The sequence below is a fragment of the Corylus avellana genome, chromosome 10 (assembly GCF_965113065.1).
Source record: "Corylus avellana chromosome 10, dhCorAvel1.hap1.2, whole genome shotgun sequence".
Classification (NCBI taxonomy): Eukaryota; Viridiplantae; Streptophyta; class Magnoliopsida; order Fagales; family Betulaceae; genus Corylus; species Corylus avellana.
In genome coordinates, this window is record NC_142499.1 from 21,487,693 (window position 1) to 21,594,799 (window position 107,107).

Sequence of the window (107,107 nt, forward strand, 5' to 3'; positions counted from 1 at the left end):
TGAGCAACACGTGGGAAGAGGAAGAGGGAGAGAGCAACACGTGGGAAGAGGAAGAGGGAGAGAGCAACACATGAGCTCTAAAGTATGTTTTCCTCTTCACTTTTAGAGCTTCTCAAATTGACAAAGAAGAAAGAGCTGAAAGGATATCCCTGATGATTGAAACAATCTGTTAATTTGCATAAGAGTCCCCTTCCGAAAACGAGAGAAAAGTTGCCATGGAAAGTCACTCATTTTGATGCAAGTAGAGGATAAAGTTGCTTTTGCTTCACCCACATTTACTTTCATGGAAATTTTTGTTGTACAAGCAGTCAATATCTCGTTGTTATCATTACTAATGACAGCAGCTATAATAGAGAATGCCGTTTTTTTTTTTTTTTTTTTTTTTTTTTTAAGGAAATCTATAGATTTTATTGATAAAAGATTAAGAGCATAAAAGTTTGAAAAAACAAAATAAAATGTTATGAGTTTACATAGCCAAATGCACTTCACCGGCCTTCCTCCCTTTGTAATTTTTTTTATCTTTGATGTTGCCGGGAAGGAGTGAGGGAAAAAAACACTTCTAGATGAAAGGTAGAGCCTCTCTCTCTCATCAAAGGTGACTTTTAGGCCCTGTTTGCCAATGGCCCTGGAACGGTACTGTTCTAGGGCCGGTACTGTAGCATTTTTTTTAAGAATAAGTGTTTGATTGGTTTTAGTGAAAATGTTTTGTAGGAAAAAATGTAAAAAATTTATTTTGTAGTGATTTTTTTATTTAAATAATAATAATAAAAATGATTGATGTGGTATAAAAAATAGAGATGTTTAGATTAATTGAGGTAAAAAGATACTTTTTTTTGGGATTGAGAGAGGCCCTAGAACAATACCGTTTCAAGGCCATTCTGGCCATCGGCAAACACACCCTTAAAAAACTAGATAGGAGAGTCTCTCACATATTTTTCATAGGGCCACGTTTTTCCAAGCTAACTCATGTAGCTTTTAAAAAGCTAGTGTGCTACCTACAAAATAAAATAAATAAATAAATAAGCTAAGGGGCTGAAATATGATATAAAGTTAATTTGAGACTCGTAAGGACCTTGATTGAAACCGTTTCTTTACACTCTAAAATTTAAATTATAGATCATTACTTATTTTGAAAGTTTAAATTAATTAAAAAAAATATAAATTTAACTATTTAGTTAATATTCTAACACTTTTTTTTATGTAAAATGAGATTCAACAAATAAAATATTTAATTAAAATAAGATATGAATGACCGAAATAAAATTTAAATATTTTATCAAATATCAAATCAACACTTATTCTAAAAAAATATAAAATAATTAAAAATTTAATTATTTAATTAATATTTTAACATAAATAATTGATTTACACCGGTGTGTCTCAGAGATTTGCACAAACCAATAAAGTAGTCGAATGCACTTATTTCCATGCGAAAAACAAGGGAAAGCTGAGCTCTCCATAGGGGCCGTTTTTCCAAAGCTAACTCATGTAGCTTTTAAAAAGCTTGTGGGCTATAAAAGTTGATATGAAGTTGATTTAAGTCTCGTAAGAGCATTGTCAGCAACTATTTTAAAGTTGCTTTTCTTTTCTACATATAGAAAAAAAAAATTCAAAAAAATTTATAAAAATTAATCTACACCAACATTCCTATATCTAAGCAAATTATAAAAATTAAAAAAATTTATTTTAAAATTAAATTAAAATTATTTTTTTAAATTAAAATTTTCTTTTAAAAAAAAATTATTATTATTATTATTTTTTTGAATTTAAAGGAGTATTTTTGTTTTATTAAGAAATCTATAAGGGTATATTTTTGTTTTTTTGTTAGCTTTGGGTGGGACATTAACAATGTTTTGGTAATTTGAGGGATATTATCACAATTAAAAATTTATAGGAGACATTATTAATTAGGTGGTAATTTAAAGAAGGTAAGTGGACTTTACCCAATAAATAAATAAATAAATAAGCTAGTTGGCTGAAAGTTGATATAAAGTTAATTTGTGACTCGTAAGAGCGTTGATTGAAACCGTTTCCTTACACTTTAAAGTCTAAATTATAAATCACTGTTTATTAAATTAATTAAAAAAATGTAAATTTAACCATTTAGTTAATATTCTATCACTCCCCTTTATATGAAATGAGATCCAACATATAAAATATTTAATTGAAATAAGAAATAAATAACAAAAATAAAATTTAAATATTTAATCAAATACTATGTTAAATCAACACTTATTTTAAAAAATATAAAATAATTAAAAATTTAATTATTTAATTAATATTTTAAAGTAAACAACTGATACACGTGTGTGTCTCAAAGATTTGCACAAACCAATGAAATAGTCTAATGCACTTATTAGTTATTTCATGTGAAAAACAAGGGAAAGCTCGAGCTTTCCATAAGGGCCGTTTTTCCAAAGCTAACTCATGTAGCTTTCAAAAAGCTAGTGGGCTATAAAAGTTGATATGAAGTTGATTTGAGACTCGTAAAGGGCCGTGATTGAAACCGTTTTTCACGCTCTAAATTATTAAATCACTACTTTTTTTCTTTGTAAAGTTTTAATTAAGTAAAAAATAAAAATTTAATCATTTAGTTAATATTTTAACACTTCCTTTTATGTAAAATGAGATCCATCACATAAAATATTTAATTAAAATAAAAAGAGAATAACGGATATAAGATTTGAACATTTATTAAATCATTACTTATCTTAAAAAGTATAAAATAATTAAAAATTAAAAATTAAATTATTTAATTAATATTATAACATAAAAAGCTAGTTACAGTAGTCTGTCTCAAAGATTTGCACCGGCCAACAACGTAGTCAAATGCACTTTCTTTCCATGTGAAAAACAAGGGAAAGTTCGACTTGAATTGACTAAGTTTTGAAAAAAATTTCTAATCTATTCTATTAACCAATGAACTTACAATTTGTTAATTTTAAAATCATTAAAAAATTATATATTTATCTCTCGGGCATTAGAAATAACTGCAGACTTTGACCAATTGATGTGCATTAATTTATTGAGATTCTCTTCATCGGGGCTGATTTTAATATATGCTAAGTTTAATTGACCAGAAGATGCTTTATCTCTTGGTGCTTTTGCCCTCTGTTTTTTTCTTCACTTTGTAGGTGACGTGTAATTAACTCCTTTTTTTTCCATCTTTGTTTATTGGACGACATGCAGGACAGTAGGGTAATTAAGCCGATATATTACAAAGTTTTTTTTTCCATCTTCATTTCTTTTCTTTGTAAGACATGTACATTAATACAAAGTTTTTGTTATACAACTTGATAGACTAAATATACACTCTACCAATCTGGATTGGGAAAACAAATTTTGGAGTCTCAGATTTTGGGTCAAGATGATAAAGCTCCAACCATAAGTTTTGATCAGACCACGAAGGTCAATGCAAAGAATCAGAATAGAGAATAGGTGATAAGACTGGACTAGATGAAAAACCCAAATAGCTCGACCAGTCACGTTAGTATAACAGCTACTTAAATAAAGACATTAACTTTCGCTAAAAGAATGTCAAGATTGTAGCACTGATGATAACTACGCCATGATTTCAATCCGACTTAAATTCAAACAGCTCAAAATCTGGCAAATGCCAAAACGCACTAGTGAACACTCGAAAGGTCATATCACCGTTTCAGGTACACCCATACTCATATACTCAATTTGATAAAACCTTAACTATTCTTTTGAGCGTTATACAATTTTCTTTCTTACTTAAACATCGAAGAGTTTTTTACCGACAAGTTCTGTCAAGTTTTCAACTGTCTCCTTTTATTACACAATATCTATTAAATAAATTTGACGGTACAATTAACTTCATCATCAAACATCTAGACATAAACCAAAGACTATTTATACATGGATTTAAAAATAAAAAATAATAATAATAAAATGTGTAACTAGTATTTCACTACAAAACAACGCAAAATACACAACAAAAATTATTAGTAACTATTCTCATCGACACTTGCAAATTATTTGAGACAACTTTAAGTTGATAGTCTCTGAATTGAAGGATACGACGAGGATGGTGTCAATTTCTTCGGCATTGATGCAACTTGTCGTAGAGGACCATCTCCCAAGCGACAGATTGTGGTGGCAATACTTCGACCATATGTTTCTTATTTCCTAATTGCACCAAGGATTAAAATGAACAATCTCTTTGTCAGAGAAAATGACGGCCATCTTAAAAATTAGGCTTATCTCAATTTCAGTTGAAAATAACAACAATCTTCTAAAATTAAGATACTCTCAATTTTCAATGAAAATGACAGCAATTGTTGGGAGTTAGATTCATCTTCATTTCAGATGAAAATGACAACCATTGTCGGACCTGTTTGACAACAAATTATTTAAATTTTTAAAAATGAGGACAATTTTATTCCAATTTTAACCTTTGTTTTTCGCTTAGCTAGATCCCTATTTCATTTTCGGAAGTTCATCCTTAATAAGTAAAAAGAATGATGCCGTTCTTAAGAGATAACTCAATCGGTTGTGAATTACGTCTAATGAAGTGAATGTCACTAGTTCGAATCCTCCATCTCCTATATGGACATTTAAAAAGTAAAAATAAAAAATAAAAAAGAGAGGAGGATGATGCCATTTCCTCGTGAATGAAAACGTGAAAAATTACTTACAAAAAAAAATTAAAAAAATAAAATAAAAACGTGAAAAATTGATGGTCCAACTAAAGAGATTGAAACGATGTGTCCTTGAATTGGTTTCTCATGTGGGACAGAGCTATAAATTATTATAGGTAGAGGGTAGGGGCAAAAAATAATTTGCTGCTACGGACAAGTGCCTTATAATTTTTTTTTTTTTAGCTTAAAAATATATATTTTTCCCTTAAATTTTTTTTGTTCTTAGTAATTGAGGGAGGCCATGGCCTTAAAAATATTTTTTTTTCCCTAAAAATTTTTTTGTTCTTAGCAATTGAGGGGGGTCATGGCCTATTGCCAGTACCCCTTCCCTCCATCGTTGCATGCAGGGCTAACCCTAAAATGAAATAAACAGAAGGAAAATTTAAATCGGGTGCATTGAACTATCCGTATTGAATGTAAAGATAAGTGCCTTCTTACTTTAAACACTCGTTGCATATATGAAATACTCATATTGCATACTTATGAACAAGAGTAATGTTATTTTTCACTCATTTATCACATCAATTTCACAGACGATAACAAAAGTATGACTCAGAATCTCAAATAGAATCACTTATCTAACCCAATACAAACATTTTGAAAGAAATTAATTTTCTTTAATTTTTACCCATAATTTTATCACTTCGTAAAATTTAAATAGTACATTATAAATCTGCCGACGAGAATATTTTCTCTCCAAGAAGAATCAATACACATCTTCCCTTCCCTATTACAGCACTATTGTTGACATTGCCAGATGCATATACTTGGCTTATGTGGTAGAAGAAGCAGCTACAATCATATTTGTCAGTAATTAGTTCTCCCTTGCTAAAATAGCTTGAGAACCCTTCTATGTTGTGATGAAAAAATGCAGTTGAAACTTTACTTCAACTTAGATGAGCCACTAATCTTAGGGTCAGTTTGGTAGTATACAACATCCCCAGCGTCACTCACATAGTGATCCTGTTTTAAGCTTCTTATCAAGCTTCCAATCAGGTGAAAAGGCAGAGGCCCCGATTTCTTTGGCTCCCTGTAATATTCCCCAAAAACTGGCCTGGCTGCCTCAGTCTGCAACAAGAACAAACAACAAAATTCTGCTAAGTGTCGGGGATTCGTTTGATAACGTTTTTTGGGTTCGATTTTTGCTTTTTAACAAAAGCATTAACAAACAGCTTCAAATACAAAACACGGCTAACACTACTTTCATCTTTATCACGTGAATGAGATACTTACCGCTTCAATTAAGTGGTAGTGTGGTATTTGAGGAAAGAGATGGTGAATGACATGAGTTCCAATATCATGGTGAATATTGTTAATCAATCCGTAGTCGCGATCAATCGTTGTAAGCCCTCCCCTCAGATAACTCCATTCCTGATCCAACATAACGGAGGAAACTTTTAACACTTTCAAAAGAAAGAAAAAAAAGCATGCCACAAACTTGAAACCAAACAAAAACTACTATCCTTGGATCTCTTTTTCTTTGTTGTAATGTCTTACAAGAAAACAAATATCTATGTGGACTAACATCGACCTTGCAACAACTCCAGGCACATCGCTATCTTTTAGAATTCTATATTTGAACATGGGAAGAAAACAAAAGGACACAAAAGAACCATACCTTTCCACGATACCATGGTAATTTGTCTTCATGGCCATGGTGATGCAGGTAAGTGACCAAGTCCAACCACATAACAAAAACCTAAAATGAAGCAAAGTAAAGTTATAACAATCTAAGATTGGAGAAGAGAAGCTTATTCTATTTCCACAGCATAGGCCTATATTAAATTAAAGAAACTGGATTTACCCAATATGGAACGGCATAGAGTTTAAGCAATTGAACTGGGCCCATTACAAAGGATAAGCCCACAAGCAGAGCAGCCATTGCTGTCCAACATACGGTGGAAGTGATCACATCTTTCCTCTCATTGGGGACAAACAAATCGCTGTTTGGGTCATAATGGGAACCAGTCTTCCCAGGACTTCTTCCCCACTGCAATAAAAAAAATTATCAGCAATCAGCAAGTAATGTTTTAGACCCTGTGGAGACTGATCAACCAAGATGCCACCCACTTACCAGGTAGAAAGGGTAAGCAAACAGTGGAAAAGGCGCTGTAAATCTAAAAGCCTTTGTAAGGTTGTCCAAATTCTTGTAAATTCTTTCAGACAACTGCAAGAATAACACGAAACTTCAGCTTTGCAAAATGAAGAAAATATCTTTAGGAAAAAAAAAAAAAACTAAATAAAAAAAAAAAAAAACCAAATAGAGAAACCATAGATACAGGAAATTTACTAACCGGGTGCCATGATTCATCATTCTCAACATGCCCATGGTTTTGATGATGTGTCCTATGGCTAATTCTCCTAAAAAAATGAAAAAAGATGATGCATTAGACAATAAACAGCTCCAAAGCTCAGGCTAGAATAATGCAGAAACCAAAAAAAGTGAAACAAAGATTAAAAGTTAAAATGCGTTGGATTATATCGACCATAGAAGAACAAAAGAGAAAAGTATCAGAAGCATACCATCCGTGATAGGGTACAAGGATTGAAGAATGCAGAAGATGCCCCACCACACTGTTTAACTTATGATTATTTGAAAAGCTCCCATGGCCACTGCAGAATCAAAATTGAACACCAATTACATCTTAACATACAAATTGGCACCCGAATTAAGCACCAAAATCCAAAAAATGAACAAAAAAAGTGTAGTTGTTGATTACCAATCATGGCCAAGAACAAAGAGAGCCCAGAACATGGTACCCTGAGCAGCCCAATACAGAGGCCAAACGAACCACTTGTTGAGATAAACCGCGGCTGCAGCCAACCCAAAAACCACCGCAACATCCCTCGCCACGTAGCTCATGGACCTCCACGGGTCCTTCACCCAACAATGCTTTGGAATAGCGGCTCGAATGTCAGCCAAATTGAACGGCGGCGGCGCCCCTGGGTCGAACCCCGGTTCTTCTTTTTCTTCTTTGAACCCATTAACGCCATTGATTCTCTCTCCCCGCTCCTCCTCTCCTTCGACAGAAGCAACCCTCAATGGAGCACTTACTTTTAGCCCCCAGTTTCTCTCTCTCAAACACCCACTTGAAATTCTTTTCGAATGCAATTTGAGATCCATCCCCGTTTCATTTGAGTGCAAAAATCTAATCTTTGAGGTCTTGTATGAGATGGGACCAGCTCTGGGTCTAGGAAAAACTTGAGGAAGAGGCCTCAGGCCACATTCTGATAAGACCCAGCTCGCCATTGGTGACCCAGATGGAGCTAACACCGGGGTTTCTGCTTTAGGTCTCTCTCACGTTAGAGAGAGAGAAAGAAACAAAGTTGGTGGGGGAAAGGGGCAAGGAAGGAACTTTTAAAAAAGCAAGAATATCTAAGGGCAACGCAAATAAAATATAGATCTTTCTTTTTTTTCTGCCTTAGGTCTGCACTCGCCTTTCAATAACGACCTCAAAAATTTTCTCTCTTTCTCGGTGTCTCTTAGCGAATTTGTTTCTGCAATATCTCAAACAAAAGAGAAAGTAATTGGGTTTAAGGGATCTTTCAACTTTCAACTTTCAACCCTAGAAAGTGGAGGTGGGGAAGAGCTTGGTGCGGTTGATTTATATATACAACATTGGTAGTTGAAGGCCGCGTTTCACTTTTTGTGTGTGGTTCTCGCTCCACTTCTTCCTTGTACAGCTCTGACCTACATTCGACGACGTCGATTGGTCGGTTGAGTGAGCAGTAAGCCACATGATTCAAAGGTGTGGTCCGGTCCGGGATAAATAAATTTAAAAGACTTTAGATGTCAACCACGTGCCACACGTGATAACTTTCATTTTTATTCACCTCTTTGGACGGAGCAGTGGACGCTGCCCATGCGTATGTCATTTTCTACACGTTTTTCAAAATTTATTTGAGACCGGGATTCTTGAGTTGAGCCAATTTGATTCAAGTTCAACTATAATATTATGTTCACTCGGAAAGATTCGAACTAATAATTTTTGTTTTATAAGACGTTGTCTTTATCTAATTAAACTATCCCTTGAAAATAATAACTTATTTAAATTAGGTTTCTTTTCACACTCTAACTATATTATTGATTTTTTTTTTTTTTTCACATTTCACTTTAGCATTTCATACGATAATAAATAAGTCTCTTTCACACATAATTCAAGGGAAAAAAAAAGAAAAAGAAGCCAAAATCTAGCCATATGAAAGAACCCCAACCCGTGTGAAAGAGACACGTGTCCACCCCTCCGGTCCCTGCCCTACTATTGTTTGGTCGGCCGGAATAATTTGGTTTTGGAATGAAGATGAATTATTTTATAATTTAGATTAAATTCTTTAATATTATTTAAAATTAAAATGAGAAAGACCTATTTATTATTATGGTGAATGGGAGCTCTGTATTGAATGGAGGAGAGTCGTTGAGGAATTGGGTGTACGACACTTATCTTGGTTAAGAATGGTCAAGCGTAGAGGTAGAGAGGTCTAGGGTCTAGCTACTACAATGACTTGCCATGCTGTGTTATATTCATACATTTGGACTATACTTTGGCTCAAAGACTGTTTGGTTTTGAATCAAAATTGGACACGCAAATGACATCATTCCCAAGCTAAGCAGCCGGCTGTGACCAAAAGGCATGAGAATACGAAGAGGGATGGCGGCCATTGAATTTGGATAGAGCTACCTGTTACGTGTACAACGACAACCCAAATACTATATAATTGTGGCATGCGGCCTTCCAGCAGCCTCTGGTTTTATAGCGATTAAATTTAAATATTCATCTATTTATATTATAAATAAATTTATTCTTTTTTTATAAAGACTAATTTAAGGGTTGAGATCAGCCCTATAATAGTTTAGAGGTAGAATAGGAGAAGTAATGCTAAAAATAAAACTTATATTATTCCTATGCCTTTTTAAAATTGATGTAATTTTTAAAATTATTATTAGATTAAAATTTAATAATAAATTATCACAAATTCCGATAGAGATAAGTCTGTAGCAGTACTTTTTTATCGCATATCTTTGTCTTAATTGAGGATTTTCAATAAATAATTTAATATAAAATATAAAGACATCACTTAATTTAAAAATATAAACACACACACAAATATATATATATTTTGTTTTATGTAGCCATTTTCATATTTGATTATATATATATATATATATATATATAATCAAATATGGAAAATGGCTACATAAAACAAAAAATTAAGAGTAGTAAGCTCCCCAATAAGATACCCAAATTCAATACACACGCAAACTTAACATCTCACATTAGCTCATGTACATACTGTGAGAACGACTTGGGTGCACCTGTTGCACAAAAGTCATATTTTGTGCTACTAATAAGAAGCTGATACATCAACTAATTTCATTAGACTTATATTTAAAATAAAAATTAAACCACACCAAATTATACTCTAGATAAAATAAAAAATTAAATATTTTTTTAAAAAAAAAATTGAAGGGATGGTTGGCTGGCCACCCCTCCCCCACTTGGGAATTGGGATGACTGGCCGCCACCCCTAGGCCTAGGGGTGGCCGCGCGGCCACTCTCATAGCCTGGGGGTGGCTGCGGGGCCACTTTCATGGCCTAGGGGTGGCTACCGGCCACCCCAAGTGGGGGACGGGTGGCCAGCTAGTCACCCCTTCAAATTTTTTTTAAAAAAATAATTTTTTATTTCATATATGATATGATGTGTAGTTGAGCTTCTTTTTAAAAACTTAAATTTGGTAAATTTGGCTTAGGTGTCATCTTCTGATTGGTTGCACAAAACTCACATTTTGCGCAACCTCCCTATATAAGTTATTCTTAATGGGTTAAACCATTTTTTATTTTATTTTTTGAAAATATCATTAAATTGATGCTTTTCGGTTTAAGCTTGTAATAAATCAATTTGTGATTTTAAAATAAAGTTATAAATCCTTGTGGTGTGTTATTATAACAAATTATTTTAACACAAATTTTGGTCATTTTTTTGACAAAGTTCTTATACAAAATTATAAATTTATCCTCAAATAAAAGAAAAAAGAAAAAATATATATATTTTGGGGTGGGGTGGTCAAATTATTTTTATGATTTTAATTTGAAGCTAGATTTATTATTGTACAAAGACGTATAAAAAAAATAGTCGAAATTTGTTTGGAGGACATTGGCTAAACGTCAGTAATCAAATCGCCGTTTGAAGATAAAACAATATTGAAGCAGTCAATTAGTTCCCGACTTCCTGGCAATCACGTCTCCAATAAGACATTTATACCCTTCACTTCACCTAGAATTTTCGTTATCTGTCATCTTTCTATCTCTCTCTCTCTCTCTCCCTCTCTGTGTTGTGTGTTTGCGGGCGTGGAATTCCCAATGGATCGAGCTCAGTTACTTCTGTTAGGGCTACCAATATTCCTGTTGTGCTCGGACATTGTAAATCTCTTCACGCCGCCACCTCCCAAACCCACCCACCAACACCATCATCACCATCAATCTCATCAGGTGCCCAAACCGCAACCTCTTCTCCAGCAACAACCCCTTGATTTCCCCACACAGGTCTCCCAATGCCCTCCCTTCCCCGATGTTAACCCTTTTGATTAATTTTATGTGGGTTACTTTTTGTTTGCTTGTATCTAACGCTGTATTGGTGAAACGCAGAAACAGAGCGGCACTGGAGGAATTGGCCTCGGCAGCACCGTCAACATCAATTTCTGCACGTCCTGTTCTTACAGGTTTTTGCAAATTCTCTTTTATGGGTTACATTATCATCGTGATTTTTAATCAAAGTCATCGATTTTGAAAAGGAAAGTGAAGGAAAAGAAAAATAATTGGACCCATTGCTGAAACAAATGGGTATATAATATGATATTTTGAATTTTGTATTCCTACATGCGTGTCTCATGGATTGTCAAAAGTCAATTTTAAAAAGTGGAATATATACTGTGGAACTTGCTGTTACTGTTCATAGATTTGCATTTTGATCCTATTCCCAGTTAGTTTAATCTTAGAATTCCTTGGTCAATGAAATTTAGTAGAATCTTTCGTATTGGGTGATCTTTCTTTGTGGAAAATTTTTCTGAAATATGGGAGTTAACGTACACCAGTTGTTCATGTCTAATTCTTTCTCTGAAAGTCGAACACGCTCATTTGGCACCGACAATTCAACCCTAAAGAAATTGGTCTTGTCCACGGTCCTCATATTGACAATCTTAATCATGAATATAACCTTAATCACGAATATAACTTGGTCGCCATCCGGATAGTTTCTATCTTTTTTCATATTGTTTTGAGTTTAAATATCATATTGTTCAAACAATTGCTTGTGGGAATGGTAAAAATGTGAACAGATGATGTCAGCTCCATCGTAGCTGGTGATAGTCACCGGGGCAAGTTATCCATTAATATCATTAATTTTGTGTTGTTTTCAGAAACTTTCAAATTGCATCAATCCATATTTAGTTTCATTTTTGAATTGGACAAAGTTTTCTTTAAACTGAGTTAGAGAAAATTAAACTGACATGTGTCCAAAATGCATGAGATTTTCACAATATTTACTTTGAAAGATAATTGGTGTTATCTCTTAATTTTACCCGTCTTCTTTTTTTCTATCTATATTCATGTGTAAATTGTTGCTTGGGCCAGAGGAAATGCAGCAACAATGAAAAACATGCTGGAGACGGCATTTCCTGGGATTGATGTTATTCTGGGAAACTACCCACCTGCACTTCCAAAACGCCTACTGAGCAAAGTGGTACCAGTGGCTCAATTTGGAATTATTGGGATAATAGTGGCAGGTGAACAGATTTTTCCAAGATTGGGATATATGGTGCCACCCCCTTGGTACTACTCCTTGCGAGCAAATAGATTTGGAAGTATTGCAAGCACTTGGCTTTTAGGGAACTTTTTCCAATCATTCCTGCAGAGTTCTGGTGCTTTTGAAGTATATTGCAATGGTGAACTGGTAAAATGCTATCTGCTTACAATAAATAGCTCATGCTGTCTTTTTAGTCAAGTAAAAGTTCTTGTGTTAATCCTGTTTTAGTTGTAACCTGAATTTCTGATCTTGGTATGGGCAGGGCCGGCTCATTGCCTAGGCGAATTAGGCAGCCGCCTAAAGCCCCCAATCGAATAAGGCCTCAAATAGTAATAGTATAATTAAGTTTTATATTATTAAAAAAAAAAAACTTTTTAAGGCCCTAATTATGATAAAGAGGTTAGTCAATGCACTTTACTAGTATTTAATTCATATTGAAATTAAAATTAAAAAAAAAAAATTATACTTATATTTGTCTCCTTTGGCTTCAAAATGTATCAAAACGGCCCTTAGCATGGGAAATTCTTAAAAAGTCTTTTTATTAATTTAAAAATTTCTATGCTTCTCATAATTTTTTCTCTTTGGACTTCGTAGGTTTTCTCTAAGCTGAAGGAGCAAAGATTCCCTAGCGAAATTGAGCTGAGGGATCTTGTTGGCCGAAGACTCGCTAATTTGAGGGTTGTGGATGGTATTGGAGGAGGTTTCTGGTCCTAGTGCTCTGTGGAGGCTGAAGTTTGTTTTCACAGTGAATTACCAACCTCTAATATTTCTCATTTATGTAGTAGTGACTAGTTGGGACACCAATAAAAAATAGATAATTATTAATTATTGTGTTTTCTTTTCCTAGTTGTAAAAACTGCTTCCTTTCATCATCAAGGCAAGGCAATTAACATATGACTTTCAGGTCTCTTAATAAATAGATAGAATAGTGCTTGTTGGCATTTGGTTTGGAGTAGTATGCTACTTTCAGTAAGGCAGTTTTTTTTTTTACCTTGGCATACATTAACACCCTTATTATGGCAGCAGAATTGGGGCAGAAAAATCAAATCAGTAGTCAAAATTAATTCAGTATCTGGGTTTCGAATTTCAACAATTAGGTCAAATTTTGTAATCACCAAAAAAAAAAGAGAAAAAAGAAAAAGAAAAAAGAAAAAAAAAAAAGGGTCTTTAGATTTTGTTCTAATTTCAAATAAGTTTTTTTTATCAATCTATCGTCCAATTGATTGATGATGTGTAGTACCAAATAAGGTTCCTCTAAATTTTGACAATTGATTTGACATGACACCGTCAATTAATTGGATGACAAATTGATAGGTTTCTCTAAATTTTGACAACTGATTTGACATGGCACACTATCAATTCATTGGACAACAAGTTGAAAGAACAATTTATTTGAAACTGTGGTTAAATTAATTATCATTATCAAAATTAGAAACTTAAGAAATAAATCACAGTAAAACCTAAAAACTATTTATTTTTTTCCTTTATCTAAATTTCTTGCCAAGTAGGATGCTCCAACTGGAAATGGGAATTTATTTATTTTCAATTTTTTGGGATGCCGAATTTTGAACCCAGATTGACTAGGCTTCCTCTTCAAAATCTTGAAAAGTTTCTTAAGTAGTCTCTTAGTTCACTGTTCTTGTCTCTATCAACTCTTGTCTTCCTAAAATATAAAGACAGTTTGATTAATTCTTCACTGAAGAGTTGAAACCGTGCAATTTGGTTAAATTGTTAGTGATAATCACATTCATACATATCAAACTCGCTAAGCCACCGTGCACTTGTGCAAAATGAAGGATGCCAAGTTGGATGCTTGTGCATTATGAAATCATTTAAATCTAAGAGTTGATTGACACTATCAGTCTGTCACATCAGCAATATGAGATAATGGTGGAATAAAAATATTGCTTCTCTTTTATCAATTGCCTCTTTTCGGCCTTGTACCACGAATAAATTAATAAAACCTGTCATGATTTACAATGTCCGGAAGAGACATTTATGCCATAGTTACATAACTTACATGAAGGGCTATGGAAACTCAGATGCACTATAAGAGCATGGCCTCTTGCTTGTCGGCTGGATTACAAGCTACAGAAGATGTACTTAACTGTAGTCCGATTGCTGGTCTTAGGTCTATGAGAAAAATCACTGGAATTCTCGGAATGGCATAATGTTAAAGCACATGCAAATTAGGCAAGACTTCTTCTCATATATGCCACCATTTTCGAGCTTCCATGGCCTTGACAAGCTCGTTAGCCAATGACGCAAAGTCTTCAGCTCCACTCTGCAGCTCTTCAGTGCGCCTGCTGATTCTCTGATGGGAGTAACAAGAAAGGGTAGTTCAGGGGCCAATCAAGAAGTGCTTGAAGGTATAAAACTTACAAGGACAAGTTGAGATGGAAGTACATCAAGATGTTCATTACTTTCTTTCTTTTTACTTTGGTTTTTTGTTTTTTTCTTCAAACGATAGAAGAATCTATAATTTCCAAAAATCCCATTTCCATGGTGGAATGAGTCCCAGAGCTCCTTGAAAGGGACAAGAAGTACTAGTAGGCTACAAGGCCATTGGTAAATTTTCATTAACTTGACCATGACTAAACATTAAAGTTCAATCTTTAGAACAATGTAATAGAGGCATGAACTGTCATTCTTTTCTCCAACTTTTTTTTTATAGGTCTATTGTTCTGATCTCCTCTCTTTTCCTAGGAAAAGAATCAAGTGTAAAGCAATAATCCAACCCAGATACCAAATGAGTTCTTATGGAAATACCCAGTGGATAACCTACCTCCAGTTTTTCCTGCCTCTCCATGAGCTTGTCTTTTGCATGTGCAGCCACTGAAGAAGCATCCTGACATCAGATAACACAATCCATTCAGTGAGCGGGTGTTAAAATATGGAAAAAGAAGGCTAGTTAAACTAAAACCATCATATGAAATTACCCCAGCTTTTCTATATGTAGCTATAATTTCTTCGGGTGTTCTAATTCTGGGTTTTGAATCATCAGTCCCACCTTGAAATAATTTTTCCCTCTCCGTCCCCTTCTCTGTAGGGGAAAAACAATTTTATTCATCAATCTGTATGAGTTAAAACATACATGAGATAAAGATTAACAAGACAGATTTACCTCTCTTTATATTTTTAGAATCATCAGATGAAGTAGAGGCCATGGGCAGCGGTTCATCTATTTCGATGTCATCTATACCAAAAGCATGAAGTGGAGAAAACATTCAACAGAAAAGTACAGCCAAAAAAAAAAAAGATTCAACAGAAAGAACCACTCAAAAGAAGACAACAAAAAGGAAAAGAGTGTAGAGATAGGTGTGCAGATCAGAACCTATATTAAGCTCCTCTTCTTCCTGATTATCTGTAACAGCTGAAGATGGGTCTGAGAATGGGGGCTTCAAAAATATGCCCTCTAAATGAGTAAAATTGGATTTAGGAGACATGCTAAAATCCTCCGCATGGACCATTTTTCCCCCTTTAAGACCTTTGATGATACCACCTAGAATTCCAGGTTGGTTACCCTGTAGCAACACAGAAAAAACTATGTGAGGAATATCAATAGTCTTCAGAATAAAATCTTCCAATATCAGATACTATTTCTTTGAACCTGCTTTTTCTTCTGATTCATAGAGAAACTAAGGGCAGCATCAGCAGCAGCCGCAAGAACTTTATCATGAAAACAAGGTAAAGATTCCGGAATCCTAGAATAGCACAGCATAGCCCATTGTAAAATCTAATCTTTTTTATTTAAGAATTATACAATGATCTTCATGCTTGAATTCATGTATACATTATAACATTAGCTTCACAAATATACCTGAAATCATTTTCTCCAGCTAATAAAGATATGAACGCCAATTCACACCCACTTGCCTGTAGAAGCTCCTCAACATCAGACAAATTGAATAAGTCATCAAAACTAAAAGTCTTTCAGACTACAAGAATTATAAGTAAAAACATGTGTTTGGCTAAAATATGTAGAATTAACAGACCAACCAGTCATGAACACAATACCAGTGCAATCTGCCCATTATCTGAAGAACTCATTGACTTGTCCATGTCTGCCTTAAAATTCCACCTTAGAATTGACATTAAAGAGCTTTCTTTCACCAATTCTAAATCTGTCAAAGATCTGCCAAAGTAAAGTTATCACAAGTATCAATTATTTGGCAATTAGTGATGCTAGCAGGACGTGCTGTCTTAACAAGGGGAAGAGAGAAGTGTCTGGCAAAAAATGTGATAATGCACCTATAAATTAGCTGATATCCTATAATCTGTAAGTACTACTTTGTTGATTATTCTTCTGATGTAAGCACAAAAGGGAATAAAAATCAGCACTCACCTTATTTCAAGCACTCCTGTCTGAAATAGCAAGACCAGTCCACAAACTTTTCCATCTTTCTTTAAAGTTGTTGTCCAACAGCAACGTTTTGCATGTTTCACTTTACAAATGGCTTTATTATTTCCCTAACAAGGTCATATCAACTTAGCTTAACATAGAGAAGTTTAATAAAAATTGTAAGTTAAAATAAATAAGACAAAAGAGGCACCTGAATCACAGATTTTGTAGAGTACAAGTGCAACGAATCCTCACAACAAAGCAAAAGAACTGAATCCAACAATCTTTCCTTAGAGCACGCAGTTTCCAAAGAGTGTTGTTCACCTTCATGTGAATCTATGCCAACTGTAGTACAGGGCATAGGTTCATTCTTGGTAGCGGTATCCTCATGGGACTCTGGCTGTGTTTCATTGGATGATTCAGAGACAGAGAAACTGACCGCTGGAGTTCAAAAAAATCTCAGAATTCTATAATACATGAAATGAATCTTTAAAGATCTCTTATTGTTTCTAGAAGAAAATAGTACTTGCCTATAACATACATTGAAATTGCAACTGATTCCTTTTTCAAGTGCCATGGGCGAGTGCTGACCATGTTACCGGTACTAACATCAATCACATTAATCTTTGCATCCTTGGTTAAGACAAACATTACTTCCCCTGCAGGGTTTGTTGAGATTTTTGTTTCAGAGTGCTTTGGGCTTTTGACAAGGCTATCAGTATGGGTAAGTTCTTTCCAAGTCATTGAAATGATTGGAGAGCTAGAGCTCGACACACCCTCTATCAAGAACAAAACTGATACTGAACTTGTATCAAGCACTGCAACCTGAAACAGAAGCAATAAATTCAGGGAACCTTCTATATAAAGAAGGATGAGATTATGAGCTTATCACCAAACTCATCAAAACAGAGATGTGAAATAAAACAAGTAGATGATGTCACCTACACGACCACATTCAAATCCCACAGAAAGTTTAGCACCAGAGTCTGCAAAATTTAGTGCTTGTATTGGGGAATTAAGTAGAGAGAAAACTGCTCTACATTGAGGTCCTTTTCCACGAGGCAAAATATGAACTGTGAAACAAGTTGAACAATCTTAGTTGAGAAAATACCTAATCTATTATTGTATTTTCAATATAAATGCGATAAAGATATCCACATACAAAAACTATGACATGTTTTTGCAGTAATGGGCCATGTAAATAAATAAAACAATGCACAATGCAGAATATTCCATTGTCACTAAGAAAGAGTTGACTTGTCTTTATCTGTCTATAAGCCGACGAGTGATGATAGGGAGAACGCCAGGTGTGCACGAACAGTCATGCACGCCTGGCTTAATTTTTTTTTTTTTAATTTTTTATAATTAAAATAATAAAATATTATATTTTATTATTTTTAAATATTAAATCAGCCGGGCATGGGCACGCCCGGCATTCCCTTTATCATCACTCATAAGCCGATTGGCGAATTAAGCATGGCAAGTAACAGATTCCAAGTCTTAGTTCATAGATCTGTTCAGGAAACAGCTCCACTCTTGCTTGCAGAAGCTCCTCAGTTCAGCATAACTTTCTTATTTATCTATCAAATTCACATAGACATGTTATTTAATTGTCTTTAACGTTTTTTCTCTGTTCAAATTTAGTAAAGTGTTCTTCTAGGTTCATACTCAGAAAATGGGCATCATCTATAAATACGTTAATTTTCAACATCATGACTTCATATCATATCCTGCAAACTTGAAACAGTTAATTTAGAAGCTCAACCAAGCAAATTTTTGGTCAACCAATCTTTCTCCTGTAAGCATTAAACAAGATAATCATTTTCAAGAAAACTTTGTTGTTTTCATATCTATTTTCATCATAAGCCATTTGTAATATTAAAGTCCCATAGTCTGTCCTATTTTAATCTTCTTATACAAATAGTTTTCCCTTTTTTTATTTTTTTATTTTTTATAAGTAATGGCATAACTCAAGCCAAAACTTGCACCATCTAGATGGGAGAATAATAATGCAACTCGTTTGGAGAACTGGAGGTGTGCCCATTAAGGATAAGGATAACTGGCATCCATAGATCACCTTCATTGTTGGTTTCTGTGACAAACTGGAGGTTTGTCCCATCTGAACAGCCTTTGAGGTCATAGAGACGAACCTATACAAGTCAATACAGTAAGAAAATATATATTGAAACATTTGACTGCCTCGAATGAAGAATTCAGTAAAGAATTCTGACCAGGCCGCATTCATTGCCAACAGCCAAACTTAAAGTGAAGAAGCAGAAGTCCAATTTTGTTACTGGAGCACTTGAACCAGCCACTTTTATACCTTGTACCTACGAATCAAATGAGAAAAGTGATATGAAAAATATGCCCTCCTTTCATATAGGGACAGTATAAAAAAAATCTGCGGCATCCCATATCCGAATGGACCCATCAGAAGAACCAGAGGTTTGATGGAACTCTTACCTCGCCTTCTACAAGACAGATAAAAGATAATACTGGATATGTGGCATCCCATAGCCGAATGGACCCATCAGAATAACCTGCTAAATAAACTCTTTCAATCCCATTATCTTTTGTAATAGACAACTGGCTGGCTACACCTCCTGTCAAGGGCCATTTTGCAACACTTGCTGGGGTCACTGTTGAGGGAGGTTTCATAACTGAGGCTACCTAAGAGAATAGAACGAAGACAAGTTAATAATATACAAAATGAACAGGAAAATATAAGACGTGCATATATGACCCGCTTGCTCTTTACAGGATAACCTGCTAAATATGGTTTTTAGAAATAGAAAATTATTACTTTATTTCCTTTTTACTTATCAAAAAAAGAAATTGAAAATTGAATGAAATACCTCTAACAGGGCCTTTGATGAGTTCCTCCCAGTGGGTAATTTACTGAGCTTTGCCACAGTCATGGAAGGTTTAGATAAAGGTATCACTGCAGGAAACTCCATGGCAGAGACAGATGGTCTTCTCTCATGCTGAGATACTAAGGCAGATAGGCTAGCGTCATCATAGAAATGTAGTAGCCCAGGGTTTGTCAACACAAAAAGATCAGCTTTGTGGTTACCCCCTATCGGTCCATCATTTGGTAATAAAATCATGTGTGCAAAAGAGCCAGTGAGTGTAAGATCTGCACGACCCACACATCTTAATTTCCCAGATGACCATTCAAGAGTTACAACCTGTAACAGAGGATTTTCAAAGAGCAGCTTTCCACATGCTAAAAGAAATCCACATTAAAGAAGCACCATTCCACCAACATAGTACTTGTCAGATTGAACTGACAGCAATACCATCTAGGATTTTATATTTTCAAGTTTACAGTTTAAACTGGTCAAGCTGAACATAGTAAAGACCAGAAATTTTTCACTTGGCATTGCTTTTAATTACAATCATACTATCATCTTAACCAGCTTTGGTATCCCAGGTTTTCTTTCCTTTTTTCTTTTTGGAAAACAAAGAAAGGATTTTGCTTTAAATTAACATCTTCTATTCTTTGAAAATATAAAAAATTGTGTGTGAAAAACTCACAGCAGTTTTGAATACATTAATATCTTTGAAAAGAGCTTAAGCTTTTCACTAACTACATCAAATTTATATAATACAACCCCAATCCAAATAAAAGAAATTAAAGGGAATGTTAAATAGCTATAGATGAATAACACACCGTCAAAACTTCTTCAGATCCTATTTCATCACCACCATAGATAAAAAGCTGACCATCACAGTCATTACGGGATTTTTGGTTTTTGCACCACTGTAAGACAATAACAGGGAGTCTCCTTTCTGCAGATGATAATTGTAGCTTAACAATATTGTTGGATGACGATATAACTTGTTGGCTTTTACTAGATGCGGCACATGATGTGTTCCAGAACAAAATATCCCCATTGATGTATCCCACAGCCAGAATGGACCCATTGGAAGATGCCCAACAAAGTGCGCTTATCTCTTTCTCTTCTAGATGATGTTCCAATGTATCATCTGGAAGATTAGTATCAACTTCACTTGAAGAAGAATCAACAACTCCGTCCTTCAATTGGAGATCGTTACCACCTCCAACAAAGAGAATTTGACCTTTAGAAACATCCCAAAGAATAATCATCCCATTCTGATATGCAATCAACAATCTGAAAAAAAAAAAATTTGCCATAAGTCCAAATAGACAAATAGATTTTCTAATCTTTTTGGATACACTTTAGAATTGCTTAAGGAGAGTCATGATTAATCCATGACTTAGACATAATCTCTGGTTACAATTGTTTAAACCAATATGAATTTAGTTCCTTAATCTAACAAATACAATATTCCTGGATAGGTTATCGTATTGCCAATTTTAAAAATAATTGTTGGGAAGCAATTCCTGTTTCAAATTCAAAAGCTGGAAAATAAAGCGGAAAGCTTTAGAAGCTGCTTGTGTCTTGCCTATTCCCAGAAGAAGAAGGTTGAGGAAGGACTCCAACAATAGGTTGGTCGCTAGGAAAAGAAAACCCAGCAGCTTCTGTTAAATAGCACTAAACAGGTTCAGTAAATAAATATTGAAGCAAATTAGAACCACAAATACTCAATTAACATATGTAAGATATAATTATATCTAAAAGACTAAGACATCATATAAGAAACCATCATTTTATTAGTGCATCATGGAAGTTCTGAAAGTTAGATTTAACTTGGTTACATGTAGAAAATCATAAAAGTATGTTACTAACATGTCTAAAAGAAGCTATTGAAATAAACTCAATGCAATAGGTTCGTGCCAACAGAAATGAACAGTTTCAATCAGCCAGTAGATTTATGTATGATTGATGTAAAGTTGCATAAGATATGAGACTCTAAACAACAGTAATTTTATGTGTTATCATATAAACATGTATGCTTAATTGATCTCATGTGTCAGTAACAAGTAATAGTACCTTAAACTGGCAAACGGTTGTCCAAAATACACATGTAAATGCTCATTAAAATTCCATTTCATGACCTATTGAGCTTGGCATGTACATCAAAGACCAGTGACTGCACCAGCAAGGAGAACCAATATGTGTCGATTATTAGGTTGGAAGTGTTGAGGTCCAAAAAAAAGGGAAAAAGATGCGAGTTAACAGAAGATCTGACCCTAAATTAATTGTAATTGGAAAGAGGGATTACATCGCTGAACTCAGCAATGGGGGATTAGGTTTACTTTGACTTGAATTAATTTATGCTTCGTCTACTCTAAATTCAGCACATCATGTTGCAGAATTCACATCCATCTACATATTTGAGGAATCTAAAGAAAAATTTGTAGAAAGGAAAGCAATATTTGACCACATAAATTAGTTAGAAAAGTGCTAGCAACTATCACATCATCACATTGCTATTATGAGTACCATGTATGCATCAGTTATCACCATTAAAAAGAAAGAAAAGGAGAATTTACCACTTATAGATTTTGCAGAAATATGATAAGGCAACTGGAAAAGTTTTCCATCCTCGGCCTCAAACTTCAACACAGACATCAAACCATCTTCATCACCGACATACCTGCATGTTGTAACAGAGTAACATGCCATGAAGTTATTGCCAAATACCTTGTTCCATTTCAAGCAAAATAGGAGCTGATTAAGATGATCTGTTACCAATTTCAAATTTTTGTCATAACGTACATGAAGTGGGAGCCACTGATCACAGAAAATGCAGTTATATTGGATGCCCAGTGTAAACAAGAAGCTATGCACCTGCTCTCAAGACTCCAAACCTGCCAAAAATAAACAAGCTATTAATCAATTGATCTATAAACACTATTTTAATGTTCAAGCACCTCCCTAACATTTGAAAATCATAGCACCTGACGACCAACTAAGATTAAGTCAACTGTCTGGCTACTAGCAAGTATTACCCACCTACATTGAATTGCTACATTTTCATTATTCTGCTACATGGTTACCAGAAAACAATAAATATGGATAAGAACCAACAATGAACACCACCACCAATGCTAAATGATTAATGAGGAGACAGTTGATGTTGATGACTATTGATAGGGATATTAACGAGACACACAATATAAATGTTCAATCAAGTTCTCTTGTTGTTCTTCAATAATGCCAAATGCTAAAGTCATTTTTGATAAAGAAAAATAGGTACTGCAAAGTTGATTAAGATTCAATACCTGAATATCGTTGTCATTTGAAATGCTGACTAAATAACCCTGGTTTTGGAGAAACTGCCAAAAAGATACTAAGTATTAATCTGCTGCTAAAAACAAAAAGGAAAGAATGGAAAATTTCCCATGAGTTTATAAAGATAAAAGGGTTGATAATGTTCACAACAAACTAACATTGCCTACTTTATAAATCTCAGCATTATAAAATTCGACACAGTTTATCTCATTGTCCAAGTATGTATGGCATATATTAGTAATAAAATCAGCATTGCTTTATCTTGTTGTCCAACACACACAAAACTAATATTCCATGTTTCTAAATGAATCATTCAAAAAATCCACTCCAGAAATTATGGTATGAGTATCGGTATCATCATAGGGATATGTCTCTTGGCTTCCTAGAAGTCTTTGATTCTAAGTGTCTTCAGACTTTCTAGCCATTTTTCTAACTCTCCGTATAAATGAGAAAGAGACTGTGTGTGTGAACTGGGGAAAATCACAATATTGATTTTCAGGTTCTTCATATTAAAGTTGAATACTTGCAAACTTTAAAATCAACTGAAGTAGAGCAGGTACATACCTCTATGTTTTTGTAAGGTAATTGCTTCGGGGATATAAGAAGTCCTTCAATGCCATCTCCACCAACAACTTTAATTCTTCCATCCCTACATTAGAATCATAGCGATAAGGACACCATGTTGTGCCCTGTACTATCCATTTCTTAATTTAAGTTGCTAAATGATGTAATAACAATTATAATGCCATGAAAAATGTCTTGTACACAGTTTTCACTGAACACCAGGAAACTTTTGCGCAGCCAGATTAGATAGCCAATAGCTGTCCAACAAGCCAATGAACAGGCTCAGCAGTATGGGATTGCCTGGCCTTCATCCATGATCAAGAACCTAGCCAATTAGGCCCTGAATATTGTAAATTCTAACCCATTTACTCCACAAGACAAACATCTTGCCCCATGTTTCATTGCATATTGCCCAAATCATCTTGGGAGCATCCCAAAAATTATTGGTACACAAACCACATTGCCCCAAAAATAAAATCTGGGAGTAGTATGGAACTTCAGATATTTTGGTATCAAAAACATTTTTAGAATATTAATTAAATGATTAAATTCACTCTTTTCTATCGGCTTAAAGTCGTGATTTAAAGTAATATGATAGTGGAAATCACAATATTTCAACTCACAGAGTCCCGATTGCCAGTAGGCGCTGGATGGGATCAAAAGCAAGAATCGATGCTGTATATGGGACACCGTAGTGGGTAGTGATTCGTGGATCCAAGTCTGCTGACGTCAAACCACCATTTTGCACTTTACGCTAATTAAACAAAAAAAAAAAAAAAAAAAGAAGCAAACATATTTCTTTTTAATCAGTTGAAAATTACACTATGGTTTGGAAATTAAATACTTAACGAATATAAGAAAAATCATAGGGAAACAACTTTAAAGAATAATTGAAAACCATGATCATCGCGATATGTGTAAAATCGAAAACTACGAAATGGTATTGAAGATAGAAAAAGAATTGAAAAGCAAAAGCGGCAAAAGCGTGATAGTCAAGTGTGGCTTGCCGGAACATCATACCTGATGATGGTGCACTGCCTTCTGTAACAATCGCTTCGCGAACATGGCGACTCAGCTCGAAGATTTGAGAGCTTGAAATTTTTTCTTGTTGCCGGAGACTCTTTCTTCGTCTGAGTGATTATATCAATGCAAACATTCTTGGAGCTGCTCCTTTTTGAATTTATTGTCGAATGGAATGCCGTTGTGAGCCGTTGTTTATTAGAGCGTAATGTATCTTCTGCGGTTTGTCTCATTGACTTCTTCGTATTGTAAATTTGTAATCATTCGACAACATTTTATTAACGATAGAATATTAGTTGCACACACTCTCACATCAAGGGGATGTAGCTCAGATGGTAGAGCGCTCGCTTAGCATGCGAGAGGTACGGGGATCGATACCCCGCATCTCCATTTAAAACGACTACTTATCTTTATTTTTTCATTAATTAGCTTTTTGGCGCTTTTGGGTGGGTACCTTGCCTTCTCTTGACAGTTTCTTTCTATCGTTCCGACAGAGAGATATTTACTATTTAGCAATGTTTTGTTCGGTACGTCACCTTAATATATTGGAGCGTAAATGATAAGGATCCTCTTCGTCATTTAAAATGTAATAAAATAAATTTTTTCCATAAAATATATATATATATATTTTCTTTCTTTCTATTTCACTTAATTCCAATAAAAATACTGCAATTCTACAATTTGAAAAATATCAATAAAAATAATTTGATAATTGTAAATATGATAGTTTGATTAGTGCTGATGTAACATTAACAAATTTTGTCAACTTTTCTAATGATAAAACTTTTTTTTTTCTTACTCCATAAAGTGTTTGTTCACTTTTTAAATCCTAAAAAACTATTTATCACAAAAATAAACCACAATGACTAACTTAACATTTTTTCGTCATTTGATAGATGGAATGTTTTTTCTTGCATTGTTGATCGAGGTTTAAATTATCTGACTATTGTTTGGGTAAACGACAGGGCAAATGCTCGAATTTACTCATATGTTAACACAATATAATTATATGATTATGCATACTTTTTTTATTAAAAAGGAAAATTTATTTATTTAATCCATGTAGTTTGCAGTTGTGCCAAACTGATTCCTACCAAAAGAATTTTAAAGATCCTTAGAGTAAGCTATTTGTCCAAATGGTATCTGTTATAAGCTATTTGACATAAATCATTAGATGAAAATGTGCATCCATGTCACAATCAATCATTGATCGACAAGTGACATGGTTGATTTTTAACTTATTATAAAACAGATATTGAGGGGTGATCAATCGCCCCGCAAGAGATGACATTTTTTTAATAATAAAATTGTAACTTTTCAATAAGTTGAATCATTAGTTATGCCATGTCTCAACACAATTATTTGTAATGTGAATTTACCCGTATTACTCAACAACCAAACCTAAATATTAATTTTTCCTAAAATGAAAATCTTTGTCGCTAACTTTATAGCACATTAGCTCGTTTATTGAGTCGTCTACGAACAAAAATTTGATACAAATTGGTTTGCAGTTAATTCATACAAACTTATATAGACATGTGTAATGTGTACCATAGCTATTATAAAAACATGTAAGAATGTTAAGAGACACATTTTACTTTATTAGATAAGTTTATATGAATTTGTCACAAACTAGTTTGCAGCAAATTTCTATCAAGCTACTATCAATAAGATCCACGGTAGCATTCCTATTACTTGTATTTTTTAGCATATGTTCGTTTTAATAGCGAAAAAGACCCTCCTTTCTAATTTATATTAATTCTCCCCCTCCGTTTGATTAGAAAAAATAATTAAATAAATAAAATTCCAAGCCGTTCCATTTCCCAAAGAAAGCGTACCTAAACTTGCGTGCCCACTAAATCCTATCATTAAATTATTTCACGAAAATCTGAACTTAGTCCTCGCCTTGACCTTTCAGCTCTGCTGCTGGTTTTGTTTCAGAACCTTCATCGCGTCGCATCTCGGTGTTCATCTTCTATTCTTTCAGTATGACAATTTTCTCGTCCGCAAAGCGAGGTTCGTTCTCTCTACAATCATCACGATTTGAACTGTCTGATCTGAAAATGGATTAACGTTGGCTAATTCTTTTCATCGTCAAGCCGATTTTCTGGTTCGCTATTTCGCCAAAGCTTTGATTTAGTGATTTACTAGATCTGAAATTAGATATTGAAGATTCATTTGGCTTGGAAGGAAGCTTTATTGATTGAATTCATAGTTTGTGCTAATGATCTCTAACTGCTTCACACATAATTTTTTTTTTCTTCTATTGATGAAATCTTGAAATTCGCGCTTAAACAGGACCTCTAATACTTTGAATTGTTCTTCGCGCTGCTTTTGGTATTCTGCCATAATTATTAGCTAGTTTACTGTTTTTTCCTTGAGCTAGTTAACGTTAAAGTATCATCTGATGTGGACACCAAGGAAATTCAAACAGTCACATTATGCAGAAAGGTAGGAGCTCCTACTGCAGTTCAAATACAGAGGATGGAAGATAGATAGTCTCAGTCTCATCTGTTTATAGTTGAATGCCGGAAACGTTTATAATTGAATGATGGAAGATCGAGTGTGCCTGTTTGGGATTGCTTTAACGATCTTAGAAAGTGATTTTAGTGCATAAAAAGTTGTGCGGAGCAAAAATGGTCTGTTTGGTAAAAACAACTTAAAACTGCGTTTGAAAAAGCTTGAAAATGAGGCTTTTGCCGAAAATTTTTTTTTGCCTTTTTTTATAGATACAAATTTTATTTCTCAAAGCAATCACAAGGAAAATGAAGTTTTCCTTGTGTCGTTACTGTAGACGTTGAACTTTATTGCTTGTGTGGTTAATTGTTTTGACTATACACGTGCAGTTAGAATGTACGGTTTGTCTTGGGTTTTATTCCTACACTTTGTAAATCACAATTGTAACAATTGTTCTGAATATAAATACAAAAGACACGGCTCTTTCTATGGTTTTGTTATTCATGCTAATGAACAATTTACTTCACTGTTGCAGACGATGTTGACGAAAATGCAAGGACTTCTTATTTTAATTTACCACCATTGGATGTTTCCATTGCATTCCCACAAGCAACTCCAGCGTCCATCTTTCCTCCTTGTAGTAAGAATGATCATTTTTTTTTTCTACTGTGCTACAAATTTATATTGGCTTGTGGTTTCATTTTGTTTCTCCTAAGAACATATATTAATAAATGAAATGAATTTCATAATTCAAAAACTCTTGTATAAGAAGTTAGTTAATATTCACAAGAATTTGTTTCTCCTAAAAGAAGGGAGAAAATTGGGGGATATTACCTAATTGTGATTCAAATACGACATTAAATTATACTGGTTTACAGTCAATTCCATAAGATTGAGGGTGACCAAGTTGAGGTGCGAACTATGGCGCTTTCTTCAGATGATATGCACCGTCTGTGTGAAATTTTCTCAATCTATGCAGTAGAATGTTTGGCATGCCATCCTAGGGATGCAACAGTCCGAACACTCTTGCCGTTGCCTTATTGTCTGCACTACTAAGTATTACTAGGAGCTCTGGAACAATGCCCTCCTTAGGTCACCAAAATAAAAATGTATAGAACAATAGTATTGGTTTTTGTGAAGAGTGGAGGAGAACAAATGACGAGAAGAAACTTTTCTGCCTATTAGACGTTGGCTAGTGTGTATCTAATAGGTGGAATAGAAGATTCTATTTATAGGCTTAGTTGATTAGTAAGTTACACAAAGAATAAATAGGTCCAATAAAATACAAATGAGTATTAAAATTTGCCTTTTAGCAATAGTTGTAACTCTCAAATAAGACTCAATTAATGAGTGAAAGCAAAAGAATTTGACTTTTTTAATAATGAAAAATATATATCACAAAATTATTATTTTTAATTGAAATACCCAACACATTATTACTACGACAATTCATGCATTCAGCACTTTTTTTGTCAAGCACGAGTTTCATTTTTCCCTGCCAGAAGAAAGTTATACATAAGTTGGCTTCTTACTATCAGCCCTTGATGTCAAAATTAGGGAAGCTAGGCATTTTGCAATATTATTTACATCATTTGAAAACAGCTAATATTTTCTTCAGTTAGTCACCATCTTATCTTTGTGTTGCGGTCTTACAGCTTCAGACTATTTCCATTTTGATGATCTATTGACTCTTGAGGAGCAGACTCTCAGGAAGAAAGTAAGAGAGTGTATGGAAAAAGAAATAGCGCCAATAATGACAGAGGTATCTTTCTTATGTTACTCTTGATTACTTTTGTTATGTTTGTTATCATTTTTATTTTATGATAAAATGATAGCTTTCTTTGTGAATAGGACATTGAAATTCTGAAATGGTATTTAGACATTAAGAAATTGATGCCTTTACCATTAAAAATAATAGGCGTTCAAATACAAACTAATAATTCTACATGTTCTCTTTTTCCTCAGTATTGGGAGAAGGCCAAGTTTCCGTTTCATGTTATTCCAAAACTTGGTGCGCTGCATATTGCTGGTGGCACAATCAAGGTAGTTTACCTTTTTTTTTTTTTTTTTTTTCTTTTGCTTTCACCCCCACCCCCACCCCCTCTTTCTCCCCTGTGTTTGCTTTCCCTGAGGTGTAAAATGTTGTGGATGGGATGTTTAGCTAGTTCTGATTCTCAGGGTTATGGGTGTCCTGGTCTCTCTATTACTGGAAGCGCTGTTGCTACAGCAGAAGTCGCTAGAGTTGATGCAAGCTGTTCTACTTTTATATTGGTGCATTCATCTCTGGCAATGCTCACTATTGGTGAGTTCTTCATATTACCTTTGTTTTCTCTTTACCTGCTAAAATTTAGTTGCTGATTTTTTTTTTGGTTAATGAACACAAGATGCCGTTAATAAATCATATTATCATGTTATTTGTCTGGACTGTCGAGTATAGCATTGTGTGGATCGGAGGAACAGAAGGAAAAATATTTACCATCTTTGGCACAGTTAAAAACTGTAGGGTGTTGGGTAAGTTGCTCTTTCTTGGCATTGTATATATAGTATAGGATTTCAACAACATGCTCGATTTGTGTTTCTGTTGAAGTTAAGTTACTTAAATATGTTCTTTTGACATCTCAAGGCCTTGACTGAGCCAGAATATGGAAGTGATGCAAGCGCTTTGAACACAACAGCAACAAAGGTTCTTACTTGCAACTTCTTTCTACATATTTATCTATAGCACATTAAACCTACATTTATAAATACATGAACTTAATGTTCTAAAATTTCATATAATGTCATGTTTTTGCTGTTGTATTGGGATGATCAGGTGCAAGGAGGTTGGGTACTTGAGGGCCAAAAGCGCTGGATTGGAAACAGTACCTTCGCAGATTTGTTGGTTATTTTTGCAAGGAATACCACTTCAAATCAGATAAATGGGTATGTGATATGCTGTTTGTTTTGCGGGTCACTTCATCCTATCATTGGCATGCTGGACATTTGTTTGAGTCCTTAAAAGAGCCTACCCTAATTTACTTGAAAGATATGCTGGAAATTTGATTTTCCATGAGACTCCTCAATTGTTGTATAGTGCTGCTCTCCTGGTTACTTTGTTCTCTGTGGTTCTTCCTTTAACACACTCGGATTCTAATTTATATGGACATTCGTTACAGTATGTTGGCAAAAATGCATACACAAACACTCACATATTACAGGAATAAGTATTCTTCATAGAATACAACCATTGACACCTCTGTGGCCATTGGCCCCACATCCCAAATGTAAGATTGGCAAATTTAGGGTCCTCAGTTGCCCACCATTTGCTAAATTAGGTCCATAGGAAACCCTGAACTGCTGGGGGATTTATCATTCTCTACTTCTACATTTAACTGGTCCTTTTGTGCTGGCTTTTTTTTATGGAATGCATGATAGCTGGTTTTCCATACTGGCATCCTCTTTTTCTGCATGTGTGATATTTCTGCGTTCCAATTCAGATTTATAGTCAAGAAGGATGCCCCTGGATTAACAGCTACAAAAATAGAAAACAAAATCGGCCTGAGGATGGTTCAAAATGGAGATATTCTCTTAAAAAGAGTTTTTGTTGGTGACGAGGACAGGTTACCTGGCGTCGATTCTTTCCTGGATACAAGCAAGGTACGGTTATGAGGAGTTGTGTAATGTTGATTTTCCCCTCATCATTTATGTACTTTCTGCTTGGTATGCTTTGTTGGTTGATTATTATCTTTAAGTGGGCAGAATTGTTACCTTTGCTTATGATTATACATCATTGATCATCCTTTTGTGGTCCATGCAAACAGTATGCTTTTCATTGTAATCCAACTGGGCTACAAATGTTCGATTCTAATTTTGGTTATAGGCGTGTATTTTTACCATGTCATACTCTGGTCAGATTTTATTAGCATCTTTCTGGATTTGATACTAAGCTTGCTGTGACATGACATGATTTCTTTGTTAGGATTGCAAACAGAAACATGGTAATATGTTTATATCAACATACTTACTAAAAAAAATGTTTATATCAACATAAAAAGACTGCTTTAATTCTTCTTTATTGCACAAACAACTTTCTTAGTCCTTATGTTGAGCAATCAAAGAAAAAATGAATAGCTTGTTCCTTTCAGAGTAACACAAGTACATACAGAGCTTCAATTTTAGTCTGGTAGGTCGTGGAATAGTTTGATCTTTTCTTTTCAACCAAATAAGAGAGAGAGAGAGAGAGAGAGAGAGAGTCCTTTTGGTTGCTAAGTGTTACAATCAAAAAGTCTGTAACTAAGGTACTTGACTTGAAAGCTGAAAGAGAATTCTAGCCAAAAGGGTTCATGATTATGCGAAACAATCAATAGTAGTTAACTTAATCATGCGTGCACACGCTCCCACCAAGAGAGAGCTATCCCAATTTGTTCATTGTATCCATACACTATATATTCATTCAAAGCTATGGTATTCTTTTCTAGATATCTGCAGCACTTTTGTGCATAAATCTGCGGTGTTGCTGGTTTCCAACTTCTTTGTCAGTGTAGTTATGCTGTCAGAATTCATGTTTTTTCCTTGATTTTCATGTTGCTTATCAGATTCTCGCTGTTTCGCGTATTATGGTTGCCTGGCAACCGATTGGCCTATCAATGGGCGTCTATGATATGTGTCACAGGTATCAGAGTAAATACTGCTCTTCTTCACTGGGCTATTTCATTTTAATCCTTTGCTCTGAGCTGCTCTAAATTCCAACTGATTTGAAGGTATCTGAAGGAGAGGAAACAGTTTGGAGCACCACTAGCAGCTTTCCAAATCAATCAACAGAAACTTGTTCAAATGCTGGGTAATATTCAAGCAATGGTTCTTGTTGGTTGGCGCCTCTGCAAGTTATACGAGAATGGTAAAATGACTCCAGGTCATGCTAGCTTGGGAAAGGTACAATTAAAAAATCTTTAAATTTAAATTTACCTATCAAAAAAAAAAAATCTTTAAATTTGTGATTGTGATACATTCCGTCAGCTCCTTGCACTGACACTTTTTATAATTCCTCAGTCATGGATCACCTTGAAGGCAAGAGAAACTGCTGCTATTGGGCGGGAGTTACTTGGTGGCAATGGAATTTTGGCTGATTTTTTAGTTGCAAAGGTATTCATGATTTAAACCAACACCTGCGAAGGGTTTATGTAAAATTGGAATGTGATCCAATATTTTCCCCTTTTGGGGGTTTCATTGCAGGCATTTTGTGATTTGGAACCTATCTACACTTATGAAGGCACCTATGACATCAACAGCTTGGTCACAGGTAGGGAAGTCACTGGTTTTGCCAGCTTCAAGCCAGCTGCATTGAGCAAACGAAGCCGTCTGTAGAAGCGTAGACTTTCTTCTTCAACCCTCTGATTGGAAACTTATTGTCTGGGTTATTTAAGATAGCGCAGTCAATAAGAAACTTACACAAATAATGTATAACTTATGACAACGGAAATTAAATAAAAAGCCAAAGTTTTCTTTCAGCTTTTTACATTCTCTACTAAAAGCAGTCTCAATGACTCATCCCAGGAAGGCGGGCTGGGCTCCCAGAATCAATTGTCAACTTTGCCTCCAGAAAAGTTGTCCCTCAGGTTTGTCACTTTTCTGAAGTCGCCATTACTGTTCCCTTTCTTTGTATCTAAAGTTGCTCCTTCCGTGGTGCTTTTCTCAGCCTCCATAGAGGATAGCTCATAGCAGCGTTGATTATCGTTAGCATAAGTGTTAATGTAATATATATATATATATATATATATATATATATATATATATATATTTTTAACTCTAAGGCCATGCCATCTCGTGTCCTGAAATTTTTCTACTATAAATTTTGTTTATTACTGCAGGGAAAATCAATTTTTTACCGTGTGGTTAGAATTTCATTTACGTAAGATCCTCTCTATTTCAATTGAAATTGAAATTGAGAGGAACTATTTTATAGCCTAGATTAAATTTCACGGATTTAATGGTGAATATTTATCACATGATGAATATAGCACCACGTCATTTAAAATTCTTTTCACATTTTGAAACTAAAATCCATGTGTTTCTGTTCCTATAGCTAGACAACTAGGGTAATATATTCTAGATGGGTAATAATATCAAATACTTAACTCTCATTCCATACTCACGCAACTAGCTTAGATTTTTTTAAAGATTCTTTTAAGGAAAGACTTATCTAAGGACTTATGAACACTACCACAATTATATGGAAGTGAGATGATAGTTAAGTATGTATCTAAATTGAAATAATTACATAAATAGAGTTTTACTTTGCATATTAGGAATCAACCCGGTGTTTAGCTATGTTGATACAGTGACCGCATGCCAAACATTGGAAGAAGGCTGCAAATAGAATAAATAGTGAGAGAGGTCTACTCGAGGTTTGGTGGAACTGCCTATGATGATCAAGTTAGAATGGATAGGAAAAAAGGTAAATTGACTAAGTAAGAGTGTAAAAAATGATTGCATACCTGATGGACGGTCTTACCCTCCTTATGTAGGCCAGTTGTTATCACCTTTCCTTATTGGGGTTTGGCCTCCAACTCAAATTATTTTAAAAAATCAAATGTTGTTGATGTCATGTAGTCAACTATGTGAACATTTCGTTCTGCGAATATTGAGGAAGTTTTATAATGTGAAAAATCCATTATTTGACCTGGTGAAATGGGAAAATTGGTTGTGGTGCATTCCTTTGGAATATAGGTGCATTCGAGTCTGGAGTTAGGACAAACCTTGGGTCTAATCGACGGGCCTCTTCTTGGCTCAGGATCTTAATTCATTTTGATTGGCTATTGAGCCCTTTGGTAGACAGGCGGGCCCTTCGAGGTTCATGGACTCTTTCGTAATGTAAGACTTTAGCTATACGTCTTATAGTGTAAGATGAACATTTCCTTCTGCGAATATTGAGGAAGTTCTATAATGTGAAAAATCCATTATTTGACCTGGTGAAATGGGAAAATTGGTTGCAGTGCATTCCTTTGGAATATAGGTGCATTCGAATCTGGAGTTAGGACTAACATTGGGTCTAATCAATGTGCCTCTTCTTGGCTCAGGATCTTGGTTCATTCTGATTGGCTATTGAGCCCTTTGGCAGACTTGCGGGCCCTTCGAGGTTTATGGACTTTTTCGTAATTGAATACTTTAGCTATACATTGAGTCATGTTTGGGCTTGACGGCCTCTGGAGTAGATGCCCCTTATTATCCCAGCAGGATTGGGTTCACTAATAGCCGCCCAATTCCTTGGGCCAACTTAGCTATGGGTTGGTCCATAGGAATTCTAGCGGGTGGATGACTTCTCAACATATGGGCCCATCAGGCTTAAACATGGCCCATCGAAGTTGTGTACATCCTAATTATCATAAATGTGTAGGACTCAAAAAAAAAAGTGTAGGACTCTTATTGACTGTAATGGGAATGAGTAGCCCCTTTACCCTAACAAGGGAGTACAGTTACCGAGTTACTGTTGTCCATTTTTATTCAAGTGAAATTGAGAGAATACAGGGAATAACGCATCAAATGCCATTAATAGCTTTTCATCTGTCATTCCACTAGCACAGTATACAAATAACACATACCGTCACTCGCTGATACCGGATGCTTCCGTGGTCTAATAAGCTTGTTCTGCAGGACAAAAATGCAACATCTGATTAGGTTCTCACCAAAACCAACGGTAGATTATACAAAATTTCATCTACTTAACCGCAAACGCAATTGCCTCCTACCTACTACCTCAAAACCAAATTAAGCTAAAGCTACCAGCCGTATATGATATCCCCACTTCATTCTTGTCTTTCAGCTTCTCTTTGCAACCCCCAAGTCCTAATCCTGAGCTGAAGCTGAGCCGCCGCCGCCAAGAACCTCACCGTCTGAGCCGGCCTCAGTATTTCCACCACCTTCACCGCGGTGTTCATCCTCAGCGAATCTGCATTTGCCACCAGAGTCTCCAATGCCGATTTCCAGGCATCGAGCACCCTGTTCTCCTCACTTACCTCTCCGTTGGCTCGCCAGGCACACCTCGCAAGCTCCAGCAATGGTGGCGCCCCCACGCTCTCCTGAATCTTCGCCAATTCGTGGCTGAGTGCTCGATCCTCCACTTTGGTCTCCTCCATTAACATATTAATCCTCTGGCGCTGGTCTTCGGACAAGTCGTCGACGGCATCGGTGACGAGTCGGAATGCGAGGCCGGGCTTGAACCCGGCAATCCAGAGGAAGGCGCGCTCGAAGGAGGTGAACCATGTGGGAGAGAACACGAGGAAAATATCCCTATGCGCCATTCTTGATTTTTCTTCATAGTATTCTTGGTAGTGAGCGAGGATGCGGGAGATCAGTTCTTTGAGGTCCTCTTCTCGCATTTCGTGGCAGTGTTGCTGAGTCGAGAGGAGCTCGTCGAGGTAGTGTTCTTGGCGGACCAGCCAGCCCTCCAGGAAGGCTTCGATTGAGCCGGCATTGGTTTGGCTTCTTGTCCCTAAGCCACCAGGCATAGACATAGCGTTAGAGCGAAGAGGAAAGATGGGTGATGTTGCGAAAAACAGAGGAGAATGTACATATGTTTATATAGGGCGGTTGAGATTCGAAAGTTGTATGATAATGTGAAAAAATGGGATACCTGGGATTGGGAGATTGTTTTTTCTATTTTTCCTTAGCGGGGAAGTATCTGTGAAATACTTCGAGAGCAAGGTTGGTGTTGAATTTTATGGAGGTGGGAACGCGTGGTCAGAGACGACGCCGTTACATAGAGCCTTTATTTTAGGAGTTTGGTGGAGGAATGGATGGTGGCTCTCTCTCTTTCAGTTTCTAAGACACCGACTCAGAGAGTTGGAAGGGACGCGGTGCAATTTGCCACCACGTGGAAAAAGGTGACGTGTACACATAGAACGCAGATTTTATTGGATTGAATTCGGAAATGAATTCCAACCGCTGGAATTGCAATTGAAGCCGAAGGAAGGCGCAAGGATTCTCTAGGAAGGAAGCACTCATCTGGGTCCGTTTGCCTTTGCCCCCTCTCTGGTCAATGGGCTGACGGTGCGACACGTCACAACAGCGCGCAATGGAGAGATGAAGAAGAGAGAGAGAGACTGAGAGAGGGCTTAGAAAGTTTAGTGGGTGGCTGGTTATGGAGCCAAGTCCAGCCCAGTGAGGGAGGGTGGCCCACTTTTAGCAAATGAACACCATGTAAATGCTCTACGAGTTTTGTCTTGTAAGATAAAACACGCGATAACAGTCTGTCCACAAACGTCACCAATGCACCATTGCTTTGAAGCCCAATGCAAAATTTTCTCAGGGATATATAAACAAGTTACGCTTTTTGTGAGAAAAGTTGCGGACATTTTTGCTTGAGGAGCACCAGACCAGACTGAATTGAGATTAAAGAGGTTTGAGTTGTAAAGTCAAATCACTGAGTTATTATATTAATAAAACTGGTTGATTGTAATGCATGGCATACAGTTGGAATAGCATCGACGCGTTTGATAATCTATGATGCTGGTGCGGAGGCAGCCAGAATGAGGAGATGTATTATGTGGTAAATTCTACCAAAATTCTGATGTAGTTTAACTTTAACCAATTGCATTGGGTACTTTTCAAAATCTTATTTACGGAACGGCTTTTGGTTCAAAATACTTGTAGGCCTTTCAAACTGCAAACTTCTAATGGTTGTAGAATCCCTTGCGTCCCTTTTAGCTCTAATATTTTGTTCTATCTTTGATCATTTCAATATGCACTAGTGACAATTATAATTGGATATTGTTAGCATGAAATTGTCATAAGGAGACGAACATCATAATTTATAATTGGTTCTTGATGGGTTTGCCGCCAGAAACTCATCTTGCAGGCCAAACCCACCAACTCATCTCATCAAGCAAATCCATTTAGATCGCCTGATCCAATACGGAAATATTCAAAGTTGTTTATAATAAATTACGAGGTTTGAAACAATCTCAAGCTACTGATACATTTGTGTACAATTTTTCAAACCGCAAAATAAACTAGTTAGGGATAATTTACAGAAGACCACACAATCGAGGCCTAGAACAGAACTGCCTTCCATTAGCTTTGACCACTGCCGCAACTCCAGCAGCTACTCCAGCGCAGAGTACAGAGTTCACAAATTGCTGCGCATTTCGCCCAGCTACAGGGCAAACAATAAAATTAGAACTCTTAGCGAATGAATATTATAGAAGTAGGAAATTGGGGGAAAATGATAAAAAAAAATTCCTCCAAATTGGTTTGGAAAAAATTCCTCGAACCCCTATTAAAGTATTGTATTCAAAATGTATATGATTCTCACATGTATTTTTAATGGAACATGTGAGAATTAAATGCATTTTGGACACATGTCAATTTACTAGATTGGGTTATTGGAATTTTTTCGGACGAAGTTTTCTTTCAAAATGGATTAGAGAAAAACTGTCCAAAAAAAAAAAAAAAAAAAAATCCACTGCATTAATTTACAAACTTGAGTGTAAGATTAGGAGTAATGCTATAAATCAATTTTTATTCAATAGCTATCCCACAATGTTGATGTGGCAATCCCAACCAATCCTAAGAATTTTTTCTTTTCTTTTTAACAAGGACCAATCCAAGAGTTGGTTGGAATTGACCCGTCAACATTGTAGAATAATCATGGGATCAAAATGTAATTTCTAGTATTACTTGAAAATAAATAATACCTTGTTGAAGTGTGAAGGATGTCAGTGTCAAACCGCCAATTAACAAAGCTGCTGATGCCATTGGGAGATACTGCAATTTTTCAGTTTGTCCATAAAACATGTTATTAGAAACAATTCAAAAATAAAAAATCATCCGCATCTCAATAAATTGACATGGATTTCTTACATCTGCAAACATCTGAGAACTAATTTAATCAAGCCATCTAAGCTGGACTCCAACTATTAAATTCTTATCATAAGTGCACAGTGACAGCTTTGTAAACCAAAATCACCTTGTGAAGAATGACTCGAATGAGTCAGTGAATGACTAGTACAATTACGAGGATCCTGAATGGCAGTTTCTTTTTTTTCTTTTTTTTCCAATTGATGGTTGTTTGAATTGATTGCTTGATGGCAGATAGCAGGAAGTAAGAGAATAAACATATGTCGGAGGTAAAGACACTAGTATTACTTACAGAGAGCGACTCAAATCCATTTAGCTGGAACGGTGAAGGATTATTTCTGTTGACAGTATAATGACCACTTATAAGATCCACGGCATCCTAAACAAACATGAATTCATAAAAACACATTAGCAATACTGGTTCCTTCCATTCAAATGTATGATTTTTCATAATAAAAAAATTATAGATATGCAGCTTGCCTGCCGAACCCCATCATGAAAATTATTCAAATAATATCTTGAAAGAGCACTCATTCCATCTTTGATTAGTCCTGCAAACGTCTGCTTTCCATATCTGCAGCATTTTGGATCATTTTACACAATATACATGAACAATTTGACATTAATTTCGAAAATCATAGGTTCAAATTAGATTTACCTAACCAGGTCTCCTTTCAGGGCATGAGTCCCAGCATATTCAAGGCTTATCTCATCACCTTGCTCGGCCCACACTAATGTCAGTGAAAAGAAGTTAAGAATGAAACCAAATACATAATTTCATAGGCAAATTCCGACTAGGCAAGGAAGATAGAACCAGTAATATTAAGAGTTCCATACATGTTCTAAATTTTCTATATTCTTCGGCGAACATAGAAATGCACTCTGTAGGAGTAAGTACTCCAATCCTCTGCAACTGTACATTTAATGACTTCTGACCCAGAAAATTCTGTAAGAAAACATGGAGGATGCTCAGAAAATTCTGTACCATAATCTATATCTGCCTTAACCACTGCAGATACGATATACCTACCAGGTGGCAAGGACATACCAAGGATAAAAAGCTATTACAATCAACTATAATAAATACATTTTCTGCAAACCTGGGTGACATTTGTTCGATCAAGGCAATCAATGCAGTTAACTCTAATAACTCCTTTCTGCTCCTCTACTATGTGCCCTTCTGCGTCTATGAGGAAGTATCTGCTCAGCTGGAATAGTAATGATTAAAAAACAGAATTATGGATAGCCAGCATACCTATATTGTGGCATAGTAATAAGAGTTCACATGTAATATTCCAAATGTGTTTATTACCCTTGCTTTTCAAAATCCTCTGAGATTTGATCATAGAGAACATTTAGGTTATCAAAGTTTGAGTTGCCACAGTAGTGATGAAAGTCAAATGACACATATCTGCAACAAATTATAGAAAAATAGGGTTAAGTTTATAATAATTGATTTTTTTCTCTGAAGCACCTCAGTTCCCGAGGAAATACTAAGATAAAAGACAGCTAAAGTAGGCATCCACAGGGAACGCTTTTTTAGATTTTGACAAGACAGAGTTAACTCAAAATGAACAAATACCATAAAAGTGTAAAATGTCACCTCACATCTTGCAGCCTATGCATTTCAGCAGCAAATGCTGCACTTAATTGGCCCTCATCACCATGCTACAAAAGTAAAGTTTACAAATTATGTATTAGTTTTAAATAGAAAAGCTTAAAACTTGTGTACTTAGGAAACATTTAAGGAATCCAATTATGCGAGTAGCCAAATATGCAAACAACCAGCCTACCAAAATGAATCCACCATTTTTTTGCACATTCTAATAAATAAATACAGCAATCTTGCCCATGTAAATAAGTTTCAGAGGAAATATATTTTTCTAGCCAAATTCTGCAGGTTCCCAAACAGCTTACTAGATTAAAGTGATATCACAGGCCAGACTTATGAATTAGAGGGAAAAAATAGAGAGAAGAGACCCTTACCTTATCAGTTAGGTCAACTGCTACCGTTTCTCCATATCTTTGCAAAAGATCATGAAAATGGCGCTCCACAACATTTGACTACCACCAGAAAGCCAATGTACAAACATATAAGACACATCATAATACAGCTCAACATAGAAAGAACTCCATCCTAGAGTAAAAACTGTACCGTCTGCTCATGGTTTATAATCCTAAGTTGAGGTTTATAGCTCAGATCAACAATCTGCTCCCAAAGAAGTGGAATTGAACCTCGAATCTGAAATATAGAAATTGACAAGCTTTGCCTCTTTAGTGGATTCCTTTTTTTGTGATTAATATGCATAACGAATCGGGAAGCAACTAAAGTAAAGATACCAGTCTATACTTATTGAACTGTAAGATAAAATGCATTGAAACAATTACTTCTGAACCCCCATCAGATACAGTAAACGTACCTGCAATAACGAGGACCTGAAACCTTCAACCTCAAGCAATTGTTCAGTTTCAATAAAATTTGCAGTATCTCCTTCAAGGTTAGCTCCTCTTCTCCACATCCTTGTCCCTATATCACCATACAGCAATTTCATAACTCTAAATCTGCTTACAGATAATTAAATCGATAATTATAATAACCAATCATCTCCACAATGTTGTACCAAGACGCCGTGTACACCTCCTTGAAATTAACGTGATTGTGGGTAGTGAACTTTTTATTTGTAGCTGTATGGCCTGGAAGCTTAATCCACAGTCAAACGAAAACACTGTCTAGTTCTTTGAATGGAATAGAACAATAAATTTACTCAAGTTGATTCTCTCATCGTACATTACATGTGTGTACAGGGCGGAACTATATTTAGGTGTGTGTGTGTGTGGGGGGGGGGGGGGGGGGGGGGGGCGCAAAACTTAATAAAAATAAAAATAAATTTAGGGGTAAAAAATTAAATTTGGAGGGGTCCATCCCATTAGAAAAACACAAAATTTAGAGGCATTTTTTTAAAATTTTAAAAGTTTTGGGGGGCCTACTGCCCTCCCAAGGCCATGGGTGGTTCCACCCCTGCTGTGTTGAAACACACACACACACACATAACAAAAGAGCAACAGAAGGGAGAGGGAGAGGGAGAGGGTTAGAGAATGATGTTAACTAAAAAGCAATAGGAGTATCAAACTTCAGGATATTTCCTTGTAATAGAGGAATGATGAAACCATCAAGCTGCAACCAGAAAGATAAATGCAAATCAGGGAGAAGAAATTTTAAATGATTCTAGCTAAAGAAATGACTAGATAGTCTTTCCTTTAACCTTTTGAAAATACTTTCTTCCTTGAAGCAAAAATAAGCATTTCTTGCTTTACCAAACAAGAAAAGTACTCCCAAAAGATACTAACCAAAGGAAGACTTAAAACTGAATAGAAGCAGCAATATCCAACCTTAGACTCAATAAGGTCCTCCAAAAGATTTCTGTTCCAAACAAATCGAGGGTCAGCCTGAAATACAAATAGAAAAACAGAAACAATTTCAGCAAGTACTGACCAAGCATAGATCAATCTTAAAATGGTGAAAGACATCTACAAGCAATTGAAACAGCAGAGAAATAGAAGAATCTGAATTGTTCACAGAGACTACGTGAAATATGACATAGTTTCATATATTCAAAGTGAGTTTGGAGCCTTAAATTTATGAGACTCCCATCACCTTCTATATATCTTTCAAAACTCACACTACTTAGCAATTAAGCTTCGAGCCAATGAGTCTACATTAATGGCTGCTGTGGTAAGGCTTCAAACTTTTATGTAAAAACAGAAAGAGAAAAATCATATAAAACATTCATAACAATTGCTAAATGCAAAACATACAAATCATACTCAGATAACAGTTTATCTCTGAATATAGACCTGACATGTTGACTAACCTGCTTCCAAATGGGTTTATTCATCCATCCTTCTGCTAACTTGCATCTTCTCTGTAAGCTGGTTGACACAACCAAATGCGTCTTGAATACATAGTTGAGAGCTAGTTAAATAGAGCAAGCCACAAAGTAAAAGAATTTACTTCAAAGTTATATCTGTCTCGTACGAATAGTATAACCCCGGAGTCGATTCCACCATTTTCAAAAGAGTTCTGAAGTAAGCCTCATCTCTTTTCTACACAAAATACATTATTGCAGTTAGAATATTAATTAAGTGATTAAATTAATTGTTTCCTAGCTTAAGCTTTTGAGATAGTGAGTTAAAATGGTATCTAAAGGCTTTGAGTTAGAATCTTTACTCCATCAGATCACCCTATTTCAATTAAATATTTTACGTGTTCAGCCCACATATAAAAACAAGAATTAGAATATTAATTAAATTATTAAATCAATCATTTCCTATTGGATTAAACTTTTGGAACAAACAATGATTTAACAATTACCACTCCGTTCGAACCCGTGATCAGATTTGAATCGTTTCAAGGGAAACATACACGTGAATTTCATTAATATTAATGAAATGATTAAATTCACAATTTTATATCGGTTTAAACTTTTAGAATAATTGATAATTGTTGACTTCACTGATTAAGAGGCCAACTGAAGGGAGGATGAAAATATTAATTAAATAAATTACTCATTTACTATTTAAGCTTTTGGATAACCGGTGATATAACAGCAGGTACGTTTTCTAAAGACCGAAAAAAGAGTAAAACCTTACTTCTTGAGAAGTTGAAAACCTCAAAGACTCATTGCAGCAGAGGAACTTCATAGACATAACTCTAAAAACCGGAAAACCAAGAAAAGCCCCGACGTCCTTCCGAGAAGTTATCACAAGCACATACATTCCTGAATCCGAAGCACGAAGAATTGAGCACAACTCTCATTTTAACAACCAACAAGAATCATATTGTCGAGGAAATACCTGCTAGCAATCTAATAGTTCCAACCACCCCATAAATTGTAGATACTTTGGAAGGACTTTCGGAATCATTATCACCTGCGAGAATTAGCCAAGGCATTAGGTCCGAATATGAGAGACTTTTCTTGCCCTAAAGCAAATTCGAAATATGAGACGGAAAAATCATGCACCATTGAGTGGCCGGGTGTGGCCGTCGCGGCGGTCGATCGAGAAACCTTGATCGGGGGATTCAACGGCTTTGAACACAAACTTGTCCTGAAATTCCTGCAATTCCAGGTGATCGTAGAGCTTGAATCTACCACCTGAAGAAGCTCCATCCTCCATTTTTTTTTTTTTTCTCAATACACGAAAATACTTCCAAGAATGAAAAAGGAAGGTCAACACGACTCGTCAGCTCAGCTTTACCAGATAACCAGCTCTTCCAGGGTTTTCATTCCTTCATTTTTATAAAATGACTTAACGACCACGTGATTTTGGATTATCGTCTGATTTAAGGCATTAAGCTGGCAATCATTTTCCAGTTATTGGGTTGTCATAAGGGGCAATTCTGGGCTCATATTTTACAGACTTTTATATCGCGGCAAATATGTTGTGTGCCCGACCGTACCGTAACTAAACTGCCTGGGAGATAATTCCGCGCCCTGGAGTGGTGGTTTGGCAAAAAAAAAAAAATACGATGGAAAAGTCATTCCGCTAACGGAATCAAAATTTGTTACGTATTTTTATGTTTAATTGGCCAAAAATTATCTTACAAAACTAAACTCTAAAAGTAATGTGTCTTACTACACGAAAAGTATATATATATATATATATATATATATATATATATATATATTTTAATGATATAGGAATGTCACTTTACTTTCCGATGTTAAGTTTTAAATAATTCCTACAAGTCAATTTATAAAACTTTATCGGTTGTGGGTCCAAATACCTTACTAGTAAGACATACTGCGTAGACCCTCAAATAAATAATACAAAAAATCAAAAACTATGGATAGTTGTCGAACCACCATTAGGAGTGGATTGGCTACTCATAATACACATAGGGGGTGCTTGAGTCACTCAAAATATGTGTTTAGGTTGGATGCCCCAAATCACTTGGGAGTGGTTCGGCTTGCCACTTAGTGTTGGGGGTGGTTTGGCTGCTCAATGATTTTTTTTTTTTTTTTTTTTTAAAAAAAAAAAACCTTAAAAGAATGATAGTTTTAATAAAATTGAAATGTGGCATGTTGTAGTTCATTGGGCAACTTAAAAATGATTGGTAATTTAAATGGGTGGGAAGGTGATTTACTCCAAAAAAAACCATATGCCCCTATATATATATATATAGTTTTATAATCAAATAGATGAAATAAGGTTTCCTCAAATTAGGTTGTCTAAATTTTACTAAAATTTGAATAGCTTAAAAGAAGAGTAATAGAATCCACTACCGCTGTAGATTATACCACTTGGGCAAGTGAGCTTCACAACATAATATTAAGGAATTAAAATCTCATATAAAAGGGAAGGTTTGAGAGAAAGTATACAAAATAAGATTACGGTAGTTGACACACTGTGACAATGGTGCTAGTTGTGTTTGTGTAAGGACGATGACAGTGGCGCTAATGGAGGCACCCACCATAATGATCAATGTTGTTGGATTAGAGTGTTCTCTTATTATTTTGGACTCTTAAGATTTTATTTATATGAGATCTCAAGATTTCAATCACAAATAGAGTGAAGGTAAGAAGGGGAGCCTCTCTGGTCTCCCAATACGCAATGGTTCATCAGAAATGTTACACATATTTTTATTATTACTGATATAATTTTTAAAATTATAATTAAATTTAAAATTTAATAATGATTTAATAGCGATCTAATAATAATTTTAAAATTCAGGTCACGAATAGACTGACAGTGCGCAACATTTTTTACGTTAAAATCAAATTCCTCAGCGGGCTCTCTTCGCGCCCTTATGAAAGCGCACCCTTCCTCTTAACTTTTCATTTCGACACTCTCTCTCTCTCTCTCTCTCTCTCTCTCTCTCTCACATCACTGCCATGGCATCAACCGCCGAATCCTCTCTGATTTCGAAGCTCGAATTCTCCGAGTCCACAGGCATCCATCACCTGCTCTCCGACTACCTACAACCCTTCACAGATCTCAGGAACCCCAATAAACCAAAAAGAGCCAACGACCACTCCCTAATCCGGCCGCTTGCCAAGAAATTCCTCTCCTTCCTCAACCTCACCCTATCCATCCTCCCCAAGCGCCTCTCCGATCCCCAGAAATTGAATGAACAGTTCGCCCACGAACTTTTCGACGCCTACCGACTCTGCCTGGATTGCTTGGAGTTAGTGTCGTCCCAGCTCTCCTGCAAGCCCTATTCCGTACAGGTTCAGAGGGTCCGAATGGTGCATTGCATGGAGGCGTGGGGATGGTATGACGATGCCGAGGCAGAGGGGTTTAGGGTTTTGGAGAGCTTCAAGGGGATCGATTTCGGGGTAAAGAAAGCGGCGAAATCGGTGGGGAAGTTCGTTCCAGATGTGGAGAACGGAGGCGATGATAAGGAGTTCGGGTCGCTGGTTGTAGAGGTGGTCGTGACGCTGGTGAAGTGCGCGGCGGTGGGACAGAGTAAGGATGGTGGGGTGTATGGGAGGGTGCTTGGTTTGGTAGAGGGGGTTCGCCCGTGGTTCAGGTTCGTTTTGATTGTTTGTGATATTATTATGTGTTTTGTTGCCGAGAAAACGTGGGAAAAAGGGAAGGAAAATGAAGTTGGAGCTCTACATTTTCAATTGTTTGGGACTTCTCAAAAATACTTCAATTTTGACTAGGATGTGGCTAGCATTGCCAACTATTTAGATGAGCTTAGTTTCTCTTGTAGTTAGGAAGTGAAACATCATAACTTGGCAGATTTGGACTTGAATTTTTTTGCAATTTTATCCTACTTCTCCTAGTAGCCAAGCAAAGAATAAATTTAATGCCCTAAGGCATTGTGTTTGGCCTTTTGTTATGTGTATTAGAAGCACAGATTGTGCTTTTCCATCTGTGAATTTTTTCTAAGGTACTTGTTCTAGGTTGTTGTTGGACCGTTAAGTGCTGAGATTTGATTTATTTTGTGGAATAAAACTATGTAGTTTGGTTATTTGGACCAGGATGAACAGTTTATTGATGGGTTGATTTAAATTTTCATGTGTTAGGGTATTAGATGCCAATGCATGTGAGAAGTTGCACAGGGCGCTTGTGACGTATCTGGGGAAATGTTCTTTATTTTTACTAGGGGAACTAGCATGCTTTGATGGGAATATAGTATGTGCATTCTGCTATGCTACTTTGACTGAGTATGCAAAGTCATCATTGAAAGATCAAATTTACAAGGTGTGTATCTAATTTTTGGCCATATTTATTATGCGGATCTTTATGTGTTTCTTAACCATCATTTAACATGCAGTTTGCTCGGCGGATATGTTCATTTTTGTTTTCGCTCCAGGAGAATAGATCCTCGCTCATCATTGACATATTAATTTATGTGTTGGATACCATTTCCCAAGAATGCAAGGTAATACTGATAAAGATTATATATGAAAGAAGTCTTAAGGAATTAGGAATGTGATTCAAATAAGACTTCTATTGTCAATTTCACCTATATCTATGTTTACTGTCAAGAATTTGGCTAGAAGGTTTATCTTCCTTGATAATATTTTATAATATGATATGTGATATCCAGAACAATATGTTACTGTGTAAAGCACAAGTAAGATGGTCACTTGCTTATTTTGTTCATTTGTATTAAATGAAGTTAGTATTCAACTCATGTAAGCTCAATAGAGTCTTGACTATGTTTTTTGTTTGTGGGTTGCAAGTTACTACTCCAATTTCCTGGTTTATAGTTTTTTTGTGCCTTATGCAAATCACTGATATAGTCATTGCCATGCCAGTTAGACCTTTTTATTTATTTATTTTTCTCTCTTGTATGGACTTCAACTGTTTTCATACGGTTAGACATCTTATTATCAGTTAGTTTTCTTATTCTACTTTTTTATTTTTTATTTTTGGATCTACCTTGGACCTTCTGATTGTTTATTGTTCCCCCTTTTATTCTTTACTAAGTTAATTCACTAACTACTTTTTGTTTAGGTTTGAAAGAGCCTCCTTTGGCTACATGTTAACAACATTCTTATTTCCTAAGAGTTTGCCTCTTTTTTTAAAGTATGTTTTGATTACGTTTCTGCTCAAATTTTATGCTTGCCTTCCATGTTGTTTTCAATTTATGAAACACATTATCTTTGCTTCTGTTTTTTTTTTTTTTTTGTTAAGTAATTGGCCCCAAGGGGAGGAGGCTTCTGCTACACACCAATTTTCTCGTTTTTACTTTCTTATCATGCAATTTTCTGAAATGTCGCAGAATATTGTATAGTGATTATCATCTTTGGTTGAGGTTCAATTTATACCTTGCGTAACTCTTGTAATGTTACACCATTGGACAACTCATTGGATGATCATTTTAATAAATCAAATGTTATAATATGTGCTATCTTCTGTGCTTGCCAAATGTCGAGATGGTTAAAGTAAGAACTGTCTACCCTTTTTTTTTTTTCTCTAAGCAAGAACTATCTACCTATAGACTGTTTAAATTTTATTTTCCTATAAATAAAAAGTATATAAAATTTAATAGATTGGATTGTAATATGAAATTTCGAGTGAATGTTTATTACATATGAAATATGTAATCTAACAGTGGGATTTTCAAAATATTAATCTATGTAAAAGTTTTTTAGTGATACAACATTATCATAGAGTTACACCTGGTATAACCTGAACTTGATCCATTTTATGCTCAGATATATGATACTCTTGTAATAATGGGTTGACTTCAAAGCAGTCATCATGACCAGCATTTTGAAGTACAAGCTTGATAGTACATTTAGGAATATGAAATATGTTTCTTTTCCTTCCTAATGGCGAGGATCAATACAAAGAGTGATGAGCACCAAGATTCTAAATGCTTGAACAAGACTTTACATGTAATTATGTATGCCCCCACCCCTTCTTTATTTTCTGTTATAATTGACAAGTGCTTATTACAATCATTATGTGTTATCATTTTTTTCTCTTTAATATCATATGGATCTTGTAAGTGTTTAGTACTCTTTAAGTTATTTCTTCTCAGCCAACCCAAGACCAAAAACTTGAGTTTCTGGTTTATCTTTGTGGGAAATTTTCCTACTTGTTTTTAGTTATAGCAGATACTGCAGTGACTTACTGGCTCTGAGCCTTTTAAGCAGTGCTCTAAGTTTGGAATTATGCTGTCTGCTTGCTAGTTTGAACATTCATTTGTTGGAGAAAATTACTTTGAAGTTTTTCGATTGTACTTTTTATTTATGTTTATATATAATATACTTTTTTCTCAGTTTGAAACGGAAAATACTGGAAAAGAGTATGTTGAACTTGTCTCTTATTGCGCGAATAAATGTCGAACCACAAGTGCAAACTTATGCATTACAATGGCGACACATCTAAACAAATTAGCAGGTGATTTCCATCAGGTATCTTGTTTACATGATCTGTAAATATGCACTTCTCATTTGTGGTGTTGTTTGAATCTCTGACATTATAACAGCAATTGAAATTGTTTGGCAGGTTAGACCACCCTTTGATATGATACTGAGAGTGTATGCTGCTGGCTTGCATCTTATCAATTACGATGTCAAGTTCAGAGGCTGTGATCACACATCCTTTGGAGGTGCTAAATATGAGTCTGCAATTAGAATTTTATGTGATGATGGCAATATACTGCAGAATTTAGCTGCTCAGCTTGGTTCTTTGGGTGGTTACTTTCATATTGGCTGCAAAGAGAATTGTGTGATATCTAGTGTTAAATATACAGATTCGGTTGGTCAGGTTTGTTCACAGATGAGTTCAGGTTATGAGGCATACATGGCTTGCACAGAGAAGAATAGAAAAGCTTATCTGCTGTTTTACTTAAACGCATTGAGATTCTTATGCCAGCCACTAGCTGAATTAGTAAATTCAGAAAGGAAACAGCTTGTTAGTGAAAATGAAGATGCTTTTGTTACCACAAGACTCTGTGTAATCCAGGATATATTCCATCAGTTCGCTGATATTTTTCTTTCTTGTCAAAGGTAAGTTAATTGTAGATTCCTATTATTTTGTTCATGTTTTTTTTTTTTTTTTGTTCTTTCTTTCACGTTCTTTGCTTGAATGCAATGCTATGTGTTTGATCAATCAACCGAATGTATTTAGGGTGTTGAGAGTTCTCTTCATAAGCTGAACATGGTGTTCCTGCGCTGCATCAGTTGATATTACAGGCAGGATGCACTACGTCAAGTAGCTCCTAAAAATCTCAAGAAAAGGTCCAAATACAATTTTCGAATTACTGTTCACAGCCACCCAAACGCTAAGTTTTCCTTTTTATTTCATCTCCAAATCCTACCTTTCTATTATACCATTAAAAACTACATATTCTGTAATATTTCCCAGCTTTTCCCCACCAAATCCTAGCCATAACTTGTCCCAAACCCTAAAACAAGTTTTTGCCCAGATTCTTCTACATCAGATTTGGTATCAGTGCTTCCGTCCCACATCAACAGTTTTAGATATTTTCTTTAGATTTCCTTTTCTTTACTTCTGTTTAACTGTTACATATCAACAAAAGGGGCCTTTGAAAGGGTCAATTCTAGAGAGTAGTAAGCAAGAAGCTTTAAGAATGCTATCAGGCAAAGTTACAGAGAACTGAAACTTAGTGGGTACTTAATTTCAGAAGTTTTTCTTTTCTATTTTTGTCTCTCATGGTTAAGTACAGCAATCAAGTTAGCAATAAGGCCTTTCTGAGTTTGTTTCTTCATGGGAGCAGTTGTACACGTGAAAGTGAGAGAGATGGATCTGATGAAAACAGCAAAGCGGTACTTAGTGTAGCTGTCGCTTCTTTCACCCTTTCCATCAGAACAAAGCTTAACATGAAGGTTAGCTTATTATGTTATATTTTAATGGTCTAGCACTGCCTTTCATTAGCTGATTCATTCTTGATTCTCTTTAATTGTTGCAGGATGCAATGTTATTATGTGTTTCATTTATGCTAACGGGTTTCACCTTTCTTATTTCAGAGGAGTGTGCATTTAATTAAGCACATTATTACCACTGAATGGATTCAACCTCAAGGTCTAAAACACCTATATGCTTCTTTTCACAATATCGGTGTATTTTTGTACCGAAATAAGCAAGTAAAAGAGGTAATTTTATTTTTAATTTTATCTTTATACGATCTTTAAAGTTTCTCTTTTAGTATCTTGTGTTTGTACCTGGTTCTTTCCATACAATTGTTCCAAGCTTGAACTTTTTTAGTTTAGAGTTACATTGTGATTTTGTGAACGGAAACAACATCATATTGGTTTTAATAGTTTATTTGCTTCCATAATGTGAGGGTGGTTTTTTCAAATGTGAGATATTTCCAAAGGCAGTGAAGGGAATTACCATACTAGGTTGGCTGCTGTTCTTTTGGTCGAGGAGAAAAAATAATATTTCATTATTTCACTTTCATTACCCTGCTTTGCTATTGCTAATGTATGACTTTTATGCAGCCAGGGTAGGGTGTTGAGCTAGCCAAAGGTTACTATTTGCAACAATATGTACAGGGCTTAGAGAGCTTATCTGTAATCTGTTTAATTCATATATCATTTAAGAAGTAATGTCTCAAACTAGTTACAAGTTTCAGAAAATACATAAACCTATCTGTCTGATACATGAGTGAAAATACTTGCATTACCAAGGTGGCATTGTTGCTTTCTCATTAATGTTAAGACTTCAGCCTTTGGCGTTACTATTTCAAAAATCAGCAACATTTTATTGTCAGGTGTTCTTTGATGTGTTGCCACTTCATTTTAAGCAAGAGCGTGGAATAAAGGAATTCAGAAAAACTTGAAAACTTTGCTGTCTGTCCTCTTTTTGACAGTTGGAAGTTAAATGGATTCAACATTTACGCTAGACAAGTCTGATTTTAAGTATAGGGAATAAGGGAAAATTTAATTGTTTCCACCCTAAACTATAGGTACGTTGCAATACCTCTCAAGACTTTAATTTGAGGAATCAATCTCCTAAAGTATAGGGCAGTTGCAGCATCGCCAAAATTTCTGTAATGTCCACTATACTTTTTAAGAAACAAAATTAAATCACATGCTTATGACATTATCACATGATTATGTGCTTTTTGTTTTTGTTTTTGTTTTTTTTTTCTATGATATGTGATAAGAATGTAGAAATGAAGGTTAAACATGAAGGAGGTTAGAGAAATTTCTGGGGGATATTGCAACTAGTCACCTAAGTCAGGGGGTTAGTTGCTCGAATTCAAAAGTTTAGGGAGACATTGGAAATGACCTTATAGTTTAGCGAAGGAAAGTGCTGTTTACCATATGAAAGTTGGATATTAAAACATTTTGATAAGCACTTTGATTGATATTTTTATGTGGACTAGATGAGTCTTAGACAATTGAGTACTTGATCTCTTTAGTACCAGAAAAGTTTGATTGCTTTTGTTTGAAGTAAGCTAGAAGCCTTCTATGGGTAATGTTGAGGCTTTATTTAACTGCATTAGATAGCAGATGATGGAAAATGACTGCTGAACCAAATCTATTGATACCAAACATGAAGGGCTGACAAGGCTGTATGAGCAGCAGGAGAAGTAGATAGCTCTTGATAGGTTCTTTTGTTCCCATTCCTGACATTTTCTTACAATTAGCATTCTCGTGTTGTCAATACTATTGCCTTGAAAGCTTTTATTTGCATAAGTTATTGATGGATGTCACGTTTGCAGGCTTCAAAGGCATTGAAACTATGTTGTAGGGTATCTTGGACTTGTGTAAAACGTCTTTGCCAGATTTTTGTACAGAAATCTGAGGAGTTAGTTGGTGATTTTTCAGAAGATGCTATTGTAGAATTTGTTAATGATGCGTGCACAAGAAGTGCTTTTCTTTTGGATGTTCTCCATCAATGTGACAGTCATAAGGTGAAAAGGACAGTTTCAGAGAGCCTTGAAGATTGGTGTGTTGCTGGAAAGGTCTTTGAAAGGCTGCCAGGTCCTGTACCTTTGGTGAAGCAGTGGGTAAAGGTAAGTTCTTAGAGCTTTCAATTGTTGTAACTGTAATTTTTTCAGTGGTTCTTTTGCCTCATTAAGTATTTGATATCCAGATGGAATGTAAACGCCATAAGAATGTGGATGAGGGGGATAATTCTCCAACCTTGTACTGTATAGTTTCATCTTCTGTGAAAGTGTCGAAGCGGACAATTGGCTTAATCTTAGAGCAGGTCAGACCTCTTTGTCAAATTTTCCTTTCTATAGGGGTTTCATTATTATGTTCCTTCTTTATACATATATGGATGTGGCTCATAGCTATTTTCTCTACATTTCATTCATGAATTCTGTTTAGGAACTGTTTGCGTATGAGGAAATGGAGGCTCTGTACCCAGAATTTTGTCAGCAAATGCAAATGAAAATTATAGGTATCCTCCTGAAAGATGTGTATATTACACCTGATACTTGTTTACAAAAATCAAGAATATTAGTGAGAAAGGGAAGAGGATTAAGGGTCTGTGGAATTGAAGGTCTGAAGGACTGTATTCAGTGTCTGTCAGATTCCATATCTACAATTGTAAGTTTTTTTTTTTTTCCTATAGCTTCATCATTGATCAAACATTTAGTAGTAAATCATTTGTTCCTTTTGGAGTTGGGTTTTTGATTGACATGAAAAATCTACTTAAACAGAATGAGCTCTATGGTGAAACATGTAGCCGTGGAATCTCAACTTGTCATCAATTAGCTGTGACATATTGCTTACGTGCACTATGCATCCAGGAAGCTGAACCAAACTCAAAGGTGTTAATGCTTAAAAGGCTAGTCTCCAGAATTGAGTAATTAATGATTTAAAGCGTTGCATGTTTAGTTTATCTTGGTATGAAAGTGACAATAGCAATTATTTTTCTTTACTAAATTTTTCCTTGGTTTTTGTTACAAGCAGCAAATATTCCAAGATATAAATGCTGCCCTAAATCTATGGTTGAGCATTTCTATTCCAGATCCTTGCTCTGCAGATGAACCGTGCTCTATGGTGCCTGAAAATACAATGCTATTACTGTATAATATTATTGATTTGTTATCAATGAAGGTTTGTTTCTTGATTGAATTAGATGCTGTAGGTTCTGCACTACAACATATTACTGCCACTTTCTTGACATAGTTTCAATTCATCTACAACATTGCTTTCTTTTCTTCGATATTCCCAGGGTTGCGTGGATTTTGACCAAGACATATATAGGCTGATGACTAGATTATTCAGATGGAAGAGTGTTTCCATGGAGAATTGCTTGGCCGTGCTGTGGGAATCTAGAAGGACTACTCATGCACTTTGCATTTCACCTGTAAATGAGGCATTCATCAACTTATCAGATCATTGTGGTGAACTTTCCAAGTCTGTTGATTTCTGGATACGCTGTCTGAAGGGGTCCCAGCCGTTGATAGTTGGCTTCCAACAGAGTTTTTCATTTTTATTTTCAAATCCCCACAGCTCTTGCAATCATGAGAGCTCTTTTAGATCAGATATCACAGTTGAAGAAGTTAAAGAGGCTGCATTCGAACTCATTTCAAGTGTAAGAACCTTTGAAGTAACCTCCATTGATTTTCAACCTCTAACTAATATAATATAATAATCTTATATCTTTCACTCTTATAGGTTCCTGTACCCAGTCGTTCTGTGTTCCTTGCTGGATATCTCTACTACGATTTGTGTGATAGACTAATTTCAAACGGGAGGTTAATTGAGGTAACTTGCATTCAATTTGCTTTTGTTTCTTATGTTACCTTGAGTCAATCTTTTAAGTCACTCAATTGGCACTTAATATGTTCCAGTTGGATGTCAAGATTCTGAACTCCTTGGCTTTGTGCTGTTGTTGATACATCATAATATTGATGAATACAGCTTTAAGTAAGATTGTTAAAATCAGGATTTTAACTAGGATGAAATGGAAGTGATAGAATTGAATTGTAGGATTGACTCGAGATTTAAGATTTACTCATGACAAAGAAGATGATGCTATTATATATATTAAGTAATGATAAATATTAAAATTTCAAAAAGATGAGAAAATGCAGATGAGTTTAAGACCCACATCTTCAAACTCATGTAAAAGAAACATAGCGAACGGAAGACCATGTAAACAATAGTATAAATCATCAAATGTAATGGAAGAAAACAAGTGAATAATTTGACAAAGAAACCCTAAACATGAAGCTAAAATGTGTAAGTCATGTAAAATGCATGAGATCAATATGGCATTGTTGATTTTTTAGGCTCTTTGTCTTCACCAGTTGAAGTTAAAATTTTATTAGCATATATTAATCAAGTTCAAGCTTTTGAAGCTTTGGGATTACATGTAATGATAATATAACATGGAATTAGATGTTACTCAATGTACTAGGTCATATCTTTAATTTTGGCAAATTGATGCAACATTAAACAGTGATGAAAAAGATTAGAATAGGGTGTGATCATAAATCTTAAAAGGAGTAAGATGGAATTCCACTAGTGGAGTTTTAAGTGGGAATTGACTGAGTTGCAAAATATACATAATAGGAAGTTCGGCAACAGCAATGTGTTAATGAAAAGTATGGTGTTGATTAGAGGCTCCTGCTCATAGCATCCATTCTTTTTATTTTTGTGTAATACAAATTAGGCACACTACGAGATTGACCAGTGACCTCACCCTTCAGCTCTTATTTATGGGGGAGAAGATGCCATTTGGTCATTGACTAGAATTTTTTGAAGTTTTTGAAAGCCACCAGACTGCTTTTGATTTACTTGATGCTGCACACTTTTTGTGGGTTATTTTGCTTGGCTTCATCTATTCATGTACTTGTCTCTTGTATCCCATTGTAAACTTCTGTTTTGTATTGGTTTTTCTTACTCTTCAGGCTCTTTCGTATGCAAAAGAAGCTCATCGATTGCGTACTAAACTTTTTCAAGAGAAATTTAAGTACTCTGTTGAGCAGCAGACTGAAAGGTACAATGAAACCGGGGATATCAATCAGAAGCTTACATATGGCCTTAAGAATCTCCAAGTTTGCAGATCACTTGCTACCAAAATTTGGTCCTCTGGTACTATTCCATGGGACTGGGAAGGCTGTTATCTTAGTCCGTGGAATGTACTTCAATGTTATCTTGAAAGTACTCTTCAGGTTTGACTTGTCCTTCTCTCAATCATTTGGATCCAGAAATTCAACAGCGTGGTGGTCCCATTTTTTTTACTTACATTTTGGATTGTTGTTATGATCATATACATGCAGGTTGGGATTATTCATGAAATACTTGGAAATGGGGCTGAGGCTGAAACTTTTTTAAGTTGGGGAAAAAACATCTCTTGCTTACAGAGCTTGCCACTATTTATAGTTGCTTTCTCCTGTGTTTTAGGTATTAGATCTTACTTATTGTAGTCATTGTTCTTATGAATACTGATTCTTCATGCTCTACTTGGTTAAGAAGAGAGTTGGTACTGAACTGATTTGCCGAATATGTTCTAAATTTGTCAGGAAAACTATACCGAAAGAAACGGCTTTGGGAAATGGCAGAGAAGGAACTTCAAAGTGCCAAGAAAATTTTGATGGATACCAGCATGAATGTTTCTTGCATAAAGTGTAGATTGATGCTGGAAGCAACAGTTGATCAGCATCTTGGTGATTTATCACGAAGTAATTTTGATAGCACTTCAGCAGATATTTCTGTAGAGAAATTGTCTCATGCTGAAAATTTGTATAAATTGGCTCTTGACAAATTAAATCTTTCTGTGTGGAAAAACTGTGTTAGTTTTCCTGAAAAAGCAAACGTTGAAAGTATGATGCTTAAGAAAACTCTTGTGAAAGATGCTGAATGTGGTGCAAGCAATCATTCTGCTTGTTTTGTGGCTACTGAACAAGATCCTAGGAAATCCACGAGGGAGCAGCCAAAAGTCAAGACCGAAGCCAAAACATCTAGAAAGAAAGCTCCAAAACCTAAGCTAAAGGAGAAAATTCCTGAGAATAATTCGAGGTTAACTCGTTCCAGATATCATTCTACTCAGAACCAAAGTATGAGCACATCTGGTGAGTCACAAGTTGGCCGTTCAGGATATTTGAAAGGCAATGATGTGTGTGATAGCTCTGACTTGCTTTGTCAGGGGGAGTTACTCCTAGTAACAAAAAGTTGTACAGTTGCTTTTGGTTGTGAAGTAAAATGCATTTCCAACAACATGTGGTGTTGGCAATGTCTTTCGATGGCAGTTATGGAATCTGGGTTATTGAATAATTTTGTACATATGAAGTGGGAGGTTGTTCGGCGACGACTTTTACTAAGGCTACTCACTGGAATAGGTATGAGTAATATTTACTCTGTTTATCCACGAGCATTATCTCACACAAACACTTTTTGTGAATTGGCCCTTATTGTACTGGTACCCTATAAAGCAAACATGTGCCATGCTTGTACCTTAAATCAAGTTACTCTCAAATTGGTGATATGTTGTTGTGCATTCCTATTTACTTTGGTTAAAAGCACGAAATGTATTCACACCATCACCATCTTCAAATAAAGTATTTTCTACAGTAGCACCATGAATAGCGCATAACAGAGTAGCACCCAGTACACTTGCAAAGCCCATCCTATGAAATGGCTTCACATAAAGACACTGAGTCTGAAGTGCCAAAACACCCCCTTAAACCAACACTCCATGTGCACACTGGACATGGCACCATTGCACCACCTCCAAAGCCCATCACTAGATCTTAGAATTTCTCTTAACTTCTACATTTTTTAATTTCATTTTCTCTTTTAAACTCTTGGATTTCATAGAGATAGCATTTTTGGTGCTTAGGTGAGAGAGAGGTGATGGATGACATTGATTAGGTGGTGGGAATTTAGTACAACCATGGCCGCATAAAATAGTTTGTGTCCATTAGTAAAAAGCCTTCTTTGACATACATTTCAGCCAATGCAACTGGAGCTTTGTGAATTGGAGCTGGGTTTTGAGATTAAGAGTTAGAGCCTGCATTGTAGCCAAAGTGACAGCAATCAACCTATGCCCACTTCTTAGAACTCCTGTTTTTCCATTCTTGAAAAGAAGGCTATGTGCTTGAAAACTACTGAAACCAATACCAGAAACCAGCACCAAGCTCTATCAACCAGAAAACCAAACCTGAACCAGTAGGGATTTGCATAGTGTATTTGGTGAAGAGATAAGCTTTTGTTTCTTTTAATTCATTCTAGCAAGTGGCGACTAATTAGAAGTATCCATTATCTGTGGACTTTAGTTTCCTTTATTGCTTCTTTTTATATGCTTATTGTAACTATAGTTATCACTGTTATTTTTCATTTTCAGGAAAATGCTTTGGGAATCGTGGTCAGATTCATGAAACACATAAAGTTTTGTTCCAAAGCATATCGGTCCTAGTTAGCAGAAATCCATTTGGTCATACTTGCTCTTCTGTTCCTCTCACATCCTTGCTTGATTATATTGGGAAGGAGATTGCAGGAGATGCATTCACTGTTGAGCGTGCAGTAATACTTTACAATATATGTTGGTTTTCTTTAAAGAATTACCATTCCAAGGATACCAGGTATCTGTGTAACTGTAGGTACTTTTGTGTGTGATATGCACTTTATTCATATGCATACAAGTTTAATTTGTGTTTCCGACTTCCCTTATTTCACACGAAGAATTTTTAACAATGAACAATGTTATGAAGACATACCTATGGCAGATTCTAATAAGATTTGTTGATTCTAACGTATTATTCATTCATAGGAATGGTCATGACCTTGCATTCATGAGTTTTTATGGGATTCAATATGTCTGATTCTCAGGGACATGACATTTCTAAGTTATATTACTTTAATCATGTTCTCTTTTGACGAGGGCCATCATGCCTACTGAATAAGCAATGTTCTTTTAGTGTTACAGAGGACAATAATTTTTTTTTCCTTTTTTTTATATCCCCCTTGAAGATGTGGTATCTAAGTGAAAATTTTTGTTGAAAGGAGATTGTTTTCTTTCTTGTATTAAATTTATATGCCTGTGTACTTATCAAAAAAATATTTATATGCCTGTGTGTGCACACACGGTATTCTCCTAGTTGGTAGGTTTGAGAGATTACTATCTCTTCACTCAGGGTTGCATGCTTGTCTACCACATAGTAAGCATGTATGTACGTTGTTAAAATAAATGTATTTTCTCTATGTATAATTGCAGTAATAGCTGCTTTATTGCTATTAAGTTTTGATAACTGACTTCTCTGGCCTTCCTCTTTTTGTTTGTTTTGTCGCCAGGACAACTTGCTGTGATCTATTTAACATTCATTTGCCACAATTAGTGTCTTGGTTGATGCTGGCCTTTGTTCTCTGCCGTGAGGTTCCTGTACTACTTCAGAAGGTCAAATTTTGTCTGAATTTTCTTTATCTTGAGTTTTGATGCCTTTTTGTCTTTCTTTTTTTCTTCCCTTTCTTTAAAAGCACAAATAGAGTCGCAGTTACTTGTTCCACTCATGTTTCTCTAAATTATTTTTGAAGGACCCTAACCTCATCATTGTAGTCAGGACAAAAATCTGGTTAATTTGTTAGAAAAGGGGGTGGAGATTTCATTCTGTGGAAAGATAGTTTTGGATAATCTGACTTTGCTATAAGATTTATTCAAAGCTTTTTGATTGATGTGAAAACTTTTTCCAGATGTATGATCTTTTTCACCACTGATATTTTACCAAGAAAGCTCAATTGTTGAAAAAGGTGCTTGATGATTTATTGGGGAATCGAATGGATTTGTTGAAACAGAGATTCATCAGGTCTATATTTGTCTATTTTGGATTTGGAACCTAATATAAAGATTTTTAAGGAATTTTAGTTATGGTTTACTATTTAAGATGAATTGGTTTGTGTCTAATTCCCATTTGTGGACTTAAATAGGTCCTCTTAACGATGATCTATTTCTATCTAAATTTCCCTCATTAATTCATATACAAAAATGGGTTTTAGATTGGATGGGATTGGTATATGACTTTTTGCGTGGTATGGATTTTGTGAGTTTGATATGGGGATATGGATACTTGTGTCCTTGTGAGTGAAACGGATTTGGACTTCTGCTTACAGTTCAAGTTTGATACAGTGTAGGTCCTGTTCTGTGCAAACCATACTGTATTGGACTTCAATTATTATAAATCTGCCCAAGTTGGATCCCATTTTTACCTTAGCTTCCATGTGTTGCAATTACAAGCATCTTCCTACTGTTTTTGACTTTTAAACACTTATGTTCTCCTCAAGTTGACTTCCATTTTTACCTTAGCTTCCATGTGTTGCAATTTATAGGCTTCCTACTATTTTTGACTTTTAAATGCTCTTATGCTCTGAAGTCCTTTCCTGTAATCATGAAGATGATTAGCCATTAACATTTAATGCTATAACAGGTTTCTCAATTACTTGCTACCGTATATGTACTTTCTGCCTCAACTGAGCTTTTTCCGTTATTCTCTTCCTGCAAAGCACTCTCTGAAAATCATTGGGCTTCATATTTTCATCAAGCTTCACTTGGCACTCATCTAAGTTACCAGTTCTTTTCAAATATGACTGGGAGATGCAAAGTCCAACTTGTGGATGCTGAGGTATGTCACAAGCTTATTTGTTTCCCTAACCAACTGCTACACTTCTTGGACCAACTACTTGATATTGTTAATCACAAATATGTTGTCATGCATGCCAAGTCATGTGAATCTTCCCCTTTATTTGATTTTATGTGTTCATCGTTTTACCGATTTGTATTATCTATTTGGTGCTGGTTAGGTTTTTTCTTTTTTCCTGCCTTTTCCAGGCATTTTCAGATAACAAACAGTTGTACAGATTTAGGCTATACCTTCTTAAATATGCATGCAAAGTTTATACCTCTTGATTCTATATACTTAAAAAAAGACACAAAGGGAGAAGAGATAAACTTGTGTTATCGATTTAGATAGCACATGAGATAAGCGTAGTAGACTTTAAGGACGCATATGAGGTCACTGCATGCATTATTTAATAGATAAAATTTTTGCTTAAAAGAAATGGAGATTGAAGGAATTTTTTACTTGTTTCATTTCTTCTCCTTAGCTTTTGTTTGGCTCTTTGTGACTATCACTTTATGATTAGTGCAGTTTTCACTTCCACATCAAACATTCTCAAATTATAACTTCGTTTGGGTTTTTTGCTCGTTTGGAGTCTCTTGTGTATATTGTCTGTGTACTTAGGGGAACCTTACGCTTTTTAATAAAATAAATATCATTACCTATTAAAAAAAATATATTTTCAATAAACTCGAGGCAAATGTCCCATAAATTACAACAATGTAGCTGTCAATTGCATCTTTGAGGATGTTTGCAGAAAATTTAATTGGGATTTTCTTTTTTACTATTTATGAGATAGTTGAATACTAAAATCTAGGTTTATAGATGTGTGCATCACAAGGTTACAGTTGAAACACTTGTTCTGATTTTGCCTATGTTGAACAAATATATGAGAGAAATTAGGAATCTGAAAAATCTATTCCAATGGAATACATATTGTTCCAATTGAGTTCCAAGGACTTCAATCATTCAACTGAAGTTGTATGGTTGTCCTTCCTCCCTGCTACTGTCTGTTCTGACAGCAGCGGTAAATTATTTTATTTTATTTTTTTCTCTGCAGGAAATTTCTTGCTCACTTAGGAAATGAACAATCATTTGAAAATTTGCTGTCCATACCCCATTGTACATGTCACATTTGTTTGTTAACTAGTTGTAACTGGAATATCGTTACCTACAACACATGTTTTTCCCTGCAGATTAGCATACCTATTTTGCAATTATTCTTTTCAATAGCTGCTTTCTGTTTCTTCAGTGTATAATTAGCCCGTACTGTTTCATAGTTTATTAAGTGCTATTTTCAGGCCTCATATGTTCCTGGCTCAACTTGCAGAGAAGAAACAAGCAACCAGCTCAGGTTGTAGCTGCTGCTCTTACAGTGAAACACCAAATCACACTCTTAACTGAATCAGTCTGTTTTTCCTGCTGCAGGCTTGCACCTGACTCTATTCAAGATCTTGAAGAATTTGTAACAAAATTCTTTGTGGACCTTCCTGACATGACAATGGTTTGTATAAGTTTGCTTGGAGGTGCTTATGCTAGTCTACTAAAGGATTTGCTGCTTTATCCTACATGCGTCCATGCATGGATGCTAGTGTCGCGCATGAACTCTAAGAGTCAACCTGTCGTTTTACTTCTGCCAGTGGATCCTGTTATAGAAGGTATTTTGCCTAACAGAGCAATCCAAATTCACAGCATCTCACACAATACTAGTACTTGTTGGTTAACATCTTAAATAAACTGCAAAATTGTAGCAGAAGCCTCAGATGATGATGCTAACTCTGATAGTGGTAAGCTTTGGAAGAGCAAGGATGTGGATAAACATTGGCACTGTCCCTGGGGTTCCACTGTCGTTGATGATGTAGCTCCTGTGTTTAAGCGGATATTGGAGGAGAATTACTTATCATCATCAAAGTTTCCTTTAGAAGATACAAAAAGGAATAGGACATTATGGTGGATGTGGAGAAAGAAGCTTGACTGTCGTCTTGGTAAATTTCTGAGGTAGTTACCACTCTCTTTTATATTTGAATGCCTCCTTGATATATGTAAGCTTCTTACTCTGTTTGGACTTGTATGGGCGCATTAGTGATTTGGGAATAGGCAAACTTATCTGGACTTTGTTCCCATTTTTATTCTATAATTGATAGATTTAGTTTAGGTAATAAATAATTTTTAAGTTACGCTCTTCTATTAATGGCCTTTGAGAAAATTTCACTGCTTAACGGTTGGTACTTGCTTGATGTCTTTCACCAGGAACTTAGAAGATTCATGGTTTGGTCCCTGGAAATATGTGCTCTTGGGAGAATGGTCTAACCGCAAGCGCCTGGACTTGGTACATAAGAAACTGATGTGCGATCTAAAATCCAAGTGCAAACTGGAAGTAAATGAGAGTCTTCTTAAGGTTATTCTTGGAGGCTCCAAGTATGACTTTGAAGAAGAAGCATGTATTTCACAGCTGTGCCCAAGGAGAGGTTGTTATGTTGGTAGAGTAGGATGTTTTGACAAAGCAAAGTGTGGGACATCGTCTAATGCGTCCTATGGAGTTGACCAACAGTCTGAGTTTGCCTTCCAATTAATACAGGAAGCAATGAGCGAGCTTGAAGGGGAAGACTCTGTAAAGAGAGAGCCAATAATTCTAGTGTTGGACTGTGAGGTGCAGGTGTGTCTTTGATTTTACATTTTTCGTCTTAGTTTTGCTGAGCCAGAAGTTAATCTTGAAAAGTTGTGTTTTATTTTTCCACCTAAATGATTTTGGAATTGACTTTAGTTAATCTAGTGACCTGGTAATAGCAATTATTAATTATTATTTTTTCTGGGCAGCAAGTAATTGAATATAGGGTTTTGTGGTCTTAAAATTCCTAAGCTATATTGCATACTTCGTAGACGTGTTCTCTACAAAGTGCTTGCCTAGAATGAAAGTTTCCTAATTGATTACTCAAGATTGCTTCATCTGTGGTCTTTGACATGTATTTGTAAGTGAAATTTGTTGTTTTAGGGATGTCTTTCCCCTGTTTATCTAGGCAAACTAAGCATTCAATGCATTTCTGGATTGGGCCTAGTCTTTTTTTTTTTTTTTTTTTTTTAATTTTTTTTTATTGTACCCTTTTGGGAATGGAGGGATGATTTATCCTATTTTTGTACCCTTTGTTTTTGAACAAGCTCATTGGTTTTAACAGATGCTTCCATGGGAGAATTTTCCAATATTAAGAAACCAGGAGGTTTATCGCATGCCTTCTGTTGGCAGCATCTCTGTAGCACTTGATAGAAGCCATCAGCATCAAGAGCAAGTTGGAAAGTTTGTTGCTAACTTTCCTCTGATAGATCCCTTGGATGCATTTTACCTATTGAATCCCAGTGGTGATCTCAGTAGCACACAAGTTGAATTTGAGAACTGGTTTAGAGATCAAAACTTGGAGGTAATTTCCTGGTTGCTTCTTTGGTCATTAAAGAAAATGAAAGATTATTAGAATAAATAATATTGTTGCACTCTGTATGGCATTGTGCCCTTTACACAGCATACATGCATACATAGAGAACAGCTACAAATGTACTGGCGCTTTTTTTTTTTTTTTTGTTGCATCTGTAAATGTATGCATACATGCATTTATACTTTTGCTCGTACATCCTGTCTTTAGACAGTGCAATAGAATCAGTTTTTGAGAACATTGGACGGTATCCCTCATCAAACTATGTACGCATTGTTAAACTAATGATCAAGTGATTAAATTTACCTCTTTTTATCAGCTTAAGCTTTTGGGACAACTGGTAATTTAACATGATATTAGAGCCAAAGGTCTTAGGATCGAACCTTGACTCCGTCAATTCACCCCCCATTTAATTAAAATATTCTACGTGCTGGGCATCACCTATTAAAAGGGAGTTTGAGCCCACACGTGAGGGAGAGTGTTAAACTAATGATTAAGTGATTAAATTTATCTCTTCTTATCAGTTTTAAGTTTTTGGAACAACTGGTAATTTAGCATGCATATATATGTATTTATACTTTTGCTCATGCATCCCATCTTTGGACAGTGCAGTAGAATCAGTTTTTGAGAACATTGGAAGCTATTCCTCATCAAGCCATGTATGAAATCAAATACATTGCATAATTTGTTTGTTTCTCATGTAAATACATCCTCAGGGGAAGGCTGGATCTGCACCAACAGCTGAAGAATTGGTTGTAGCCTTGAAAAGCCGTGACCTCTTTATTTATTTTGGCCATGGAAGTGGTACACTCGATTAAACATATTATTCTCGTTGAGTTTATACATGCTTTATCCATTCCATTCCTTATGTCACTCTTAATTTGATTTACAAATTTTCCCTTCAGTTATGTTGAATTTCAATTTTCTATGGTGGTGCAGGTGCACAGTACATTCCCAGGCATGAGATTCAAAAACTTGAAAACTGTGCTGCTACTCTCCTGATGGGATGCAGTAGCGGTTCTTTGACACTGAATGGGTGTTACATTCCACAAGGTACTCCGCTATCCTATCTGCTAGCTGGTTCTCCTGTCATTGTTGCGAATCTATGGGAAGTGACAGACAAGGATATTGACCGATTTGGGAAGGCCATGCTTGATGCTTGGTTGAGAGAAAGATCTAATCCTTTAGGTTGTGCCCAGTGCAATTTAGTAGCGGAAGAATTTGAGGCCATGACCATAAGGGGCAATAAAGGTAATGGAAAGAGGAAAGCCCGAAGGAAGAAATCACCTGAAACTTGTGAAACAAGTTCGTTTAAGGACTTCTGTGACCATAGACCAAAGATTGGATCATTCATGTCTCAGGCCCGTGAAGCCTGCACACTCCCCTTCTTGATCGGGGGATCACCAGTATGTTATGGTATCCCCACAGGTATAAGGAGAAATAAGGATTTGTAGCACCTCTAAGTTGTGTGATCTCCACATCAGCTCTTTTTTGTTTTTTTCTCCTCTTAGCTCCAATTTTTTAGGAGGCCATTACATTTCAAACCGACGGGGCAGGAAGATTTGGCAAAGATTGGCTTGTCTTACATCTAGCACATAGTGAGCCAGGCATTCCCGGCCCACCAAGCAAAACCTGTGGTTTCTTGGTCACGACCATTTACGGCTAAAGTGCCATTTAACATTTCCTTACGCTCCTTTCCCTTAACTGTAACATACTGTTGGCCCCCTCTGAAAGCCCTCTCTTGACTAAGCTATGTCCAAGTATTCCCACATTTTTGAATACACAGATCTGATAATTGTATACATTGTAAATGAAAAGAAATTCCCAGTTTTAGCTTGCTTTAGTGTCTTGTTCATTTGATAAAATATTGCAGTGTTACCAGTAAAGGTACAGCCTAGTGGTCAAAGGGTGGGCTTGGGATGAGCCTTGGACATTTTGGCCCCGTTTGCCAACAGCGCGGAACGGCACTGTAGCTGGAACGGTACTGTTTTAGCTACAGTGCCATCTCATATGTGTAGGTTGTGCAGTAAAAAATCGCACGCAGTTTTCAATAACAAAACTTAAATTATTCATACTTCTCACACTCCAACTAACAAGTAACCGGATGATGACAACTTAAATTATATATATATATATATATATGAAATGAAAAATATTAATATTTAAAAAAAAAAAAAGAAAAAAAGAAAAAAGGGAGAAACAGATCGGGGTGGCTCCTTGGCCAAAAATGGGGTGGTTCGGCCACCCCTAAAAGGGGGTGGCTCTGGCCGATATGGGGGTGGTTTCGGCCACCCCTAAAAGGCCAAAAAAAAAAAAGGGGGGTGGGGGATCGGGTGCATTTGGGAGTCGCCGGACCACCCTCAAGGGCTGGGGGTGGTTTCGGCCACCCCATACAGTCGGTGTGGGGTGGTTGAAACCACCCCAGCCCCTTGGGGGTGGTCCGGCCACCCCCAAATGCACCCGGTCCCCTTTTTTTTTTAATTTTTGGCCATGGGGGTGGTTCGACCACCCCTAGATCAGAGCCACCCCCTTGGCCAAAAATGGGGTGGTTCGGCCGCCCCATTTTAGCCAAGGAGCCACCTCGATCTGTTTCTCCTCCATTGTTTTTTTTATTTTTTTTAAGTTTTTTAATATTTTTCATTTTTTTAAAATATATATATATATATATAATTTAAGTTGTCATTATCCGGTTACTTGTTAGTTGGGGTGTGGGAGGTATGAATAATTTAAGTTTTGTTATTGAAAACTATGTGCGATTTTTGACTGCACAACCTGCACATATGAGATGGCACTGTAGCTGGAACAGTACCGTTCTAGCTACAGTGCTGTTCCGCGCTGTTGGCAAACGGAGCCTTTAGGTTTAGTTCCGTACTAGGAGTTTCCCTGGATTGCCTAATATGGTTTTGACGGGTATGATAATGTATCCTAGGTTTTACTCCCAAAAGGTGGGCTTGAAGGGCTTTGCCTTGGTGAGATTTTAGGTCATTAAAAAAAATAGTGTTGGCTTATCAAAGTGGCTGTTGTTTCAGTAATATCCATTGTAGTGACTTTACAAGGATCATTCACTATATTTAGGGTGATAATTTTGGGTGAAACTGTTAGAAAAAGGGATTGGAAAAGTATATCTTAGAAACAATTTGGAGATGGAGCCCTAATGTGATGTTTAATTATATTGCATTTTTGTAACATTGAAATTAGTAACCAATTTGTGCTGTGTTTGAATTGGGGCTACTATGTGGTGATGTATTCTTTTTTGCTCTAATCTAGTTATTATTTATTTATTTTTTTTTTATAGATAAGATAAATTTCATCAAAACTAAATAAATACATGAGGAAAGGGTGGTGGATCCCAACAAATGACCAAATAATGTCATTTATAGAGCTCAAAAAAAAAGAAAAAAAAAAGTGGGAAGTAACCCAATGCATTGATCAAGTCCAATATCTTTTTGGCCTGAAGATTAAGAAAGAATCACCGGAATGGTGGGTTTTGAAGTAGCTGAGTAAATTGCATGGAGAGTCGCCTGCAGCAGCAACAACAGGGAAGCTTGGATGCCATAACAGGAGAGATTGCTTTCGGATATATTTCACTCATATTTTTAGTTCACATGTACATCTCCTTCACCTTTTTCTCTATTTGTCCATACCAAGTGCCTCTCTTTTTTGCTTCATGATCCGATATCCCCTGTGCAATTACCGTTTAGCCATATTGACTGAATCTTTTACTTGTTTGCCACTTACAGTTTATTAATTAAGCCTCTGGAGGGACTTAATATTTTAGCCATTTAGTTTGTTCAATCAGCTTTAGATTTTACTGTCATGGATGCAAGATACTTCAGTTCAAAAGAGTACCAAAAACAGCCCCGAACCATTTTATTTTAGGTTTTCCATATTATTCTAAGTTTCTTCCCATCGACCTTTAATTTCTGATACTTATTCTGCGGAGACGATTTAAGTTAATACAACATAGAAATGTCGTGGGAAACTGATAAAGCCTTTATTTTTGCATCAAAGATTTTATTGTTTCTGCCTGAGATACGCCAAATTGTTTAGTACAGTTAAACAGACATTGACCTCAACTACCGCATACATGGTTCCATGCCGAGAGACTTGTTCTTCTACACTATCCCCTTCTACAAGAAGACCAATTGCCGAGAGACTTGAGCAATTACTTCTTGAACAAACTAGCAAGTTCACCCTTCTCATACATGGATGTCAGAATATCGCAACCCCCAACCAATTCACCATTCACAAATATCTGCGGGAATGTGGGCCAGTTACTATACTTCTTCAGTGTCTCCCTCAATCCATAATTATACTCTTCATCCAGGACATCAACAGTTTCATAATTCACCCCCTCGCTTTCAAGGATGCCAACCACCCTCTGCGAGAATCCACAAAGTGGTGCACTTCTTGAGCCCTTGATAAAGGCTACCACCTTGCTCTCCTTTACCAACTTATCGATGAGTTCCTCCATAGGGACCGTGAGTTGGACATGACGGCCAGGTGTCAGTCGAAGATCAGCCTTCTTCTTTGGTGGCTGCCGGACCCAGGTGGTGTTTCCTGTTTCATTGCCTGGTGGGACCTTTCCAGTGGCTTTTATGTGTTCTTCCATCCATGATTTCCAAGCTTGGGTAAGAGCTGTTCTTTCAGGATCATCCACTACCCCGACCTATTCTAGAAATTTTTGCAAATAAAGTCACTGGTAGGCAAATATATAACTCTCTTAATTATTGTGCATGAATGTAGACATTGTTATTGGAGCATGTTGTTAAGAAGTAAAAAACATAGTAGGTAGATTCACTTGTATCAGTCAATCTCATTATTGGGAAAAATCTTTTCAAGTTCGAAGCTTGTGAATGGATATTATATTTAATAATCTATTACTCTTAATTACACTGCATGACTTGTAGATATCTGAAATCTCAATAATAGGTGGAATTTATTATAGTTCTATTACTCTGAGTACCATCACACTCATTAGAGATTGTGAGATCAAATCCTAGAACATGCAGGAGGGATATCATCAAAGGCAGGTATTTCGAATGTTCAGCTTGGTCCCTACAGCCAAATCATGCTTCAGTGGAGCTTAAGCATCATTGCAGCTGAAACATTCTTTCTCAAGCTTGGCAATAGTAAGTTCAACCAAGCTCAACCCGACTATCATGATGCTGGGTTCTCATCACAGAACTTATTTTTTTGATAAGTAAAATTACAAACTATTGAAGGATGAATTTAGTCTTTAATTAAGACTAAATGGTACACCTAAAACTGGGTTCTCATCACAGAACTTATTAGAGTAATGGTACACCTAAAACTCGTTTACAACTTGTTGACAAATGTCACATGCTTGAGGAGTACGGCCGAAAGAGAAATTCAGTTTTGTCCAACTTGTAATAACTTCTCAGCCTATCAGAGTCTAAAAAAGTTCCCAATGTTAAACCCTAACCCTAAGCAATAGCAAATAAGTAAAATACTCCAATTCAATTAGAATAATTCACTAGTAATTAGCTAACGTCAATGTCAATCCAAAGGCCACAAGAAGCTTGCTAAATGCACTCAATAAGCAAACAATCTTATCATTAAAACGCTACCGTATCCTCTATGCCTTACAGAATACTCACAAAGCTATCATTTCAAAATGCGAATCTTCCACGGCACTATTGAATATTTAGGGTAAGAAAAAAGGGCAAATAATTTTGCAAAACCTTAAAAATGGCATACCTTGACGGAGCAGCAGAGCTCCGGAACCGATTTCCGGTGAATAGTAACGCTCGCCGCAATATCCCGTGATATGCCAATGAACTGAAGCTCGTCGTTCTGGTCGTAAACGGCGTAAACGCCGGCATATGACGGAAACTTTCCGGCGACATCCTCTGCTTCCGGCGGCACGGAGACTAGCTCTGTTTCCGATAGGTTCTTGTGAGCGAAAGTGATTGTTAAGGCGCGAGGTTTAGCTGTGCTGTTGGATTTCAGAGAAATGGAAGGGAAAGTGCGGGAGGGTCTGGGGTGTGAATAGAGTGAAAGTTTAGGAGCGTTTTGGGGAGAGCGAGAAGAACGTGAGCAGAGAGAGGGGGAAGTGCGAAGTGGAGAGAAGTTGATTGTGGCCATGGCGGAAGAGTGAACGGAGGTTGGAGATTGAACCTCAGTCAGCCTATCGCGGTTCAACTGCTATTACGGGTGCAACTGCTAATAAGCGAACCCATTCTGCTTCTTTGGACCTGGAAGAGTGGGTTGGGTTTGATTTGAGTAGGCCCAGCAGAAATATGGAAAGGCTTATCGGTGTAAGAGAGTGGTAGTAATTCGTGTTCGCATGTCGGATTCAGTCGAAGCATGTTAGAAACTATATAGGTCAACTATAACCCCACTCATTTAATTAAATGGGTTAAACCTCTTAATTCTAACCCTCTAATTTTGTATTAGATTCATGTCGAGTTCACGAGTGATGTCAAAAATTGCCTACTATTATGTCGCGTATCGGGTTTGGATCGTGTCAAAACATGAATATAAGAATGTATAGGTCAACAACTCAACTCATTTAATTAAACATGTCAAACTTTTTAATCATAACTATTTAATTTCATGTTGGGTTTGCAGATGGTGTCAAAAATTGACAGCCTTAGTGTAAGACATGTGGGACATTTAAGATCCTAACATACGATCTCACTTTCAACTTGGATGGAAGACGACAATCCACTCTATCTTATAAATTGACCCCTTTTGTGGCTCAAAAATTTGTGACGTGGTGTATGAGCATCATTGTAATTTGTATTCTATTCTCTACAAAGTGAAAATTGTGGAAGTGGTCCAAAGTTTGAAAGCACTTTAAATTCTTGTATTGTTCGTTCTTAACTCGTGATTGTTTCCTTCTTTTACATTCCACAACAACCCCAACATTTAGAACTGTTTCCACACTTGTATTAACTACACAATGTAAATTAGGCCAATCCATTTTCAAGCGATTGCCATCTTTGCGTAATTTCCTAGGACCACATTTCAGTTGTACTCGTAATGGTTCGACGGCAACAATCAATGTTCATATATATCAAGCCCTAAGACATGTGAAAAGCACGGCCAGAAAATTGTGGGTTGCTTTGATTTGTAAGCAACGATTACTTTACATTAATGTATATACCAAATTAATATGTTATTGATAATACATTGCTGCGGTGACAATGCTTTACATCATTATTCCCCAGCATGATCTTTCAACAAATAGCTGACCCTTAACAACCTGTGATGGGATCTAATGATTGCCAGTTCATAAATTAATTTCAATTACTTACTGCACCTGATATAGTGGAAATGAATTGATTAACACAACTGAGGAGGATGGCATGCTATATAATATATATAATCCTTCATAATTAGTGGGACACCTTGTAGGCTTGTAATGATTAACATGATATCAAAAAACAAAAATTCTTAGATTTAGTTCGAATTAGACTTGTTAAAATTTAAGGAGGAATGAATTAAAGTATTAGAATATTAATTAAACAATTAAATTTATCGTTTTTGACGTAAGTTTAACATAGACAATTCAAACTATGTTTGATCAACCTCAACTAATCTTATATATCTAGCTAAGGGAGATAGCCATGTTGAATTTTGACACATTGAAAAGGATAGACGGAGTTTTATAATTAGTTCAGTTGAAAACCGTTATTTAGTAAACCGTTATACGATTGTTATAAAATTGAAATGCTGATTTTTATAGTCATATACACTACCAAAAAAAAAAAAGTAAAAAAAAGGAGGCTTTAGTGATGGTTTATTAGTTATGGTTTAGGGCCTTAAACCGTCACTACTTAAGTAGTGACAATTTAATAGTGACGCATATGAGGAGTAGTGAATTTAAGTAGGGCCTTAATTAAACCGTCACTACTTAAGTAGTGATGATTTAATAGTGACGCATATGAGGAGTAGTGAATTTAATAGTGATGCATATGGTTTTTCAAAAAACTATCACCAATTTATTAAATTCCGAAATATATATATTCCATTTAGGATTACTCTGTCAACATATATTAATCATTAGTGAAAGACATTTCTTATGGTCCCCAATCTGCGTCACCCATATATAATGTTCCACAAACCTGCCGGCTCCTTTCTATTCAGTGATTACAACCCTCGGCCTTTCTCAGTGACCATCAATCTTCCAAGGACACAAGTCCATTACTATTATGGAAAACATACGGTATTGATAGAGTAAATTTTACCAATTCCAGTTGAAACAGATCTCTGAATAGAAGTCATAAGAGAGAGGGAGCTAGAGATTCCTTTAATAATCATTAATTCTAGCAACAAATTACCTAGTCCCACCTAATGTTGGCTCTAAAAGGTCAACATGATGGCCATACACAGTAGTTGGACCATCACATAAGCTTACGCTATCAGCCTGAAAAGATACGGGGAGCCCAAGATGTTAGCCTTTCAACTATTATTGCCTGCTAACCCCCATTACACTTTGCAATAGATAATAACCCAACTATACAAGGCTTTAGCTTTACTCTTACTCAAAAACCCCATAAAAATGTACCCCAGAAACCTCTTCGACAAGTCCTCATCATTCTGTTGCACAAGTTTTCATTCTCTTGCTACCTGAGGCCATGAGTTTAACACCTTCTACTTCAGCCACAATGAAACCTTCCAGAGGAAGGCCACCTCTTCCCATTATTGTGGCCATAGTGATCTGTGCTTTGGCCTTCATAGCTCTCTTCTATACAGAAACGGTTACTTTTCTTTCTTCCAGATCCATTTTCAAGCATAAATATTCCTGTTCCAGGAAAAATGCTGCCAGAAAATCTAGTAAGTCCACAACATGTTTCTGATTATTGATGTTTTATTTCCTTCCACAATTGATTCTAATGTTGTAATGTCATTTTCCATTAACGCAGATGACAGAACTGGAGAGAATGATGTGGATGAGTCCCTTGTAGATGATAGGTTCGAATTTGACCCAGAGGAATGCAATGTTGCTAACGGAAAGTGGGTGTTCAACAGTTCAATCAAGCCCTTGTACTCAGACAGAACCTGCCCGTATCTTGATAGGCAAGTTTCTTGCGTCAAGAATGGACGGCCGGATTCTGACTACCGTCACTGGGAATGGCAGCCGGAAGATTGTACCTTGCCTAGGTTGATATACATGTTCAACATTTGATTTTTTTTTTTTTTTTTTTTTTTTTTTTTTAAATTATAATGGGAGTATCTGGGCAAAACCCCAACTAAATTTTCGGGACACCGTGCAAGGCGTCTCCTTTGCCGGGTAGGGTATGGTTCGAGCTTTAGGTAGCGGGCGTAACCAAAAGGATTATTTATGATCTGTTTGAGATTATGATTTCAATAAGTGTAATTTTAAAAATTGCATTTTTGAAATCACTACTTTTTAAAATCATAAAAGCGTTTGGTAAAACATGTTAAAAAATACTTTTCTATCAAATATTTACTATGCGAAATCGTGACTTTGGTTTAAATTCACACATTTTTCAAATAAGCATCTCACAACCTGCTTATTGAAATCACAGATTTTTTTCTTATTTTAAATTAAGTGCTTTTTAAATCGCAATGCTAAGCACTTTACGTTTTGTGATATTTTTTAAAAACGCAGATTATTCTTTTATACAAGCAATATCTTGGGTTAACATTTGAATATTATTTTATACAAGTTTAATTTATCAGGATGGAAATTAAACAAAAGCACATTTTGAGTGCATGATTCTGCATGGATATGATTCTATTTATCTAATTATTTTTTTGACAGGTTTAATCCAGAGCTCGCTCTTAAGAAACTGCGAGGAAAGAGGATATTGTTTGTAGGAGATTCACTGCAACGAGGTCAATGGCAATCTTTCGTCTGTATGGTGGAATCCATCATACCTGAGGACAAGAAGTCCATGAGACGGGGCCGCTCTCTTTCAGTCTTCAAAGCCAAGGTATATATAGATAATTGATTAATTCTGTACTTTGCAAAAAGGAAAAAAAAAAAAAAAAAAAAAAACTATGTGAATAAACTTTAAGATAAAGTTTTTATTCAAATTGAGTTACATGTGTTCAAAATGCATGTAATTCTCATACAGATTTAATAAAACTGTCATAGTTTCTAAATCATGCCATAGAGTGGTAAGTTCAAGCAAATTTAGAGGTTATAAGAGGGGTTTGTGGTAATTAAACAGAAAGGTAATAATCTCTTCCACCCATCCTTTCAGGAATATAATGCTTCTATTGAATTCTATTGGGCCCCATTTCTTGTGGAGTCCAATTCAGATCTCCACATTATAGCAGATCCGAAGAAGAGAATACTGAAAGTGGATTCTGTTTCAAAGCATGCCAAAAGTTGGGTAGGAGTGGATATCCTTGTCTTCAATACCTACGTTTGGTGGATGAGTGGTCTTAGACTCAAAACACTGTAAGTTTTCTTGGAACATAATTCATATGACACAACAAATTGGACATCATCATCTTCATCACTTAGTGCGTTTTCTCGTGCCAAAAAAGTGTAATTTTAAACCAAATTATAAAAAGTATTTTGAAAGTGAAATTATAATTTTACTAAAGTTTAAGTTTACTTTTAAAAATTACACGTTTTAAAATAGCTATTTTTGGAACCGCAAACTCAAATATATAAGTTCATATAAGTTTCTGCAGCACCATTATTTAAAGCTAACATGTGTGTGCTTGAGCTCAGATGGGGATCATTTGCAAATGGGGAAGAAGGGTATGAAGAGCTGGATACACCAGTTGCTTACAGAATAGGTTTGAAGACGTGGGCCAACTGGGTCGACTCAACTGTTAATCCCAATAAAACCCGTGTCTTCTTCACCACCATGTCCCCTACACACACTAGGTCTCTCTCTCTCTCTCTGAGCGTTTCTCACAACTCATATATGAAATTAATGTTCTTCTCGCTAATGATTCTACACAAAATTCGAATTTCTTCTCTTCAGAAGCGAAGACTGGAATAGAAAGAATGGGACAAAATGTTTCAACGAGACAAAGCCAGTGATGAAAAAGAAGCACTGGGGAACTGGTTCCGACAAGAAGATCATGAGCGTTGTAACAAATGTTGTGCAGAAAATGAAAGTTCCAGTTACGGTCATCAACATAACACAAATCTCCGAGTACCGAATTGATGCCCACGCATCGGTTTACACAGAGACCGGGGGTAAACTGTTAACTGATGAGCAGAAAGCCGACCCAATGCACCATGCAGATTGCATACATTGGTGTTTGCCAGGAGTCCCAGACACATGGAATCAAATATTTTTGGCACATTTGTAGAAAAAACAAACAAAAAAATCTACACCGACCCATATGTTTTTGTCACAACAAGACATCAATTATACATAGCTTTTGATTTCTTATGCCCAAATCCTTTGATTTGATGGGGACTATGCCACTTTTAGAGTCTAATAGCGGGGTGAATGGAGGATTTTATCTAGTTAAGCGTTTGGTAAAATCGTGGTTTGATTTTTAAAATTTTGATTCGGCCCTTAAATTTTTGTGTTTTTTCAAATGCACCTCCTTCTTGTGGTTTCAAAACATATACATATTCTTTTAATGTTTTCAAACGGTTTTTTTTTTTTTCCAAAGGATATGGATATGGATTGTAAGCTACTACAACAAACCAAGGATTCAAGGAATATCTCAATCTACTACAACAGAGTATAAAGATAATTCAGTCACTGTATAGAAGTTTTGATTCTTTCAAACTCTGTTTTGTAACATTTCAGTTGTGTGTAAACTCCTTTGTTTGTTGTAATCATTTCTATATATACAATACAAACCTCTCAAAGATTTACAGAGAGGGAGAATTATTTTTCACTCTAAATACTGTTCTAAAAATGGTATGAGAGCCGCCCAAAGACTAACCCAAATTTTCAAACGTAACACTTTTCACGATTTTGTTTAAAAGCGCGTGTTTGATCTGAAAAATTATGAGACCAAAAGAACTCAAATATTCATAAGTCAAACAGAAGACAAGTAACAAACATTATGTCAAAAGATCTAACATTAGATGTCAAAAAATCCTTAAAAATAAGGAAACTTATGAAAGAGATCAAAAGGAGCAGAAGATACAATAGAATAGTTTTGGTACTTAGTAGAATATTAAGAAATTGGATGGTGCATATTGAAGTAACTGTTAGAGAACAAGCCATTAGGAGGACATGTTTTAATGTTTAGTTAGTACATAAACTCATGTTAAAGTCCACGTCTTCCAAAAGCTCAATCTATTGGAATTTTCAACATTAAAATTGTTCTATCAAATAAAATTTGCCTTTTTGTTTGTAATTTTGTTTTATTTTTCTGAAACAATCACAGTTCCTTTAGTTGGTACTTGTTAAAATTTCCTATCACCTACAAATACAATACACCATTTTGAGAAGATATTTCAGGGCAAAAGAATTGTAAGAATGGGAATATATTTCGATCATTTTCACTCCGGTGCATGTTAGGATTATCGAGACTATACAATTTAGTGAAAAATAAAGAAAAATGGAGAGAAAATAATATACAAAGAATTTACATGGTTTCGCTCCATTTTACTCATTTCGCTTACGCTCCTACCATATGGCTTTTATATTAGAGATTGGTGTTACTTTTCTCTTAAGAATATGAACAATCATCCCTATATATATATTTGGTTTACCAAACAAATACAAGATCAGAAGATTAAGAACAATGGTCTTGTTATGTTATGAAATTTTTATTTAACATGGGTAGGAGATGCTGTGGATTAGAAGTTATTTTATAGTTTTAATAAAAATATATAATTAAAAAAGACAATCAAAATGAACACCAAAGCCTGTCCACAGGGCAGCTCTAATCAGAAGATGGGCCAATGGGTTGGGCTTGTAGGCCTTGGGCCATAAGTCCATAATCCTACGCCAACCTCGAAGACTCGCCAATATAGTGAGGCTCACGCTACCAACTGCCGCAATCGGTTCCTGGTGTGTTGGAAAAGCTGAAGGCTCTTCTTCGTCGCTGCGCCATTCGCCAACGTTTCTCAGGTGAAAATCGATCAAATCCTTCCCTACGTTTCTTAGGGTTACCAACTTCTGCTCTGGATTTTAGGTGTTCCATTTTGTATTTAAAAGCCTATCAATTTGTTTGAGCTATTCTGTAGTAATTTTTTAGGGTTTGGTATTTGCAAATTCATGAATTTGGGATAGGGTTTTGTTAAATCTTGTACGTGCTTGTGCTGATTGGGTTTCATTTTTTGTGTGATTGATTTTTGACAGTGGCGCACTTGAAGATACGATCATGGCGGGTGGGAATTTCATGCACAGAGTTATGTCTTACCTCGTGAATGAGCTTCTCGTTAATAGCCTTGCCAACAGGTACCTTGCCTACTGGTCCTATACTCTTCCGTGATTGCTTGTATTTTTGGTGTTTTGTTTGATATGTAAGATGATTATCTTAAATAAACGAAGCTTCTTTCTCTGGCCTGCGGGACTATTCCTGATTGGCTCGTTCATTTGAAGCGAAAGAACCTCAAATTTTCGATTTGGTTTGATCTTGTCTGCCGTGTATAATATTTACGCGCCGCAGCTTACGAAGTTTGAGAAAATTTTACTTTTCTCCGATTAGTTATGTTATTTTCAGTTTGAGTGATTGTAATTCGGCATGTGTCAAAGGCTATAGGGTAAGGTGTCCTTTAAAATATGTTTTCACTGGTTGTTAATGCGATGGGGGCTATGGGGGCATTCCTGAGCAATCAGATTGCATATCTGACAAATGTTAAAACATATAGAGAAAGCTTGAGATTCATGGTTTATTGAATGGGAAGCGATGTATTTGAAGTTTTATCATTAAACCTTCTCAATTAGGCCATCTGGGAGTAATCCGATCCTGATTGACTTGCATCCTTTAGCGAAACAATCTTAAAACTTCCAGTTTTACTTTCATCTGCAGTGCGACTGTAAAGTTCTGCAGACTAGGTGGTTTAAGAAAATTTCACCATGTGAATATTTGTCATGTTGTGTTTTGGTTTCTTTTTATATTCTTTGATTCTTCATTTCCGCTAATTCCGTAATATTAGTGGGAGATTGAATATTGAGGTACATGTTTTACTGAACGGATGAATTGTATGGATCCAAGTAGATTCTGATTTCGTGAAATTGGAAAATGACTGCTAAATAAATGGCAGTCTTTCTCACACAAATGACATAGGTAGGGTGTCAATGATATGCATTTCTTATAATGTACGGTAACCCCCCTCCCCCCAGCAGCGGTTCTTTCCTCTGAATCTGCTAAATAAAGTGCAAGCCATGCAACAATTTAAAACTGAGGGCTTATGCTTCTTGTTTTTATTTTTTATATTTAATCCTTTTAATGATTGTTTAACTTGGTGTGTGCACATTAGATGAACCAGTAATCCATTGTTTTTAATATAATGTTTTGTTGTGGCTTCTCAGCCCCACATTCCAGAGGTTTGCTGTGAGAACATCAAAAAGGATTGAGGACATTTCGGTTAAGGGTATGTGTCTGTTTTTCCAATCATTATAGTTTCCATTATTGTACTCTTCTGGGCAAAATTAGTTATTTGGTGATGGCTTGTCCATGCAGCTGCACAAAAGAAAGAAGAAATTGCTGAGCAGGTGAAGGATATCTCTAAGAACTTCGAGGTTGGATTCTATGTTATCTCCTTTTCTCATATTATTCATTCATTTGCTTAAAGATTGTATAGCTAGCTTATAACCATATTTGTTGTATTTGTTGCAGTCTTTCAAAAATCAGTGAGGCACTGTGATGGACCTGGCATTGCGCCCATTTGTATATGAATGATTTTCCTTACTTTTCTTCTGTGAGATTGACGAAAATGAGTTTTTGTAATTTTAGGATGTGGACATCAGATTTTATCCCAAGGAAAGATCTTGTACCTTTAAGCCTTCTGCTAAAATAAATTTCGGTTTTGTACTAGTAATAGTTATTTTTGTCTCTGACCTAATAGTGTGGGCGTGTAGTGGTGGATTAATGGGACTTTGGTTTTCCTCGATTAGCCGAACTGTTGTACAGGTCCTGAAAAATGGATCGAGGAGTTGATGTCTACAACAACATTAAGGTGTACGCACTTGAACGCTGCGTTTTCTGGAAGGAATTATTCGCTCAAGGTTTTGTCGTGTTTTGATATTTGGGGTTGTGTTGCACAATCAATGTCGCCCTTCTCGATGGGGTGTGTCATGTTGGGGAAAGTATTAAGCTTAATTTTCAAAAGCCAATTATTTAAAAGCCCTTTATTTTAAATTTAATGGTCTATAAAATCATTTAAACCTTAGTATAACAAAAGACGGCTTAAAATCAAAATTTAATTCTTTTTTTTTAAAAAAAAAAATCAAAATTTAATGTTTAGGTTATACAAAAGCAGTTGACATTTTATAGATTATTAGATTTAAAATGAAAGGTTACGATTTTGTGATTCTCTAATTTTGAGTAATTGAAAGGGATTTTAATTCTTGTTATAAATGAGTGCAAAGAACCAGATGTGTGAAAGTACTTTAAGGTTGGATGAATAATTTAGTTAAAAAGTTTCAAATTGATTAGAAAAATCTCATCAAATGTTTTCACTGGTTGTCTTTTAAGACTCGACAGGAGCATGCAAATATTGGCAGAAACTTATAGAGTAGAGGCCTGGGGGAACTTGAGAAACTATTGGCAGTCGGCAAACAAAACCATCCTGTTGCAGTGGATGCATCGGTTAAGAATTTATCTTTAAATCTTTTTTGGGAGAGAAAGTAAGTAAATGATCAACAATTAAGCTTTAATATGAAAGTAAAGTAAATGATCAACAACAAAGATTTAATGTGAGTGAAATAAAATAAAATGTGTATATTTTAACAGATCTTATCCTAATATAACAATGAAATGAAAGTATTGCGAAAGTTTTTCCCATAAAATATATATATATATATATATATATATATATATATATATATATATATATTTGGAATTAAATCGGGTATGAGGTTTTATTTATTTATTTTATTTTTATTTTTATTTTTATTTTTTTTTGGTTTTTCCTCTGTATGTCGCTTTTAGTTCTCCACGTAGGCCTAAGGGCCCAATCTCTCGTGCCCGAAATCCAAATCGGCTCTAAATCCGAATAATCCGACCCGGTAACCGAACGCAAAACCCCTTCAGAAAACCCCTACTCGCGCTCCAGAAGGCTTTTTGGCTTGGAAGATCCTCTTTGCACCATCAATGGCGACCATCATTTCGCGAAACGTGAATCATCTCCGCTACGTCAATCGCTGTCTCAGCCAACTCAGAAGATTGCCGATACCTTCTCCACCGCTCGCCGATACGGCTCCTCTCCGAACACTTCCTATTCTTCAATCGGTTCGTGATTAAGTTGAGAGATTTTCTTTTTTATTTGTTTTTTTCTTTTTTTCTTTTTTCTTTTTTCGTTTCTTCTATATGCTTTTCCTGTAGTTTCAATCCTCTATGCTTTTGTTCTTTTATTTTCAAGTTTACTTGACATTTGAAACTGAGATTAGATATTTCAGGTCGTACCTCTAGGGTTCGGAATTCAGTCTTTAGCAATATATCAGAGATGTCTGTTTGGTACTTCTACTGCCTCTGTTAATCCGGAAAATCAAGCACCAAACAGTTCTGGAGAGGCTAACTCTGGCAATGGAAAACATTCTGGAGGATCACATCAGGGTAATGAATCTGGAAAATCTGTTCGAGGAGGGGTAAGATCTACTGCTCTATACAATGCCTATTTGTTTTTTTCCAGTTAATACGAAAATTCATTAATTCCGTTGGTTTTGCGAATTTTTTGGCCTTTGTGACTTGATCGAATCTCCTTTCGCAGCCTGTTTCATGGTTGAGTTTTCTTTTGCTCATTGCTACGGGCGCAGGATTGATCTTCTACTACGACAAGCAAAAGAAACAACATATTGAAGGTAGATTACTATGGTGAGTAGGATATGTATGTTAGTTGTGACTGTAAAATTATCTCACGAGGGATGGTTACTGGATGGTCTTATTGCGTTGATGCAAGACTTGAGTAACAAACTAATATTTTTGACAATATACTATGGAATTTTTTATTTTTTTATTGGAAAGTTACACGCACTTGATGGGACTTGAACTCAACCTCACCCTTCACCTTGTGTCTAGATGCATGCAAATGGATTGAGTTTATATATATATATATATATATATATATATATGAGCAATGCCCCAGCAGCTCTTGGTTGCATTTTCTGTTGCCAGACTATTTGCTGGTATCAAGATTGTATATTGATCAATTTATTAATGTTATGGTATTTTTTTTGGGTCTTATTTAAAGAAATTCAATAAAAAATAAGAAGAAGATTCTTTTCTACGCTGTATTGGTTTCATTGTTATTTGTTTCCTTGTCCTTGTATGTGGAAGGATAGATAAAATATGAAGAAATTACAAAATTTTCAGGCTGAAGAACATACTCCGGTTATGTAATCTTTGGAGTTGGGATATGAACTTGCTTGCTATTGTGTTGTCGGAACATTTGTGTTGTGATGCACTTTTGCTCAACTTGTTATTTTACATTCTGTGACATTATTGTTTTGCTGATGTTTATTGCTACACTGGTCATAAAATATGTACGTGAACACATCTAGACACCTGATTATTGATCTGATGAATATGGTATATGCCTTAAACATTTCAATGATTCTTTCGCTTTTTATTCTTGTTCATTTTCTATAATGTCTGTTCTATTTACATTAGAGGTTGAAGAAATTTTGTACCACCAAATATTGGTTAAATGCGCTGATTATGCTTCTAGTTCTTCCGATTTTTAATGAATAGCCTATTTTTAAGACTGGTTTCTGGTTTACAGCATCTGTGTCTCCTTGATCCTCTCAAGATATTATTTGGTAACTTTTCTAATTTTCTGCAGAAATTACTAGTGCTTCAGAGGCAGTAAAACAGGGACCATCTGTGGGACAGGCAGCCATCGGGGGCCCATTTAATCTTATCAATCATGATGGGAAGCATGTTACTGAAAAGGACCTTTTAGGAAAATGGACATTGATATATTTTGGCTTCACTCACTGCCCTGACATCTGCCCAGAGGAGCTACAGAAGCTAGTTGCTGCAGTTGATAAAATAAGTAAGTTGCTAATGTTCATTTGTGGGCACTTGGGGGATCTATAGCTGCAAATAAAAAATTGGCACATCAGTAGTATCTGACAGAGCAGCTCGTGTCATGTTTGGCATTATCTTAGTTACTCTCATTCCAAATATAGCACAAGAAAGAACAACTCCTTTAGTTGATTATATTGTTTTGTCATATCTGAAGGTCGTTACAGGGGCATGTTAGATTAGTTATGTTTTAGTGATTGGCAGTATATTTTCCCTGCCTATGAACTTAAATTCCGAATGCTATCACCTGCTCATAGCCCTTTAGAAGCCCTCAGACAGTTTGTCCAATTGATAAAGTTCAGTCCTTTCTTCATAGTGTGGTCCCAGAAAGGATACTCTTTAAGACTTTTTTGATGGCGATCAAGTTTAGAATGGGGTTGACATGAATGTCTTAGTTGTAACAAAATGAAACAAACAACAAATACTCCTTCCAGAAGTTTTGTTTCTGATGTGTGGTATTGTGTCATTAATTTTTGTTTTCCACTGACTAATGCAAGAATGTCAGGGCATGTCTTCTTATGTTGGTATGTCAGAATTGTGTTCAAGCTAGTAATCCAAAAGCTATCCAGATGCCATCAATTTGCTTAATTTAGCGTTCATGTTGTCCTTTATTGGATCTTTGATTTTCTTAATTTTTTTTTTTTTGAGACATGCATTGTTGCGAAGATAGTTATTTCAACAGCCGGTCCGATTGGTGTCTCGATATGTAGCCTAGTTTGATCCAGTCGATGCAATGGACTGTACAAGCATTAGAACTATATGGATATAAAATTAACTTCTTGCAATTTGGGAGAAGTTGAAAGATGTACAATATTAATTAGCGGTACTACTGGTTGACTCGCTTTGGACCAGTCACCCAGAATCTTGACCAGGTCAATATCTGCTCTGGGTTTGATGACTATGGTTGCAAACTCTGTGGTTGTGTAATGGTGCAGTGATGGTAAGGGGGAAGGAAGGTCTTCACTCATTCCATTCATTTATTGCCTGTGGTGAGGTGGACTCACAACAAACAAAGGGGGAAGGCTTGCTTCCTGTAGCCCTATTTTAGTAGACTAGGCTTGGTAATCGTATGGTATCCTAAGTTTCTTCTTTTCATGCTTGCAGAGGAAAAAGCAGGGATTGAAATTGTACCTGTTTTCATCTCTGTTGATCCCGAGAGGGACACTGTTGAGCAAGTAGGCGAATATGTCAAAGGTGCTTCTTAATGTACATTGCTTGCTAGTTTTGACTATATTTTGGTTGATCTTAGTTTTTTTATTTTTTATTTTTGATAGTTTAATTCTGTAATTTACTTTTTCACTGATCCAGAGTTCCATCCAAAGTTAATTGGGCTAACTGGTACCCCAGACGAGATACGGAGTGTTGCTCGTGCATACCGAGTTTATTATATGAAGACAGCAGAGGAAGACTCTGATTATCTTGTCGATCACTCGATAGTCATGTACGTATCAGTTTTTTTATTTGGGTTCCTTGCACCTCAATTTTCCACCTATTGTGTGGTTTATCTGTTATCAACTTCCATCTATAATATCATCATATTACTTGATCTATGATGGTGGCATGTTTCTAATGTTATGTTTTTAATGTCTGTTAATAAATGTTCTTGTTGAACAGTCCTAGTTAATTTCAAATATGATTCTTTCTTCTTCTTTTTTTTTTTTTAAGTAAATATGACAATATTTGAATAGAAGTATTGCAAATATTACAATATTGGGAATCTTGTGCAGGTACTTGATGGGTCCTGATATGAAATTTGTAAAATTCTTTGGGAAAAACAATGATGTTGATTCACTTGCTGATGGCGTGATCAAAGAGATCAAGCAGTACAAGAAATAGAGCATTTATTTTATACTTCTTCCTCTATAAATGCTTTTTGTATGGTCAATTTTGAAGCTTCTCTTCGTACAAACTACTTTGATTGAATTCCTGTAGTATTGCGGGCAATGTAATGTGATTGTTCTCAGGAGGTAATTGTTCTTCCTGGGATTAGAAAATTTTGAGATAGTTGCGAACAAATGAGCCAGACTGTGTTAGATAACAGTTAGTCCTGACAAATTCTGGATGGAGCTCGGGCTAGTTGTTTGAAGTCTGGACCGAGCATGGAACAAGCTTGTTTGAATAAGAAAGAAAACTGTATGGCTTTTAGGCCACAAGTCCTCGCAAATTGAAATGAATAGTATTGATTTAATCATGATTTAAAGTTTTGTGCGTCTAACGGTATCCTATTGGATGATACCACATACTTTAAATTATTTAAAAGACTGCCAACAATGAAAACAGCATAAAATAGGTCCATGAAATTGATATTGGCTCTTTCATTTGAAATTTAGAGGATCTTATTGTTATGGCGTTTACAAAGATTGAAACGTTTAGCTTTGAACATGTTACTATTTTAGTATATAAAAGATGTGCTGAAAAAGTGGGTGTTTGGTAAAAAGCCTTTCTTAAAAATATTTTTTTTGCTCTTAAAAAACAAAAAGATGTGTGGAAAAAAATCGTTATAAAGCTTGAAAATGAGGCTTTTTTAACTAAGCTATTTCAAGCTTTTTCTATAGACAACTCTTATTTTTAAAAGTAATCTCAAATAAGCTCCTATTAATTTTCAACTTACCTGAGTTTAAAGAGTGTTGGTAAAGATATTACAAATTTTAGATATAGTAATTTAAATTTACATGATAAATATTACCTTAAGTAGTAAATAATTAAATTTATCTATTAAATTTTGTTGCTTAATTATTTTCAAGTTCGTAAGTACCAAATTTTGTAATAAAAGCTGTCGCCAGTACTATTCTGAACATTTTGTAATAGTTTAGCCTGGCCTACATGTTTTATCTTTAGACCCAACGGGCTAGGTTGGGCTGATTCTAATAATTAGGCCTGATCAAATTACGGGATCAGGAACTCAGGTGAGCCTTGGCGTTTAAAGTCTGGACCTGGACAAGTCCAGAAGTGATGCCACATGTACAACAAAATGTTTTTTTGTTAAAAAGAGACATCTACACCAAGATTACGAAAAGCTAATCTTCGCTGTGAACTAACCTCTCCACAAAAATCAAATGAAGAAAATCCTTATCCTTCTACCATTGGACCTAACAGAATGCTCCAACTTGCACATAAAGAAACAATAAAAATAAAAGGCTGCACAGGCACAATAGAGCCCACAGACTGCACTACCAACAACTCAGTGGCACGACACGAAGCCAGCACATGAAGATAAAATACCAAAGCAGGTTCAAGGCTGGGTTTCTCTACCAATTCGCAAAATGTATATAGACACTAGAGGACAGTTCATCTTATTTATAACCGACCGCAAAACATCGATTTATTGTTCCGTTCCGTTTCACTCCATGAGATATGAGAAATGACCACATTTATGAAGATATAAGAGCCAAAATTTAATAGGGCAAGAGACTACTTTCCCTTCTTGCCATGGGAAAGCATTACATTGTAGCGTTTTACATATAACTAGCTGCAACGTTCAAAATAAGAAAAACCCTATGATTATCTAGTTCTAGTTATAACCTACGGAGTTACTACAAAATATCACTGCCATTATTTGCTCAGAGGAGAGATGGACACCTTACTGCTATAGGATATATTCCAGAGTGAGAATCTGCCTCAGACAATGGTGCCATTAGATAATATATTATAATTTGTGAATGCGCCATCAGATGGCTCCGTTGTCTTCAGATCACGTTTAACTTCTGTTCGCAAGCTGCTTCAGCCATAGCCAAATTTCAGCTTGCATGCCAGAATTATATATACTCTCTCTTTCATGCAGGATGAGCAAGTGCAAAGTAAGTTCCTTGCCTCCAACAAATAAGCAGAACTCAGATTTCCTTGCCTACTTCAACAAATAAGCAGAACTAGATTAACCAATTGATTTCTATTGAAGAAATTCCAGTAACGACATCGAAATCAATTGAATGGCTTCTTGTAAAATTGTGTGAATTCAAGGATAGATCAGGCAGAGGTACCTTGCACATCACTTTTCCACTTCTTGAGGGATAATGGCCTTGCCCAGATAAACCTGTTGCATCTCCTCTCTCCAGATCTGCGAACATCATAATCACATCATAGTTCTCCTTAAACACCTAGTCTATTTGTTTCAGCAGAAATAAAATAAAGAATATTAATAATATAGGACATATTTGTGATCGTTCTGATTTCATTATGTGATCTTGTGATGTTTACCACATAAGAAAAAGGGAGAGCGGGGGGGACACATAGAGCAGGGGAAAAAGGGAGTGGGTAAGAGCGAGAGAAAGAGAGGGGGGAGAGAGAGTTGAGGCTTCATTATAACCAAATATGCACATCTTAGAGTGGCAGAGCAAAAGGGCATTAAAATCATACCGTGTCACGGAATTCCAAACGAATATGAGGCACATTAGTTCTGTGAATGTCGTTTCCATTCGGTCCTCTCTTGAAGTACTCTTTCCCAATCCAGTGCGACTGAAACAGAAATTCAAATGGATCAGGTACAGTAATAGGCAGGTGACAAAGCATCTGTATGAAATTGAGACGTCATTTGAATATCATGAAAGTTTGTTTCATCTTTTCTCAAGAATTTAAAATAACTAGAACTAAGTTCAGTCAATTTGGTTCAATGATATAACTATCTTACTGATTGATCAGCCATGGATCAGGAAAAGTGCATGCCGTATAGAGGCATCAATCAAAGAATCTCAATACTTGGCAAAAGGGTGACTTGTAAAATGTTTGTTCAGAAAAGCAATAATACGCGATTACAACTTGTAGTTAGAATTGATGGTATTTGGATCAATTGGCAATAGACAAAAGCAAAAAGGTTCCCTACCGAGACACAGCCTAAATGCACTAGAAGCTATGCAGTGGCCGCTTTTGTATAGGTGAATGCTTTATTAAGAGAGCACCTAACACGCATTTCCAATACATGCACACACAGACACGCATGCACTAATAAAGTGTCCACAACAGTAGAACACAAATCAGATGGAAAGAGTTGGGTGAAGGTGACAGCTGTCACAATATCTTTGCAGCAAGGGTAAAGAAGATGTAATAAATTAGTCAGTATATTGGATCATTCAAATGAAGACAGATGACTAATCTTGTGAAGAATATCCTGATCATGCTAAATTTTTGAAATAATGGACTAGAACTCCATGTAGAAGGGGGAACACGATGTCGGTTTCAATAATCGCCAGCCCCTCTTCTTCATTTGTACATAAAAGGGACAGCTACAAATCACCATAGTTTCCTAAATATCAGCACGTCATCAGCCGTCAGGATAAGAGTATGTACCTTCAAGGCATGCGAGAATCCTGATTGGTAGACTGAATTACGGGCAATCTCGCATAGATCACACGAACTGAGCTTCCACACCTGTAACAATGGCCATGAATATATTTCGGCTTCTATGTATGTATGTATGTATTCAAGAGAAACAGAGAGAGAACTCACAGAAGCAGCTATGCTATATTCTTCCACCAAAGGTTCTTTTGTTAAGTGTATTTGCAGAGGATCATCAGTAGAAAGAGAAACATTGAGACCCCGTAGGAAAAACATAGGAAATGGATTCCGATGATAGTCCAAAAATAAGGAATTGTTGCTCAGTGGAGACATAGCCAGACCAATCTGATAACCAACATAAAATGTTAAGATAAACCAATATTGCAACTAATCAAATCATGATATCAATCCCAAAACATATCCTACCTGCGCTAGATAATACAGATATTGAAGTACAGGCGATTTTCTCAAATTGATTCCATGTGCAATATTATGAGCTGTAAGAAAGGTTGCCGCAAGGTGGTCGATATCACCAGCCTGAAAATATTGCCATACATGAGACACCCACACCATCTAACATCTGTATAAAAGCAGAAAAATATTGCATAAATACCTCTCCAGAATGTGGACGGAATTTTATTGTTGTCATGCCCTTTGATTCACGAAGCTGAAAATAGTAACATCTAAGTGGTCAGAAATATTGCACTTGTCACAATTACAAAAACAACACAAAACAACATTGAAAACAAGCTACTTGTTAAATCAGACTCTTTTAAAAAAACATATAAATAGAAAATAAAAAAATAAAAAACCTATTTGTTAAGTTCATTGTCAAGACAACTTTTCCTGCTGCTGTCTACTCTCTGGAAGGAAAGGAATGCTAGAATCTCTAGAAATGAGGGCAAGGATTAAGCTAAGATTCTGGAAGGGCTCAATTGGTGTGTTGAAAAGCTGTTTGCCAACCTCAGTGAAATGCAGAGAAGGAATACAGCTTCCCAATTTTTTCCTTTATTTATTTTATTCTTCTTCTGATGAATGCAGCTTCCCAAGCTATGTGTAGGAGGAAATGCTACTCCAGTAAATTACCATAAAAACATGTCCAAATTTGAATTATTTCAGATTTATAATTCCATTCAGGAAGTTAAATAATGTCAAGAAGGCATACCCAAGTTGCATCATTTTATTTCTTATAAAAAGAAGACAAAAGGAGGGGGTAGGAAAAATAGTTAAGCAACTCTAACGAGTACTCGTAATAAATTATAAGAATGATTGTGGTGGCAGTACACACCTTGTTTAGCGTGTAGAGGTTAGCATAACAGTAATACACATAGTATGAAAATGCCGGATTGAATACATTGGTCCACTGAGCCGGTGTGGGCATGTGTTTTGTGGGGCGTCTTTCAGGCTTACTTTCATCATCCACCAAGTCCAATCCAACAACCTGAACAAGCAAACACGACAAGTCAGACATCTAAGCAGATAAATCTTATACATAGAAGATTAATAAAACAAAAGGACAACCTCAACCTCTTACAGGCGTACTCTGATGGTAAGCCTGCAATCAAGCTCACCTTAAATTATTTGGGCGTGATGCACTTAAAAGAATCTGATGACCATGGTAAACCAAATCCATGACATAGGAAGAGGTTGAAGAAGTTCCATGAAAATCAAGTTTCATGTAAATAAGTTGTGTGTTTGTGAGTAGCCCAGTTTCATAGCAGTTCAATATTTTTTAAAACAAAACTTAGCATCAAGTTAACTGAAAAACCTCTTACAAAAACCTCTTACATGAAAATGAGAAGATTTTATACAGAAGAGTCTGAATACCTGCTTCAAGAAAACATGCAACTGAGGATGTGAATCTGGATCCACAGTAACCTCAAATAGTGGAATAAAGATATTGTCAAGAATGTTCTGAAATGATGTAACAATTCCCATTTCCTTGTACACATTGTACAATCGTGGAAGCTGCAAAGATAAAAGAAATTGCACTCAGGTAACTTAAGATACATTGACCAGATTCAACGATTTTATTCTACAAAAGAAGCAAGTCGAAGACAGTTCCCAAAAATCCTACAATTTTCCAGCATCCTCAATGCGGATGGCATTAAAGAATAAAATAAAAATAAAACAAAAAAATTCAGGTGCAATATAATAGTTATATGATTGCTAAGACTAACAAAAAACCACCACCTATCCTAAAAGTCTAAGTTGGTTGGAAATGTTGAATTTAATCATTTAATTAATATTTAAACACTACATCGCATGTGGGACCAGACAACACGTAAACTATTTAATTGAAATGAGGGTAAGTGACAAACAAGTTTCGAACTCAAGATTTTTCCTCTTAAACTATTTCATATCACCGCTTATCCTAAAAGTTTGAGCCAATAGGAAATGGTGAATATTCATTACCTTTAACGGAGACATTGTCAAAAATGTCTAAAGTTTCCATTTCAGCAATATATAATATAAATTTGTTATTTGATTTAGGTCAGATTCTTGTGAGTACCTGAATCAGCCAAACAACATTCTCACTGTACAATTCATTATTCACTATCCAACTAGCCATTTGATCCCACTCACTTTGCTTCCTACCATATATTGATACTCTGTATTCAGCCATCTGCAGCAACAAAATGAAGCATCAGAAATCAGTAGTGTTAAAATATACATAAATGAAACACAATGGTAGATTGAGCGGGGGACTAAAATATTAGGGGGACATTGCAAAAACGATAGTAGTTAGAGGGGGTAGATGTAGTTAACCCTTCAAAATATTTGCACACCAAACAGTACACAACTCAAACTACCTCCATCTACTTTTTAAAAAGGAAAAAAAAAATGAAGTGAGATTAGAAATAAATTTATGAACTTAGATTGTACTTTCAGTCTTGTTCCATAAGCATTGTATTTTTAGTATTTGCTCCCTCTCAGCTGACAAAGAATCAAGCTAATGACATAAAAGCCAAAGCAGAAAGTTCACTATAAAATAATAACACATAAATGAACAGGAAAACAAGGAAGAACCTGATATTTACTCGCAGCAAGATCAGAAAACACTTGCTTTGTCAGCTCAGCAAGGAAACGACCTATTCAATAAGAGAATACAGACTCTATATAATAACTGACTTATAGTGACAAGGGGATAAGTGGCTTGCAGCAAGAATAGTTCAAGCATGTCTAGTAATTAAGAAAACTAGCTAGATGTACCTTGGATGAGATTATCTTGCTTAAGGAAAATCTCCCTGAGCCTACTTTGACCACAAGGGTTATACTTAAGATTGAACTTATCAAAGCGATGAAAAGTACTCTTGTCTGCATGAACATCCAAAAGGTCAACATTCAGATCATACCTGTTCAAAAAAATGCAAAGAGAGATCACAAACTGTTTCTAAATAAACAAATAACTCGGATCACAACTAATTATAACAAAGAGCACAGACATCTATCCTTTTTTTTTTTTGGTGAAAACACAAGAAGGTTTCATTACCCAGTTAGATCCAAGCTCTCAAATACTTCTTTCAAGGTCAGATATGTCCCATCTCGAAATATCACAACCTTAAAAAAGGAAAACAAATGTCAAGGCTTTGGAGAAATACAATCCATGTTATTTTGCCAAAAAAAAAAAAAAAAACGTTATTAGCATCCATCATTACGTGAACCTGAAGGATTGTATTAAACAGGTGCCATTGCTGGCATGAAAACAATTTAGCCTTAGAAATGGATAAGTGCATTCAATGAAAAAAGTAACCACCAGACTGAAGCATGTGACAACACATCAGTAGAATACCTCATCAGGCTCCTTCCTCAGCTTTGACTTTATAAACCTTAAAAGATGTTTCTGGTTCATGCATGCCGAGTGATGAACATGTGTATCAACTTTCCGGACATTATAGAAGTCACGATGTGGAGCACTTTTCTGAGCAAGAAATTCTCTATCCGCATTAAGCATCAAATGAAGATTGAATTTCTGAAAGGTACACAAATGAGCACAATGTCAAAAACAAAATTATTATTATCATAAGATATAAGACATTATCATGCATCTTAATCACTAATAGTCTTCAAAAGAAAACTATCTACTTGTTCCAGAAGATTCAGCCGATGATGGCATAGAGTTCTAATATTCCCTGCTGCAATAACTCGAAGTATGTGATGCAGGTCAGTGAAAAAGGCTGTCGCATCGGCAACAGGGAAAAGCTCTTCTTTCGCTGCGAAAGAACACGTAAACATGCATAAAGATCCCAGTAGATGAACACAAATTTGTAAATTAAAATAAGCAAAAGAAGTCCAGCAACCAAATCTCTTGGACTTACAATCTTTATTTCCATAGACATGAATGACCCCATCTTGCATCTCAAAGTAATGCTGCATAAATAATAGAACATGTTGTTGTTAAAAATATAGGAGTGTGAGTACAAACCTTAGCATATTGCATATCAAAGTAAACTTACATCAGACTTTCCCTCAGGAATATAAGAGAATGGCTCAAGATTAGGCTTTGGAGTACTGGGATCAGATATAACCTCTTTGTCCCATGGAGCCGCTGCTTCCCTGAAAACATATCTTTTTCGCAATTCAAGGCATTCTTGAAGAACAATATAGGCCTCCACTTCATCGGATGATGGCACCTCTGGTCAAATATACAGATTTAGAAAATAGCAATAATTGAGACTTGATCATGAACGTGCAGATCTTAATATATAATTGGAAACATTGGAAGCAACAAGCTCAAATAATTTATGAAGGAGTAAATACATTGGAAGTGACAAGCTTAAATAACACTAATCCTCCTGAAACCTTTTTTTATTTATTGGTAAGTTACACGCACCAGTAGGACTTAAACCCATGACCTCACCCTCCACCTTGCTACAAAGGAAGTACCATTTGATCTAAAGCTCATTGGCAACTTACCCCCTCAATCTACCACCCAATTTGCAATGTCTCCTCAACATTCCAATTTTGTAATGTACCCTACCAATTTACCACGCAAGTTGGAATGTCTCCCTCCTGTTAGAATTTTTTGTTAAATCCTATAGAGGGGTTATAATGGACATTTCACAAGACCGAAAATGATAAAAATATATTGCTTAAGATTAAAAATAAAAATAAAGGGTATATTTGTATTTTTTAAAAAAAAAATTCATGGGGGTAAAACATTTTACATCACATGTGGGTCACATGATGCGCTTGCAATTTAAGTAACAGAGAATCCCAACATAGGGGCGACATTGCAAATTGAGTGGTAGATTGGTAGGGTACATTGCAAAAATTGAACATTAGGGGCATTGCAAATTGGATGCTATAGATTGAGGGGGTAAGTTCAGTTTTCCCAATAAACTAATATAAGTACTTCCAAAAACAATTGACACTATATATCTTAAGTAGTTCAAGCAAATAATGTACATTAAATAAAGATGAATTAAATAAAGATGACAGGCAACCAGTACCAGTAGGGGCTATTTTAAGTCGGGCAAAAGTTTCTTGTTCTGGCTCTTTCCTGAGAATATCAGCTGCAATTGGGTCAGGTTGAACACCATGTAGGTCACCAGACACGCTATGGGATCGAATCATACTGGAGGCAGCAATAGGCATCTGCTCACCACTGGCCTTAATGTGGTCTGGTAAATTCTCATATAGGGTTTTACTCTCTGGCCCCTGCACCAAGAAAGGTAGAAAAGCAACCCTTCAGCTTCTCAACGAAGTTTTCATTCACAAGAGAAACAAATTCTTTGAAGAATGACCAAGACATGCAGTATGTGAAATTGCCACATTATTTCAGAGAGGGAAGAAAATTGGAGTTTGCTTGCAGTGAGATAAAAAAAAAAAATTAAAAATTAAAAAAAAAAAAAAAAAGTGCTCTTATAAGTGCATAATAAACTTACAGCATTTCCATTCGTATGCAGATACGTTATATCTAGTTTAGCATTGTCAGTCATGTTATCTTCATCATCAGATCCTTCTACACTCTCAAAGGCACTGGCACTTGCAACAGGAGACTTGGGAGAAGTTGGTCTGAGAAGAGAACTACTTCTCTTAGTTGAACTTGCAAGCCCAGAAGATTTCCCTGACAAAAAAGAAATATGTTCCTAATCAGCAAAAGAGGAAGGCATCAAATCTCACCACCACCACACTCCCCCCCTCCCCCCCCCCCCCCCCCCAAAAAAAAAAAAAAGTGAGAGAGAAGATAATCCAGATGACACAAGGCACATTTAAACATTCTGTTACTTTCCTAGGACTGGAGGAGTTGGTGTTACTAAATACCAGTGGAGGCTGTGGAGCTAAAGCTGATGCCATTACTAAAAGCAGGCAAGGAATGGATTCCTCGTTATGCATCTTTAGACCATAATATAGTTAATCGATTAAGAAAAGGAAAAGGTCTCCCAATTCTGATTCCTTAAGTGACCAATAATGTTCTTGGTCTGCTAATTAAGCCATTTCTTTGGATTCCAAGCTAGGAAAACTTGGTGGTAGATGCTTTGAGAAAGACAACAGATCCTACCCACGAGAACTTTGTGATGGACAATATTCCACTTGGCATTAGTTTCTTTTAAACTATGTTGTTGTCTTTTTTTTCCTTCAGTTGAGGATTTTCCTTCCATCCTGTAATTTCTTCCCTCTTATGATAAGAAGAAGATCTCATATTTTTAACAAAAAGGAAAAGAAAAAATTGCAAGCTGATGGAATTTACAGTTACTTTAGTAGTGGGCAGGCTGTTAGTTGACCAAAAATCAGGTGTGTAGTTCACAAATAGACAACTGTCTACTCAAAAAGGAGAATATGAACCCTATAAATTGAGATACTCAAAAATGGCCAAGAAGTGAATAACCCAGGAAAATATGTAATATTGCTATGAATATAAGTGGTGAGCATATGTTAATCAATCATTGTAAAATGCCAACTGCAAAGTCCCATATGACACAACACATGAAAGATTACATAGAGAGAGTTTTGGCGTCCTAAAATATGGGAAAGCAAGGGCGTTTGGTTAGATGGAACTAGAAGAGACAACGGGGCATTGCATTATTTCATATCCTATCACTAAAAAAGGCTAGGAATACAAACAATGTTTTTGTGCTCCAGAATATGTAGAGTGATACCTCTAACCACATGGTGAAACCAAGTTTTTCCTCACTACTTCACTTTATACATTGTAAGGCATTTTACACCAACCATACCACCGAAAATTTTCAATAAAAATGGCAAACTAGGAATGAACGTGTAAACCGTTTGTTATGAACCACCAGCCAGGGATCCCAATCATCCTGTACCCCAGCTAAACTCCAATTGCCCTATCCCAATTTTCCATAAGCACAGGCACTATACTATAATGCACAATTATATAATAATACAACTCTTCCATTAACTGCTATGCTTCTTAAAATTAAATAATAAAATATAGCAAATTCACGATGCGCTTCTTCATGAAAACTACTCCCCATCACATATACAACATCAATCCAAAATAAATTCATCAAATATAACTATTCCAATCCATACTACCATAAATTAACATTTAAAAAAAAATCCAATATAATGCAGATAAGAGTCTTGATCCTATCCATAATTAAATGTACAAAAAAGGCGCTAATACTCCTCAAATTCGTTTATCCAATACGAAACACTACTATCATTTCAATTATTAAAAGCATCACAAACGATTTTGAATTTTGCAAAGCCAAAGTTCATGATCATCAATCACTCTCCGGGTGAGTAATCCGACAAGCCATACCTTCCGGGAGCGTGTGCAGCCTCGGCAACCCGACCGGAATCCCATCCACGTTGAGGGGACCGTTGCTGCGCCGCTCCTCGACACCGCCGTCGACTCCTCCGGCGATCTTAGTGACATCCGGAAGCGAAGCGGAGCTGCGCCTGTAGTATCCGCTCCCCTTCCGGCGCGTGTGGTGCCCACGCCGCTTCTTCTGGTGCTGCGGCGAGTCGAGGTCCGAGTTATCCTCCCTCTCCCTGTCCCTCTCCACCGTCTTCGCGAACTCCAGCAACTGCGTTAGGGTTTTCCGGTGCATATAATACGCCGAAACGGCCACCACCGAGGCTCCCACCAGAGCCGCCACCGCCAAATGTAGCGCGTACGCGTCCATCAAACCCTCACTTCCTTCCTCCTACACACTCTTACGAGCGTAAACACCGTTTCCGTTGAGAAAGATAGAGGCAAAACAAAGAGAGAAAACCCTACCAAGCAGCTCAGCTGAGGAGAGAACAGAGAGAACCTCCGTTTTCTTTTCTATTCGTAGCGAGCCTCGCTTCAGTATTTATAGCCCGAGAAAGCGACGAGCACATTTTCTCTCTCCCTCAGTTATTTTTTATTTATTTTGGGAGTGATTTCCTACTTTCTACTTTTCACTCTACTTTTGGACTCTTCAAGTGCTTGCTTCGTATTATCGCCGCTTTCGCCATTTTGTTTGTTGATAGTGGGAGTACGATTTTGGTGCTTAATTATTTGATTTCTTTAGGTATGGGGCTTTTTGGGGTTTTAATTAATTAATTGAGGGAGGTGGGGCTGTCGTTTAGTGGAGTGGACCAGGGCTCTGAAGGAGGGTGTGGGATTGGGAGGTGGAAATGGTGTTCGTGTTATTTGAGTTGTGGAGTGCGTGTCGTTTTCGTTATCCATGCGCATATACATGTACGCCAGATATCAGATATGCCAGGTAGTTGCTCATACACGTGTTAAAAGGAGGAATATTATTGCGTAAAATCATTTATGAATTAGCATTTTTACTTACCCTTAATCAAGCTTTTTTGGATTAATTTTTTCAAATACAGTTATTAAATTAAATTGATGTTTTTAAAGTACCTTATTTTTAAATACATTTTCAACAAAATGTAGATCTGCTAATCCTATATGTTAGAAGACTAATTTACATCCACAAAAGAGAAAAAAGGATAAGCAAGGAATCCTGCTGGTGGGTACCCATACAACTTAATTCTGATGCTTAAGTTTAAAACGTTACAATTGAACAAACCTTAGAGTGAGCTTCATTGTATAAAAACCATGTCACGAACATCCGAGGATGAAATTATTGATTGGATTGTGTGATGCTCCTCTAATGGATTATGGATGTATCCTGTGGGGTCCTATCTTTTTGTGTTTTTTGTTTTTTTGTTAATTAATTTGCGATTATGATATGAGTAATGTTAGGAACTCTCTTTTTATCCTCTTAAAGTTAAGAGAAATGCTAAAGGCACAACTTTTTTGCTCAACAAAAGTCCAACTTTTACCTTTTATTTTTTTTCTAAAAAAAACAAAATGAAAAATTGAAAAAATGTCTGAAGCAACCCTATCTATTTTTGGCCTTTCTTTTATTTAGTATTTTTTTAAAAATGAAAAATAGTATTTTTCTTCATAATAATGACATTTTCTTAAAAAAAAATGACATTATTATGAAAAAAATACCATTTTCCATTTTTTAAAAAATACCAAATAAAAGAAAGACAAAAAATAGATAGGGTTGCTTTAAACATTTTTTCCATTTTTTATTTTATTTTATTTTTAAAAAATAAATAAGACAAAAGTTAGACTTTTGTTGGGCAAAAAAGTTAGGTCCCTATCATTCCTCGTTAAGTTAATATAGCTTTTAAAATCACCATTAACTTTTAGATGAATCATACTTGAATTTTAATCTAATGATAATTTTAAAAGTCACATCAATTTTAAGAAGATAAAAATATGATTTCTAACATTATTCTTACGATATATATCAAGGTTTTTTGGATCTTATCCTTTCCTTTTTCATCCAGTAACAGTCTAAAAGATCTAAAATGTTACTGTTAATTGTTTTCTGAGCTAATATTATATCAAAGTCGTGGTGTAGAGTGTTTGTGTTATATTGTCATCTTAGTCAATATTTGGCTTAGAAAAAAAAAAAAAAAAAATTCTTTGTCTTAATATTTGAACAAGTCTAAAGACAAGATACGATAGCGATGAGAGATTTCATGGATAAGTTTGAGCGAAAATCTTTCTCCTTTTTTTTTTCATTAGGAAATGGAGGATTTGAAACTTCAAATACTTTTTATTTTCCTATATATGATTATATGAACAACTTCATTTTGTGTAGAGTACTTGTGTTATATTGTCATATTAGTCAATATATGGCTTAGAAAAAAAAAAAAAAAAAAAAAAAAAAAAAAAACTGTCTTAATATTTGAACAAGAAGATAGTCAAGATACGATAGCGATGAGATTTCGTGGATAAGTTTGAGCGAAAATCCTTCTCATTTTTTTTTTTTTTTTCCTTAGGAAATGGAGGATTTGAAACTTCAAATACTTTTTATTTTCCTGGATATGATTAAAACCATGTTTGGATTAAAATTCATTAAGATTCATCATAAATTCAGTGATAGTTTTAAAAGTCACTTAATTATGGGTGTAGGGAAATGAAAGTGTGAGTAGCATTACTCATTACACTATGAGTAATGCTAAATGAAAATGGGATCAACGAATCATATGTTCGCTTTCTGATTGTAAGTATATTAATCATGTTAAATCATCACTTGCTCTAAAAATTTAAGCGAATAAAAAAAAAATTGATTTAATCATTTAATTAATATTCTAACACTCCCTTAATAAGTGAATGTACGCATGTAATATTTAATTGAAAATTAAATATCTAATACCATATTAAATTACTACTTGTCTAAAAAATTTCAGTTAATAAGAAATTGTTAATTTAATCATTTAATCACCATTCTAACTGACCAGATCAACACAACAAATATATATATTTTTTGTTTACTAGTAAACAAATGATAAATGGTTAACGATGGACTAATCTTTTTAACAATGCATTGACTTTTGCTAATGTTAAGGGTTTAGGTTTTTTAATAAAGTTCTACTTACTTAAAAAGGAAAAAAATTATTTAAAATTAAAATGAGAACAAAGTAGCAAAATGTTTGCTAAAGTTTTGAGGGATAAGCTAATAGCTAGCTAGGATCTCAACGTGAGCTAAGAGAGTGGTGACATTACGTACGCTAGCGTGAGTGCACAGTACCTTCCGCTGGTGTGAACAATAACCAAAAGTTACTGTTTCAACATTTTTTTAATATTTTTGTATTACTGTTCACACTCGTGTGAGGCACTGTACACTCACGCTAGCATGCGTAATATCACCACTCAAGTTGCTTAAGAATATGAGTGCACAGTGTCTTACGCTGGTGTGAACAGTAATCAAAAGTTACTGTTTCAATATTTTTTTAATATTTTTTTTTATTACTGTTCACACTCGCGTGAGGCACTGTACACTCACGCTAGCATGCGTAATATCGCCACTCGAGCTGCTTAAAAATATGCGCTTATACATGTGCCTCATAGTGGGGTATATGGCATTTCTTTATCCCATATCTTAATACACATCGGAAACGACCTTGAGCAGTAATAGTCTGGGTAAGTTGCCTCTGTAAGCACGATGATGGCATGGACATCATAAAGCTTATATTCGAGCATGGCAAAGTAAAGAGAATATTCTCTCTCATTGCTTTGAAAACAGACAACACAAAGATTAAGTAATCCTTTTGAAAATTTTAAAGAGAGAAAATTAGTGAATAGACCTAGACCGGCCATATACACTTTTTGCTAACTCAATTTTTTTTTTTTTTTTTTAATAATTGAATAAGGAAAAAGAATACAAGGGTTCGGGCTAACTCAATTAAAATACAGACTCGGGAGCTTATGATTTTGGTTTAGAAAGGTTACGTAAAGTAAAGTAAAACAAAGATCCAATTAAAGTAAAACAAGTCCCAACCAGACCAGGCAATAAAGTAAAACAAAGAATATATAAAAAGATCCAATTAGGAGAGGAAATTTGGATAATTCGACCAGCCATATTAACCATATGGTTACGTAAAGGAAATTCTACCATAGCCCACTAGTAAATGTAGAATCTAACACAAAATATGCTACGACCATAACGTGCAAGTAAGCAAAGAATCCAGTATAACACCTAATTACTAAGGATGCGCCCATAAGTGGGCGCCACACATAAAGAGAGGGTATATGACTAGTTCAGATGCAATCACACAACCAATTTCATAGACAATCTTTTGAATACCCCCAAACTCTCATACTAAAGACAATACGTCATTTTCCTTTGTTAAGTTACGCATCATCAGATCGTTCTCCCCCGGCAACTCTCAGCATATCTCCAATTGTTTCTATCCTTATTTGTAGACGGTCGTTAGTTAAATTTGGTTGCAAGATCAACTGCATTTAATCATTGTTGTCGCTGTATATATTTTTTTTTGCGAAATGCTAGGCTTACAAATAAATTTTACAAAAAAATTTTTACAAACTGATGTAGCACAACATTATTGAATATAAGATAAGTTCAAATTTTGAAAAACTTAATCATGTTGTACCACATAGTTTGTAAAAGTTTTTCTATAAAATTTGTTTGTAAGCCTAGTCATTCTCTTCTTCTTTATCTTTTATTTGAATTCTTTAGTTGAGGGTTGTAAGGGAATAATTTGTTTTCTTCGATAAAAATATTTTGTTGAAATATTAATTAAATTAAATTATTAAAATAATATATTTCTATTAGCTTAAGCTTAATATCTTATGAGAAAGTGATGGTGGGCTTAACTCATCTCATAAAATCGGTTCTATAAGAGAAAGTTGTTCATTCTTTATAAACATGATCAATATCTTATTTACAGGCAATGTGAAATTATTTTTTAACAATGATGAATGTGTAGCAAAAAAAGTTAATTTGAAGAAGCCCAAGGGCCTTGGAGAAGGGGACAAGAATGGCTAAGGATGACGGAGTCGGTAGTGATGATTCGGGGTAGGGTTGGGCCATTTGAGTGGTAGAGGTGGAATGTCTTCTCCCAAGTTGTTTTTTTTTAAAAAAAAAAAATATGCTTATAACTCTTTTAAAATCATTTTTTTTTTAAAAAAAGGTTTTATCTTCAACAACTTCAAGAAGTCAACATAATCTGATCTGAAGTGCAAGTGGGTGTCATAATTCATCTAAAAAAAAGGTATCACTTATGCATGGTGAAAAATATCAAAGTTTTTTTATTATTATTATTTTTTTCTGGGTCGTGATATACAGAACGCTCGCATGCTACGCATGCCAGCCAATTTTTTTTTTTTTTTTTTATAATTAAAAATATTTTAAAAAAATTTTTTTGCTAACATGGGTGGCACGGCAACATACTGTTTAGCATCACTCTTTTTTTCTTGTTCCTCCTGATTTTCAGATTTTCTTTTCAGGGATCAATAATAACGTACAGTAAACATGCACGCATGAGTGCGGCTGTGCCATTTGAGATGGCCAACCTAATCATTAGGCTGAGGCAGATGGTACATGCCACCCAGCTCGGGTGGTAATCCTAGCTGTCTTCTGGTGCTGGCATTTGTTTGAACCTTTTACCTCTCTTGACCTAATTCAATCCCTCCACCTGTTTCTGTACCCCCATCTACATTTTGTACCGGCAAAACCAACATATTACAAAGATGTAAGATTAAAAACTATAATTAAATAAAATAAATCAACAATTCAAAAAAATAATAATAACCGTTTCAAACGTATGAATTTTACTTGTGAAGATTTTTATTTATTTAATTTTTTTCAATGACATTTATTTACTCATTTGTCAAGCATTATTAGAGTTTATTTATGATTGTATTTGAGAAATAGAGTTTTTAAGTAAAAAAAAAAAAATAGTTTTGAAGCTTTTGCCAAAAATGCATTTTGACAAATTTTTTACTTTTTTGACCCTTAAAAGCACTTTTAATTTTTTTACCAAACGAATATTTTTTTTTTCTTTAAATGAATTTTTTTAGTATTAAACACATTTTAAACCCTTCAAATCGACACCTAAACATACCCTTAGAGCATGTTTGAGATTGCGTTTGAAAAATATAGCTTTTAAGCCAAAAAAAGCTTTTGGGCAGAAGTTTCAATTTTAAGCTTTTGTCAAAAGTATTTTTTTAAAATCATTTTTAAGCTTTTTGGACATTTAAAAGCGCTTTTAATTTTTTACCAAACGAGTACATTTTTCTTCAAACAAACTTTTTTAGTGTTAAAAGTACTTTTAAACCCCTCAAACGCAATCCTAAACAAGTCCTTAGTCCACCATCTAACAACCATTAGCACCCCCCTTGTCTTTTTGTGCCCTTCTATTTATTTTCCACGTTAAACATTATTAATTATAACAAATATTCCACATATATTATGATTTTCAGTTTTTGATATTCTTCATATATTATCCTTTGCAACGACAATTATTTGTGGGAGACAGGGCGGACTCTTCCCCTAGACAACACGTAAGCTGTCACCTAAGATCCCTGAAGGAATTGGTCGCTAGACATTCAGTGTTGTCTCTATCAACGTGACAGTTCGTATGCTTTTTTATGAAATATGAACCTTCAAAATTTTTTTTTTTTGTTTTTTTTCATTAGTATAAGACGAATAAATATGTTGAAGGACTATTGAAAGGAATTGGTTGAGTCAGAGACTCAGAGGATTAGTAAATGCTTGTTTGACCTTGTCTTCATCATTAATTACAGTCATGGACGATTCATATGGGTATCCTTTTCTCTTTCTTTTAGAACGAGAGAGAAAATAAATATTCACATGCATATCTCAAATTTCAAAACAATAAAAAAATATACATATAGATCATGTCCTTCTTCTCTTCTTTTGTATACGTGCCAAAAAAAAAATGTTATATGTATATGGATACAATTTTTTTAAAAAAAAATTGATTTGAATGAATTTTTTTTAATCCACTCCAATAAATGCTAAGTATTTTTTTAACATTTTTGAGTTTTTCAAAAATTAATATGTAGTACTTTGATAGGAGAGTAATAAATGACGGTCAAGAATATTAAAGAAACATGTGTTTTTTACATGTTAGAAAACACTTACATTTATTAAAGTGAATTGAATGAAATATCTGAGATTATGATCCCCTCAGATTTTCTAAGATATGAGATTTTCTAATTTTTAAATCTGAGTCATTCATTATATCTAAGGGTCCAAATAAATGTAGAGTTTATGTGTCAACAAGGTAAATGAGTTTGACATGTTGAAAACTAAAATTAATTACCTTGGTAACACAACTTTTATATTTGTTTTGACTGTTAAATGTAATGGAGAATTCATATTTTAAAATTTGAGAATCTCATATTTAAAAAAATATGAAGGGATCTCAACCGAAATTTCTGTCATATGATTATTTCTTATATATTTATTGTCATCTCATATGTATAAGAGATGAAAAAAAAAAAGAAAAGCATTTTGCATTTTATAATCTGTTACTACAAACGTCATTTGTCTTTTGCTAGACTTTAATCACCTATTCATTTTTATTTTTATTTTAGATTTATGGCTTTTCTATTTTGTTTTTATTGAAACTATGCTAGTCTTCTACTTCTTTTGTATATGAGTAGTTTTGTGGGTTTTTTATTTTTTATTTTTAACTTTTGTTCGCTACTGCAATATTGATAAAATTAAATTTTAGATCGATATTGTCCCAATAAATATTGAGTGAATTAGTTATATTATCAATTAAAAATGAAATAATTTTAAATAAACATATAATATAAATATTATTTAATTAATATTTAAATATAGGAATAGCATCACTAAAATTGATCGTCTTATTGATCGAGCCAACACGGTGGGAGACCAATTAACTTGGTGGGTACCCATAGCTATTATACAAGAGACCAATAAAAATAAATAAATGGAACAATATAAAAGTTGACAAAAAATAAATAAATAAAAAATAAGATGTAGACAAAGCAAAGGCATGGCGGCCTTCTGTGCTTGGCACAATGCACAGATTTCAAAATAAATATACATTAATAACACTACAATGGCTATAAAAGTTGCCTGATTGATTGATTCTTGTCTTTTAGATACCAATACCATATTGGCATATGCAATGGAAAGGATGGAGCCACGGGGCATTTTGCCAGTTTGCCCCCTCTCACCCCTGCTTGCTTCGCCACGGCCCTATTTGCAAATCTTTTTTATTTGGGGAAGATAAGATCTTCGTGCATCTTATGCTTGCATGATTCCTTGCAACAAATACCACACGTGCTGCCTAAAATGATGGATTTGTTGCCAAATAATCCTTAGCATCTGCCAAGCTCACTCCTTTTTCATTGTGGAAAAATTCTCACTAAAATTCCTCTTTTAGGATCGTTTGTGATGCGATGTTCAGGACATTGGCATGAATGGTGGATAAAAGAGTCCCTTGGACTTGGTGACTTCAGGAATCACATTCCCTTGGAAGCATAGGAATCTAGTTTCAGTAGCATAAAGCAAGAGAAGAGGGAATTGAATCATTAGTAGGAGCAGTGGGTGCAGCATCTTGCCTATATTGGCACAACCATCTCCCTCCAAAGAAGAAAAAAAAAGGTATACTTGGAAGAACTTGAAATTTTCAAGTGTCCCCCAAACTAGTAATTTTTTTTTTTTTTAAAAAAAAAAAACAGAATTATCACTTATCTAATTAATATTTTAACAAAACTAATATGGGAGCAATAATATTGAAAACTAACTCATATCCTTTTAAGAAAAGGCCCTTTGTTGGCTAACTCATGTTTTAATTATAATATAACACCAAGTCACCAACCCATTTGAATCATCTAACAGTCGCCAATATCCAAACTTTATCTTACGAGGGGTTGCTTGCATCAGAAAAAAGAGATTTAGTGGAATGGTAACGACTTTTTCCGATGATAATTTCCTTATCAATTTGAATTTTGACATGACTTTGAAGAGAATAAAACCTCGTGGATGTAATGATGTATGGCCAAAAAAGGATGCCAATCCCTGCAAACTTAGAAGAGTTAGAGAAATGTCTTTTCGTTCTTGGTTTTTTGGCGGCTAGTTATATAGTTGATGCAACATTATTTACATGACAGCTATTTTGGCTTTGCTTATTTCTTTTTTCTTTTTTTTTTTTAAAAAAAAAACTAATTTGGGCTTTGAATTATCTTTGAGTTGGAAATTTTTTTTTTTAGGTCAATAAGAAGCATGCAGGGCTGGCGGAACCTTAGCTCAAGCTCACTGTGGAGCACTTAGCCCAGCCCACCTAACTTTTTGTAACTTCTTTTGATTAGTGTCCGAGTTCATTTGGGCTTACTATGTCTTGTCTTAAGATCTGTGGTAGGCTGGTCGTTGCTTGAGCTAACATTCAAGTTATGCTTGCTTTGTTCGTCAAAATCCAGGAGGAAGTCTATGGGTAAAAAAGGAGCCCTTTTCAGCAATCAACAGGCCTTATGGACCACCAGGCATGGCCTTTGTCAACCCCTCCACTAAATGAGAGAGAGAGAGAGAGAGATGAATCTATTGCCCTTTTTTTTTAATCTAAAAGGGTGGGCCAGGGAAACCAATTGTGGCTATCCTACCGGGGCGTGACTATAGTAGCACCTACCCGCTGGGAGCCACACAAGAGGGACATATATGGTGAAAACTGCAGACGCTCTCTTAAATTTGACTGAGCCATAGCTTGACCCAACCCCACCAGGATATCAATGGGAACCAAGGTGGCTAATACTAATCAAGGATTCTTCATTACAGATATTCGAACCCACACCCTAGTACATGCCTAACCACTTTGAAGATTTCCCTAGGCTATTGAACCACAACCCATGATGATTTCACCTATTAGAGTTAAGTTGTGAACCGGATGGATATTACCTAAGGGATCAAGTTCTCCGTCAGAGAATGAAATTTGTGATTTTTACATCTATTTTTAATAAAGTATATGTCAATTACTTCTAATAAATTGAATTGAAATAAATATTTTCAATAAATGTTACTTAGCATTTTCAATAAATATGGCACATAGACAAAAATGCTAGGAGAATGCTATAAAAAAATATGAGAATTGTGTTGTCACTGTTGTGTAATGTACGTGTATGGCATTGCCCTTGAAGAGATATGCTATTTTGTATGATCTTTGCCATTTTCTTATCATTTTCTGCTAATGACGTCGAATTGTTAATGAATCATTGATATATATATATATATATAGTGCAAAAAACACACGATCACAGTTACGGTTAAATAATGTGAGAACAATCACATATAAAATAACACAAAGATTTAAGTGGTTTCCTCAATGTGTGGTACGTTCATTGGCGGAGGCGAACACGAAGAAATTCACTCTGAAAGATGGAGTACAAAAATATAATAGAGAGAAAATTACTCAAATCCAAAACCTCAATACACCAAAATCTCACTATCACGTAATAGAGATTATTCTCAAAGGAGAAAACAAAAGATAAGAATACCAACTCTTTTTTTTTTGTTGGGATACAACCGCGGGTGGTCTCTTATATTTTTTCTCTCACTGTGCGGCTATTTCTCTCTTGTTTTCTTTGAGGCCCATACCCCGTACGGCACGACTAAAACCAAGAAAAATGCTCTCTTTGATTTTCCATGTTGCTGAAAAATCACAAGCTGCGGCACAATTTGCATTGACTTCCAGCAACCCACCTTGATGTGCGGCTCCGTTTAGTGTGTATTTCAAAGGCTGAATATGAGGCTTTATATAAGGCCAAAAGTCTGTGCTAGGTCTCCAATATTCCTACTACACGTAGGTCTTCTATTCCAAGTTAGACTAGGATTTCTTGTCTCCCACACCAAGAAGTAAAAGGAGAGTAGTGGTCCCACACATTGATGGGTTATAAGTTACCCACGTCAATAGTCTCCACTTTAACTTGAAACCCATCAAGTCATAACAATATGAATTTTCTTCTGATGCCTCCGCCCAAGCCCCTAAGGACTATCACAATCCACAAGTGACACTCAAGTCCAAGCACCTCTTGAACTTGAGCATATGATCTGATTTAGATAGACTAGACTACCATGCTTCTCTACCAGTCTTGTAGACCACACAGCTTTCTCTATTGGCTCTTTCTTTCTGTAGACCCATCTGCACCATTTAGCCTTCTTTGCCTTGAGCAATTTTGTCGATTCCTAAGCTTTACCTTTTTGTAATAACTCCATCTCTGTCGGCATGCCATTTTGAATAGACGATGAGACTCTACTACCAGCTGTCAGAGCAAAGGAAGAATTGCTTGCATCGGTCATTTGAAAATGTAAGAATTGCTTGCAGCAAATTTCTTAGTACCCTCATCCTCAATCACATATCTACCAACTAATTCATCTCATAAATCTCTAGCAATAGTAAAATTGCAATAAACATCAAACAATTCATTAGATAAAGAATTCAATATAGTATTCACACATAATGTATTAGCCATCTCCCAATCTCTTAATTCTTTGGATTGTTCTTCAGATTCCTCATTTGGTCTAAGCTCAGTTAGAGCACTAGAGATTTTTGTAAAATCTAAAACTGCAAGAACCTTTTGTTACCAACGTTTAAAATTATTTCCATCAAAAGGTTCAATTTTTGTTGCATCTGGAAGAACTTTATCAGCAGCAAGAATTTGTGCATCCATATTCAACCTTTAAGATTGTTGTAAAATTAAATGGATGGTGCAAAAATTCTTATTGATGCTAAATAATATTAATCCGAACGATTAACAATAAGATAAATAGAATACAATAAATAAAAAATAGAGCAAAGAAAAATTTCACAAAGCTATAGAATCACGCAAGAGCGTTGTCCTTAAAGGTTGATTTCGTGCCTCCCGGAGTATATAACTCGGTGCGATCGGATCTCTTGATACGCAACCTCCCAGGATTAGACTATAGCGTCTACCTTCGTTAAGAACACACTTTCAAGTAACGAAGATCAAATGAACAACCATTTTCTCAAATTGAAGAGGATGAAAAATTGAGTAGCAAATAACTCTATTTTTTCTTTTTAGTAACAAAGAAAAATTCTGGAGCATGAAAATGAAATCTTACTAAAAAGTAATATTTTTTGATGATTTTTTGTCAAAGTTGAACACTTGCTTATATAGACATGGGGGGGATCTTCTTTCTTTTAAAACTCATTATCATGTAATCTATGTATTAAAAAACAAACGGTCATGAAATCCATGTATTAAAACCAAACGGTCAACATATAAAACAAACAGTCATGTAATCCAAGTATTTAAGACAAACGGTCAACATATAAAATCAAACGGTCAACAAAGCTTATATATTAAAGACAAATGGTTTTTAATGTAATAAAAACCAACGGTAAAAAATACAATAAAACCAGCAGTTAAAAAATAGCTTGTAAAAGTTTTTATTTCCCAACAACCATATATCTGATTTTTCACTAATAAAAACTCATGAATAGATTTTACTGTCAAATGGTAAAAAAATTAATAGGTAAATAAAAACCAATATTTGTAACATCACAACAGAATGTAGTGTCTTTGTACTCTAACCCATTGTCGGATCTCAAATACTTTATTCTTCTTCCAGTCTGATTTTCCACTTGCGCCTTTCACTGCTTGAATATGGTGAAAACCTTTGACTTGTGCTTCATAAAATACACTCAGACCTTTCTTGAGAAATCATCAATAAAACTGACAAAATAATGTGCACCTCCGTTTGATGGCACCGCCACTGGTCCCCAAACATTTGAGTGAACATAGTCGAGAACACATTTGCTTGTATGAGATGCCACCTTAAAGCTGACTATTCGTTGCTTCCCATACAGATAGTACTTGCAAAAACCCAATTTACAAGACTTCACACATTTTAACAAATTCTTCTTGTGAAGCTCAAACATACTATGCTCGCCTAAATGACCAAGCCGCATATGCCACAAAACTGTGTTATCATTATTTGGTTTTGCCGAGGTGGACACTGCAGCTCCACCTGTAATTGTGTCCCCAAGTAACTTGTACAAATTGTCAATTTTCTTGCCCTTCATTATCGCCATAGCACCTTTAGTTATTTTCATAACTCCATCTTTGGCTGAATAATCATAGCCCAAAGAATCCAATGTGCCTAATGAGATTAAATTTTTCTTAAGGTCGGGAACATATCTGA

At 35.5% G+C, this 107,107-nt stretch overlaps 12 protein-coding genes and 1 non-coding gene across 20 annotated transcripts; 7 read left to right on the forward strand and 6 right to left on the reverse strand.

Moving 5' to 3' along the window:
* Positions 1–5,216: 5,216 nt before the first annotated feature.
* Positions 5,217–8,265, reverse strand: LOC132161849 (omega-3 fatty acid desaturase, chloroplastic). Its single transcript, XM_059572052.2, has 8 exons — positions 7,385–8,265; positions 7,188–7,277; positions 6,959–7,025; positions 6,739–6,831; positions 6,469–6,654; positions 6,283–6,363; positions 5,898–6,035; positions 5,217–5,732 (listed from the first exon to the last, which is right to left on the reverse strand). The coding sequence occupies exons 1-8, from the start codon at positions 7,912–7,914 to the stop codon at positions 5,547–5,549; spliced, it is 1,371 nt and encodes a 456-aa protein (XP_059428035.2). The 5' UTR covers positions 7,915–8,265; the 3' UTR covers positions 5,217–5,546.
* Positions 8,266–10,942: 2,677 nt separating this feature from the next.
* Positions 10,943–13,405, forward strand: LOC132192026 (selT-like protein). The gene is made up of 4 exons (XM_059607207.1): positions 10,943–11,206; positions 11,309–11,382; positions 12,293–12,611; positions 13,059–13,405. Exons 1-4 carry the CDS (start codon positions 11,024–11,026, stop codon positions 13,176–13,178), a joined length of 696 nt encoding a protein of 231 aa, XP_059463190.1. The 5' UTR covers positions 10,943–11,023; the 3' UTR covers positions 13,179–13,405.
* A 950-nt stretch (positions 13,406–14,355) lies between these two features.
* On the reverse strand, positions 14,356–24,758 carry LOC132162629 (uncharacterized). 3 transcript variants are annotated; one of them, XM_059572905.2, is made up of 24 exons: positions 24,555–24,758; positions 24,158–24,288; positions 23,535–23,619; positions 22,961–23,014; positions 22,455–22,546; positions 22,229–22,332; positions 21,238–21,313; positions 20,480–20,942; positions 19,662–19,994; positions 19,270–19,476; positions 19,038–19,136; positions 18,884–18,956; positions 17,752–17,879; positions 17,337–17,631; positions 17,018–17,247; positions 16,810–16,934; positions 16,482–16,599; positions 16,285–16,340; positions 16,075–16,168; positions 15,799–15,988; positions 15,589–15,660; positions 15,404–15,507; positions 15,250–15,312; positions 14,356–14,778 (listed from the first exon to the last, which is right to left on the reverse strand). In XM_059572905.2, exons 1-24 carry the CDS (start codon positions 24,597–24,599, stop codon positions 14,671–14,673), a joined length of 3,345 nt encoding a protein of 1,114 aa, XP_059428888.2. In that variant the 5' UTR covers positions 24,600–24,758; the 3' UTR covers positions 14,356–14,670. The 3 variants fall into 3 exon arrangements, with proteins under 3 accessions (XP_059428888.2, XP_059428889.2, XP_059428890.2); XM_059572906.2 differs by lacking the exons at positions 23,535–23,619; positions 24,158–24,288; positions 24,555–24,758 and having other exon boundaries at positions 22,428–22,546; positions 22,961–23,512; XM_059572907.2 differs by lacking the exons at positions 22,229–22,332; positions 22,455–22,546; positions 22,961–23,014; ... (1 more) ...; positions 24,158–24,288; positions 24,555–24,758 and adding an exon at positions 21,726–21,816.
* A 113-nt stretch (positions 24,759–24,871) lies between these two features.
* Positions 24,872–24,944, forward strand: TRNAA-AGC (transfer RNA alanine (anticodon AGC)). The gene has a single exon. It is a non-coding gene; the product is annotated as a tRNA-Ala (tRNA).
* A 1,456-nt stretch (positions 24,945–26,400) lies between these two features.
* ACX4 (acyl-CoA oxidase 4) lies at positions 26,401–32,497 on the forward strand. The gene is made up of 13 exons (XM_059572432.2): positions 26,401–26,570; positions 27,547–27,651; positions 28,667–28,773; positions 28,977–29,054; positions 29,190–29,313; positions 29,449–29,522; positions 29,635–29,694; positions 29,824–29,933; positions 30,488–30,647; positions 31,586–31,662; positions 31,751–31,922; positions 32,040–32,132; positions 32,223–32,497. Exons 1-13 carry the CDS (start codon positions 26,543–26,545, stop codon positions 32,352–32,354), a joined length of 1,320 nt encoding a protein of 439 aa, XP_059428415.2. The 5' UTR covers positions 26,401–26,542; the 3' UTR covers positions 32,355–32,497.
* A 2,050-nt stretch (positions 32,498–34,547) lies between these two features.
* LOC132161924 (protein RESPONSE TO ABA AND SALT 1-like) lies at positions 34,548–36,327 on the reverse strand. The gene is made up of 2 exons (XM_059572145.2): positions 34,736–36,327; positions 34,548–34,634 (listed from the first exon to the last, which is right to left on the reverse strand). Exon 1 carries the CDS (start codon positions 35,498–35,500, stop codon positions 34,793–34,795), a length of 708 nt encoding a protein of 235 aa, XP_059428128.1. The 5' UTR covers positions 35,501–36,327; the 3' UTR covers positions 34,548–34,634; positions 34,736–34,792.
* Positions 36,328–36,896: 569 nt separating this feature from the next.
* SAC8 (SAC domain-containing protein 8) lies at positions 36,897–43,186 on the reverse strand. 2 transcript variants are annotated; one of them, XM_059572258.2, is made up of 20 exons: positions 42,866–43,183; positions 42,699–42,773; positions 42,495–42,622; positions 41,857–41,948; positions 41,717–41,774; positions 41,235–41,291; positions 40,986–41,019; positions 40,466–40,546; positions 40,265–40,371; positions 40,000–40,086; positions 39,831–39,908; positions 39,448–39,512; positions 39,157–39,255; positions 38,945–39,044; positions 38,682–38,790; positions 38,503–38,575; positions 38,325–38,418; positions 38,137–38,223; positions 37,682–37,751; positions 36,897–37,140 (listed from the first exon to the last, which is right to left on the reverse strand). In XM_059572258.2, exons 1-20 carry the CDS (start codon positions 43,017–43,019, stop codon positions 37,013–37,015), a joined length of 1,776 nt encoding a protein of 591 aa, XP_059428241.1. In that variant the 5' UTR covers positions 43,020–43,183; the 3' UTR covers positions 36,897–37,012. The 2 variants fall into 2 exon arrangements, with proteins under 2 accessions (XP_059428241.1, XP_059428242.1); XM_059572259.2 differs by lacking the exon at positions 38,137–38,223 and having other exon boundaries at positions 42,866–43,186.
* Positions 43,187–44,731: 1,545 nt separating this feature from the next.
* ESP (separase) lies at positions 44,732–64,607 on the forward strand. 4 transcript variants are annotated; one of them, XM_059607291.2, is made up of 27 exons: positions 44,732–45,375; positions 45,878–46,055; positions 46,129–46,236; positions 48,089–48,223; positions 48,318–48,820; positions 49,552–49,660; positions 49,802–49,927; positions 51,505–51,798; positions 51,879–51,995; positions 52,118–52,339; positions 52,453–52,563; positions 52,706–52,852; positions 52,971–53,333; positions 53,417–53,506; positions 54,655–54,918; positions 55,027–55,150; positions 55,270–56,085; positions 57,090–57,327; positions 58,037–58,139; positions 59,164–59,358; positions 60,654–60,706; positions 60,781–61,010; positions 61,104–61,350; positions 61,603–62,008; positions 62,526–62,765; positions 63,491–63,578; positions 63,714–64,607. In XM_059607291.2, exons 1-27 carry the CDS (start codon positions 44,738–44,740, stop codon positions 64,226–64,228), a joined length of 6,660 nt encoding a protein of 2,219 aa, XP_059463274.2. In that variant the 5' UTR covers positions 44,732–44,737; the 3' UTR covers positions 64,229–64,607. The 4 variants fall into 4 exon arrangements, with proteins under 4 accessions (XP_059463274.2, XP_059463275.2, XP_059463276.2 ...); XM_059607292.2 differs by having other exon boundaries at positions 61,107–61,350; XM_059607293.2 differs by lacking the exon at positions 52,706–52,852.
* Positions 64,608–66,744: 2,137 nt separating this feature from the next.
* CXIP2 (CAX-interacting protein 2) lies at positions 66,745–68,957 on the reverse strand. The gene is made up of 2 exons (XM_059607039.2): positions 68,496–68,957; positions 66,745–67,443 (listed from the first exon to the last, which is right to left on the reverse strand). The coding sequence occupies exons 1-2, from the start codon at positions 68,880–68,882 to the stop codon at positions 66,940–66,942; spliced, it is 891 nt and encodes a 296-aa protein (XP_059463022.2). The 5' UTR covers positions 68,883–68,957; the 3' UTR covers positions 66,745–66,939.
* A 2,391-nt stretch (positions 68,958–71,348) lies between these two features.
* On the forward strand, positions 71,349–74,282 carry TBL3 (trichome birefringence-like protein (DUF828)). Its single transcript, XM_059572069.2, has 6 exons — positions 71,349–71,579; positions 71,669–71,906; positions 72,532–72,703; positions 72,977–73,176; positions 73,456–73,614; positions 73,715–74,282. The coding sequence occupies exons 1-6, from the start codon at positions 71,381–71,383 to the stop codon at positions 74,046–74,048; spliced, it is 1,302 nt and encodes a 433-aa protein (XP_059428052.2). The 5' UTR covers positions 71,349–71,380; the 3' UTR covers positions 74,049–74,282.
* A 1,410-nt stretch (positions 74,283–75,692) lies between these two features.
* LOC148583502 (UvrABC system C protein) lies at positions 75,693–77,690 on the forward strand. Its single transcript, XM_088511286.1, has 5 exons — positions 75,693–75,778; positions 76,010–76,108; positions 77,186–77,247; positions 77,337–77,395; positions 77,493–77,690. The coding sequence occupies exons 2-5, from the start codon at positions 76,032–76,034 to the stop codon at positions 77,508–77,510; spliced, it is 216 nt and encodes a 71-aa protein (XP_088367412.1). The 5' UTR covers positions 75,693–75,778; positions 76,010–76,031; the 3' UTR covers positions 77,511–77,690.
* Positions 77,691–78,885: 1,195 nt separating this feature from the next.
* HCC1 (electron transport SCO1/SenC family protein) lies at positions 78,886–83,074 on the forward strand. Its single transcript, XM_059606314.2, has 7 exons — positions 78,886–79,106; positions 79,274–79,462; positions 79,585–79,675; positions 80,656–80,868; positions 82,005–82,094; positions 82,209–82,341; positions 82,628–83,074. The coding sequence occupies exons 1-7, from the start codon at positions 78,969–78,971 to the stop codon at positions 82,734–82,736; spliced, it is 963 nt and encodes a 320-aa protein (XP_059462297.2). The 5' UTR covers positions 78,886–78,968; the 3' UTR covers positions 82,737–83,074.
* Positions 83,075–84,172: 1,098 nt separating this feature from the next.
* On the reverse strand, positions 84,173–94,399 carry FAC1 (AMP deaminase, putative / myoadenylate deaminase). Of its 2 annotated transcripts, none has more exons than XM_059606311.2 (20): positions 93,904–94,399; positions 92,057–92,238; positions 91,622–91,829; positions 90,626–90,804; positions 90,488–90,539; positions 90,255–90,382; positions 89,962–90,141; positions 89,662–89,729; positions 89,382–89,524; positions 89,199–89,260; positions 88,681–88,794; positions 87,996–88,136; positions 87,457–87,609; positions 86,782–86,835; positions 86,595–86,705; positions 86,340–86,513; positions 86,181–86,261; positions 85,254–85,352; positions 84,878–84,954; positions 84,173–84,744 (listed from the first exon to the last, which is right to left on the reverse strand). In XM_059606311.2, exons 1-19 carry the CDS (start codon positions 94,268–94,270, stop codon positions 84,886–84,888), a joined length of 2,565 nt encoding a protein of 854 aa, XP_059462294.2. In that variant the 5' UTR covers positions 94,271–94,399; the 3' UTR covers positions 84,173–84,744; positions 84,878–84,885. The 2 variants fall into 2 exon arrangements, with proteins under 2 accessions (XP_059462294.2, XP_059462295.2); XM_059606312.2 differs by having other exon boundaries at positions 84,173–84,747.
* Between the last annotated feature and the right edge of the window lie 12,708 nt (positions 94,400–107,107).

Coding starts and splice junctions, on each gene's coding strand:
- LOC132161849 (XM_059572052.2), bottom strand. CDS start 7,914: ATGGCGAGCTGGGTCTTATCAGAATGTGGCCTGAGGCCTCTTCCTCAA. Junction 7,278..7,384: donor TTTGTTCTTGGCCATGATTG/GTAATCAACAAC, acceptor TTGATTCTGCAG/TGGCCATGGGAGCTTTTCAA. Junction 6,036..6,282: donor TACCATGGTATCGTGGAAAG/GTATGGTTCTTT, acceptor ATGTTGGATCAG/GAATGGAGTTATCTGAGGGG.
- LOC132192026 (XM_059607207.1), top strand. CDS start 11,024: ATGGATCGAGCTCAGTTACTTCTGTTAGGGCTACCAATATTCCTGTTG. Junction 11,207..11,308: donor CCCTTGATTTCCCCACACAG/GTCTCCCAATGC, acceptor GGTGAAACGCAG/AAACAGAGCGGCACTGGAGG. Junction 11,383..12,292: donor TGCACGTCCTGTTCTTACAG/GTTTTTGCAAAT, acceptor TGCTTGGGCCAG/AGGAAATGCAGCAACAATGA.
- LOC132162629 (XM_059572905.2), bottom strand. CDS start 24,599: ATGTTCGCGAAGCGATTGTTACAGAAGGCAGTGCACCATCATCAG. Junction 19,995..20,479: donor GATCTGAAGAAGTTTTGACG/GTGTGTTATTCA, acceptor CCTCTGTTACAG/GTTGTAACTCTTGAATGGTC. Junction 15,313..15,403: donor CTACATATAGAAAAGCTGGG/GTAATTTCATAT, acceptor ATCTGATGTCAG/GATGCTTCTTCAGTGGCTGC.
- ACX4 (XM_059572432.2), top strand. CDS start 26,543: ATGACAATTTTCTCGTCCGCAAAGCGAG. Junction 27,652..28,666: donor GTCCATCTTTCCTCCTTGTA/GTAAGAATGATC, acceptor GCGGTCTTACAG/CTTCAGACTATTTCCATTTT. Junction 29,055..29,189: donor TTGCTGGTGGCACAATCAAG/GTAGTTTACCTT, acceptor TCTGATTCTCAG/GGTTATGGGTGTCCTGGTCT.
- LOC132161924 (XM_059572145.2), bottom strand. CDS start 35,500: ATGTCTATGCCTGGTGGCTTAGGGACAAGAAGCCAAACCAATGCCGGC.
- SAC8 (XM_059572258.2), bottom strand. CDS start 43,019: ATGGAGGATGGAGCTTCTTCAGGTGGTAGATTCAAGCTCTACGATCAC. Junction 41,775..41,856: donor GAGACAGATATAACTTTGAA/GTAAATTCTTTT, acceptor TGTGTCAACCAG/CTTACAGAGAAGATGCAAGT. Junction 40,087..40,264: donor TCAGGTCCTCGTTATTGCAG/GTACGTTTACTG, acceptor TCTATATTTCAG/ATTCGAGGTTCAATTCCACT.
- ESP (XM_059607291.2), top strand. CDS start 44,738: ATGGCATCAACCGCCGAATCCTCTCTGATTTCGAAGCTCGAATTCTCC. Junction 52,853..52,970: donor TTGATTTGTTATCAATGAAG/GTTTGTTTCTTG, acceptor CGATATTCCCAG/GGTTGCGTGGATTTTGACCA. Junction 58,140..59,163: donor TTCCTGTACTACTTCAGAAG/GTCAAATTTTGT, acceptor ATGCTATAACAG/GTTTCTCAATTACTTGCTAC.
- CXIP2 (XM_059607039.2), bottom strand. CDS start 68,882: ATGGCCACAATCAACTTCTCTCCACTTCGCACTTCCCCCTCTCTCTGC. Junction 67,444..68,495: donor AGCTCTGCTGCTCCGTCAAG/GTATGCCATTTT, acceptor TTTCTAGAATAG/GTCGGGGTAGTGGATGATCC.
- TBL3 (XM_059572069.2), top strand. CDS start 71,381: ATGAGTTTAACACCTTCTACTTCAGCCACAATGAAACCTTCCAGAGGA. Junction 73,177..73,455: donor GGTCTTAGACTCAAAACACT/GTAAGTTTTCTT, acceptor GCTTGAGCTCAG/ATGGGGATCATTTGCAAATG. Junction 73,615..73,714: donor ATGTCCCCTACACACACTAG/GTCTCTCTCTCT, acceptor TCTTCTCTTCAG/AAGCGAAGACTGGAATAGAA.
- LOC148583502 (XM_088511286.1), top strand. CDS start 76,032: ATGGCGGGTGGGAATTTCATGCACAGAGTTATGTCTTACCTCGTGAAT. Junction 76,109..77,185: donor GTTAATAGCCTTGCCAACAG/GTACCTTGCCTA, acceptor GTGGCTTCTCAG/CCCCACATTCCAGAGGTTTG. Junction 77,248..77,336: donor TGAGGACATTTCGGTTAAGG/GTATGTGTCTGT, acceptor TTGTCCATGCAG/CTGCACAAAAGAAAGAAGAA.
- HCC1 (XM_059606314.2), top strand. CDS start 78,969: ATGGCGACCATCATTTCGCGAAACGTGAATCATCTCCGCTACGTCAAT. Junction 79,107..79,273: donor CACTTCCTATTCTTCAATCG/GTTCGTGATTAA, acceptor TAGATATTTCAG/GTCGTACCTCTAGGGTTCGG. Junction 82,095..82,208: donor AGTAGGCGAATATGTCAAAG/GTGCTTCTTAAT, acceptor TCACTGATCCAG/AGTTCCATCCAAAGTTAATT.
- FAC1 (XM_059606311.2), bottom strand. CDS start 94,270: ATGGACGCGTACGCGCTACATTTGGCGGTGGCGGCTCTGGTGGGAGCC. Junction 89,525..89,661: donor GAGAGCTTGGATCTAACTGG/GTAATGAAACCT, acceptor TTTTTTGAACAG/GTATGATCTGAATGTTGACC. Junction 84,955..85,253: donor GTTTGGAATTCCGTGACACG/GTATGATTTTAA, acceptor TGATGTTCGCAG/ATCTGGAGAGAGGAGATGCA.